Source organism: Pezoporus occidentalis, unplaced genomic scaffold, assembly GCF_034315485.1.
Source record: "Pezoporus occidentalis ecotype Australia unplaced genomic scaffold, CSIRO_AGI_Poc_V1 ctg115, whole genome shotgun sequence".
Classification (NCBI taxonomy): Eukaryota; Metazoa; Chordata; class Aves; order Psittaciformes; family Psittacidae; genus Pezoporus; species Pezoporus occidentalis.
In genome coordinates this window covers 4,011,601-4,155,779 of record NW_026912940.1, presented here as the reverse complement: position 1 = coordinate 4,155,779, position 144,179 = coordinate 4,011,601, and the positions used below count along the sequence as shown (strand labels likewise).

Here is a 144,179-nt window from a genome sequence, read left to right as displayed (position 1 = left end):
TTTTTATTTGAATGACCCTGGCTATTTTGCTCCGTTGTAAATGGGGGTAAGAGGTAGTTTAAAATATGTTTATCAGACTGAATCTCGCTGGCACCACAGAGGATTTATGAGGCATGTTAGCATCTTGATGTCAGTGTAGTTGAGACAGATACTTTGGCACTCAGGGAATTAAACAGCTTGCTCAGAATTTTATTTTAATATTCAGAGCATTTTCACTTATCAGGACTTGGTGCCTCAGGATCATGGTTCTGATTAAAAAGTGCCTAAATTGAGTGACAGCCTCTTTAGGCATGTAGTGCTTCATCTACATTAGCCTTCAGATGACCTATACTGAAAGCAACTGGAAGCTTCTTGTGCTCACAAAGTCCATGTCCACTTAGCCACACTGACCCATACCAATCAAAAACATCCACTGGTGCCACTCACTTTTGTGGCCTCAATCAAAGCCTTCCTCAGAACAATCAAGATGCCTGATGAAGGCATCTATGGAAAACTCCTGTATTATCAATGTAAGAAAGTTTGAAGGACCACTTCCTAACCCAGAAAAGCAAATAAGTTTTGCCTTGGAATGCTCACTACTTCAGCCTGAACCCGGGTCATGGAAGAAACTTGAGACCAGCATTTTTTATACTGAACTACTCATTAAAATATAGTTTAGTAATAGAAACATAGAATCATAGAATAGTTAGGGTTGGAAAGAACCTTAAGATCATGTAGTTCCAACCCCCCTGCCATGGGCAGGGACACCTCACACTAAACCATCTCACTCAAGACCCCATCCAGCCTAGTCTTGAGCACTGCCAGAGATGGAGCATTCACAACTTCCTTGGGCAACCCATTCCAGTGCCTCACCACCCTCACAGTAAAGAACTTCTTCCTTATATCTAGCCTAAACTTCCCCTGTTTAAGTTTTAACCCATTACCCCTTGTCCTATCACTACAGTCCCTAATGAAGAGTCCCTTCCCAGCATGCTCATAAGTCCCCTTCAGATACTGGAAGGCTGCTATGAGGTCTCCACGCAGCCTTCTCTTCTCCAGGCTTAACAGCCCCAACTTTCTCAGCCCATCTTCATACAGGAGGTGCTCCAGTCCCTTGATCATCCTCGTGGCTCTCCTCTGGACTTGTTCCAACAGTTCCATGTCCTTTTTATGTTGAGGACACCAGAACTGCACACAATACTCCAGATGAGGTCTCACGAGAGCATAGTAGAGGGGCAGGATCACCTCCTTTGTCCTGCTGGTCATGCTTCTTTTGATAATAGCATAAAATATTTTTTTAACACTCTCACCAGCAGTTTTATTCCAGGGTTTATGAGTATAAAACGTAGGCTAAAGCAGAGAAAAACTTAACTCAAGCACAGCTGAGCTTTTCCTCTATGAAGATTGAATAAAAAACTGTCAGCATTTCAAGAAGAAGCAACACAAAGTAAGATTTGCCATAAATCACCCACGTTTTTACTCTTACTTTTTGCTCTGACTCTAAAATTGTCCAAATGCATTAGCAGGTTGAAGGTGAAAATAAAAATCTAAGCCCACTGTGCATGAATGAAAATTACCTATGCTTCCTTATGTCTGTGGGCAGTTTTCTTAGATCCTAAAACATGAGTACAATAACTTTTGACATTTTGGTTTTTTAGATTACTCATTTTACTGATATTCCCAAGGTACTGGAAATCAGGCTGAAAAACACTTAAGGCAGACACAAGAACAGATAGTAATTTTGATTATATCTAATTTTTACTTTCTTTATTCTATAAACACTTTCCCAGAGCTGAAAGCTTTTACCAACTGAAACAAAGTTGACCCCACTTGGTTAACCATGTCTGAAGTGAATTAGCTGTTTGACTATACAGAAGCATTATAGGATTAGAATTGGGATTAGCATACAATTGTTCTGAAAGCATGAGATCCTTTCCATGGCTGTTGTTTAGAAAAGCCTTGTAGGCCTTATTATTGCCTGTGCTCTTTTATGCACCTTCCTAAAGTGGGATTTGGAATTCAGGAAACAATGGGTTTAAGAGATTGCTTTTTTGCATTGTTTTCCTTGATAGGAACACCATTTTGACCAACAAATAATAAGGCATTTCACAAACAGGGAATAAATGATCTGCTAGAGAATGAACAGACAATTCAAAATGAAGAAACATCTGGGAAGAGAATGAACAAAAGATGTCACTTCCTTAGACATCTTTGACATTATCTACACTCCATGTGCTTCATTCTGAAACCAAAGGAATATAATGCATTCACTAGCTTGCCCAAAAGAGGTAGGAAAAAGTCTTAGAAAAATCTAATAATATAGCAACTATAAATCTCAATTGCTTTATTTTTCATTCTATAGTCCCCACCCTAACTCCATCTCAAGGATATAGTGGAATGGTGATGTTTTTTTCTCCTATGGGACTGGACTAATTAGGCCTAGTGAGAAAAACTAACATGGTAAAGGTGAAGTAGGTTTTGTGAGTTTTAATACCATAAAAGGAAACTCCAATATGCATTATACTATTTTAAGTCATTTGCTAAATTTATACAATTTGTTTAGCCATTACCTAACCCCCAAAACTTAAGCTCTTTAACAGTTTCATTGTTTGTTGACAGTGGAATGAATAAGAAAGTTAATGCAAGCCTGTTAAAGCCTAAATCATAAGGTTATATGTGTAATAGTCCTTTCTTTTGTTACCATTCAGGATCAAAGTGTTATTTAGTCCTACAGAGATCTTTTGATTACTAAATGCAAGCATAAGGTACTTATGTTCATTCACTTTGCACTGTAAAGTTTTTTTTTTAATGTCTTCATGTAGATAAACCCATAGTTGCCTTGTGTGCATGGCTACTCTTCCTCTAATACGGTAGGATTCCAATTGGATTAGCATGCCAAAATTTAGACAAATTTAAAAAAAAACACCCCACAAGTGTTTATTAGGTAAATCAACCATTTATAGAGTGAAAACAGGAGAGACAGTTGTTTTTCTTTATAGTGCTTGCTGTACAATACTTTGTACTCTCATTTTTTGTTTCAGCTTCTCCTGTTTTTAGATTTTGTAAATTTTTTTGTTTTCAGCCAAAAAAGTTATTTTCACCTATGTAGCATTAGCAAGCTATTAGATATCTGCCAGTATTAAATGACTGTACATGTTTATATGCAAGAAAGCAAAAATTTTAATCTAGTTAGTAATTAAAGTGTCCCTAACATTTCTCAACTTTTTAACTCTTTGTCATCATTCACAACCACATTCTCTCACATACATCATTAAACATTTTAAGAGATTATGATGCCTGCATTATAATATCACACTCAAGAAGTTGCAGTGAACAGCTGCTGTATTCTGCAGAAATCTACTTTCAGGATATACACATGCCACTTTAATTAATCTCCAGTGGAAACATACAAAAAATCTTCAGGTCCTGATTTTTGTTACTAGAAATTTTGCCATTATTTTAGATATTGTTAACCAATATATTTTTATTTGCAAACACTTCTCATTTCATATTTTTTGTTCTCCCTTTCTCCAGTGTTTTAAGTGCTTTGGGACAGGGAACTGTTCTTGCTCAGTAGTGTTAGTACAATGTTTGCAACTTTGATTTAAGGAGCAGATGGAATATAGTGAAGATGTCTGCCCTACAGTTAGACATGCAAAGTGACACCCTGAGCCAGCACTAGGTCACACAGGACATGCAGGACTGGGAAAGAGTCCCAGGTGTATTCTGAGGAGTAGTGCATGGCTGTACAGTAACAACACTGTTACAACAGCAGTTTTGTTCTGCCACAAAAGCCTCTGTACCATGTAGGCTGGTTAGTGTGATGATCAGCTGGAAGTGCAGCTGAGAAGCTGGAGAGGAACAGTTTCATCAAGCTCACTTAATCCTTTTGAAAAGTGCCTAGCCTAGTTTGCGTTCAAAGTAAGAGATCCAAGGAAATGCCAAATTAAGAGATCCAAGGAAATGCAAAGTAATATTGAAATACCTATTAATGGTAATACGAAATGCCACTAGTGTTTTCCATCCTCTCAAAAACTTATGGATCTGCCTAAAAATGTATAACATAAAAATAATGTGTTAGCTTCTCTCAATGTAGTTGGTTGCTATGTTCAGACAGTTTTGTCTGAAAGTGTTAAATACACCAAATCTCAACTGTATTCTGAGTGCCTAAAATTTCACCTCACTTTTTTCTGCATGAACTTCAGTTTTCTTCTGGATGCGAAGGGAAATGGCAGTAGCATGCAGCTCAAAATACAACAGGAGTTACAACTTTGGGGAAAACTTCCTCTATATGAAAAAAACACAAGAAGACATCTCTTTAGATTTTATAATTCATTTTTTCCTTGCCTGGACTAGATTGTGATACATGAAGAGAAAGTACAACCTAGATGCAGATTTAGTTGTGGTGACTTATACCAGTACAGTAGACTCCTTTCCTTTCCTTCAGTTTCCCCACCCCCATGCACACTCTCATTATATGTACTGTTTTGCAAAGACATTGATGTAAAGAATGTCTGCTCTGACACACCTGGTGATGTTAAAAGGAGGAGGCAGAGACTTCTTTATTCTTCTGATAAATTCCTGTAGCTAAACCAGTACTTTAGGTTGTTGTCATCCACAGCTGACTCCCTGTTCTCCTTACAGATCTAGTGTATTTTATTCTTTTGCAATTTTGTGACCAGCAACGATATGAACCATAGAAGTAGAATGAAGCTGGCTCAGGTGTTACCCCTGTGGGCAAAGCACCAGGTGTCTACAAAGGGCTGTATCCCAGTTTGACACATAAGATATTCCACCCCTTTCATCATGAAACATACAATGAGAGCACTTGGTCCTTGGATGTTGCTTTGCTGTGTACATTAATAATGAAGTCCTGGTTTAGTATGTTGATTGTCATAGTTAGAGGTCTACCTCTGCGTATTAGCTTTCAGCATATGAAAAAGGAATCATTAGGTTCACTTAGAAAAACTCTAGCATATTGACTTAACCTTGCATACCCACAGTGACAGACGTATGTAAAACATAAATTTACTGTTAATTGAAATAAATACATTCTTTGCTAAGGAAAGATTATATTGAGACAATAAATTCATAATTTTATTGAGCTACTTCAAAAGTTTATTGTTCTGGTATTCTGGATAAGTACAGACTTTCACATATACAGAATGGCACATATACCCCTGTACATATCATCCCAGCCAAGAATTTTATTAGTCTTCAAGTTGTGAAATAACCTAGATCAGTTTAACCATTTAAACTTGTTTCACTATAAATATCTGTCACATAAGAAAATGGTATGTGCAGGTTCTTTTTCATTAATTTACTAGGACGGAGGGAAAAAGACCTTGATCACATCATTGACAGCATCTTCCATAGTGTCTACAGAAGTATTGAACCACTTCCTTTCAGATAAGCTGAAGGAGTCCATCTAGGCACAGCACACTGTATTTACACAGAGGTAAAGGATGCAGGCAACACAGCAGACCAGTTCCTTTCTATGTGAGATAACTAATCTATTTCCCTGTATTCCTTTCAAGTATACATACACAGAGAGTATAGCAAAGCCATCCCTAAACCTGTTGAAGTCTTTCTTTAGTGGGGAAAATAAACACATAAAACACTGCGTGCAGTTCCTTCCCGCACGTCATGCTTGACGGTGAACCCCTGCCATCTCATTTTTTCTTTCTCCACAGCCTTCCTAGGCATTATTAAAACAATATTTTAATTAAAATAAAAGCCAAACAGGTTAACCAAAATTTTAGAGAATTAAAAATATTTTGACAAGGGTATTATTTTTTGTCAGAGTTTTGATATTTTTTTCCTTAATATTGTTTAAGGCATCACCATTGTTATCTTATCAAATTAATTCTCAAATCCACACATTTATTTAGATCTATAATACTTATTAATTTTATTATAATATTGCGTTTAAGTCCTTTCATTAAGTAGAAGGATTTCAACTATTTTATGACCACATCTGGTTTGTTATTTTCCCAAATGTCTGGAAGCTTAGATTCAGTCTGAACTTCAGATCTGAAATTTGAACTGATTTTTAGTATCATGAAGTTAACTAAATGCACTAGTTATTTCTTGCAGAAATTTGTAAATGTCCAGTAGAACTTCTTCTGAAAATTAGTCACCTGCTTTTCTGATGTGGCTTTCAGACAACAAATAGAACTTCTACTGAAGCTGTTGACTTGTGATAACTATTTTTCACAAATTATGATAAAAGAAGTAGTCATAGCAAATGCAAATGTTCGCAATATTTCCAAGGTTTAGTACAGCTAGAGAGGCTATGCACAGAACAAGCTGCTTAATTTCTCAAAAGTAATCAGTTCCTCTAAGAAGACATAATCACCTGATGAATATTCAATTTAATAATATTGATGAGACTGAGGTTTGAGAGATATATTACACAATTTAAGTGAGGAAAAAAAAAGTATTTATTGGTGATGGGTATGGAAATATTCTAGTCTAGCCATGTGTTGTGGTTTAAACCCAGTCAGGTAACTCGTTCACTCACCCCCCCCTTTCTTTCCCTCCCCCTACTCCCAGAGGGATGGAGAGGAGAATCGAAAAGAATGCAACTCCCACGGGTTGAGATAAGAACAGTTTAGTAACTAAGGTATAACACAAATCACTGCTGCTACCACCAATAATAACAATGATAAAGGAAATAACAAGGGAAGAGAATACATCACCTCAGCACCAGCCAACCGATAACTCGCCCCCCAAGCCCGACCAAGCACCGACCCATACCTCCTCCAACCCTGCAGTCTCCCAGCCCTTCCGGCTAACTCCCAGTTACATCCTGGGCATGACGTGCTGTGGTATGGAATACCTCTTTGGTCAGTTTGGGTCAGGTGTCCTGTCTCTGCTTCCTCCCGGCTTCCCCTCCTCCCTGGCAGAGCATGAGGCTCACAAAGTCCTTGGCCAAACCAAAACATCGCTATCAGTTCTATACCCAGGCCGAAAGTCAAAACACTGCACTGCACCAGCTACCAAGAAGGAGAAACATGACTGCTACTGCTGAACCCAGGATATTATCCACCCCTTATTCCATACCATTCACGTCATGCTCAGATCCCACATTTTCAATATACCATCACTCTTATCTAAGTGCATGGACCAGCAGCTATAAAGCGGCTGTGTCCATCTGGTCCATGATGCCAGGCTCCATCTCTTGTAACAATCTTCCAGAGCAGGAGAGACTGTGTGCAGTGTTCACACTCGTGAATAACCTGGGCAATAGTGTCCATTGCTAAGTCCACCCCTCGATCATGAGTCCATCTCTCTGTTGCATCTCTGCTCTGATGGCCTGAAGTGCCATGGGCCCACCAGGCTTAAAATAATTCACTGTCCCCTTCAGCAGTTTCTGCAGCTTGCTGCTGGGGACTCCATACAGCTGCCTTCCATCTCCGATGCTTCCAAAGCACTGGAGGGGCCCAGTGGACTAGATACTTGCCCATACTGTCCCACACACACTGCCACTCATGACTGTCCAGCCTTGGGGAAAATCTCTTGGTCCCCCTGCATCGTCGTCTAACCCCAGACAAGACCGAAACCTGACTCTGCTTAACTTCTGAGATCAGACAAAATGGTTGTGGGTAGCACGCACTCTGTGTGTGTGCCAACATGCTGATCCCCATCACAATCAGCAGGCAGGTCCCAAGGGTACCCAAAGGCCATTCAAAACCTTCAGAACTCTCACACGATGCTGCTGTACTTGTCACTGGGGCTGGTGTAGCTGCTGTACTTGTCACTGGGGCTGGTGTAGCTGCTGTACTTGTCACTGGGGCTGGTGTAGCTGCTGTGCTTGTCGGCTCTCCCGCCACCAGCTTCTCTTTTCCTGAGTCCAGCTCTTCCTCCTCTGCCTTGCTGGGAAATGCTGCGTGGTCTCCTGCATCCTCCTGGGGCTCGGCGGGCGGCTTCCGGGGAATGCTCTCGGCCGTCGCGGGGCTCGGCTCGGCCGCGAGGCTCGGCTCGGCCGCGGGGCTCGGCTCCTCCGCCGCCTTATCCCGCTGCTCGGCAGCCCCTTCCTTCTACTCCTCGACCGCCCCGACCTCCTCCACCGGCAGCCGTCCCCTCGCTGCCTCCGGCCCCGCTCCCGCCGCCGCTCGGTCCCCGGGGCCGCTCTCCCGGGCCGGTTCGGCTGCCGCCGGCTCCCGGGGCCGCTCCCCCTCGGGTCCCCGCAGCCTCACGAAGATGGAGAGTAGGGTGAGGGCCAGGACGGTGAAGAGCAGCCGGACGGCCAGGTACAAGTCCATGGCCACGTCCGTCCCGCCCTGCTGCTGGAGCCCACCCGTATTACAAGCCATTGCCATAAAGCACAGTGAGACAAGAACCTTAGCCCAAGCCCCACACTTGATAAACACTAACACAGCAAATACCGGCTCTAAATAAGTTACAACATTCTGAAGCTGTGAGATCAACAAGAACAACTCTGAGAGCCAATAAATCAGCATTGTGACGAGTGACTATTAATCCAGTCAAATCTGTTGTTATCTCAACCCTTCGTGCCCCACGTTGGGCGCCAAAAAGAACTGTCATGGTTTAAACCCAGTCAGGTAACTCGTTAACTCACCCCCCCCTTCTTTCCTTCCCCCTACTCCCGGAGGGACGGAGAAGAGAATCGAAAAGAATGCAACTCCCACGGGTTGAGATAAGAACAGTTTAGTAACTAAGGTATAGCACAAATCACTGCTGCTACCACCAATGATAATAATGATAAAGGAAATAACAAGGGAAGAGAATACAACACCTCAGCACCAGCTGACCGATAACTCCCCCCCCCAAGCCTGACCAAGCACCGACCGATACCTCCTCCAACCCTGCAGTCTCCCAGCCCTTCCAGCTAACTCCCAGTTACATCCTGGGCATGACATGCTGTGGTATGGAATACCTCTTTGGTCAGTTTGGGTCAGGTGTCCTGTCTCTGCTTCCTTCTGGGTTCCCTTCCTCCCTGGCACAGCATGAGGCTCACAAAGTCCTTGGCCAAACCAAAACATCGCTGTCAGTTCTGTTTCCAGGCCGAAAGTCAAAACACAGCACTGCACCAGCTACCAAGAAGGAGAAACATGACTGCTACTGCTGAACCCAGGACACCATGTTTGGTATTTCCTTTTCTGACTGCCAATATTTAACTATTTACTATATCTTTCCACCAAATTCCTGCCCTTTCTTTTCAAGTTGCAGGTAGATACAGAACAAAACAAGGTACATGAAGAACTTGTAGGAGATTATACAGCAGAACATACTGGAACTAAAGACATACATGCTCAGCTTATCAGCATTTTCTGACAGTGCTGGAGTTTAGGCAAAGTTATCGTTCACACCTCGTAACATGCAGTAGTACAGACTCTGGCTCTAGCCAAACATTTCTAATATTCCCTTACTTCTAATGACTTCACCCGGGTGCGTAATGTATACAGAGGATAAAATACAGACCAGAAATTCACAAGAGACAAGAATCACATGCAACCCTGAGATTTTTGAGGAGAAGAAAATTTCTCCCAGGATAAAAAGTCTCATTCATCAATATTAGCCTGAAAATTAGCACAGGTTTTTCAACATATAAATGCTAAATGGAACAACTATGTTATTTCTTGAATTATAAGGTTAACGCTAGTGACTTCAGCAGACGTTTTGATCAATCAAAGACTGCAGGCCTACACACTAAATGTGTAAGGATTATTAAACACTAACCTGGATCTCTCCAAGGAGGGAACTATACTCAGAACAAATAACCTTTTTCCCCAGTTAAGTGTCAAAGTTGTTCACATACCAGCTGAGATTGATGCATCTCATTTAATAAGGACTACTGAAAATTAATAAAGAACAGTGGCAATGTGATATGCTTGGGGTTTGACCCTGAAGTTTGTAATCTGTTAGAACTCTCTCAGAAAGAAGTGCTATCCATCCTGCAGCAGGTCTGAACACTCTGCTTTTTAAATTAAATTAGACAGTAGACCCAAACAAGGTATGCATATAGCATTTTACTTTTTAATAACCTGCTTCTTCAAATAGTGTTAAGGGTTTGTTAATGTCAAAGAACAAAGTTCCTGTTAAAATGATATATTTTTTACCTTAAGATTGCTTTATTAAACTGTTTCCTGGAGAGTCTCTTTGAGCACAGGCCCTTTAAAAAAAATTGGACACTTTCAGCAAAAGGCATACTTGCATTCCACATTGCAAGGTTGGTATCATACCATGGGATTTCAGGCTAACCTGCCAGAAAATGGTTGATTTTTTTTTGGCTTTCTTCCTCCATTTTTCACCCGCCCCCATCTGCTCTTTATAATATATTTAAATAGAGAACAAATCACACATTTTTGACAAGCAGGAGCTGGGGTCAGAATCAACCCCCATCTACTTCCCAGCTTTCATATGCCTGAAGGAACATGGTTTGTTTCATCTCATACTTAGGAAACAGGCCAAATGGAACATGCCCTTGGTAAGATCTGCGTCTCATCTAAAGAGCCTGTCTTTTCTGAAGGACAAGCTCCTCCTTTTCTTCTCCTCAACTCGAAACAACTTTTTATGAAGTTCTCAAAGAAAATAGAAAAACTGTAAGACTCCACTAAATATATACTCTTTTAGTAAAAGAACATAAAAGTTTGGACTCTGAAGGACTAAAAGGTGTTTTGGGGGGGGGAATCTTTCCTCTAGAACAGGAAGACATCATACCTGCATTGCTAATATGAAATGGACAATTGCATAAAAACTGTGCCAGTGCTACAAACTGAGGAACACTGAGCCTCAAGGCCAAATGATTCATAAAGAAGTCAAAATTAAGTCCAATTTAGCTTTGCAAGTCAGAGAAGTGTGGGTGGCATTTGTTGTTGTTTGGAGTCTTTTTCAGGTTAAAATCATTTTCTTCCTCCATAAAACTGCAAAATAAGACAAGTAAATGGCACCTTGTGCATACATTTCTGCAGTGTGTACATAGCAGTTGTCAGTTACCTATTGCATTGTCTGCATCATTTCAGAAGTGTACTAAATTTGACGATCTCTCCACTCTACCAAAGATCTCAGCACTGCTCACAGAGAAGCTAAATGATATATGGAAAAGGGCGAACTATTTAGACCTCACTGTATACTAATAACAGTGTGACAAATACTTTGTTGCATCTAGGCAAAAAAGAAAAAAAAAGGAGCTCTCTAAACGAAAACATGTGAGCAACACATTCTTTTGACAGCAGGGCAGAGCTTCCTATCTGATCATTTATTAGCTGTTTGCAAACTGAGTGTAAATTAGGTCTGAGGATTTTAACTGCTATAAACATACCTTAGCATGTGTGTGCAAAACATTCAGGGAAAAGAAAGATATGTTCCTTATATTCCAAATATTCATACTTTTTTTTTCTAGAGAGATGCTTCTATCACATCCTGTGCGCTACTTTTTATGTCAATAGGTAATAGATATGTTTACAGGTATGTGGTGTCCCCAGCAGCCACAGGCAGTAACACAGCAAGTTCTTATGTGCAGTGTGGACCTGGAGTTTAGTCAGGAGGGAAAGGGTTGCTTGAATTAATGGTCTAAGATTAGAAGCAAATAAGTTTGTATACACCCAAAAGTGTCAGATGCTTCCAATTCTAGTAACTGATCTAAGAAAAGACATCTGATGAGGTAGAGTTGCAAGGAAGAAATTACGCTCACTTAACATAATTCTAAGTATGTGACAACGGTAGTCATAAACACCTCCTAAAGTGTGATCTATTAAATATCGTATTAACAAGAATCTTTCACAGGGAACATTCACATGTATAGGTTGGCTAAGGGATGACAAGAAAACTGAAATATGATATTCTACACTATTTCCATACACCTGTATACTATTAGATTAAATGCCTAGATCCTGCAAGAGGAACTATTATAGCTGTTAAGCATATGTATAAGAATTTACAGTCCACCCTCTTACCACTTCAAGGTCTGGAAAACTAATATCAATGAAACAAAACTGAGAGAAAAAAAAAGCCTATCAAAGTTACTTCTACTAGAATATGTAGTAGTTTATGAAAAAAGTTTACCAAATCTCTATCCACTGAGACTTTCAAAAGTAGACCACAAAAAGAAAAAAAAAAAAACACCTTTAAATATTCTGCATATAAAAATCTTATTCTAGCAGGGAACTGTTTATACTTCCTTTGATTCCAGTACACCTTGGCGAACAACAAAAAATGTACTATGCTTTGCATAATACATTTTGGGGGACAAAAATCACACCATTCATTAAAATTTGTCATCTTTGTTACAGCTCAAATTAACAAAGATAACATTATTTAGGAAAGCATTTACATTGGCATTTAAATTTAAACATGGAATTACAGAAGAGTTACAAACTCTGTGGTTTTGCTTAGTTTCCTGCATTCAGATGTAATTCTTACATATTGCTACCAAAGAATCAGCTAGGTTGGAAAACACCTTTAAGATCATCAAATCCAACCATTACCTCAGGACTGCAAAATCTACCTCTAAACCATGACACTAAGGGCCTCATCTAACGGTTTTTGAACACTTCCATGGATAGTGATTCCGTCACTTCCCTGGGCAGCCTGTTCCAATAGCTGATTACCCTTTTGGTGAAGAAATTTTTCCTAATCCAATCTAAACTTTTCCTGGTGCAGCTTGAGTCCGTTACCTCTTGTTCCATTGCTTGTTCCTTGGAAGAAGAGACAGACAGCCCCTCACTACTACCTCCTTTCAGGTATTTGTAGAGAGCAATAAGGTCTCCCCTGAGCCTTCTCCAGACCAAACAACCTCAGTTCCCTCAGCCATTCCTGCTAAGACTTGTGCTCCAGACCCTTCACCAGCTTTGTTGCCCTTCTCCGGACCCACTCCAACACCTCAATATCTCTCTTGTAACAAGGGGCTCAGAACTGAACACAGGATTCAAGGTGTGACCTCACCCATGCTGAGTACAGGGGGTTGGATGATCACTTCCCTGGCCCTGCTGGTCACACTGTTTCTGATACAGACCAGGATGCTGTTGGCCTTCTTGGTTGCCTGAGCACACGCTGCTTCATGTTCAGCCAATCAGTACCCCCAGGTCCTTTTACACCAAGTAGCTTTGAGACACTCTTCCCTAAGCCTGTAGCGTTGCATGGGGTAGTTCTGACCCAAGTCCAGCCCTTCTCTTAGATGGAAGACCTTACAAGCTAGACAAGCTCCATCTGCCCAGGTTTGAAGTTAGTCTTCCTTCTCCTAGGATGGTTGCCCGAAGGCAAGTGTGAAGATGGCTTGGCTTCGCAAATGAAGATTTGGGAAGGGCTTTACCCACGCTTTCTGAATAAGGCTCTCATCTGCTGGGTCAATCTCAAGCGACCACTGTCACAACTCACACTTGCACAGCCCTATAGTGACAGGCAAGAGACGAAACAGCAGGTGTTAAGGTGCACTGGAAATTGCAGATCCAACTTTGCGTGCAGGTGGTTTAGGACATTGGTCACTCGAGATTGACCCAGCAGATGACAGCCTTGTTCAGAAACATCCTGAATGACCAAGCAGCCTTTTTTCCAACCAGATTTGCCTATCCCACATTGTCCTTAGTCATTGTGCTTGTAGTAAGAGTGGGTAAAGCCCTTCCCAAATCTTCGTTCGTGAAGCCAAGACATCACAGGATCCAGCACTTTGCCTTATTGAACTTCATACCATTGGCCACAGCACATTGATCCAGCCTGTCCAGATCCATCTGCAGAGCTTTCCTACCCTCAAGCAGATCAACACTCCTGCGCAGCTTGGTGTTGTCTGCAAATTTACTGAGGGTGCACTCAAACCTCCCATTGTTAATAAAGATATTAAAGAAGACTGGACCCAATACCGAGCTCTGAGGGACACCACTAGTGATCAATAGACAATTAGATGTGACACTGTTTGGGCTCAGACATCCACCAAAGAATACACTTATCTAGGCCATGAGCAGACAGTTTCTCCAGGAGAATGCTGTGGGAAATAGTGTTGAATGCTTTACTAAGGTACAAAGAGACAATGTCTACAGCCTTTCCCTCATCAACCTGGCACACTATGTTTAAAATGTAAGCAAAATTCTGTCCTTCCAGTTCATGTAACTGTCACCAAAGCGCAACTACAGATCAGCATTGATGGAGTGATGAATCAAATTTATTCCTGTACTAGGTGCTCATGAACTGAATAACTATCCATGGTAAATTAGGGAGTGAGAGTCAGGTCACGCACTGGTTTGTGCTGGTAGTTTCTAGTGCCATCGGAATTTAAATCTAGACCTGTTTAGATTGCTGAAAGTTTTTTTGCCTAGCTAAGTGATGGTCTCTGGGCATTTTCCCTAGGCTATGTGTCTATGTGTCGTGGTTTAAACCCAGTCAGGCAACTTGTTTACTCACTCCCCCCCCACACATTCTTTCCCTCCCCCTACTCCTGGAGGGTTGGAGAGGAGAATCAAAAGGATGCAACTCCCACAGGTTGAGATAAGAACAGTCCAGTAACTAAGGTATAACACAAATCACTACTGCTACCATCAGTAATAATAATCATAAGGGAAATAACAAGGGAAGAGAATACAACACCTCAGCACCAGCTGACCGATAACTTGCCCCCCCCAACCTGACCAAGCACCAATCTACACCTCCTCCAACCCTGCAGACTATCAGCCCTTCTGGGTAACTCCCCAGTTACATCCTGGGCATGACATGCTGTGGTATGGAATACCTCTTTGGTCAGTTTGGGTCAGGTGTCCTGTCTCTGCTTCCTTCTGGGTTCCCTTCCTCCCTGGCAGAGCATGAGGCTCACAAAGTCCTTGGCCAAACCAAAACATCGCTGTCAGTTCTGTTTCCAGGCCGAAAGTCAAAACACAGCACTGCACCAGCTACCAAGAAGGAGAAACATGACTGCTGCTGCTGAACCCAGGACACTATGTCAAATAAGCCAGTGTCAGAAGTATACCAAACAGTGAAACAAGACTTTCCCATTACTTTTAACAGCATTGATTCAGGTAAATATTATTACCTATGCAATATCTCATCCTAAAAAAAACGCAAATATTTAAGATGCAATCAAGGAAATAAATGCGGCTCCTCCACTGCTATAGGATATGGGAGACAGGTTTACACTGTGCATTTATTTTCTGTTATTCTTTCAAGTTTTTCTATTACAAGCTGAATTGTCCACCTATTTCTTGAGCTTTCTTGTTTTCCCAAACGTTTCTTTTTTAACTTCCCACCCATAGCTGCTCAAACTCATCAGTCACACTGGCATTCTATAATGAACTCTCCCTGAGAAACAAGAAAGTGACATACATTTCAAAGAGGGTGGGGGTGTGGGCTCAACACTAATCTGCACAGGGAAGAAATTGAGAGGGAACAGGCTGTCAGAGAAGAGGAGAATGAGGGGGTAGAAGAGCACTGGGGATAAAGATACTGCTCTCATTCTATTTTGATGTTGCTGTCATGGTTTAAACCCAGTCAGGTAATTCGTTCGCTCACTTCCCCCCCCTTTTCTTGCCCTCCCTCTGCTCTCGGAGGGACGGAGAGGAGAATCGAAAAGAATGCAACTCCCACGGGTTGAGATAAGAACAGTTTAGTAACTAAGGTATAACACAAATCACTACTGCTACCACCAATCATAATAATCATAAAGGAAATAACAAGGGAAGAGAATACATCATCTCACCACCAGCCGACCGATAACTCGCCCCCCCAGCCCGACCAAGCTCCAACCGATACCTCCTCCAACCCTGCAGTCTCTCAGCCCTTCCGGCTAACTCCCAGTTACATCCTGGGCATGACGTGCTGTGGTATGGAATACCTCTTTGGTCAGTCTGGGTCAGGTGTCCTGTCTCTGCTTCCTCCTGGCTTCCCCTCCTCCCTGGCAGAGCATGAGGCTCACAAAGTCCTTGGCCAAACCAAAACATCCTTGTTATCAGCTCTGTTCCCGAGCTGAAAGTCAAAACGCTGCACTACACCAGCTACCAAGGAGGAGAAAAATGACTGCTACTGCTGAACCCAGGACAGTTGCATATAGCAGTCTTGATTTTTGGTATCTGTTGTCCTTTGCAGTTGTGCAAAATCACCCTCTGAAGTACTGTCTAACAGTAATTTCTGAAGAAAATGCTATCTCCTTATCACCTCTGAAAATGTGGTTTGGAAAATTTATTGCTGGTTTTGACGTGTTCAGTATCAACATGTATATTAGGTAAACAGTGTGGTCATGAGATTGCAAAGGTACTTTTTGGGCTACACTGAAATGACAACTCACTGGAATGAAAAATTCACAGAAAGTACTATAAGGAGAGTAGAAAACCAGTTTTATCACCTGTAAAATTAATATGTAAGGAAAGAACCAACTTAGTCTTCAGAAAGCATTGGGCTGAGCCTGCGTTGTAGGCAGAAGATGCATCTAGATGCATTCTAAATGTAAGAGAAAGATCTTCTCTGATCCCTTTAATCTAAGCCTTTTCATGGATATTCTAAGGGTAAATAAGAACTAGATTACAATTTCTAAAATGTCCATTTCAGAGGTAATGTGTAAGTAGAAGCTGGTGGTCCAGATGCCCAAAGCTATCAACTGCACCTCATTCCTGAGTTAATAAAAAATATTGAATATGCAAATTTAAATTATGAACCCCAAAAAACCTATCCTTCAGAACTTCTGATTCTGTTAAAATCAGAAATTATGGTCTTACTCTTGCTTGGTTCTTAAGCAACACACAGTGTTCACAAATTAAAAGACTGTTTTCTAAATAACAGCAGTATAATTTTTTACAAAAGATATTTTATTGGAATTTTGAAAAAAGGTCTGGCCATATCACTAGTCTGAACTGTTTCTCTTTACTCCAAACTATTACATTAAGTTTTATAGTAGTGGACAAAACTTCAAATCCAAAAAAGCTTGTAAAATGAACATACTTTTCTGGTAATAAGACTCATTAAAATTAGCTCAAACACCTAATTCTTGCAAATAACACTAATATATAATAAATTATTTTCACATGCAGCAACACAAATGGGGATTATGGTATAAAAAGTGAATTCCTATTATTTATTTATCCATATATAACCCAGTTTCCTTGGACAGCATATTGCTTTAAACTTACTAGCTAATTTCAAAGCATTAAGGAAATGTTCAGCATTTTGAAGTCATTGTTATTGTTTAGTTCTAATTCAAGCACAGTATATTCTTCATTGATGAATTACTAACATTTACAATTGTTCAATTAACTTACATGTAGTACATAGTAACTTTCACAGGAAGACATTACTTGATTGTAAAGACATATCCACTTAAGAAAAGACAATCATACTGCAAGCTGAAGTCAGGCAAATTCAAATTAGAAATAAAGCACACATTTCTTAGAAAGTAAAAAAGCACTAGAAGAAATTTGATTTAGAGATAAGCAGCCGAAGGAAGCAACGTGATTCTTCGGATCCAGAGACACCTTGATTTACGTCATACTGCTTCAAACAGTTTAATAATGTGCTCAAAACAAAGAACAAGCTGAGAGGACAAGGCATCTTACAAAGGTGATTCTGCTTCTGAATGTCTTTCTGGTTGCTACTTATACAAGATACCAAGGTCAGTTCAGGGAAAACTTGGTGTATTTAAGTCTCTTATAGGGAGTATCAGACTAGACTAGGAAGTTCAGTTGTCTCAGCTGGTTTTAAATTTTTCAGTTTTACCTTTTTAATATTACACTGCACACATTTTTGCTTTGAAAGAATTACTTCTGGGGCTGCTAGAGAAGTTATACCCTTCCTTCCCATTCAAGTCTTAGTTTCTACTGCAGTAGTGAGCAGCTATGCCAGATAAGGCCTGCCATGGCAGTTATTTTAATAAGTGGTCCATCCACAAAAACAAATACAGACTAACAGTGATTCAGACACAAAAGAATCATCAGCTAGTGATTACTTGCAACAATAAAGTTCAATATATACAAGCTGATGACCTAGAAATTATTGTATAAGTCATTACTAATTTTCTGAGTCACCTAGTCAGATCTCCACTGAGTCTTAGATAATATCTTGTAGCTGAACTCAGAACTGCTAACACAAAGTTAAAGCAACTTCTCTCCTAACAATTACTCATCCCCACTCTGTTGGGTGTAAATTTGATATGAAACATTCCTTGGTAGTTTCTGCCCCCACGCAGCCTACAGAACTTCTGTTCTGAGTGAACACTTAACTTCTTGAACATTTCTGTAGCCTTGAGGGAGAAAAAAAACCTTATTCAGATGAGCAGGACAAAAAGGCTTATACGTGTCCCAGTTCTTACTTGCCTTGAATTATAAGTAGTCATCCATACAAATTATTGTGATATGGATGCAAAATGAACACGCATTTTAGTGTGTTGCTTTTCACAAGTGTAAATGACTATATATTGTGAGTGCTGAAAGGGACCCTGTCCATATGCAGTATAAAATTTTCTGTAAAGAACAATGTGATTTTGAGGTACAAATTTCTCATTAGATTTCAGATAAGTGAATTATTTTCAGATATATCAATCACTTGACTAGTCAGTGAGGGGTTATTTATGAAATCTAAATTGAATCTTTTATTTTGAATAAAGTAGCTATAGAGATCTAAAGAAAAAGGAAAAATCTGAGCCTTAACTCCCTGTTTACTATGATGATAAGCAAGCTGCATATTCCCTTTCCCTAACAATTTATTTTTTTTTCCGTGTAATACTTTGAACGTTCTCAGATTTTCTTTGCCTTTTTGGCCTTAAGCACATGTTCAGCTCATTGGTTACAAGGATTTCCTTTACAGTCGTTGGCTAGGTGCCACTTTCCAGCTTGCCTTTCTACATTCTTAAAATGATCAGTCTATTCCCCCTGTTCTGGGGGGATGATACCTCATGGTTCAACCATCTGAGTTTCTGGGAGCACCGGAAGCTTCTTTTTTACCTGTCAAGATACTGTTGCACATACACGACTAATACCTTTCTTAAATATACTTTGTTATTTTGCTCCTTAACTGAAAAGCAATACTATTTTTGAATGGTAGTTTCTTCTGTTTCTGCTGCACTATGCAATACTCATATATGTATAAAATCAGTCCTGTAATAAGTTTATTCTGCATATTTTGAGATAATTCATTATTACAAGATTAAATAGGGTTGACTGTGTTTCGGTGTTTTCTGCTCTCATAATGTTCAAGTGATAGTAGTCTCACTGTGGATCCTGTTTCAGTCCATGCAGCATGCAGGAGCCTGCAACTTCTGTTTTTAGTGTGTTAGCTGGATCTTAACAAATCACTGATGTCTTATCTCTTCCTTCAGCTTTGGCAAAAACTCTCCATCAGGAAGGTGGAGGGTATGACATATCCCCTCATAATTATTATCTAGATCATCTTTGAGGAAATGAAGCTTCAAAGTCACCATTTTGCCATTCTTGTCAGGTTTTTACTAATACTCCAGTCATTCAAGGATGATATCACACAGATGCCTTGTAAGCTATCAGAAATTATACTGTAATATAAGTATTTTCCATTCTTCAAGACATCAACCTTGTTATTTCCCATAAAAAGACCTCCATTCTGAAAACATAATTTTACTTTTTTATTTTTTTTTATTTTTTCCTATAGGAAGGATTCTATGTTTAGCAACTATATGGTGTTCTTCTGTATCCAGGTCACTAGTAGATCAAGCCTGCATCACTGATCTATTCCTTTTATTATAACCACTACATTATTTATCACTCCATACGTTTTTGTGTTTTCTTCACCAACTAGGATTGAAGTTTATTTTCTAATTCAGTAAGAAAAACATTAAACAGCTGAAGGTTAACATCATCTCTTAATCATATTCAGCAAAAGAAATCACCCTGGCAATCAACACAGCATTATCCCTATGTATATTTACATATAAAATCCATTATTAACTATTTTATCATGTGGCAAGGTTGACTTTATGTTCTTTTAGTTCATGAGTGAAAATGTACTGTGAAAACCATTCAAATAACTTACAGCACAACTCTTAAACATATACTGTGTACTGAAGAGCCACAATTACCACAAAGTGTATTATCCAAGATGCTATCTAAAGCCAAAAAAATGACAAAAGGGATGTTATAGCTGGGAATGTAAGAAGTGGAAGACTGCTAGACGTACAGTTTATATGGTGTGTATGTGTGTTTAAATCAACTTACACCATTGTATATATATGCATTCATTCTATATAAGTACATTGGTTATGATGCTGAAATAACCTTATGGATAAAAGTTCTTTGTCAAAAAGTTGTGTCATTTATGCATATACTCCTAATATTCAGTAGCAGGTAATTATTCTTGCTAACCAAGGATCAGGGTGACACACAAAAGGGCTGAATGACCTTGGGAATTTCAGTAAGATTTAAACTGATGCAGTTCAATGGAAGAAATGCAAGGTCATGCAGTAAGTCTTACTTCAGGACTGGATCTACACTAAAACTGAAAGTTCTTTGAACTGAAATCACAGCAGATAAGAACCTCACAAAAAAGAGTGAATTAGAGACTGACTGCAAGATGGGTTTAAGCCATGCTTAAAATAATTTTAGTGAGCACCAAGCAATATTTCCAATAAAGAAACAGAAGGCAGTAAGATCTCATCTAGAATACAAGATATGCATTGTTAGCACCAGTTTTCAGAATGACTAATTAAAAGTTTTAGGTGATTGAAAGAACAGAAAAATACAGAAAATTGAAATAATTTTGCTTTTATAGTCCACCAAAAAGAGTTTTGGGAAAATTATTTTTGCTATGTATAAATACAGCAAATGAGTTAAGCATTATAGAAGATCAAGTTACTCAAGTAAAGGATCAAGCTGTTAGATAAATCAGTGGTTTACACGCACAACATATCTATTATGTGTCTGGAAGATTTTTAGTGGTCAAAAAAACATCTGCATCATGTTCTCACCATCCAGATATTCTTCTACAATAATACCTCTTTAGTTGAGTGCAAAAAGGTGGATTTAATATGGAATTTGATTGGTTTATAAAATATCAAGATATAGAGGGTCTACAGAAGTATGGGATTGGATTTAATGAGCCAGAAGGTTCCATTCATTCTTAGCTTCCTAACTTGCAGGGTCTAAAAAAACCCTCACCAGGTGTGACCCTTGTCCACTCACTGGGAATGTCTTGAAATGAAAGACAGCAATTAATTTCCTACACAGTAGGCACTTAACTACTACTGGATATGATAGCCAGTCGTAAGGGACATAGACTGAATTTCATCAAGCAATTTGCAAGCAAAGTATCCCACATCCCATTAAGAATCCCATGGGCTATTTCATGGCCTGTTATTAGTCTTAGTCCCCATTGGAAACTCCTAATTCTTCCCAAGAGCTGCACATCATAGTGTAAGTGGAGCAATTAGCAACTCAGCATTGTGTTTTCCTGGTTAAATTATGTTTGACTCCTTTTCAAAGCTAGAGCTTTAGATATCTTCAAAACAATTGTAGGTCAACATTGTTTACATCTATTGAAATAGAAGTTTTCGAATATTCGTTGCACAAGGGCTAGCTATTTGGCAATTGGCACAGCAATAGGGATTTATTTGTGCTTCCCAGCCTTTTTGGTACTTAAATTCAACCTAGCATATGCTAATGAGGGCTGTAGATGTGACAGCCAAAATCTTTTATGACATTGATTCTGTTTCATCTTTCAAGAGACAAGGCTCAATCGATTGTTTTGATCTCTCATACACACAAATAAAATGAAGTTCAGGAAAGCCCACCTGGGAAGAAAATGATAGTTGTTTTTCTTTCTCAAGAAGAATTCTATTGCTGTCTGTAACACAGACCTTTTTTCCCTAAATTTGAATAACTTATAACAATATTAAGCATGCCCATCAAGATTGTGAGAAGGCGTAACTCAAACCTGATTTAAAGTGAGTTCAGTAGACTCAACCTTTTCTAGAATCACATGCCTGATACTTTTGTGCTTCAGTTGCCCAATCTCTAAAATCAATCTAATGACTCAAATGTCATATCAATGCTTCGCTCATTTTTAATTTTGTAGCTAGAGTTTAATTACCTATTTAAAATAAGATTATTCTTGAATTACATATAAAATACTCTACTGCTTCTCAGAAATACGTTATGTCATAAGCCTTTATGGAGCTTTGGAGTCCATAAAACTCTACAGTCCTTCTGTGACACCTTTCAGATATATTTTGGGATACACAACACCTTGTTTGGACCTGAACATCTCTCTACACAATATGCATGACCACAGAAAAAGGGTTGCTAATTGTATAAAAACTAAACTCAAATATTCTAGTAGAGCATATTACTTTTGGAAACATTACCATGCTAGCGAAGCAAACTATAATTTTTCATGACATTTCCACCAGGAAATACACTTTTCATTTAGACTACTTTGGTTTCAAATCTTGCAGAATTTGCTCAGAGAAAGGGAGGAAAGTCAAATAAAATCCTTAATTTTAACTGAGGTAGGAGCTCCATATGCAAAAAAAATCTCACCATCTCTTTGGATTATTTCACATATTTTTAAGGATCATCATGGTATTATAAACTCTTCAACTTTGACACTTCAGTGAAAACAGAGTATTTATTTTGAAAATTCTGTATAAGATATGGTTTGCCTCTAAGTCCTGCTGTGCAGGGGAGTTGATAGCACTAATGAAAATAGACAGTGGAATAATAGTCTACATTTATGATTACTACACGTAGGATTTTGTGACTAAGCTACACCTACCGGTTAGTCAATCTGTTTTTCATGTCTTTGAAGGAGAGACAGACACCTGAATCTTAAACACTTTTACATGATTCCCAAAATACTTTTAGCTCCAAGGATATTTCTGTAATATAATTTGTGCTTTTCAGTTGCTTAATAGTAATGAGCAGATTTTTTTTTTTCTCTCATGTCAAAAAAAGACTTGTGAAAAAAAAAATCAAACAACTCAACCCTTCAACTAGAAACTGAGTTATAACTTCAATACATCGTACCTGATTGGGATTGGAAACAAAGCCAAAATGGTTGTTTATAGAAATAAAGCCTGAGAAATGATGATTTTTTCACCTATTAAAAGATCTTTAAGAAATACAGAAAGGGCTTATCAAGTGCAAAATTACAAGACAAAAACATGTTACTTTTTTGCAAGATTGCAGATTTGAGAGCCAGCTAAGACTTAGTAAACATTTATATTACAGCAACATTCATAAACACAGCCAAATTCTGGGTCCCATCCTGCTCAAGCACTGTACATGACTGAATTCCTTATGCTATGATTCTTCTGCTTTCCACCCAGCTGTCTAGACAAGTAAAGGATGTGGACACACTTCTTAAATCACCATAATGCCACGGGAAGAATACATAATGAAATCCTAGAAAATGTGAGTAGAGGAGTGGCAAGTAAGATTGAAAATACTCCCCCAGTAAGGAATTGGTAAGCTTACTATTGAACTACAGCAAGATTAACTATTTATACAGGACATTGAGGAAAACACAGTGAAGAGGCTAAAATAAATAACTAAACAAATACAGTGAATGGATGCATGAAGAGGTCCATCTCTTTTTCTCTCTAAAACAAAAAAAAAGGTGTCTTATTACAGTGTTTAAGGAGCTTAAGAAAAAGTCAGAGGAAAGCAAAAGAATGTTACTGACTGAAAGTTGAAGATGCACAATGAAAATAGAAATAACATATGGCTTTATTTATTACCTTTTTTTGGCAATAAACTATTTTTTAAAGACAATTTCTAGTTAAATGTAAATTACTATGATAATTGTTGATCATATTTCCATGACTAAAAGGAAGGTATTAGCTTTAAGCATCTATGAATCTATTTTAATATTTCACAATATTAGGCATAGGAGTGAATTTCTTAGAGTAATTGAAGTAAAAATCTCAACAAAAGCAGCAGATAATAAACCAGTCTTTAAAAGGGACTGAAAGAAAAGATATTCTTATAAGTTACTCTTATATTTAGGAGATTTTGGGGAAGGAAAATCTGGAAAGGATGACAGTATTACAGTGTAATGAATGGAGCTTCCACTAAACAGAGTTATGAAGTTAATCATGGCTTCACAATTGAGGGTCTGCGAATTATCTATTTTTGTCATACAGTGACTAGAGGGTAGTATATTGCTTTGCTAGCACTTGATTGAAGCCATATAATAAGGCCTGAAAGGACAGAGCCAATGAACAATCTAGTTTTGCAACCAGTGGGGAAGACATGATCAGACCTTAACTCACTGAAATTAGCCTGTTTCCAATATAGGTAAGATTTTCTGATTGCTGGGAAAACATGAGTCAGGCACTCCCAATTCCTCCTACAGTACACACACAGGGCACACACACACAACAAATACTGGTTGTATGATTCACACTCTTGTTGCATCTGCATGTGTCTGAGCAACAAAATGGTACTCACTGGCAGAAGAGAGAGGGAGACCCCATTTATATGCACCAGGTAAAAGTGGCTCATTTGACAAGTCCACAAGGGTTGATGGAGGAGTTCCCTGAGCACTGAAAGAGGAGCCCAGTCAAGTTATTCCTTCAAAAGGCATAAAAACGTAAAATCTAAACTTACACAATTAAATACAACCACATACTCAAGGAAGAAACCCCAGCCCACTTGATCACCAGCAAGAAACAGTTTTGCTCCACAGTAAAATTTGTCAGTGGACATCAGGAGTGACATCTGATGACAAAGTCCTACAACTTGGCAGGAATTAACCTTCTGGAAGAATTCCCTTGCCAAACAAACTCAGCTGCAGCACCAGAGTGATTTGGGGCCAGCAGAGCTGCTCTGCGTAAGAGCTATGCAGACTGTGCAAACTATGCAAGACTATTTTTAAATGAGATACAACTAATATCATCTGGATACAATAACCTAAATTATAAGATTTCCCACATGATTATATCTATTTCTCCATCCAATATTTATGAAGATAGATCTGTCATCCTCAAAACTTCAAAACATTTCTTCAGTACTCAGTCTCAACTATTAGAAGTGAACATACTGAAACCTGAGACAGGGAGTTAAGGCTAGTGCTGCATTTGTTTGCAATTGCTTATGGTCTCTTCTTTCCTCATTGGTGCTGTACTACAATATGTATTTGCTTCACAAAACCATTTGTCAGTAAATTTAAAACAACAAAATTGTAAATAACCCTCAAGTACAGACGTCATAATCAGTATAATATATAATTAAACCATGGAATTCACTGTCCCAAACAATAACATTCTTGAAAAGTATTATAGATTTACTAATATAAAATGAACTTTTACAGATATCTACAGGTAGAAACTACAAGGCTTGTGTGTTCCAAAACAGGGGGTCAGAAGGAATTATCTTACTGTGATGAAATATCGGAATTAGGTGGCATGTGAGAGTAGGAATGGGAAGGAGTGCATTAAACTCCTTATTTCCACAATTATTCATAGCAGGAAACATAGTTCTAGGGTTGATAGTTCCACTAAGACAATTCTTACATCCCTAAAAAAAAAAAAATAAAAAAAAAATTATAGAACTAATTCTGTCAACTCTGGTGAAGAGACATGACATGGTCATTCCTAACGTGTGCTGGGAAAGAAAATGCAATGTGAAGTAAGTGGCTATAAAAAAACCTTAATAGTAATAATTCAGTATTATAGGATCTTTTGCAGACTTGATAGTTTAGGGCTAATTTTATACAAAAAAGAAATAAATACTGCATAAAAAGGTAAGTTAATGTCATAACCAAATAGTTTTATAGTCATTTATAGGATTTTTTCACACGGAGCTCCTCAGTGTATATCCTGTAGGTCATCATGCTGCTCTTAATGAAGAATTCCAAGTAGAAAAAAAAAACACCTCACTGTCAATATTATCTATGTATTTATGAATATGAATCCTAGCTTCCACTAGAAATAACACCATCAGGATTCCCCCTAACTTTAGTTTCATAAGGTCCTTTATCTCTTTAAGAACATTTCAAATAGGTTGATAGCTGTCTGTCTGGTCCAATACTGCCAGTGACTAGGCATTTATCTGCTGAGCATCATAATCTTTTATACTGAATAAAGTTAATTTGTTTACAAACACAGGCTTTCTAATCCATATTCCTCTGAATGAAGCACTTATCAGAGAGTTGAAATCAAAAGTCAGTTGCAGAATGCTTTCCAGGAAGCTATGCTACAATGGCTTTCTTGTGATAAAAGGTGATGAAGCAATGCCCTGAAGCATGAGATTTATCACTCATGTTTATGAGCACATATATGAATGCTATTCTCAAACACAGAAGTAACCTGATATAACACACTTAATATAATTTATACAGTAAACAGCATTATCTATGCTATGATTTATATATAATCCTGAAGTAGAAAGGGGACAGAAGAGAAAAAGTCTTTAGGGTTAGTCTGATCACTGGCACGTTGAAAAAGTAAAGATGGAGGATTTGATCTGGGGACATCTGAAATGTTAACTACAATGGGGATCAGACCAATCCTTGAACAGAAGAAGTTAAGCATGTTTGTCATATCTCTAGTTATTATACACAGTTTATCTTTTTTTTTCTCATTTGAAAGAAACATCGTTTTCTCCAAGTATCTTCACTACCCAAAAATTGATATCAACTACTGCAAGCCCATGACATTTATGTATTTTAAGGGTCTCTAAAAAAGTCTTTGATCCAGATATTATTCCCACACCTTCACTTGATATAACAAAATACTGAGTACCCTCAGTAGTTCTATGACTAGTTAATTATGGTATGTCAATAAAAACCACAGCAAATAAAACACACACACAGAAGTGTTTTTCATTCAGAAATTTCTTCCAAGCCAGGACTAAAATAATTGCTAAACATTTTAATAAGTTATATTCCTTATTGACCAAAGTAATTATAAACCAAGTATATCTTTCACATTAAAAAAGTAATAAAGTAAGAAGGGTTGTATCAAAAGAACTAGGCATTTATTATTGATTTCTGTTCTGAAGTAAAGGAGGTAATTTTTCCTATGAGAAGATAACATTGGAAATCAATGGTAGCTTCACCACTTTTACAGGTCTCGGAACTAGGTCTCAACTAAGAAGCCTTCACCCTCTTCCTATGAGTTCATCTCTGGACAATCCTGATTTTTTACTTCTCTGAAACTTCTTTAGTTTCCTGATTTCTCCCACAAATATATTCATCTCCCTGCCCAAAACACTGCCTTTCAAAGCTCCCAGACCACACAATTTCAATTGTCTGGGAGATTTTCATGTTACTGTTGTATTATTTGGGGTGGGTTGTTTGGGTGTTTTGTTGGTTTTTAATCAGCTTCCTTGATTTCTCACATTTATCTGAAAGAAGATTCCATTTCCAACTGCATTTAATGTATCTTAGAATATTTATAGTAATATATCATCATAGAAATAAGGGGTTATATGAGACCTCATGAGGAACTTTGTGCAGTTCAGATTCATTACTTCTTGCTCCACTCACCATGTAAACAAATGACAAATTACACCCTCCTCAGCATCCTTTTGTGTCTTTAAATACTGGTGGCATATTTCTCTTTACCTTCTGTGACATAAAACATCATTGTTTTATTCAAGTTTTGCAGGTTATCTCCTGAACTGTTTTCTTAGCTCTCTTCAATTGGGCTAGCAATCACTCAAGCAATGAGCTCAAAAGTACTCATGTCTAAAATCCTAATTTTACAGTTCACCCTGGTAGCGAAGAAAAAATATGGACTCAGTCAGAGATCAATATGATCAGACAAAAGCCATTTATTTCAAAGCCTTAACTCCTTATATACTATTGCTTACATGCACCTACAGTGATTTGGCATATTATGATTGGATACAAGTCTTGAAGACCCTTAGTGACTAACATATAATTGGTTAAGTACAGGTGTGAGAACTTGACCTCGAAAGCTTGCCAACAGTCCACAGTTCTCATAACTCAGTGAATTCCAGCTTCTTCTTATGTTGCTTGCTTAAGCTTCCTCAGGCCTCTCATGGCCTTGCTGTATCTTTTGGGATTATTCAGAGTTCATGTACCAATTACCCATTCTCCTGTGAGAACACTGTCTCCACACCCTGGTGCCTTCCATACTACAGCTTTATTCATATGTCCAATTTGATGCTTGCTTTTTAGTGACAGCATGCACGATTTTGACTCAGTTCATGATCTATACTGTCTACTTTTCCTGCAGATCTTGCAAATGCCCAAGGGTTTTCAGATCCTATATTTATCAGCTCATTATTTCCACCTAGATTTTTGACTTTAAAAACAGCAGAAAATATGTTTCAGACATTACCAGAGAAAGCTCTACTCACTGAAAAACAGTATTTTCTAGTGGAAAACTGAAAATTGTCCTAAAATTTAATCCATTGCTTCTCCAAAGACTCACAAGTAAGAATTATTTGACTTACTGAAGAAAGAATAAGAAAGTATTAAGAAACAATGAGATACATGGCTTGCCCAGCAGAACTGAACAAAGACCACGCTAATCTGAATCCCAGTTTCTTAATCAGGACCCAGTCTTGGTCACCATGGGAGATGGGTATCATATTAGAAATGCAAAGTGTCTCCTCCATCAGTGTAAGCATCGTGGTACAGTAATATCTACCTGTCTTTATGCTAAGCCACTTTCAGGAGCAATAAACAGTGCTAGTTGTTACAGAACTGTTTATTGCTCAGCCAGTTAGTCTCAACCTCCCCTGGTATAAAAGCACAATTTGGATGAAACATCCCTTGAATCTGTTCTGACCCAGAGACTGCCTTTAGGGCTATGATGAGGAGCTGGATTTTAATCTTAATTGTAGCCCTCAAACTCAAAACAACCCTGTGAGATTTCAGGGATGTCAGCAGATTCAAAACAGCAGCAACAACACAGAAATCAAACCACTCCTCCCCTCCCCCAGGAGCAATCTGGCTATGGTGCTTTCTATTCTATTATCACTTCTGTTCTTGCCAAAAAAAAAAAAAAAATCCATAAAAAAATCACAGACATTAGTCCTCAGATACTTCCAGATGGAGTTTTGGCTCAGTATCTGAAATATTTATTAACTCATGAACAATATTCTCCTGCAAGACAAATGTTTTTATTTTCCAATTGTAAAATAAAGTACGGAGAACTTTGGAATTAATGGTAAGTGCTGGCACAGGTTAATGGAGCAGACAAGGTTTAAAATCAATCACCCTTAGTGTGAAAGTATATTCATTAGTACAGCTAAAGAAAACATATCACCTTTTATTTCTTATTCAAGTAGTCAATTTAAAATTAAACTGGCATATTAGTTGGATAAAATATTTCTAGCCTTAGAGCACATTGTGCTTAACAGTAGCTGTAGTAAAGAATACATTTTTATAGCAATGTAACATTCCCTAGCACTTCTAGGTTTGCAACATCAGAAAAGTAAAAATGATCCAGGCAGTTTTGACTGGGTACTTGCTGCGCATGCACAGACTCCACTTTCCTAATCATGTCCTTCAGGCTGATCTAATCTCAGCAGCTGTGGGAGCTGGATTGAAGTCTGTACAGCCACGCATACATGTTTTCATTCCCAGCTAGCTGAACCAGCATGGTGACACCACCTTCCAGACTGGTTGAAGATGCAAGATCTGGTGTCTTTAAAGTAAAGGATGCTCAGCAATAAACCTGCCAGGCAGGTTGAAAACCAGTCTGAAGTTAATTCTGTTGGCTCTTTCCCAGAAGACAGATTACTGCCTTTGGCTGGAAAGTTGCACCCAAAGAGATGTGGTCATCAGCTTTATTTCCTAAGTAGAGACCAGTGATGAGTGGCATTCCTCAAGGATCAGTAATGGGACTGGAGTTGTTTAACATTTTTATCAGTGACATGGACAGTGGGACTGAGTGCACCCTCAGCAAGGTTGCCAGTAGCACCAAGCTGTGTGGTGCAGTCAACATGCAGGAGGGAAGGTCCCTCTGGATGGAATCCCTTGACAAGTTTAAGAGGTGGGCCCATGTGAACCTCATGAAGTTCAACAAAGCCAAGTGCAAGGTCTCGCATGTGGATTGGGGCAATCCCAACAACAAATACAGGCTGGGTGGAGAATGGATTGAGAGCAGCCCTGAGGAGAAAGACTTTCTGGTTGACAACTTTAACATGACTTGCAGCCCAGAAAGCCAACTGTATGCTGAGCTGCATCACAAGGAACGTGACCAGCAGGTCAAGGGAGGTGATTTTCGCCACCTACTCTGCTCTCATGAGACCCCACCTGGAGTAATGCTGGGACCCCCAACATACAACAATTTATCCCCATTGGAACAAGTCCAGAAGAGGGACACAAAGATGATCAGAGGGCAGGAGCACGTCTCCTACAAATACAGGCTGAGAGCTGGGGTTGTTCAGCCTGGAGAAGAGAAGACTTCAGGGAGACCTTACAGCAGCTTTACAATGCCTAAAGGGGGCCTACAAGAATCCTGTAGAGGGACTTTTTTACAAGGGCATATAGTGATAGGATGAGAGGGAATGGCTTTAATCTGAAAGGGATAGATTTAGATAAGATATTAGGAAGAAGTTCTTTACTGTGAGGGTGGTGAGGCACTGGAGTAGATTTCACACAGAAGTTGTGAATGCCCTATCCCTGGAAGCATTCAAGGCCAGGTTGGATAGGGCTTTGCTCAACCTGGTCTAGTGGAAGGTGTCCCTGTCAACGGCAGGGGGTTTGTAACTAGATGATCTTTAAGATCACTTCCAACCCAAACCATTCTATGATTCTGTTGATAATGAATGGAACTGCAACAGTGGAAGACACAGAAAGCACCACTGCCAAACTGTAGTAACAGTCTGATAGTCAAGGACCCCAGAGAGTTTTGCGGTTTGCAGTCATCATATGAAAAGGTGATGTCTAAAGACATCACCTTCTCAGCAAAAACTGTTCAGTAAAACCTGTTAATGATCAGATGGTCCCGACTGCTCACTTTGAATCCAGATTCCATCCTTCCTCCTTTGTATCAACTCACAGGAATGCAACCAGAAACAATTATCCTTAATAGCTATAAACTATTAAACTGTAAGCCTCTGACAGGCAGTTTTGGTAAATAAGCGTCTCATCCATTTCTCAGGTGCAAACTCCAACTCAGGTGCAAACTCCCCCTCATCTAGGGGAAATATAGTGCTTGTGTTTTTATCATCCTCCAGGGTAACCTCTATGGTATTCTAGCACATTCTTAATGACTCCTCCAAAAACTGATCCTTCTTATCCTGGATTAACCACATTTCTCTGAAAGTAGCTAAAATAAGGGTGAATGCTGGGTTGCCTGTTGGCCTTGTGGGATTACAGGAATTCACAATGGATTTCTTTTGGGCTTTAAAAACACTGTTAAGAATAAAAACCACATTCAAGAAGCAGTTTTAAGACTATTAAACCAAAAAATTGCACTTTAGTCCTTTGAAAGACAGTGAATGGTGCAATTAAATGAGGAGAAATCAGTTTTAATTACACAGACAGGACATGACAAAGAATTAAAACATTCGTAACTAAAGACTCTTTCTGAAGGAAATCCAGTGGTGTGTGTGTGTTTTTTTTTTTTAAAAAAAGAAAAACAAGCACTACTGAACATTTCTTAAACAGATGCCAGAAAAATCAGTCTTCCAGAAAAGGAAGTTTAATTCCTGCAAGTGATCCCATAATGGTATTAGATTATCCTTCCTTTTATGCTTCATAATCAATAAGACAGTTGATAATTTACACTACTGAAACCACAACCTGCCATAATTTCATTTGTAGCCCTTAGTGAACCAATTACACAAAATCTTTCTTACTTTTTTAGCTACCTGCCTTTATTGTATATTGATCTAAGAGTATACAGTATATAAATCTGTCCCTTATCTGTGAACAGGGAATGAAACAGGGTTTACAATTGACAAGACAATCTTGAGTACTTGAACTTAATGTATCTATTTAATCAAATGTCACTCATACTTTTTTTCAAACTGTTGAAGCATCTCCTGTATTTAATGCATGAGCAATACTAACAGCCACCCAAAATCCTCTGAAGATAAAAGGTAGGTTTCAAGTTCAAAGTCTGGATATCCAAAGGAAATGCAACAAAATAAATGCAGCATACAATAAAAAAAAAATAAAAATCAAAAGATCATCCTATTCCAGATGCACATATGAAAAAACTTCTAGGTAATAGAAATTAAATCAAAATTAAACAGTACTATTCTAGTTTGTGTGTTACATAAAAAGATATGACAAGCACAATACTCCTTTTCTGATCCAAGCTGCCTGAGACTAAAGATAATTATTGTCTTGTGAATGGTTGGCAAGTTACAGGAAAACACTCAGTAGGAAAATATTGTATTTTGCCTAGATTTCACCCTATCCATCTACCTAAACAAGGTTCCACTTCACTGTCAACCTCCAAATTGTGATCAAGGAATGAATGGTCAGAGAAAGCCAATTCCATTTTGTCACAATATAAAGTTTGGGATCATAAACTGTGCAGATACTTGTATTACCTGATATGTTTGTCCTGTTCCAAGAAATATTTTAGTAGTAAATTAACACTTTTAATCTGCATTTAGAAAGCCCTGCTTAAAAGGAAATGTTCTGTACGTTTGCTTTCAAACTATGCCTCTACTAGGATGGATCACACGTAGAAAGATTGTGTTCAATAGCGTTTGTATCATTTGTGAACTAAATTATCACAAATAATTCTTGACATTATTCAAGTAGTGCTAAGTCTCTGTCTTACTGAGTAATGACAAAGTCCAGAAAGGACCTTACTTTTAGCTGTTAAGATCCATGTACTTTTCCAAAATGTTTAAGATTATGAACATCCCTTCTACTGCAGCTGCACTGGGCTTGGTTTGAGCCATTAGATATTTCCTGGAATGCATAATTTCTAGTTAACACAGCCAAGAGCCATTTCAGGCTCTTTCCATAAAGCTTGAAAACATACTCTGAAAACATACGAGTTGAATGAACAAAACAAGGGCTTGAATTAGCTTACAAGAAAAGTCAACAGCCTCAAAGCAAAAGTTAACCAAAATGCCTTTAAGAAGCATCTCTACATATAGCAAAACAGTAAATAATTTAAGATTCATAAAGTTAATTTGAAGACTACACTTTCTCCAGCATGCTTGGAGTTTCAGAAGAAATTCACACAAGAGTTTTTTAGGAGCTTTTTCTCAAGGTATCCCCAAACTTCTGCTCTCATCTGACTGGTGTTTAGGTATTCATGTCCTCAGAGACAAACTTCATGCTACTGCTTAGGTCTAGCTCATACATTAGAGGAAAACACATTCATCTCAGTGCCTTAATTTTCACAGTTTCCTTCACTAGTAGATAAAATAGAGGCTTATTAAAAAGCCTTGTACTTCCATAAACCTTGGCCATGGTCTTCTGCAGACCCAATAGGTACTACTTTTCATTCTTATATGGGCCAGGTCACCCCATCTGGGAAGAGAGGCCAATCTGCAGGACCAAATTCTAACTTAAAATTTGCAATCTGTCACTGAAGTCAGCTTCAAGCAGGAAGTTAAGAGGAATTCAAAGCATTGCACACTTTGTAATCATTACGGAATGGACCTAACAAATTATAAAACTAGAAAATCTCAAAATCAACAACTAAAACATCATAAGGACTAGTACCAGCTTAGCTGCAGATATTTTTCTGCCCCATCCGGTGCCAGAGGAAGCAGGTTTCCTCTTCATGCTGAGTACACAGAATTTTGACTCATATTACCAGGAAGACTGGAAAGAGCAGCCTCCCCCAAGCTTCTGAACTCATCTGGTATCTGCTCACACAAAGACATCAATGTTCTGAGATAAATTAGCCCCTGGAATGTTTTTGTTTTTAGAACTGTGTTCTGAAAAGGCACTGTTTGCCACACATCTGGAAAAACTGTGCATAGGTTAAAGATGGAAATGGGAAAGCCTTGAGAAAATAAAACATGAAAGGAGCAGACTGGGTGGGAAAACTGCTGCAGACTAAGTGAGATGGTAAAAGGGGACTACCCTATCAGGAAGATGCCTTGCAGAGAAGCTTACAAAGATAAAGATAACATTTTCTTCTGGGGATTGGAGATGCTTCGCTTGACACACATCACTCCCCAGCAGAGTGGGTGGACAGCGAATTTGAGATTTTATATGAAAGTGAAATCTTTAAGACATAAATAGATAGAGAGGATCACAGAAATTCTACATAGGTTGGTGTTTAGACATCCTTTGTTGAAAAAAGAATTGTAATACTACTTTCTGGCTGTAGAACATAATGGGTGAGAGATAAGAAAAAATCTACACAGGCTTTAAGTGCCACCCTTCTTCTAACCCATTTTTTCTGTCCAGGGTGCTCAAGACTGTATTTAGTAGAAAACTGGAAGTATAAATAAACAATATATCAGGTGTACCATAGTACATAACATCCCCAGAATCTCCAACATGCTGCCTGCTGCCTTATCTCCAGCCTATCACCAAACCTCAAGCCTGCACTTTGATATACTGATGATAGTTATGGATGTCTCTATACCTCTTGTGGTCCTTCCCAGGAATAGTCAAATTCTCTTTACTACCAGTGAAGCTGAAGCTCATTTCTACTCAGCATACTAATACTATTGCTAGAAAAAGCATCTTACTTTCTGCTACAGAATCAGACAGAGATCCTTGCATCTGATTTCACACGATCTGACCAATTTCACCTGGAAAGCCCTACACACATCTCTGTTATTTCTGTATATACAGAAAAATAAAACTAGGCAGCCATTCAGCATTTGTATAAACGTGTTTTGTGATGAAGTGGGGAAACAAAAGCATGCTAATAATACATAAATACAGACCAACAAGCTGCCTGGTAGGGCAATAATTAGTAGCAAGTAAGCTCAAGAAAGTATGCTTCTTATTTACTAGCCTGTAGATATTATTCTAATGTAAGAAAAAAACCTGATCCATAAACAATACTGAAAGTTCAAAAATCCAATCTTATTCCATCACAAATATGCCAGATAAGTTATCAATATGTGAAAAGGATCCAAGTCCACCAGTAAATCTCAAGAACAGTTCTATCAGTTCTGTGAAATGATAAATTCTACAACTAGGAAAATAATTTAAAATGTGTAGCAATACAATGTACGTAGTGAGATCAAAAAACAGTGAAGGTGAAATCGTAGTGCACTGAACACTCTAGTAAGGGTTTGCAGTTGACCTACAAGTCATGGGCTCTTGACAACACATTTTAAGGCCAGACGTGAGTATTTGATTGTCTGCTTGCTATAATCTAAGGAATTTTAGTTAGCTACCACTGAGAGACAGCCAAATGCCTTAGATCAACTGAAGTATGATTTCAGAAAAACACCACTTGATTTGAAAGCAGCAAGAAAAGAGACAATCTATCATTGTCCTGAATATTTTGTTCTATTAGGAGGTTTAACAATGCTGATCTAAATGTCCATAGTCTGGCAAGAACTTGAATTTGGGTCTATCATTTCAGTTTCAACCAGACTGGCTCATTATAATGGTCAATAAATATAAAGGAACATGATCATCACTGTCCACACCACTGTCACCATTTCAAAGGAGAAGATTGAATAAACACTGAAAAGTCTGAAACTTCAGCCTAGAAGTGAAGAGGAGAAAGGAAGAGGGGCAAAATCAAACAAAAGGCAGCTTTCTGTTTTTCCTATTGACTAGCTAAGGTGCCTAATCTGTCTTCCTCTCCTATGTCCCCTTTCCATGTTAGAGGTTTGATTGTCCTGGTGCCTACTTCCTCAGCAGTTTGCACAAAAAATTAGTATGTCCAAGTTTTTCAAACTCTAGGCCATTATCATGCAAAGAAAGAGGCACAGCAATAACAACATTTAAGAATCTGCACTTTCAGCATTTTAGTTAAATTTGTACCTATGCAGAGGGCAAAAGTGTCTGTCAGTATGCATGTCACAGTGGTTGGTGATCCTTCTAATCCTGTCATTAATCCATACATACTAACACTTGAAAATCTATTAATGAACATAACTTCAGTAACAACAGTAGGTGACAAATATCTCCACACTGTTCCATTATATGCACATTTTAAACTTATCAAATCAATTATTCGTTTTCCTAAATACTTCCTGAAACTCAGACCAGAACATACAAGAAGTTTAAATTTTCTGAAAACTGCTCAACTTTTCCATGCTCTTCTTCCATGCTCTCTTTACATAACTGTTCACAAAACTTTTTCTTCTGGTTATGTATTTACCCAACGGGTTTTATTAGAAATTTATCTTGCTTTGAGCAACAGAATTGCATTGTAAGTGTCAGTATCAGTTTAATCTATCTTTGTTTCTGTAAAAAAAGAACATTTTAAAAAGAGGAAAGTATAAGAACTAAGCACAGATGAGTAAAGGAGAGTAATGCACAGTGTAAATGGAGAGGTGAAGGGTGAGTAAGAATTAAAGTTGACCTAACTAGTCTTGTCTTCGGCCATTTATGCGCCCAACCATAAGTTGCTAAAAGTCAAGAAGCTCCCCCTGCTTGTTATACGTCCATAAAACCTAATGGAGACATAAAAGAGTCTGTCAAAAAGGTAGGTCAAAGTCCCCTTTTATTTACCATAACGAATGGGTGAGAAAGGTGTCTAAGCTTAGCCAGGGAGGTGGTGGTATAAACTATTACTTTTTAGTAAATATCCCTCTGGCCCAGTGTGGCTGCAGAGTCACTGAAATACTTCCCAGCATAGTACACCAGTATATTTTACAGCAAAAAAAAAGCTGTAAAAGCAACATATATGACATACAAAATATACATAACTTTGTATTTGTTTATTCTTCACTGAAAAACATTACAGATATCACATGTATGTGTTCATTCTAAGGGTCATTCACATATGAAACTCTTACAATTCTTTTCTTAAAGAAGTAATTGAGGTTTTGTACAGACAGAAATTCTGTTTTGATTTGTCCCTCTGTACCTTTATTTGTTTCACAATCTGGACTGAGGATGAGGACAATGCACAAAAGATGGTTATTTGTAAGCATTGCTACAGGTGATTGTAAGCTGGCAACCCAGAGAAAAAGACCGTTTCCTCAGGTCCAGTTCCAGTCAGAACAAATGTTTCACTGTGAAATATGAAAATCTGAGCTATTCCTTATCCCACATGAACAAGATTTGCAAAATGAAAACTACTGTATGTTAGTGCTTTTAAATCTCGCTATAACTATACCTCTAACGTTTGCCTTAGCTTTGTTGGACTAGTATAGCATATTTCACTTGAACAAAGGACATCAAGTTGTTAAATTAATCTCCTTTCTATGCTACCACAGAAAAAAACAAAAGGACTTAAACTCATCCCCTAACTCTATATGCATTAGGATGAAATATACCAGTGACTGCTTCGAATGCTTTCAATATTAGTAGGTACAGACACAACAGAACTTACATAGGCAAGGCTAGCCTGTTCTGAGACATACATATTCCCTCTGCCCCCTTTTTACTGCCGTGAATGCACAAATAAGATCAAATGTAGTCTGTTCTGCACCTCCAACAAAAATGTTCCTTCCCTTCTTAGTGTATATGCAATATACATACCTCTTAATCATTTGTTTCTTGCTCCATTATAGAAACAGGTTAAGAGCACAGCCCAAATACTCTGTGCTTTAGTTACCTCCAAAAGGCACAAAACATTTTGCAGAGCAATCAGAAAAACTGGAGTTATTAAAACTTATCCAAGGCTTGAGCCAAGACCTTAACATGTACAGGGATGAGTGGCAGAAATGCCAAACACCGTATCTGCCACTGATGCCAGTAGAAAGAGCTCTTGCTCACTAAGAATTAGGCCACTGCATTTTAAGTTACCATTAATCTTAGATTACTTTAGAAAAATCATTCTTCTTTTCATGCTCAAGACAAAAAGTGATGAACTCAACAAGGATACAAAGGGAAATTTCTCCCAGAACATAACAGGAAAGGCATCAAGATTGCAGATCACTATCTTGCAGAGCACTACATGGAAATCAAATGGCATACACACACTATACATCAGGGAGCAGCAAATGCTGACTCCTCCCATCAGTATCACAGAGCCAAGGGGAACAGGAGCTAAATAAAGAAGGTAAAGCCAGTGCTGGCTGCAGTGTACAACAGAGCCATGACCACAGCAAGCAAAAAATCCAGTTGGTGACAAAAAACACTGGGGGAGAAAGAGGGTTGGAGACAATGCAACAAACCCATAAAAGTGGTCCAGGCAGGATGCAGGACCAGCAGCTAAGAGACAGGTTATCTCAGGAAAAGAATAAGCTCCTGAATTTGAGCTTAAATGGGCCTCCTGGGACCATTGCAAGGGGTGGATGCCCCAGGTGAGGCAGGTCAGGGCCATTCAACCTCATTAGTACCCATTGTGGTACCAGTTGCTATTCTACAATGAAAAGGACAGGCAGATTTTGCTCTGCTGCATAAACATTACTTAACAACAACCAACTGTTACCAGTATTGTTCCCAGGCTGAAAGTCAAAAACACAGCACTGCACCAGCTACTAAGAAGGAGGAAAAATGACTGCTACTGCTGAGCCTAGGACAGTACCCTCAAGGCTCTGTCATTTTAAGATATTGCTGCTGCTTCTTATTGCAGTGGACAAGGAAGGATCGGGGGGGGGGGGAGGAATGGGATGGGACAGGACACAGACGGACACCCAACAAAAAACAAAAAACAAAAATCCCCAACATAAACACAGCAACAAACCAAAGTCAAAAAACTTCAGTTCTATATCTGTTTCCTCTTAAGCTTTTGTGCTGACCATCTCTGTTCTGAGGACACAAGATCTACAGCTCTTCTTAGAGAAATTAAAAGGAAAATACAGACTTAGTCCTTCAAAAAAGAAAAGCAGAAGTGCAAATAGTCCCACAGGTCATCCCTCTAATGCCTAATTTATTTGAACAGCTGTGTATCAAAGCTAGCAGAATTGTCTCCTTTTGTTTGCTGTAAGCCATTCTATGTAGAAGTCCAAAAATGTCATAACATTTTGTAGTTAATCTATCCAAGTGCAGGTTCAATGGGATATGTGGGGAAAGTATCTCTTTTGTAATGCTTTTTATCCCTCTCCATTTACAACAAAAAAAAGTACCACTCACAGTGGCTTTTTCTATACCTGGAATTTTTTGACAGTTAATTCCCAGTGGATACAGTTTAAATGGTGATAACATCAGTTATTGTACTGCCAAAGGTTTGGGAGCTTAAAGTCTCATTTCATGTCTGAGCACATACAAGCAATCTCAAGTTACAGTTTAACTGTAGTTAAAGCTTGTAGAGCTGCATTTTCTTAGACATAAGCAGGTCCCACCTGTCCTAGGTTCAGCTGTACAGTTATTTTTCTTAGTAGCTGATGCAGTGCTGTGTTTTGGCTTTAGTCTGAGAATAATGCTGATAACACGCCGATGGTTTTAGTTGTTTCTCAGTAGTGCTTACCCTGATCAAGGACTTTTCAGTCTCTCACGCTCTTCCAGGGAGGAGGGGAAGCTGGGAGGAAGCAGAGACAGGACACCTGACCCAGAATAGCTAAAAGGATATTCCATACCAAAGCACATCATACCCAGTATATAAACTGGGGAGAGTCACTCAGAAGAGGCTGATTGCTGCTCAGGTCGGGCTGGGTGTTGGCAGGTGGTGAGAAATTGTATTGTGAATCAGTTGAATTTGTTGTTGTTTTTTTTTCCCCCTTCCCTTTTTAGTTTTATATTCTCTCCCCTTGTTACTTCCCTTACTATTATCACTATTATTGGTGATTTTGTATTATACTTTAGTTATTGGACTGTTCTTATCTCAACCTGTGGGGTTTATGTTCTTTCGATTCTCTTGGTTGGTGCGATATTGCTGCTGGTGTACTGTTGTGGTTGTGATTGGCACTTGTCGTTCTTTGACTTTCAGCAACCCCACAACAGAAGGATCCTCTGAGAGACCAGGCAAAGTGGACAGCTACTTCATCTCCTACTTCTCCAGGACAGCAATACCAAAAGCCCATTGGTACCCTTTTGAGTCTTTGAAGTACCCTCCCCTGAAATGCCCTGAAGTGCCAAGGATGCATGGAGCCTCTGGACCAGTCACAATGGGGTGTTTTTGCCACTTCCTGCCAGTCAGGCTGATTTCAGCCTCCAGTACAGTCAACTCTTGGGATCCTTCTGTCACTCCAGAAATACAACTCAGTTCTACCCCTTGACAGCTTGATGGCATCAGGGTACACCTTAGCCTTACACTCCTGTGGGACTGATGTGCCAGGCCATCTGATGCACACAGTCCAGTAAGCCTGATTGTCTCTCACCTCAACCTGGCTGGAGGCAGGGCCCCTCTAATAGTGATCATAAGATTCTCCATTTCTTGTACAAAGAGATTAGAATTCCTTATCATAGGAGTCGGAGCAAAATCAGCTCTTCCACTCCATCTTGAAGCTTCTCATCAGAGACTGGAATATCAACTTGCTTGTGAGGATCACCCTTGACCTTGCAATTCACACATCCATTCCTCCAGAGCTGAGGTAGGTTTTCCATCCCACTTTCTCATGTTTCTCTGTGATCCCGCAGGTAAAACCATAGGGCTCCCTGTGGTGTGTACCTCCTATATGCTCCCTCTAGAGCAATAGGATGCCTTCTGTTAATAGCTGAAATGTGGGTCTGTGCCCATGGGGAGCTGGCTCAGGCCGCTCTTAATTTTTTCCAGCACTATCATTGTCACAGGTGTGACTGTCTGGTACTGCCCAGAAGAAAGTGCAGAATGTGGAGACAGTTCCCCATGACTACTGTAAAGATCATTGGTATTATCATAGGTTCTAAGATCTGAAAGAACTTTTTATCTGTGTTTTGGGTTTGATGGGCTTTCCACTCCTAACACTCCATTTATATCCCAGATCAGGTGAGAAAGTATTGACCACAACCCATGTTCATAATCAAAGAAACAAATACAATGATTATGCCTTTTAAAGGGATCTTATGTAGTGTTGTATTCTCCTTTTCATGAAAAGCAACCACATGACACCAAATCCCTGGCCACAGAGCTGTAAGAGAGATAACTTCCTGACCCTGTTGGGTCAGGAAGAGGAGAAGTGGCAGAACCACCTGTCACCTCCTGCAAGAGTCATAACTAGTGTCTTGGTTGGTACTGGAGAAAGGCAAAATTAAATTTGCCATCTTTAACTACTTTAAGGATTTTGACATACACAAAGAAGCAACTCACTTGTCTGTCTTGTAGCCATTCTGTGAATAACAAGAAAATTTCTGCTACTTTCTCACTTACACAGTGAAAAACAACTTTGCATTAAACCCCGCCAAGTTTTTCCTGACTGCTGTGTACTATGCCTCAGAAGTCAACCCCTGAAATACTTCACAAAACCAGAGAGAAAGATGTAGGCTGTACTTTGTATGACTTCAGAAGCTAAGTTTTTAGGACAAATAGCAAATGTCAGTGAGCTGTGTCATACAATCTTAATGAGTTTTTTTCAATGGATGTATGATAATACAAGCTGCTATTGGGGAACATTTTCCCCTGTAGAAGAAGGTGGTGTGGGAAGTTGTGAGGGGTGAGGTCCAGCATGCTGGTGGGCAGCTACATGTGAAAGAGGCTTGGATGAAATAAGGCAGACATACACTTGATTCTGAAATGAATTGACAGCTCATTTTTCTTGCCATGAAGATCACCTTCACATCTTTCCTAATATTGTTTTTCATACTGTATTCATATGACTTTTATGACAATTGCAGGAAATGATAAAATTGTTTTACTTCTCCTTAGAGGTACTATTGTCTCCAATTTGCTTGGTGCTGTGGTCTTCACTAGCTAGCCTGGAAGTACACATCAGAGATAACTACACCATGCACCATTTGGGAGGCTGGAAATAATTAAACATGTTTTCATTATTCAATTGGACTGGAAAAAGTGAGTATATTTCAAGTACCAGTTCTGAAATACTCTCTCTAATGCTGGCAGCCAGTTACATCAAAACTTTAAAAAAGCTTGAATATATTGTCAGAAATAACACAACAATGGGCAAAACAGTGAGCTGTGTGCATCCATGAAATATATTTATTCTTTCCTTAAAGGGAAAAAAGTATATACCTCTGTGGAAAACAAAACAAAGCAAAAAGCCAAAGTGATGATATGAAAAATATGAATGCAATAACAATGAAGAATACTTAACAGAAACAGCTGTATATAAGCACTGAAGCTACCTGAAACTACAAACACACACAACTTTGAAAATCAAGCCAGCAAAATTTTCTTCTTCAGATTTGTCATGTAATTAAAATTCAGCAAATAGTTTCACTGCAAAGTGGCGCACTGTGATATATGAACAAGAGATTATCTTTGTTAAACAACTTCAGTTTTGATAGTCCTGACCTAAATACCCTCAGATTCAGCTGCATCTTTATCTATGCAAAAGGCCAGATCCTACAAAGGACTTTTAGGTGACTAAAAAATATCGAGCACAGAAACCTCCGCACTGAGGGCACAGGTTCCCTGCAGAGTCCATTCAGGGAGCCAGACCTCCCACGGCAGCATGCCAAAAGGAAGCCGGGGGCGGGGTCTGAAGCCTCTCAGTGGTCCTCCAGCTCAGCCATCACTAGTTGACAATTAGCCAGCAGGGACACTCTGTGGTCAGGAGCACGTCAGAAATGTCACTCACCCTCCTTCAAGTGGTGGGTCCCAGTGGCACAGGAGCACTTGCTGTTCCTGATCTCCAGCCGCAATCATCCTCCTGGAGGGAGAACCTGTGTTTGTTCCTTTCTTCAAGCTGAAGTGGGTGGACTCATTTTACTTTAACCCACAGGCCCAGGTTGTCACAGTGGAAGTGTACCCTTTTCATTTTGGGTCCTGAGTTACCTGAGATGTATATCTATAACCTTCTCAACTAGTCTGCTCATCCCTAATTCAGGTGCACCAAACAATGGACATTTGCTAGTGGGTTCTTTCAGAACTATTGCTCTTTTATATGAAATCTGTATAGGACAGTAAAGAGCTTTTAGGAATTTTTTTTACAGATCTTAGAATTATGTAGGCACTATAAGTTCTGTTTTGTGAAGAATTTCCAACATATAACAAACCACTCAGACTCCAAACCATCCAGGAAGGTAAGTCTTAGCAGGAGTGACTCAAAGAAGGGAAAATTACTGTGGCTGATAAAATTTTCCAAGTGTTATAATTTACAGAGTGGGATAAAACACAACAGAAATAGAAAGTAAAATGCAAGAGGTAAAATCAAAAGCAAAACTTCGTTGTTATGAAAATAGTAAAATTAGAGTTTGTAACATTGTGGTGGTTATTTCTTTGTCCCCCACAAAATGAAACTTTGCAAACTGTATCAAATATAAGAAATGCATTCTTGACAGAATCATACCTTTCAACAGAATACGATCCCCTCAAGATTTCTTTGTCCTAGACTATTTCTGAAATCTTTCAATTCTTTGAAATTTGGAAATCATTCTGAATAGACACAAAATATACCCTTAAGCCTCCTTGTTGCCAGAGCATTTAGAAACATTATTAGATGAAACAGAAAACTATAAGAAAAACTCTTTCTTCATCAGCTATTTCAAATTAGCTTTCTGAACCTAATTTCTCTGATGGTTTGTGAAATGTGGGGATATGTTTACTGTGAACATCAGCAGGAAATTGCTTGCTTCAGCTTGCCTTTACAAATGAAGCAAATCAGATACAAAATTTTTTGTCAGTGACTGCAAATTTGAAATAACACATTCTTCTTGAAGCTAAGACAAATGTAATTTAACTGACTTACAAAATACTTTTATATTTAAAACTGTCATCCCTATGATCTGACTTTTTTCATGACTTGACAGTTACATTAAAACAAAAATAAATTTAAATCTGAGACCAATATGCCTCCATGGTTGTAATTTGAACTTCAACCAATAAAAAAATCAAATGTCAACAATGAAATATGTTCAACCTAAAATGATATCAAGATTGGAAGAGGCATTTTCCTCTTTTCATTCTTTTAATTTGAACTTCTAAACATTATTATCTCAAAATATTGATTTATAAAAATTAAACATGTATTTACTTAATTGAAACCATTCATGAATCACCAAACTCTTCTGCAAAATTACGCAAGGAGAAAAAAAAATTATTAATTAGTTCTTATTTTTATTTTACTACAGTGAGAAAGAAGCTCTGTAAAACCTTCCTGAATCAAACCAAACTAGTTTTGGTTAGTAATTGAAAGCAAAATAGTCATACCTTAAGGATGATTCATTTTCCCGTAAATACTTTTTTCTGCCATTACAGTCGAAATATACATCTTCAGTGACATAGGTACATATACCCCGAATCTAACTGAAGATCTCACTCAAATCACTAAGGTTAGTTTTCACTGACCTCAAAGGGTCAATGTAGTCTTATGGCCTACCTGTGGATGAGTAGCAATATTTGCTTTCACATGCAAAGTATGCTTTGTCCATTTACAACTACATGAACATGCACCAGAATGCACATAAGCAGCTTTATTTTAAAATAAAATGTGTAGCAGCTACATACAGACTCATCCCATAAATGGGTAATTTGGTGGTTTCTCCTTAAAAATATAATTTAACCTGACATACCAATGCTAAATGAGCTTGGTGTAATAAAAATCATTGTACTTGTTACTGTTGTCTTAGATTTAAAACAAGCCTGCATGTGACACGAACAAATAAAAGATAGGTTCTAATTGCTCCTGCAAGGAAGACACTTCATAAAACTTTAGACTGCCTAACCCAGTCCAGTAAAGCCAAGGGCAGATTTACTGAATGTCCATGTTTCCCTTAAAGGAAGAAAAACAAGGACAAACTGATCATCATATTAATACACTGTAGTCAAGCAGCTCTATGTAAAGTTGAAAACTTCAGGTACAGGACATTCAGACTGACCTTGGGCTGCAACTCAGGACTTACTACACACCTGGGAATCCACAGAAAGCCCATGAAACAAAGGAATTTTCTTACACAAAGCCCTAGGTAAAAAAAAAAAAAAAAAACCAACAAAAAAAACAAAACACAAACAAAAAAAAAAAGTAACACTTCAGATTAAAACTGATCTTTAATCTTTTCCAGCACTAATTTTTTTCTTAAATGCAACTAATGATCACATGACCCTTCATATCATTTTAGCCCTATGTGATGTTTAAGATGACAGTCTTTTTGTTATTTTGGAGAGGGCTGAAGACTGTGCTGCCTATTTAAAGGAGCTTAAAGGGTGAGGAGCTGCTGAACTGAGGCCTCTGCAACAGCAAAAAGTGGTGTTGGGGTTGTAACAAATAATACAGTACTAGCAATTTAATGAAGCATTTCTTTCTGTACATTAGTTAAAAATTAATTTAGAACCCAGAAGTCTGCTCCAGATTTCTAGAAAATTGGTGTTTAAACACCCACTGAATTGTACAAAGGAGAGATAAACTCCTAAATTATTGACCACAGCTGCTTATGTCATCTGTTTGCAGTTCAGGTGTCTGGTTTCTTAAGGGATTTTAGAATGATTCAGTCTCTTTATCTCAAACACTGACCAAACTCAGGCAGACACAGACATAATCTGTACACAGTAGGATCACTCTGACAAACCAAGGCAATTCATCATTCCTGTGACGCTGGGTTTTTCTAACACACGGAATTACACTAAATAGCACGTACTTCACCTTTGCTCTCCCAGCTGTTCAGAGCAAGCATATCAAGTTTTGACTGTGCTGTATCGTCACTGCTCTTCATACTGGTAACAGAAGGATATCTATTTCTAAACAAGTAGTCATGGCTCCAAACTCTTCTTAATCACCTTCCAGTCTGCTGGTCCTTCAGGATATCTTTATTTCAGTAGCACTGTCACAGACTTGGTTGTTTAAGGCTAGGAGAAATTCAGATTTTGTAGGAAAAGAAAATACTTGTCATTGAAATGAGTGATAAAACAAAAAAATGTCTAGCTTTTGAAGACAGAAAAAGTTTTCTCCTTAAGGCTGAAATAAAAATTTCTGTGTAAAATCTTGTCTGCTTTTTCCATTTTACATTTAGTTTAGCTTCAGTAGGTTTAACAAAAATTCTTCCTATGCAACATCAGGATTCCTTGAACTAAAAGTGGTAATAGTACTATAAATCTGATAAACAGTAACTAAGATGTTCCAGATATAAGGATGTGAAACCCAATTTGCACAATCAGAACACCATATTTAGGGGCAATAAAGTCAATTTTGTTCTTTACATTTTGAAAATTTGCTCTTTTTCATTTTGTTTTCTTATTCAGTTCTTTCTATTATGTGCTACTAAGGTTAGATGTGCTCTATTTTTATAAATCACAGTAGTTCTGTATCACCCAAAAAGGCATATTTATGCTTACTAAGAATTTGAAGACTGTATAATTAGCTGCAAAGAGCAGAAGATAACATATCATTGTAGAGCAGAGCATAATAAAAATTCACTTACTTTGTTTTTTTGAAAAATACATCTTCTAAATTGCTCTTTTAGATGACTAGATGGTGACAGGCAAACTGACTGAGGCAAGCAATATAACAAAATAATTCAAGGTAAAATATCACAAAAAAAATAAGAAGGGATTCTCTAATCTTTTCAATGGAGCTGGTCAGAAAATAATGATAAAATTTGATTTTAAATATAGTCCTGTATGAAATTAGCCTTACTTTTGTATTATCTGATTATGCCTGTTTTACTACTTCACAAGCTCTATCTTTAGTGGAATTTTATGTTTAAGTATGCCTAGCAGCAGTATGTTCTTACCTGTAATAACTGCAAAGCAGCTATGAATAGGTGTGGGAGGAAGATTTTTCTGTCTTGTAACTAGATAGTTTGCTTTTTTATTACTTCTTTTTTACCTTAAGTCACAGCAACTTGGAAACATTTTTCTGACAATCAAAATATTTAGTTTTGCTAAATTTTGGAAGTTTGTTCAGAAAAAAAGATTAACTTGTCTTGATAGAACAAAAGATATCCTCTTTCTTCTCTTCTGTGCTACCCAAGGGAGATGCAAGATGTAGTCATCTACAGAACAGTATAGAAACATGGCAAATTTTATTAATGATGTGCTTTCTTACTATAATCTAACAGCTTCCTTTGATCCAAAGTTCAAGATCTTCCTGAGTAGAAGGTTGCATCTTATATTTATTAACCTTTGATAGATTATTGTTCTCTGAGTCTGCTTAATGACTTTTTAAATTTATGTCAACATACTGTAGCAACAAGTTACACAGATTAGTAATTTTTTATGTAGGAAAAAAATGCTACACAAACTCAACATTTCTGTTTAGTTTGAACCTACTATATGAAACTTATTTGATTTCCATTCCTTCCTGTATTCAGAGAAACAGTGAATAGTCTATTGCATATAAACATGCCTTCCCCAAGAAGATAATGCTGCTTTAGATCTCTCCAATTTCTCCCTTATTTGTGTGTGTGTGGGGAGGTTCTGTCTTGTATAATCCTAATATATTTGTATGCCCTTAATATAGAAGACAGCCATTTGTTTCTTTTATCAAACTTCTCTCCTTTCAATTCACCTTATCTTGTTTTACAGTATCCCATTTTTGAGCAAGAAGATCAGAAGTTAATTCAATGTTGCATCTATGGCCAATCCACCAACATGTATGGTAACACATGATATTCTCCATTTCATCGTTAGTCCTTTTCCTGGTATTTCTTAAGCTTTGATTACTTTTTAAAAAATATATTTTTCTTAATATGAGAACTTGACAACATTAAAAATGTCGACAACTGTAGAAGGCCTTCTTTGCTTTCTAGAGTGAAGGAGGAATAAAATTTGACATTAAATATTTCAAATTTAGATCTACAAGATTTTAAACAAAAAAAAAAAGAAAAAATATGTTGTCAGATTAGAATCTTGATATAGGCAGAGTGATCTACATGAATATGAACAGCAAATGATGCAGCTACTATATTACAGAATCATAAAATAGTTAGGGTTGGAAAGGACCTTAAGATCATCTAATTCCAACCCCCTGCCATGGGCAGGGATACCTCACATTAGACCATGTTGCCAGCTGCCGAAAGTGCCCTGCACAGAATCCCTTCATCACACTGGCATTTTCAGACTGGCTTTTCCTACCAATGTTGTATTTGGATATGTGTTTCAGCAGCTGCTCTGTCTTTGACTTTCTGCCCAAACACAGGAAAGCTTTCAGTTCTCAGAAGCTGCTGTAAACAATAAACAACAGAAGAAACCCCAACACTCTCCTGTCACATGCTGAATGCCTTTTGTGCTATTCAGTCTGTCATTCTGGAGACTGGGACTAGATGAATTATTAACTTCTGCTGGCAATCCAGTGTCTTTACTAGGAACAAACGATCTATCTCACTACCTCTGGAGTGCTTGCTTGGCTCCTGGTCTGTCTTTCCCCACCATGGAATTTGCTCTACAAACCTGTGCACAGGGGAGCATCACCCAGGCTGCTGAAGCTGCTAACATCACTCCCCCTTCCTGATCATTTGCCTCTTTACATCCAAAACCAAGAACAAATCATTGGCCCTCTTATTCAATTGCAAATGTGATTCTTATTTTTGAAATAACTGTTTTTTTAATGGGAATTTTTCCTTCAGTGTCTCATTAAAACACTCTTAGTAAAGCCTATTTGCATGAATGATGTTTGAAAAGTAAATGACATCTCCAATTTTATTTGAACCATACATGTATACAAAAAAGAATGATAAGATTTTTCGATTAAAGAGAAAAGGAAATTGGTTATGTGACACTTAAGAGTTTTATCAGGTCTTCAGTAGTATGTAGAAAGTTAAATATTTGTTTTGCAAAGCAAATTCCACAGCACATTCATCATCACTGTTCAGTTCTATGGGATACGATTTTGCTGTGGGAGCACAAGACAGAAGTCAGGGCTCCGACCCTTCATTGAAATGCAGATGTTGATTTTATTTCTGACATAGAAAAAGTCACTTAACTTTGAGTCTTTCACCTACCAGATTTAAATAGGCTGCAATTATTTTTACCTGTATCAAAGAGGTACATGATTGTGAAAATCATGTTTTACATGGCTATTATGAAGGTGTGCAATGGGAGTGGAAATGTACTGTTTTTTTCTCTCAGGGTGTTTAATCATGTTGGGTGGTGTTATATAATAGGGACAACAAACATGGTAAATGCTCACTACACTTTATCCTGCTCATCTGCCAATGGTTATTCTGATTACTACCTTTGCAGCAAGAAAAAAAAAGAGCATATTTTAATGCAAACTAAAATGGGGAAGATTGAATGTTTTAGCATATTAGCATAAGCTAATATGTGGCCTGGTATACCTGTATTCCCATCATCTCCTTGGAGAGGGTCTCTGTAGTTGCTGGCCACCTAAAGATACAGGAAGGAGGTAGGTGTACATACAAACAAGGCTGCTGAAGAGAAGGCGTGCTTGAGTCCTGAAACAGGTATTTCCTTTGCACAGTCAGAGTTACCCTATAAAATTGTTTTGCTTCTTTGATCTCCTTTTTGATAGGGGAATTTCTAAGTAAGTCCAATGAAGTCCTGAATGGCCTTAATGGCACAAGCTACCTGTTAATTCATATTTACACAGAAGCCTCAGCTCACTGTTCCAACAGCTATAAAATTAAAATTAATTATACTTATAGCCACTGTAAGGCCTCTTTACCGTGTGAAAGTGACAGAAATGAGATGCCAGCACGTTTGCAAAGTACTTTGAAGGGAGCCTTGTTTTATAAATTGGAAAGCATTATAATCTTTCAACTCACTATTTTGTGAAGGTTTCTTTTCTTTCCTTCTTTTATTGTGAGGACAGGTTTGGCTGCAATCACTTTACACCTTTGGCTGTAAAAAGTATGTGGTGCTGCCATCCATGACACTATCCCTACTAACCTGATGAGCATGCTGAGGAGGCTTGATCCTGCCAGATCCTTCACCACCCCAAAGGCTGTCAAACCTGTTGTCATTCATGTATTTGGAGAGTGGCAGCTCCAGCATGGGATAAGTGTGAAGGAAGCTGAAAAGGTACAAGAAATGGGAACAAATTTGGAAGAGAATGGAAAAAATTAATATAGTGAGAACTTTCCTAATAATACCATACAACAAACTACAGGACAATGATCCACAGAGTGCTAAAACTGTCTGGTAAAAGAATTGGAAATGCTGTTGGAATGAACGGATATGCTTCAAGCATATGTTTAACTTCCTCAGGTCAGATCTATAATTCTTCATTTAGTCATTAGTGCAGGTCTTGAGATGTTTATGACTTTTTTTTTTTATTTACTCCAGATAAAGAATTGCAAATTTGGCCTTGTCTGTGTGATTCATTCCTGGCAGTGTCAAACTGAAGTCTTTAATGTTTGGGTTTGATAACCTACTGTTCACAAGCAATTTATCAAAAGTGTTATTAAGTTAAAGACTAGCTGATTACAAAAGATTTTTCTATTTGATTTACAAAAAGTGATACAGTTACCAAACACACACACTCTGATGTCTGTGATTTATCTATATGACACTTTTATCTCAAAAAAATGGAAAAAAAAAAAGGTGATAAATAGGTCAGACACCATGACTCCTACTTTCCCATCAAAAGTTAAACCCCAGTGTTGGACATGGAGTGAAGAGTTGCTCATGCAAATCTCCAGCATGACAGACCTGAATCTTTTCTCACCAAAATCACAACAACTTAGAAGGTAGTCTAGTGAAGCCAGTACACCAGCATCAAAGAGCACAGAAGAAAGCCACTCCCAGAGTCCTAGTTCTGTAAAAAGCAAGGTGATGCTATTTAGAAACCTCACCCTGAAAGGAAATCTGATATCTATAATTTCATTTTCTTAGGAAAAAAGAACCTTGATAACTGTCAAGGAATCTTGTAAATCTGGATGTTGGAAGCAGAAAGCAAGGGTGACTACTACAGTGCAGTGGTTCATGTTTTCTGTTTAACTGAACTTCTTTTACATTGCTTACACAAGTACGTGCATTACCCAGAAGATTATATGCTCACAAATTGTTAGAAAAGCTACGCAAAAAACAATCTATAAAGAGGAAGCTGAGGTGCCTTAGTTTACTGAGTCACTTGGGTCCCAAGACTGTACTTACAGCCTTGATATTCAGGCTAAAAATCAGTCATGAATTCTCATTCATCACCAATGGAACTTTTGTTCCTGCTCCATGGGCCCAGTACATCAAAGCATTAGACTTCCTCTGCCAGTGGCACAACTATTTAACACTTTGCTGGAGTTTTGTTTCCCCAGTCTTAATTTAATTTGATAATTTTTTTTTTCCAAGACTTGCAACAAAATTCAAGGGGAAAAGAGTAAAACTGAGATTAGTGATATGAGTTAACATAATTTCATGAGAGTTGTGTTAAGATTATATATACTAAGATAATTTCTACTAGAATAGAATTATGCCACAAAGTGCCTGGAATCTTATCTTGCTGTCCCACCAATTTTGTGCTATGATTTATTTCAGTCAAGTTAATCCTTATTTCTGGCTATATTTTAGTTAAGAATTGTGGCCACTGATGGTGAAACTGGTCCACTAATGAGTTATCCCACCAGAGGGAACTTTAAAGCAAATTAAAGAGAAACTGGCTTGAGACAGTTGCACACAACCAGCTGTCTAGTGATGCAACTGACTCAAGTATAAACTGATCTGAATTGTAAGTGGTTCAAAATTTCTTGGCTTAAAGGACAGAGGATATTTGCAGCATGAGATCATATGATCCTCTATCTGAGCAACAGGATTTTCATAGGAAATCCATGTCCCTGTAGAGATTGAACAGCAGGGCAAAACCAGATATCTTTCAGAAGTCATCATTTTAAATAACTGTATTAACTTTCTCTATTGTACCTTTTGTAAGCCACAATTCACCACATTTTTTGCAATCACAGTTATGAAATTATACTGTTATTAGTTACTGAATAGCTGAGCTAATGTTGAATGCATGCTAGCACATTTCATAAGGGCGATCTGTACAAGACTTTTCTGATAGATAAGAGTAACCAGAGCTATTTAATAGGGAAAATGAAACCAGGAGATGAAATTATTTATATAAATCTGTTGTATATAGGTATCTGTCTCTGCTGAGGTCCCTGATAAGTTGGTATTTACTGTCTATCTCTCTTTATCTATGTCATTGTGCCAAAAGGAGCAACACTAGTATCTAACAGCAATATCCTCAAAGGTACTTAAGCAATTTTCTTCTCCTCTGTCCTTCAAGATGTAGCCAGAAAAATGTAGATAAGCATAGTGACTGATTCCTAAGCTTTGTTTAAAAGAAATACTCAGAGCCTATCTGTTTACTCATGGGCACAAAATAGAAAGTTTTCTTTAGAGAAGAAGATGGCATAGAGAGGACTCTCTAGATATTACTTATAGCATAAGAATTCTCTATGGGATCAGAAGTTCAGAGTGAAGTTTGAGATACTGTTTTTTGCTACACTGAGCTGATTTCATTCTTTCAATACATAGCATGGCAAGAGCCTGACATGACAGCAGAGCCCTTGTCTGTGAAAAGAACTGCTGCTACTATTTCCATCTATCTGAGGTTTCCATCTATCTTCCAACTGATCCCCTATTTTATGTCCTTAAACCCAGACACTGATGTTGCTCTGCTCGTAATTACCACGTGTAGTGATGCATTTCTCAAAGACACACCAGAAAAATATAAATTTGGATTTGTAGCCTCCATTTATTTAACCAGATTATGAAGATAATGTACTCAGAAGGCAGAAATAACATCAGAAATACAGAGATGAACTTTCCAGGAGTTTTATAAATATGTCAAGTCTTCAACATTCACTTACAAGTTCTTTGTAGAATAATCCTAGTGAATATATTCATAAATATATTTTTAACTTCTTCCTGGAACTTGTGCATTATTTCTCCATTTTACCCAGATGCAAACACTGGTGAAATGACTGATGCAGTCTGGTCTTTAAAATGTAACTGGAAAAATCATTGCTGCAACAGTATAGTATCTCCTTAGATTTTCTTCCTTCCTTCTCTGAGTTACTTCTCATTAGCTCCATCCCAGAGAGAGCTTTTAGTGCAGCTGTTCCTGCCATAGCATATGCCTTGCACTAGCTGTTTTCTTTTTCTGTCCTTCATAAGAGTGTTTCTTGCTTATTCTGTCATCTTTCTGAGGCAGCACATATCATACTATAATGTCAATTATAGGCAATAATAAGAGTTGAAATCCAAGTCAAGACAAATTCCCAACTAATGATTATCCAAGATAGACAAACAATGAAAGATGTCAACACTGTCATTCATTTTACTCCATTTAAGTCTATCTGAACAGCCAATGAGGGAAAGAGAGAAGCCACTTGTCACATGTTAACCAGGATGTCCAGAATGCTCTTCAAAACCAGTGAGGGCTTACTGAATTAATGCTTTCCAAGCAATGTTGTCAGGGCAGAACCTGCCCTCTGGGGTACCAGTCTACATCAACAGGCAGTCTGTACTCTGTGTTTTCTGAGGGTCTGAGCCTTGGCTTGGGTTCTGATTTACTTGGCTAGTCCACTGTCCTTAAAGCAAATCCCAAGAATAAGGAGGTGAATTTTAATGGTGAAATATAATGCACTTTCTTTAAGTCTTGGTGGCACCTACACTTTAACCTGACTAACTCAGTTATTCCTGAGGATGCAAGTTACTGGATTAGTTTAAGGAAGTTATTCTTAAAACTAAACTTTTCCCTGTAGAAACAGAGGTCCAAACTTCAGTCTTAAGCCCCACAACCTGGACCAAAGACAACCAAAATACTGTCTTAGAATCATGCAGTAATTTTGGATAGAAAAGACATCCAGAGACCATTAGTCTAATATCCACTCAAAGCAGGGCAAATATCTAAGTTAGATTCAGCTTTGAAAGACGAGTTATTTGGGGTCCTATTCAGCTTCATCCAGTAGAGAGTCCAGCTAAAGAGCAGCAAGTCCTCACTGAGCAAAGGTCAAACCACCACCATTCTCTGCTTGTTCTGAAACCAGTGCCTGCTCAGGGAGCAGACAAATGACCTAAAAGGAAGAATATGCATGTGGTTCCATACTGTCCTGGTTTCAGCTGTGACACACACATGCTTGGATCTTTTGTCAAAAAGATCCAGGCATGTATGGATAGAGCTTTATTGTTTCATTCGGAAAGCAATGCAGATTGAGCACACTGAACAATGAAAAATTGCTCTTCTGTGTGCCCATGTGAAAAATACTCCATGGAGTTTTTATTGGGTTTTGCTAATGCATACAGAAAATGCATCTTTCAAGAAAAAGGAAAAAGGAGCTGGAGATCACTCTAGGACTGTGTCTAGGAGCAGTGCTCTTCTTAGTAGCTAGAGATATCAGATACAAGAGAAGTTTCAACAAGATCATAGGTGGCGTGGGCCCAAGGCCAAAATATAACCAACAAAAATTTACAAAAGAAAATATGGAAAGGAGGAAACTCGGGATATGACAGCCCCATTGACTATTTCACTTCCTTTGAAACAGAGAGTCTGCCTACTTTCCATTAAAGATCTCAATGAGCATTTTTCTGCTCTCAGAAATGTTCATAAGCTTTCCCAACCAATTAGACCAGATCTTAGACAGACTTTTTGTGGCTTCCTGCAACTCTGGTCTAGGCATTTCCTAAGTTATGACTCCAATACATTTCTCTTTTAATACCAATAGCGACCTTTACAGATGAAGCTGAAATATAAGTGGTGAGGTGTGGATGTTTCTTCTCATTCAGTGGTATCAAGTGTGAATTTGTTTGGTAAACACAGTAGCGAAAACCTCATCCAACAGACACATGTCAGTGATCAGGGAATACGCATTTTTTTTCAGTGCAGGCAGCATCATAAAATCAGGAATAACTGTGCTTAATATAAAGATAGAGAGGACATAAACTATTCATGAATCAATCAAAGAGGTCATAGGCTGAGTTTTTTACTGATTCATATACCGTTTGTATCTGATTTTGCTCTGCATTAGATACCTTTATTCTCTATTTTTAACTCTTCTTGGTTGAGAAATCTGCTCACTCAAATGTCATATGCTTCCAAAGCCAAATATAGATATGAATTTCTTTGGGTTTTAGACATATGTATGGTGTTAAAATTCACAGTGGTGCATGTTAGGGAAAGATCCTGTTCTGATTTCACACTTCTGACAATCTGGAGCACCTCTTTCTACTTCAGTGAAGACACAGTCATTGAATCATAGCAGAATGTGGGTCCTTGACTTTAGGGTGGCTTTGTAAACTGTTGAAGGTGTATTTTTCTTCCCCCCAAAAATACGTATACCATGAACAAAATATTTTGCATACCTGTCTTTCAAGACAGAAGAGCACAGATAAAAGATTGGAATTACATAAAATTATATGTAAACCTCAGGGATCAGATTTTAAAATATCTCAACTCCTAAATGTGCAGAACTAACTTAGAAAGGTGAGGTGCCTTTGAAACCCCCCCTAGCAACCTATCTGCTTTTTAAGGCTACAATATGTCTTTTAAAAACTGTTCCCAAGGAAGTCAGGATATTAGTCAATAGGCAACTACACAACAACCAACTACAAATAACTATGCATCCCGTTTATAAAAAAGAATCCTGGCTTGAACAAGCAAATGAATTTGGCTAATGTTACACATTTTGCACGTATGTAAGAACTGCTTAGCTATAGGGGTAATGTTTGAAGAAAATGTCTCATTTACTCATGCAAGGGCTATTAAGGCTTCTACAAAGCAGAAAATCAGTTGATACACACACACAAAAAAATACTGTCTTTAAAATACTTAAAGGCAATTATGCAGGTTTGCTTTTCTTCCCATGCCTGATATCAATGGTGATGAATTTGGTGACAAAAATATTGAAGATGTGTACTAGAAGTGGAGGGAAATGAAGGTGCTGGTAAATAGCTTTAATTTTGTTTGGTGAAATCTGTTATCTTCAAATTTAACTACCCAAAGTCTGTCAAACAGAATTGAAAAGAAACCCCTATAATTTAGACATAATTTCAGGCCCAAATTTACCAAGAAAATTTATTAAATGACAGAAAAAAAAGAAAAAAAAAGAATGACTAAATCTAGGTTATAAATTCTTTATGAAGTCTTTTTCGGACTTCATCTTACAAGTTCACAGTCTGAATATCCACTTCCTGAACTCCTATCTTAGTCCGTGCCAATAGGGATTTATATCTCCAGTGACTGTATAAAAAAAATCCATCATCCTGATTTATTTTCTGTCTTTTGCCATGTTAGTTGTATATCTAAGGGGCACGATGTGGTCTCCCCAAGTGTCCTGTAAAAAGCAAAAATGCAAAAAGAAAATATAAAGGATTCTGCTGTATGCTCATTAGAACCATGGCAAGAGAGGTATCTCCTTGGGACAATGCCATTATCCTAGCTTTACAGCTGACACCAAAATAGAACAGAAACTGGAGACACATAAATAGCATAGATAATTATATTCCCTTTCATTAATTCCAAAACATCTGTGCATGACTCCACAGCTATAGTCAGACTTTTCAAATGTCAGAGTGATGCTGGTAAACCAATACTTCCATGCATGTGACTATGCTATGATGAGCTCCCAGGTCACCCAGGGCTACCCCATGGGTGGCCCCAGTCTCACCCTGCTGACCACAGCTGGTGAAAGAGCTCATGTGGGGACAGAATGCTAGTTCCTCAGCTGCGTTTACATGTACAAACTCTCTTTAATGAGTTTCTAAGGGTGTTTCTAAGATTTCATTCAGAAAATAATTAAAAAGAAAAAAAAAAGGATGAAAATTTTTATTTTATTTGCTAGCAGGAACTAATTAGCCCCTAAAAAACTCTAATCAAGGTAAAGCTTGTTGTATAGAAAATGGTTTAAGTTAATATTGGGACATAGGACCATTCTTATATGTAGCAAAAAGTGCTTTGCCTTGTCTTGACTACAGTTTCTGAAAACATTAGCTGGATTCAGTCCTTCACAGAAAAAGCTTTTAGCTGCACTGGAAAATCTTCTTAATACAAGTCAAGATTTGAATGCAAACTGAAATACCAGTTTAATACCAGAATAGCTTTTCTTACTGTGGTTTAGCTACCTTTACAGTTTAACTTGGGAGGGGCTTGGGGGAGGAAGCAATCCATATTGCAAAGGAAAATTAGGATTCATATGAGGGTTTAACTCTTCTTGAATATAAAGTCAAACTATATATCATACTAATATACTTAGCAAAAATTTTACATATAGACCATACCTATATGAATGTCTTTACCATCTTGTATACTAAAACATATAATTACATCACTACAATGAGTTGGTAAAGGCTTTCTATCAAAATGTAGCATTAAAAAATAAAAAGAAAAGCTGATGTCAATTCTTTGAGCAATGTGAACTACACTTGCTAAAACATTTTTGGCCAGAATAATTTTGCTATGCTGGTTTCTCCAGCATAGCAAAACCTGGATAGATTTTTCTGGTTTGTTTTCCACATTTTATCTGACATATGCTGCAAAACTTTCCAGATGATTCCAGGCCAAAGTCTTTGCAGAGTCTTAACTAGGATAGTTTTTTATCTCCTTTACTCCTCTTTTTTTTTCCACATATGTTCATTATGCTTCAGATTAATTTCAAATTTTAGTCTTACTTGTGTATAACCATGTAACCATGATCCTAGGGTAAATATTTTGGTCAGTTCGGGGCTTTGTTTTCATTTTTGTTTGCAGTTGTTTGGCTTTTTTTTAAGTATTAAATTAGTATGTTATCATCAGAGATTTTTGTGGCAGTAGAAATTGAGATTAATAGATTTATGGTTCTTTATCTTGCAGGAATTGCCTCTGTACTGGTAGTGCTTCAACAGTCATGTTTCAAGTGGGAGCTGACAGGGCCTTACATAGCACACTTGGCAAAAGAGCAACTTACCACAGGGTAAGAGTGTGAAATTACAGAAATGTGATAGCTGCCAGGTACATGTTCTTATCCCACAGAAAATGACTGAGCTTACCTCTTACCTGCCAGCTTGTCAAACAAGGCACCAGGGCACAACATGCAGTGTGCAGTGGATGTAAAAATCTTCTGGATAGAAGGCAGGGCAAGTGCCTTAGATGAGACTTCTATCACACTTCTTACATATCAGCAACTTTGGCCCAGAAAGTCTCACTAAATGCACAGGAGCTTAAGCAGGCACATGCAAACGTGTTTACTCAGGGGTACAGAGGTCCAGCAAGAAAAACAGCTGAATATTAGAAAAAGCTCATAAGAATTCTATTCCCTCCTATACGTAATACCTTCTCACTCTTCCAGCTCCTCCACATGTAAATCACATTAATTTACACTCCATTTCACTGACTTATACTGACTTAAGTGAGTGTAAGTAGGTCTTAAGGTGTCTAACTGAGCATAAAGAACTCTAAATTACACATTTTACACATCACCTCTGAACTTAGCTCATAGGTTTTAAACAAAAACAGAGTAATAAATTGATAGTTTGGAGGAGGGAGGACATTAAATGTATGTCAATTTCGGTTTCTTGAGGTTATCACTGTATTTCATCAAAACTCGTAAAAAGCTCCTGCTTTTCTCTTTGAACCGTTGTTGAATTCAAATTCAGATATGCACAAAATTCTTTAGGCAATTATTTAAGTAGGTAAAAAAAAAAAAAAAGAAAATAGAAACACTATAGAAATCAGGGTTTGGGTTGTTTGTCTAGGGTTTTTTCCTATCTCGGTTTTCATCTGTCCCTGAAAATAAAAGTTTCAGAGAAAAGCATGTTATTTTCTGTTTTGGACCATGCACTGAAATCTCTATTGTTAAACTTAATTCTGATTCACTGTCAATTTTACAGTGGAATTATGCATTTAAGTAAATTGCTGATGAGGTTTGTGGCAAAGCTACCAGGCTGTGAATAGAATCTGAGAGTCAGTAAAACACTATTTAGAAACAGTAGAATCTATTTATTACCAGATGACTTACTCTGAGGTCAATTATTGCAACAAACATTTAATTAAATGGTGATGTAAATTTGATGAGCTTACTCAGTAAGGCCTGTTCTGTACTTTAAAAAGGTGAATAACAGAACTGTCCCTCCATCATTCCAGTTAAAATTAATTGGTCTCTTTGAAGTCTTCTAGTTACAGAAAATATGCAAACATCTTGGTTCATCTTCCTGAGAATATTATCTCCATTGACTTAAAAATGTAATGAAAATGAGCTTTCTCAAAGTTGAATAAAAGAACAATGTGATTTACTTTACTAAAGGAAAAAAAAAACCTTAAAATCCTGAGGGTTATATTTTGCAAATGAGGGGGTTCGTGGATTTGTTTCTTGGGTATTTTTTCCCTGAGTCTGGGGGAGGGTTTCTTTAAAGTATGATGTGGGGTTGGAAGGGAAATAATATTTAAGCTGAGAAACCTCTTATTATTAGTACTCTGCCTCCACAGTTTTAAAAACAGATTTTGGTGCATACAAGAATGGGGAATTGCATTGCTTTATGACTTCTTCTCTGATAACAAATTAATTAGATGCCAAGTGCTAAATGCTGGATTCAATTCATTCAACGGGACACTTATGAAAACAAAAGAATTTGACATCTGAATAGCCTGTGTTTGCTTCTGGAAACATTTATTATTTTAAGGCTTCAAAATAATGACAATCTGTAGAATATAGCGCTCACATTTAGAGCTTATATTTCCCCACAAAGATCTTTTATTTCATTTTTAGTAGAAGTCATTATTAGAAATGGTAATTATATAGAAAGCTCAACCTGCCAGCACCACACTGTACAGCTATGAAAATAAAAAGACTTGCTTTTATGTATTTGATAAACCAGAGATTTTCTTCAAATCCCTTTGTTAAAAGCCTGCCCAATATTACAGAATCATAGAATCATAGAATAGTTGGGGTTGGAAAGGAATTTAAGATTACTTAGTTCCAACCCCCCTGCCATGGGCAGGGACACCTCACACTAAACCAACCTGGTCTTGAACACTGCCAGGGATGGAGTATTCACAACCTCCCTGGACAATCCATTTCAGTGCCTCACCACCCTCACAGGAAAGAATTTCTTCCTTATATCCAACCTATGAACCACACAATCTTACAATCTTTATTCAAACAACATCTTCAGTGAAATAAAGGCATTTTCTGGTGTTACAATACAAACCATCAATTTGCCCTTATTTCAAATTACTTCAGCTGATCAAAGTTAAGTGAAAAAGACTGTGAGTCTCAGAACCAGAAAGACTCAATGAATTACTTGAATTTTTGAAACACAGATGTTCCATACATATCTGTCCTCTTTAGCATCTCTAACAATAACCTCAAGAAGGTGATGAAGTTGGCAGGTAACACCAAGAAAGGCAGGGGGAAGAGTTGATACACTTGAGGGTGGAGGTACCCAGACCTGCTGAAAGAATGGGGCCAACAGGAAATTTATCGAATTCAGGAAAGACAAATGTAAAGTCCTGCACATGGGAAGCGGAACCTCTTGCAGTGCTGCAGGCTGGAAATGAACCAGTTGCAGGCAGCTCTGCTGAAAACACTTTGGGGGGCTCATCATGAACAGCAAGCTGAGCATGAGCCAGCAGTGTGCACCTGTAACAGCAATACCAACTGCATCCTGAGCTGTATGAACAGGAGGAGAACACACTCAGGAAATCAAGATAAATACTTATTCCCATTTATACACCACTCACTAGACCACTACGAGACGATTTTGTCCAGTTTTGGCTCAATCCATACGGTAAAAACATTGATGAAGAGGAGGGAGTTCTGAAAGAGCACGAACATGATTGGCATCTGGATCCTTTGCCCTGTGAAGAAAGGTTGGGGAACCAGGACTTGATCAGCCTGGAGAAGAACGTGGCCTAGGAGTGACCTAACAGCTACCTGGAGGGTGTTGAGAAGACAGAGCCAGCCTCTTCACAGTGATTTGCAGTGAGTGGATGAGAAACAAGAAGCATAAACTGAAAGATTGGTTCATACGATATACAGATAAATTTTATCCCCACAAGAACAACCAAGACAAAACAGGCTGCCAAAAGACATTGTACAGTCTCCATCCTTGGACGTTTTCAAGGTCTGATGGGATAAAATTGTGAGCAATTTCATCTGACAATGAGTTGACCCTGCTTTCAGAAATGTGTTCAACTAGAGCAAAGCAGTATTGTAGTAACAGTGGAAAGGAAGCCGCTAGAAGAGATGTAATGGGTGTCAAGTTGCCTCAGTAAGGATTGCCCATATACCTCTCTAGCACTTCTGCAAGATACTATTAGAGGTATTACACATCATTCTGAATAGCATCTACTTTTCCTCTTCTGGTTCATGCTAATTTCACACCAAGGAAAATAAGCTATTCCTGTCACAGCACATTTTGGAATGACTATGTGAAAGACGTTTATGCCAGCCAAGCTGTACATATTAGTCATGCACTTCTTAATATCTTTGTCCATCAGAAACATATTTCATGAATCTTTATGATTTCTGGTCCCAGATCTCTGGCTTACTGAATTTCCATTAAAAATACCTCTTTTTCTTTGAGTTTGTTGTGTCTTGGTTTTAAATGTGAGCATCTTAAAATGTTATCTTTAGTTAAGTAAGCAAATTAAATAAAATAAATCCATGCTTATGATTTTCCTGACTATTTCTTTTCCATTAAAATTAAAGGTGACATTATTTAGGAGGTTAGATGATAACTGCTGAAAATTCCTATCAAGAAGCATGAGTCTCCGAGGTAAGCATACAAAGGAAATTAATTTAAACCATCCTTAGTAGTAATTAGCACATTTTCCTCATAATACCATAAAAGTACTCTTGGAATGCTTTAAGAAATGCATTTTATTCACCTAATAGGACAGAAAACTTTATCTGGAACCATTTTTCTAAATTGTGTAAATGCATATTCAGTCGTACAATGATATTCTATTATATATTCAGATTTTTTAAATTTTATTTATTATTCAACTTCAAGTCAAACATGCCTATGAAAAAAATGCTAAACCTGAATATTGCTATAAACCTCCAGAAATGCACACAAACTTCCAGTAGGTACACAATTAATCACTGGATCTGCTAAGATCACAGTAGCAACTTGTTCATAATTAAACTTTTTGCTTACCAGTGCCAAAAATATTGGCATGCTGCACTTATCTGCATGTTCTTAAGAGATCTAAAAACTAATACAGTTGCTATCAATGTAAACCCTTTTCTGAGATGTGGAGGATGCAGAACATCTGCCATCTTCTTTGTAACAGGTAAAACTGAAACCAAGGATTAAATCAGTGAGAACAAATCCTGCCTACTTAACAGAAATCCAGAACGGGCAGATGAAGGAAACAACACAGGTGTGGCCATCCCTGAGAAAATACCGAACCTTTGCAAAATCATTTGTGAAGCTTTTCCAGCTTTTGACAGATGATACCATCAATTGCTGTGAAAATAACTACTCTGAAGTTAGAAGCAAAACACAGGGGAAAAGCAAACAGGCAATCAGACTAATGTCATTTTTATGACTCAAGAGTTCAGAGCCTGCAAGAAAACTTGAAGTTTCTGAGGTTTCAACACAGGCATTTACTGATAGCCATGGGTTGTATAGGTTCTTTTGAAAGACTGGAAATCATGACGGTTTACCTTCAGCTAATCATTGCCTTCCAAGAAGATAGGAGAGGGTGATTTTCCACCCTGACAATACTGAGAGGCTACTACTGCACCCAGCAGTCAGTGATTCATCACTAAGAAAGACATCCAGAGTAGATGCTTTGTGATTTACACTAGCTCAGAAAGGGCACTGCTCTTTCACCATTGTCCAGCTGGATTTGGGATTGGTAAAGGACTGACATATGATTTGATAATTTCCACTAAATTGAGTGGGAGAGAGTCCTGTGGTGAGGGGATCCCTTCTCAGAGCATTAACACTAGGTAAACAGCAGAAAATAGCCTGCTGCCATGTTCATCTGAAGCAGAACAGATGCCAAGAAGTTATCATCTTTCCTCTTCTTAGCACTTACAAAATCATCTCCCAGATGTACAGACTGTGCAGAGTGGGAAGGGAGAGTGCATGACCTTTTATTAGTGTGCTTAGGTTTTGCTTAATTTCAGGCTGGGGTTAAACCACAATTAGAAAGATGCATAGTTGCTTAATTTAAACACACTAGGACAATACAGAGAAGCAAGTTTCATAAATATTGAATTTCATTTAAAGATTGTTCCCATATAGGCAGATCCCTGGCTATATGAATATACTTGTGTATACATGCATTTGTACACTATACATGTGTATGGATGAAGATTCCTGACTATGCTAGAAAGAATTAATGAAAAATTATTTTCACAAAATTTTGAGTTGCAAAAGGTAATACAGCAAACAACCTTAATTTGCATTTAACAGTGAAAAGTGATTGGTTTGTCCTGTTGTTTCATGGTATGAGAGGCACATCCAAACAAAACAAAACTATTGATTAACAATACACTGAATCTAAATGAACATGAAACAGCTTTCAGATATCCAGTACCCCCAAACTTTTCGTTATCCTTACCTCACATTTTAGTTTTTATAGCTTTGATTTTCCTTTCAGCCTTCCTTTCACACTTTCACTGAAGATTACACAAATAGTGTGAATTATATGTTCCCTGCATCTTTTTCTTTGGGGATTCATTTTGTTAATAGTTTTCAAATCAAATGTGGTGCCACCAGGCATCTTGTCACTCTTTCACTCTGAAGGGAGGAGCTGATAATGAGAGAGAGAGGTCACAGACATGCAGAAAATATAAGCCAGAACTATTTGGATGATGACAGTGAGGGTTGCCTCTTTGTAGAAGGCCCTCATAATTCTCCTGCAACACATGACCAAAATATGGCCAATGCATTCCCAAAATGTAAAACACATCACATACTTCCTTTTTCCAAAATGCTTTTGTGCTCTTGTGGATAACCAGAAGGTGTCTATTAAGCTTCAGTCATAGCGTGGACTTATCAGAAGATGGGGAAGGACTTGAGATGATATGTGGCCTAAAACACTGACATTCCAGTCAAAAGTTCACAATGCCCAGATATAGCTGGATTTAGCCTCTGGCTCTGTATCTCTTTAGCTTACAGCCTGTCTCAGGCAGGTTCCTCTCATAAACTTCCCTGGCAGTAGTGTGGCAGGAGTAGTAGAGCCAAAATCCACTGAATTTGAGAAATTATTGTTATATGGAGAGGCTGTAGCAATAACTGGTCGAGGGGATAATAGCTCTAAATGATGCAGCAAGCTACATAAGCTGGAACAGAGTTTCCACTTTCACCTGCCATTGCTGGGCAGAACTAAGAATGAAGACTGTGGTGTCCTTGGTATACTAGCGTATGCTGCGTTTAGATACAGCAAAGTACTGGTGGTAATACAGGAGGAGAAAATTTTAAGGGAAAACATACTGAGGAGGAAAACGGGGAAAAAAAAAAAGCAAGAATATGCAATTTCTAGAAGATATGCATGTCTATGGGGCATGGCCATTTCATCTTCCACTTTGCATTATCTTTTCCTATAGGCAAGCTGGGGCAAAGCTGAAAGTTACTAGCATTTGCTATCTGTCTTGTGGTGAGGAAAATGGCTGTATAAAATACAGCAGCAAAGATTAACTGGGGTATTTTCCATGACCCTTTCTCATTTTCTTTTGTAAGCTATAATAGCACATTCTCTTGCTCTTATTACATTGCTCTTAGTGATTTAGGGCTTGACAGTCTGTGGTAAGATACAGCGAAGTGAAGAAAAGAAAGTGTGCAAGGAAGAAGAAAGAAAAGGCGCAGAAGAGAAAAGCAGGCAGCAAGGGAAGAGTTATGACCTCTGAAGCAATATATAAGTCAAATTGGAGAACTAATAGTAAGAAATAGTTAATCCACAATATACCTCAGCATAGGCGAAGAAGATAACCACCTCACACAAGTGGCTGCAGTGGAAGAACCAATCCATTAGCAGAAAGGGGGTGAAAGCTAACAAAGGTGACTAAATGCAGCAAAGAATTCATCAAAAGACTTGAATTTGCTATAGCAGTTAGCAAGGCAAATTAAATGGCAGGAACAAGCAAGCTGTGAAATGGCTGGACAAAAAAATTACAGGATTTATGACAGAGCAGCAGAGAAGCAGAGGACACGTGGTCAGAGATACAGTCCATCTGTGGCCCTGAAGGCCAGAAGAATGGACATCCTTCTGGGTGTTGCTGTTGGAAATAAGTTTTTCTTGTGCTGCTTAGAGAATACCTCAGACTTGTTCCATTCCCATTGTGTGACTAGCTGTTTCTAGTGGAAGTTCAGAAGTCTCTCCAAAGCCATGTTATGCTCTATGCTGATGAAGATCAGGAAATAGACTACAAATAGAACTCCTCAATCTTTTAAACATGGATAGCTGCCAGGAGTCTTGGATAAGTACCGATTTCTTCATTGTTTCTTGAGGGTGAATGGCAGTATTGGTAACAGGTGATGCATTCTTCTGTTTTGGATGGAAAATGAGAGTGGCAGCTGGGATGTGTGGGTAGGTGATGCTGTAGTTGACAAGGAACTGGTAATCAACAAAAGAGTGGAAAAGAAGAAAAAAATATTACTCAAGGGATTTGAGATGAATCCATTTTACTTGTGTAGAGAAGGTTCATATATGATTTTATCATCATCTGTAAATAGTTGCATGAAGAAATCAATATATAATCTGTAGTAGGGATCAATGGCTGAAAATTCAAGACGGGCAAAATCAACTGCATAATTAGCATTGAGCACAATTAATCATAATGATGGTTATGCTTCTAAGCTATATGTTCTTTCTCAGCTAAAACTTACTAGCTTAATATAAACATTTTTAAATCAAATTAGGCATGCTCTAGCAATGCTTCATAGATCCCTTAGATCATTACACTGCTACTTTTAAAATATAACGCTTGTTAAAGAATGCTTTGCTTAATTTCATAGTACAGAGTGTATAAAGATACAAACTATTTCTGGTATTTACAAACTTAACTGAAATCAAATCAGTATATCAAAAGTTAAGAAGTCTGGTGAAGTATTTTTCATTTTTGTGATGGCTTCTGCTCTTTTTAATGTTTTTAAAGAGTTTGCACACACTATCAAAGAATTTCTGTTTTAGTGAAAGTAGAAAAATTAATTACAGAAAGATATGAAAATAAACTGAGCCTCAGCAGATTTCTTGTGGCCTTTTACTATTTCTAGTATAAAGAATTACTAAGTACTAAGGAGTACTCTGGTCACCTAAACTCATGCAAATAAAGTTCCTAGTACTCTGAAATCAGCCTGCATAATGTAATGATACCACAGTTAGATCTCCCTGAATCTCTGTTAAAAGTAAAAAAATAAACCCATGCACATTCATGTTTTCTTTCTGTATAAACCGCCATAGTTTCATTGATTCCATTCAAGTTATACCAGTGCAAATCAGTTAAGAAGCTACACCATAAAGTATATACTTTTTAATCCTTCTACAGGAACCTTCTGTCTGATATCCTTCACCTAATCATGAGAAAGATTTCCTAATGAAGGAAATAATGCTCATTTGTCCCATTTTGCAGAAAAGGAATGTGGTATCTGTACAGCACATAATTAATGCTTTTGACATTTATTTCTTTCAAAGCAGGCCTTTGAAATTTCAGTTCTTCACTTAACTTGTAAATCACCTTTTGGGACCCAATTTTGCTAGCATATGTGAAAAGATATCTTTGCTATAACATCTTTGCTTTCAAAATAACATGTAACAAATGATTAAATGGGTACCTAGGAGAAAAAAGACCTAAAAGATAAGCATAAGGAGTTACATGAGATGGAAATACTAACAAAATATTTTAATTAAATAAAAATAAAATATGATGCATATTAAAACCAAGAAGGAATGAAAACTATCACTAACAGTCCTTACCCCCTCCTGGCCACCAATTTAGTTATTATCAGTTGACAATTTTAGAACACAAAAGAAATTACTGACAACAAAGAATTGTGAGTGCTTTTAAGTTTTAGGCTATGTCAAGGACAGTGTCCAAAGCATAAAAGATAGACTGGGGAAAACTGTGTAGACAGCTGTGGAACATAACAGATTCTCAATCCTGAGATTTATCCTGCCTTGCTTTGGCACATTGGTCTTGTACATAAACATTAGTGTTAACAGTATAAACACTTGCTAAATGTGGAAAAAAAAGCATTACCGGTATTTCTGGGCTGAAGCTGCTAGGGTATAAATACACCTGGTAATTAAAGAAATTCAAAGCAGAAAGTAGTTAGCAATCAGTAATGGATGGTCGAGGAGGAATAAATAATGAGGAAGAATGCAGACAAGTGCAGAAAAACATATAGAGCATTCAAAATGTTAACAGGTGACAGACAGTTCAGTGCAGATGACTGAAATGTAATTATGACTTTGATGTGCCTTCATGGCACAAGACTACTCTTTGTTCAAGATAAAATAATGAGGAATACAGATGAAAACAAATGAAAAAATTGGGAGACAAGTCATTGTGTTTCATTAATGACTGATAAGAAACAGAAAGAAGAAAGACATATCAATGCATTTAATGAGTCTTTATAGTCCAAACGTGTATGCTTCATAAAATATGAGCATTTAGAAAAATAATGAGAAACAAAAAGGAGTTTCTTCATGTAATGTTAAATATAAGGTGTCTACATGAGCAGCCAGCTAGAAGAAGATCATCAGTTCCCCTGACTTCTGCTTCTTCATCCGTAACTTTTTTAATCAAGATATGTAACTTGAACAATTGGCCAGGTGGTTTGTGGATTTTCAGCACATTTCTCTAAAGTGTCAAACAATGGCATGGCCAGAAGTAGCAGGATGTTGGCATAGCTGTACCAGTTTTTTGATTCATGACATCAAAAGTTGCTCAGTGTGATCTGACTCAGCTGACCCAATAGATTTTGCCCTGCAAAAGCAGGAGACATTTTTTGCCCATTTATCTCTCAGAACTATAGAACTCCATATTCATAATAGTAACCAAATACACTGGAAGCAATTTCATGCCCTCCCTTTTAGCACAACTACAGAAGAGGTAGTCCCAAAAGATACACTCACCTGTCTGCAAGGACAGATCCCCTAGGAGATGATAAATGACTTAATATTATCCCCTGCCAATCTAGAATAAGTCAAATCAATTCTAGGAAACCCAAGGTAAGTAGACCAGGCCCTGAGGATATATCTGCTCATGGCACAAACATGATTCAGCATTCCTGGCCAGTTTAGAATATGGAAAGGAAAAAAAAACAAACCAACAAACCAACTACAGAAAAAAAAACTGGGGGTGGGAAAGGGCAAAAACAACTCCAAAAAAGTAAATGCAAAAATGCAACCTCAGTATTAACAAGGAAGGACATCAAGCCACAACTGCTAGCTCCAATCCTTTCCCAGATACACAACTGAAAATAATGAGACTCAAAACCTGCATTTCTAGTGGAAATCATGACGGCAAACTACAACATGATGTGGAAATCTAAAGCAGTATTGATAAGGAATTTATTTCTTCCAGTAATTATCTTATTCACTTACTTTGTATTAGTTAGTTGATTCATTTGTTGAGGCTTTTTTTTTTTAGCTTCTTTTTTTTCCAGTTTCAGGATTTGTGATCTCCCCCCCCCCCCCTTCAAATTAGAGCTGTGACTGTTGACTCATTTGCAGTGGGGGTTCAGGCAGGGCTGGCTAAAGTTGTTACCTCCTCCACTTGTCCGCCCATATCTTTCCTCATTTTCCTTCAACAGGAAGAGCTTTCTCAGACTGGCAGCAACCCTGATAGCTTCCAGTTTACAGCCTAGCACAAAAAAAAAAGACGAACATTTACCCTAGTCAGTGCTAGTATATCTTTTACTGTCAATTGCAGATGTTCAAGAATACGAGTATACAAAGAGCTTTAAGCAATAATTGCTTAAACCTCCTTAGTTTGGGTTACTGGAAAAGTCTGAGTGTCTCAAGCAGTCATCTTACTCCAGAAGTCAACTCTATCATTAATTCTAAGTTAAATCATAATACAATTGCTCAAAACGGTAATAGTGTATCTGCTTTGTGAGGCTGTCCAATCTCATGTACAGCAATGAGAAAAACTAAGAAAAGTGAAGCACTGATGCTACCTTAAATGATCTTAAAAGCTTTCTTACATGTAGCTGAAATATCGCATCTTTCATATACTTAATGCAATAGACTCTCTAGTATGGGTTGAGAAAATCATCCATTGCTTTGAGAAAAGAGCTGGAGCTTGCTTGTGAGCTCATGAAACAGCCTTCAGAGAGTTATGTTACATGTTAATGAAATATTATGTGTTTTTAGTAAGTCAAGTATGCAGTTGCTAGTGGTTAATATCATATATGTCAAAATCCAGGGGGCATCCATAGGCCCTGACTAGGTCCATTATCACCTGGGAGCCCCCACGCATGCTCTGCTATGGTGCATGGGCTCTATATCAGCTCGGGGCTGGCACCCAGACCTGGTCTGATCATTGCTGGAGGTGTGCAAGTCTCCAGACCTTCCGAATAGAGCTTGGACACACACAACAGCCTTCTTTGAAGCACAGTCCTAGGTGGATCCTGACCTGACTCCCCAGCCTACCATATCTGGGACTGATAACAAACGCTGTCCCCAGCACCCTCTTTTGCCCACCCTACCTCCCTGTGCAGCAATGGCTGAGGGCACTTCCCCTGCCCAGGGTCACCCTCGGCTTCCAGATCATAGAATCATAGAATAGTTAGGGTTGGAAAGGACCTTAAGATCATCTAGTTCCAGCACCTCTGCCGTGGGCAGGGACACCTCACGCTAAACCATATCACCCAAGGCCTCGTCCAACCTCGTCTTGAACACTGCCAGGGATGGAGCATTCACAACCTCCCTGGGCAACCCATTCCAGTGCCTCACCACCCTAACAGGAAAGAATTTCCTTCTTATATCCAACCTAAACTTCCCCTGTTTAAGTTTTAACCCATTACCCCTTGGCCTGTCACTACAGTCCCTAATGAAGAGTCCCTCTCCAGCATCCCTATAGGCCCCCTTCAGATACTGGAAGGCTGCTATGAGGTCTCCACGCAGCCTTCTCTTCTCCAGGCTGAACAGCCCCAACTTCCTAAGCCTGTCTTCATACAGGAGGTGCTCCATACCCCTGATCATCCTCATGGCCCTTCTCTGGACTTGTTCCAACAATTCCATGTCCTTTTTATGTTGAGGACACCAGAACTGCACACAATACTCCAGGTGAGGTCTCACAAGAGCAGAGTAGAGGGGCAGGATCACCTCCTTTGACCTGCTGGTCACGCTCCTTTTGATGCGGCCCAGAATACGGTTGGCTTTCTGGGCTGCAAGCGCACACTGCCTGCTAATGTTCATTTTCTCATCAACCAACACCCCCAAGTCCTTCTCTGCAGGGCTGCTTTGAATCTCTTCTCTGCCCAGCCTGTAGATGTGCCTGAGATTGCTCCGACCCAGGTGTAGGACCTTGCACTTGGCATGGTTAAACTTCATGAGGTTGGCATCAGCCCACCTCACAAGCGTGTCAAGGTCCCTCTGGATGGCATTCCTTCCCTCCAGCATATCAACTGAACCACACAGCTTGGTGTCATCGATGAACTTGCTGAGGGCGCACTCAATCCCACTGTCCATGTCACCGACAAAGATGTTAAACAAGACCGGTCCCAACACCGATCCCTGATGGACACCACTCGTTACTGGTCTCCAGCTGGACATCGAGCCATTGACCACAACTCTTTGCATGCGGCCATCCAGCCAGTTCTTTATCCACCGAGTGGTCCATCCATCAAATTGATGTCGCTCCAATTTAGAGACAAGGATGTCGTGTGGGACGGTGTCGAACGCTTTACACAAGTCCAGGTAGATGACAGCAACTGCTCTACCCCTGTCCATCAGTTCTGTAACCCCATCATAGAAGGCCACCAAATTAGTCAGGCAGGATTTCCCCTTACTGAAGCCATGCTGGCTGTCACCAACCACCTTGTTGATTTTCACGTGCCTTAGCATGCCATCCAGGAGAATCTGCTCTAAGATTTTGCCAGGCACAGAGGTGAGACTGACTGGTCTGTAATTCCCCGGGTCATCCATTTTCCCCTTCTTGAAAATGGGGGTTAAGTTTCCCTTTTTCCAGTCATTGGAAACTTCACCTGACTGCCATGATTTCTCAACTATGATGGACAGTGGCTTAGCAACTTCCTTTGCCTGCTCCTTCAGGACCCGCGGATGGATCTCATCAGGACCTGCACACTTGTGCACATTCAGATTTTTAAGATGGTCTCAAACCAGTTCCTCTCCTACAGTGGGCGCAAGGTCTTCATTCTCACAGTCCCTGCATCTGCCTTCCAAGACTTGGGTGGTTTGGTCAGAACCTTTGCCAGTGAAGACCAAGGCAAAGAAGTCATTCAGAACCTCAGCCTTCTCCCAATCCTGTGTAGCCAGTTCCCCCGAGAGCTTCCTGAGGGGGCCTACATTCTCCCTAGTCTGTTTTTTATTTGCTATGTACTTCTAGAATCCCTTCCTGTTATCTTTAATACCTCTAGCTAAGTTTAATTCTAACTGGGCCTTAGCTTTCCTAACCTGGTCCCTAGCTTCTCGGACAACATCCCTGTACTCTTCCCAGGCCACCTGTCCTTGCTTCCACTTATTATAAGCCTCTTTTTTCATTTGAATTTTCCTCAGCAGTTCCTTATCCGTCCAAGGGGGTCTCCTGGCCCTTCCTTCTAGTTGGGATGCAACACTCCTCATCTTGCAGAAGGTGATCCTTGAATATCAACCAAGAGTTTTGGCCCTCTGCCCTCTAGGGCTGTATCCCATGGAACCTTACTAAGCAGGTTCCTGAAGAGGCCAAAGTCTGCTCTCTTGAAGTCTGGGGCAGTGAGCTTGCTGCACGCTCTTCTCACTGTCCTGAGGATCTCAAATTCAAGCATCTCAAGATCGCTGCATCCAAGGCTGCCCTGGAGAGTCACATTTCCAATAAGCCCTTCCCTGTTGGTGAGCACGAGGTCAAGCATGGCACCTCTCCTTGTCGGCTCCTCTATTACTTGCAGAAGGAAGTTGTCTTCTACACAATCGAAGAACCTCCTGGATTGCTTGTGCCGGGCTATACCGTCCTTCCAACAGATGTCAGGGTGGTTGAAGTCACCCATGAGAACAAGGGCCTGTGAGCGTGAGGCTTTTCATATCTGTCTATGGAGTGCTTCATCTGCAGGGTCTCCTTGATCAGGTGGTCTGTAACAGATCCCCACAGTAATGTCTCCCATAGCTATATTCCCTTTAACCCTGACCCACAAACTCTCTGTTAACTGCTCACCTGTCCCCAGACAGAGTTCCATACTCTCCAGCCTATCCCTAACATAAAGGGCAACTCCCCTCCCTGCCTGCCAGGCCTGTCTTTCCTAAAGAGCCTGTAACCTTCCATTCCAACACTCCAGTCGTAGGAGCCATCCCACCATGTTTCTGTGATGCCTATTATATCATACCCCCGTAGACGTGCACACATCTTTAATTCCTCTTGTTTGTTCCCCATGCTACGGGCATCCCTCCTCGTGGAGCAGCCTTGCTCTTGCTTCTCCCTGATAATAAGTCCAGCAATAAGCCAGTAATCATGAGAATGACAATACTGGCCATAACAATATTCAATAGCAAACAAGTGAGAGACCAAAGAAATACAAGACAAGGACAATGAAATTACATAGTTAGCCTATTTTTTAGCAGTGATTGAGGCAAATTTTGTTGAGCAAATGCACAAAAAGAACTCCAAAGATGTTCTAATAGTGAAAACCCAGCTCGTAGGAAAGCTTGTAGATCTTGCAGAAATCTGTCCCTCTGCTGAAAAATGCTGACAACCTTACATGTGCTTCAAAAATAAAACAAATTAGTCAAATCCTGAAAACTCTCCTCTCTCTAACTCATTTTGTTTGTCACCAACAAACTATTACACTCAAGTGGCTTCATTCTATTCAGGGAGGGTTTCACTGCCTTCTATGAAAAGAATAGCTTAACTTCTTAGCATTCTTTTTGCCTAAGGCACAGAAAGGAAGATCATTTTATGATGCAAGTAAAAAGTTCAGTTTATCCTGGGGGTATATTCCTGACTCATCTTCGTAACTACTCCACTTAGGACACTGTATGTGTGGCTAAATAAGCTCATGGTTGATTTCAGGTGAAATTTATCACCACCAAGTAAGCAGAATTAACTGAAAATTCATCATGAATTGAGGAAGGGTCTATTTGAGTCAAAAGTAAAGAAGCATTAGACTTCAATTACTTCATTATTAATTCTGCAAAATAATTAAATGTGTATATCTATGATCCAGAAAAACCTCATATGCTGTTACCTTTGCATACAGCTGTTTTCTTTATACAAAATGGTCAGCGCTCTCACAGGCTAAATGAATATAGTACACACAAAGCCAATAAAGATCATTCCCCAGGGACTGTGCAAGGTCTTGAGAATTGCAAAGATTGCAAAATGTAAAACAAAGAGGACTGGAACGTCATAACAATGATCGCTACCTGAACTATGATCACGCTAGATTTGCAGTCTTGGTATAATTCTGCAGATGGGTTTTCTCACCAGAAAGTTCCTTCTGCATTCCACTGGGGAAATAAATTTAGAATATTTTGCAGTTCTGCTACAGAATGGAAAAAAAAATAAAAATCTACTGGTACTGGCAACTAAATATTCTTCATATCATCAGTGTAAGTATCTTCATACCTTTCAGCAATGCTTTCATCTTCCACATAACACATATCCCTCGTTAAATCACATCCCCTCTTTTTCTCTGCCAGCAGGACACAGTTACCTGAATGAGTGCTGAACCTTTCAGTGGTTCAGCAGATTACATCAGAGATTCTTGCTCCTTCTAACATTTCCCTTAAGTCTAAAAGGTAACGCATATCTGTTCATAAAGGAATTATTGAAGTGGCATAAGTTTTCTTCTACTAGATCCTAAGAAAAATTTTAGGACCGAACAAAATTAAGCAGGTGCCCTATGTTTTGAAACTGATGAAGAGTTGTTGACTGCTATGACAACCTTCCTATTCCACTCGGTGCACAAATCTGCGCTTTGCACAGCTGAAGATCAAGGCAAATGGTTTCACAAGATATTCTCACTGCCTCAAAATCCTTTCAAAGACCTGAAAGCTTACTGCCAGTTTATCAGGATTCAAAACAGATACCATCTGCCTAGTCATTCTGCCTGTATTTTTTTTTTCAGGTAATCATTCCATACCACAGTGACATGCTTTTCTATCCTCTAGCAACAGTCCTGAAAAAGGGACCTTGTGGTCCCTTTGCAGCATGCAAAGACTATTGCTCATTTATTTCTCAGTTTAGAGGTGTAATCATGCAGCCTCTGATTCTTGACCTTGATGATCAGGGAAATGGCTTTATACCTCCTTCTTTACCTAATTGAAACCAATTTCCCTTTTCACCTAGCCTGTTTACAATAATATGTTCGAAAGGAAATAAACAGGAAGTATTAGAAAAGGCTTCACAAAATAGTATTATATCTTTGTAATAATCAAGGGATTAATCCAGTAAAAGGAAATAATCAATAAATTTTAATAGAAAACCTGCATTCTCCTTTGTAGCCTGTTACACATAATTAGCTTATACTGGAATTGAAAGAGAGCTAACAACAATTGTCAGATACAGCTCAAGATTTTTTAAAGTACTGTAGAAAAAAGCTTGGTAGCCTTGTGAAAGTGCTGCATGGCAATGATCAGCTATAAAGCTCTAAGAGCTATGCTATGAGCCCTGGGGTCTGTATTATAAATTGTAGCAATTTTTTCATGTTATCTCTTTAAATAATATTGAAGGACTTTGACCACGCTGATTGTTTTAAAACAATTTTCTTCTGCCCAGGTTTTATAAATCTTCATAATTCTAAAATCTGTCCATTCATATTTATTGTGATGAAAGAAAACTGCCTCATCTTCGATCATTTAGAGGCACTCTTCCATAATTGTAACCATCCCCTTGAAAATACAAAAAGTTACAGAAATGGACTCAACAGATACAAAAGTGATGGAATGATTTTAGCTTGCTTAACCTCTGGGTAAGAAAGCACAAATGAATCTGGGATTTTAATCAGTAGAAAATTAGAATGAGTGAGCTCTTGAAGTCCCTTGGGAGATAGGGCAGATGGCCTTGCCATCAGAAAGAGATGCTTTTTCTAGAGTAGATTGAAGAAGGCCTTCTAGCCTTCTCTCTTAGGATAAAAGAAGAGTGATGAATGCATGAGATGCAACTTAATGAATGCTGCGTGATTTTCACTTAGGTGGTGTTTCGATTCTATATGGTGCAGCTAAATTATGTCTGATAGAAGTGTGTGAATTTTTTTTCCAGAAACATAAAGGGTCAGTGACAGAACCAAAGCGGAAAAGATTTCCTTTATTTTAAAAGATGACAATGTCAATGAGAAGAGCCTTAACTATTTTGCTTAGAAAATGTTGAAGAAAGAACTTACTTTGACCATTTGTAAATCATTCACAAGGTTTTACTTATGCCTTCCACTCCTACCACAGTAAGTAGTTAGGTCAATCATAATTTTTAATTTTTCATAATACGTTGATTTCAGTCAGTTGCTTTTTTGTTTTTCTATTTTTCCCTTTCATTTTGCATATATGAAAAAAAACACTGAAGAAACAATGCATAACAGTGTTTAATGACTGATGGATTCTTATGTCCATTATGATTTAGCCATTTCAATTACCTCTATTTCATTAGATTCAATTAATTGTTGGCTGTATTAATCTATATTGTGCAACTATTTTCAGCATGAAAATTAAGGTAAGTAACCAGAAATTCATACATAGAATTCTGTCTTCCCTATAGACATTTTTGCTTGAAATGAGATGGCAAAATAGGTGATGTGATTTATCATAGTTTATTTTGGTCATAAAGTGTGGTCAGAAAAGTATGATTTTTATTGTTTCAAATGTAATAAAATGTTAAAGTTCAGTCCAGTCTTCCTATCTTATTTATCTATTTCCAACCTGTCTATTGGATGGCAGCTGTTTAGATCTTTTCTGACTTGAACAAGATTTGACATGAGTCTCTAAGGTGCTCAAAAAGTAAAGGGAAAAAAAGAAAAAGATTTTCAACTGATTTTGACCAGCGTATTTTCTGTTTTTACTGGAAATCAACTACTAGACAAAAGAAAACCTTGGAACACCCTCCTCAGTCTTAAAAAATATAAAAATCAAAGTAAAAAAAAAGAATCTGTAAGACTCCCAGCTTCCTGTGTCTCCTGGGATAAAACAGTGAAGGATGGCCCCAGAAACACTTTGTCATGAGACTGTCAGAAGCTAAATGCAGAAATCAGAAATCTCCTGAAGGAGAACCTCTGCTATGTGAAGGCTGTGAAGAACAGCAACCCAAGGCATTATGAATACTATTACAAAATTATACCTAACAACATATACAAGTAAAAAAAAAAAGAAGGCAACAGTGGTCTTAAGGAAAGGTGGAGGGAAGAAAGAGCTTATGAGGAGCAAAACAATCAAGGACAATCTAATGGCATACTGAAGTTTTATTACTAATTTTATTTGGAAATAAAATATAATGCCTACATTCCAAAATTATAGTAGTTTTCCATTTGAGTCATATCACCAACTCTGCCAAAGTCTGTTTCAGAGCAAATATGGTATTTTCATTTTAAGGTCACTATAGAAGTAGGAGCTCAGGTTAAATACACATTAGGTGTGGGTTTTTTTTCCCAATCTCATGTACTTATAGTTAAAGCACTTAATTTGTCTAGAATTCAATGCAATTTAACAGTATCTTAATAACTCATTGGTTTGCTATTCTATTTTTTCACCCTTCCCATCCCTTTCCTTTCCTTTCCTTTCCTTTCCTTTCCTTTCCTTTCCTTTCCTTTCCTTTCCTTTCCTTTCCTTTCCTTTCCTTTCCTTTCCTTTCCTTTCCTTTCCTTTCCTTTCCTTTCCTTTCCTTTCCTTTCCTTTCCTTTCCTTTCCTTTCCTTTCCTTTCCTTTCCTTTTCCCTTTCCTTTTTCCTTCCCTTCCCTTCCCTTCCCTTCCCTCCTTTCACCTTCCCCCCCCTCCTCTCACCTTCCCTCCCCTCCCCTTCCCCTCCCTTCCCTTTCCCTCCCTCCCCTTCCTTTCCCTTCTTCTAAATATTTTTTCAGATGCTAATTTTCCCAAATGTGATGAAAAATTCGCTTTGTGATATTTTTCTTCTGTCAACTTGTATGAATTTAAGGCCTGAACCAAAATGTGATATTATGACAAAAATTGACATTATTGAGTGTTTTAGACCAGCCTCCCAGTTACAAAACTACTTCCATCTCCTTTATCCTCTCTCTAGCATCTGCAGAGATCATTCTAACCATATTGCTGGGAAAAAAAAAAAAAAAAAAAGGAGAAGAAGAAGAAAAAGACACTTTTATTTTTAGAATCTTTCTTAATGTTACCCCATTTCACATTCTCTTAAAAATAAGTGAGGTTGTATTATGGTTCAGTGGACCATCACTCCAGGCTAGCCATCCTGTATGATCACAGATAATTTAAAGAGAATATATGTCTATACTCTTCTTTCGGTTTATTGCCTTTCAGCCATGCAAAGCAGTTTGCTAATAAATACATACATGTTTAACACATTCCGGGGTGGGGGATGGGGGGGGGGGATGGGGGGAGTGGGGTGGGGGTGGGGTGTATATTTAAAGTCCAAGTAATCAGACTACAACTAAGATTAAAAGGCGGTGAAAGGGATGGGGGGAGGGAGAAGGGGGAGGGGTGCATGCTAAGGGGCGAACCAGGTTAAACAGCGTGTGTTGGACTGAGAACACGTGGGAAGTTTTCCCCGGCGGCGGCTGCGGCTCCGGTTGCGGCCGCCGAGCACCCCTCCATCCCTCCAAGAGCTGTGCTCTGCTGCCACCTTGGCCGCGCCGCGGGACGTGCAGGCGGCCCTGCTCCGCGCCCGCGGCGCACCTGCGGCCCCTGTCCTCCCGCCGGGGAAACTTCTGTCGGAGAGGTCTAGTCACCCTCTCCACGGATGTCACCCGCTGTTATAAACAGGACAAGGATGCATGCAACGTCTAAAGGGTCTGCTTTTTTTCTGGAGGCGGCCTGGGGGTGTTCTTCTAAGGAGGTTTATTTGCCATTGTGTTTAAATTCGAAACTTAGAAATGTGGGTAGAGAACACTTTTTTTTTCTGCCCCTCTGCTTATTGAAGGATTCTCCTCCTCCCTTGTCCATTCTTATTTTACACATTTAATGAAGAGAGCACTCAGATTCCCCTTCACATGCATTGACCTGCCTCGGTGCTCTTCCTACCGCCTGACCACTGGGGCTCTCGAAGGAGCTCCTGGCAGCCCATCCCACGTCCAGTCTCAGTGTAGTTCAGTTAGAGGTGTGTGTGTCCCTTTCTTAGGGGAGGAGGGAAAGGGTAACAGAAACATCATAATTTTCTGGGAAAAAAAAAAAACCAAAACCAAACAAAAAACTAGAAAACCAATGGAGTTTGCTAATTTCCTTGTTTGTCTCTCTACATCTTCGAGTCACAGTGGTACAGTGTTGTCTTGACATCAGTCTCTGGGCTGGTGGTACTGAGTTTGAAAAGCTCTCATACACTTCATTTCATCTTTGACTTGCACATGCTTTTTCTTTCATTTTTAAGGCTCTTTTCTGCTTCAGAGGAAACATGTTCTGTCATGCTGGAGTTTGCTGGTGGTAAATATTTCCTTTGACTAAAAGTGCACGTGTGAAAAAAGGCTTTTTAAATTACTTTTTATTTGATGGAAATATCTTTCTCACTTACTGCTGTCTCTGTTGTAATTAATAACCTGTAAACCAGCTGGATCCGGAGATCTGAGTGAAACAGCGCTCTCGGATCTGTCCTTTCAGCGAAACCATGCTGAGGAAAGTGCAGAAGCTCCGTATATACGTGTGTGAGAGGGATTCATGCGATGCGTGTGACAGTTTGCATACCCGACTCGGTGACAAAGTAGGAGCCGCAGGTGAGTCCCGGAGATCTGCTTTGCCGAGAGGATTTTTCCAGCTCCTAACTACAGAGAAGTATTCAGCTTTCCAACTGCTCCCCGGAGTTGGCTCTTCTGATTTGCTCCAACTGAAAATAACCAAGAGTAGAAAATGACACGCAATGAGCAGTCACCAGAGGAGTAGCCGTGTGTGCTGCGCCTCCGCTGAAATAAGCGCTCTCCACTGTTTGAGCTCTCGGTGCCCCGGCGAAAGAAAGGGGTGCGAAGGGTTAAAACGCTGACTTGCTTGCTAGGCAAAGTTTGAGGAAGAATGTGTCTGAGGCTGAGTATGCTGCAGCCCCGCGTTTGAAATCTGTCACCCTCACTTAGGAGTTCTGCGTCTCTGCTTGTCACCGGTGAATAATGAGCGCACGGCGATAAGATCGCTCCGCGGCGTTGCGCCGGAGCCGCCGGGGGAAAAAAGAAAGGAAATTAGGATGCGTTTAGCCGCTTGAGAAGAGTGTTCCTCAGTACCATCGGTGGATGTAAGGGTCAAATGACCGGCTGGACAGCAGCTTGGGAAGAAAATTTCCTTCCCCTTTTACTTGAGAGAAACCTTGGGTGATGGTGACAATTGGCAGCAATGGAAAACAGAGACCTTGGTGGTGATCCTTAAAAGAGTACCATGCCGGAGCCCAGTTGTTCTGACACTTTCTTCCCTTTCGACCTGCCGGACGCGGTGGGCTTTGGGTGACCTGAGGAGGACCCACTTCTGCAGGAGCAGGTAATGGCTAATCAAGCCACTTTCTGGATTGACACGATCTTGATTTGACCAAAGTGCGTTTTGAGTTCCTTTCTCTGATTTGAAGTGTGGTCTGGTTGAGGAATGGGGACAGGAGTAATGCCACCTGACCTCCCCGAGCCTGTGGGGCAGGGCAGCAGCCTGCAGCCTTGCAGAAGTTTTTAGCATTCCCGCTTTTCTCTGTGACTGGGGCATAGGGAGCAGAAATGACTGCGATCTTCTTTGCCTTACATGTTGTCGACAGGTTACTAATATCGGGCACGTGGAGAAAGAAGGGACGGGTGGAGAGAAAACGAGAAAGACTTAGAAGGGGGGGGTGGTGGTGGAGAAACGCACCGGCTGTCCATCAGCTTTGCGAAAGGAAAAACATGCAGAGAAAAAAAAAAAAAAACAAAACCAAAAACATCAAAACCCCAAAAACCACACCAGGTCTTAAAAAGTCAAAAAGAGCTAGAACAGCCTTTGAAAAAAGGTTGTCCATTCGCCTTTGGACCCTATGGGGCTGCTGATCCTTTCATCCCTCGAGACCAGCTGGAAGCAGCAGGCAGAGACTCGACTTCAGAGCAGCCCCTCCTCCGAACTGGGGATACAGGCTCTCCACAAGGATCTGATCCGTGTCAGACCTTCTCCCTCTCGGACTGCTAAACCCCGCGGAGGGCCCAAGGCTGCTTTCCCTTCCTCCCCTGGGCCTACAGCAGACCCGGCCCCCATATAGCTGTACCGAGAGGGGAGTGGGGGTTTCGTTCTCAACTCTTTTCCCCTCGCCGGGTTCCTTGAAAGATGCCAGGCTGCTACTTGCGCTTCCCCTTCCGCGCCCCCCCCCCCCCCCCCGGCATGTCTTAATCAATCCACGCATCCGCTTAGGTGAGGGCACAAACTCTTTCTCGAGTGGGCAGGCAGCATTGTGCGGCTCGGTTCGCGCTGACAATACGCGGGGGCTCTCCAAGTTCCCCTTGAAGGGCACGGGGAACTGGGTAGGGGTGGGGGAGAGCGGAGGGAGGGGCGGTGAAGAGCAGGAGCAGCGTCCAGCACACCGCGGCTGGGCTGACCCTCGCCGGGGCTCAGCGGCGGGCTCCTCGGTACGTTTTATTAAGCCTTTGAAGTCGTGAATAATTTAGCCCCGCTCCCCTCCAGCGAAGGGCGAAGGAGGTGCGGAGACAATGGCGAATGATTTAGCTTTGGAGGTACGGCTGAGCAGAAAATGCAAGCCAGTGAGCTTACAGGAGTGAGGGGGAAACAAACCTCGAGGCATTTCAGTCGGCTGCCTTTTTTCTGTTTCCTTGACACATGGCATTGATCAGCTCTCCTCCACCCCTCCTCAGCCCCTCTCTTAAAGTAAGTCGCAGCAAAAGCCGCACTGTGCATTTTCTTTACTAATGGAAGAGTTGGAGGCAAATTCTCTTCGAACACCCCACATCCAACCTTGACGGCTTTATCTATCGCTCAAGTGCTCGGTATTAAATAGTCTTGCCTGCAAGCGGACTTGTCAGGACAAGGCAGTAGCTTACTAAGGAGCTGGGCGGCGGAGTGTTACCCCGAAACAAGCGCAGACAGATGCACACACATGCACACACGAACGCACACACTCACCCGCACTGAAAGTGCACAGGAGACACTGTGTGTGTGTGTGTTAGCGCTTTAGGGCAAAAGGCGTTTTCTCCAGCGTTTTTAAAGTCTTACTGACGATGGAAATCAGACGGAATACTAAAGGAGGTCCGGCTCTTCCCTGAGGGTTGGACTTTCTTTTATTCTGTGTTTTATTTATTGCGTACTGCTACCGCCTACCTGAAAGTTCACAGGGGAGGAAGGATAGGGAGAGAGGGGGTGGGAGAGGCGGGCTTGTCTGTGGCTGCACATGAAATATCGCCATGTTGGTGGAGAGCACGGCTGTAATTATTGCTAGGGAGGGCATCTCCAGGCTAGGACCGCAGCTCGGGGAGCTTTTCAGCTCGCTCCCAGGCTTCCCTTCCGATACACCCCGAAAGTCCACAGAGCCGCGGGGCCAAGCAGCCCCGCCGCCAAGGGCAGTGATACCTGCACCTTCTTTTCCCGCATCCCCGGCCCGGCGGGCTTCGCGGTGAGGCGGGGCGAAGGCCCCGGGGCTGCGCAGCCTACGGCCCCCCGCGGGCAGCGCCGCTCTCTTGCTCCCCTTCTTCGAGAGTACGGAGGGAGGGGGATTCCAAGGGATCGGAGCTCGCTAAACTGTCTTCAGCAAGCAATGGGTTAAAAGCAGGGAAGGAGGAAAGTGGGTAGGAAAGAAAGAAAAAGAAAAAACCTAGCCTGACTTTGCCTCTTGGAAAGCTTTAGGTTGCAGCCCTGCCTTCCAAGCATTCTTTAAACTAGAAATGTGGGAGGGACTCCCGGAGAGAGAGAGAGATGGCTATCAACTGAATTCATTACTGTAAACATCTCCCTGGGGTGTCAGGCAGGGGGGGAAAAAAGGCACGACTTACATTAGCAGGAAATAGCCAGATCTGAGGCATCACTACTGCTAAAATCAGTCTGCAATACCGGCTGAAGGCAGGAGCAGGACTTGGAAAAAGCCAGACACAAGCATTCACATATATACTCACATATATGTGTCCGATGCCGCCTTCGACTTCCACGGGTCCGGGGTCTCCGTGCCTGCGCCTCGTGTGATCCTTTCATCATCTCGAGAGGACAGAAAGGGAGACAAAACCAGATCAAAACCCAAGACCAGGCGCACCCGTGGTCCCTTCTCGTTTATTTTCTACCGGAGAAGAAGGAACAGAGGGGGGAAGAGCGAGCGAACCGAGGAGAGAAAGTGCGTTGGGGATGCCAGAGCCGCGGGCTGCGCTCCGGAGGAGGAGGTGGCGGAGAAGGGGGGACGACGATGCCGCTGCCTCGTAAGGGCGGAGGAAGGCGCGAGAGGCGAGGGGGTCGTTCCGGAGCGCCGGCGGCCGGCGGGGAGTGGGGCCGGCTGGGAGCGGCGCGGCGCGGAGGGCGGCGGCCACCACCGAGGAGCGGCTGCAGCGGCGGAAAAGTTTTGGTGTGGGGGACCAGAGGCGCGGAGGGGGATTATGATCGGTGCCGGCGAGGGATTCCCAGACACCGCCAGGTACAGCTGGGGTTTCATTTCTCTGTTTCCCCCTTCCTGGTAATTCTAGCCGTGGTGCCCTTTGCCTTCTCCAAGAGAGAGAAGATCCTCTAGGTCTTGTCTTCTCCAAGAAGGCAAAGTAAAGGAGCCGGGATCAGGTTATGTGTCAGAAATACCACCTCCGCCTCATTAAAGCTCCGTGTCTGCGGGTGTGCGGCGCTGGGTACCCACGCGCACGGATTTATGAATGGCCGTTGGCAAGTGTCAGGAGGGTCCCCGGGTTTTTCCACGCCAGCGTATGGGTTAGGAGTGGGACTCAGAGCTTACGGCTGCTGCAGCGGAGTCCCGGATCCTCGGTCGCATTTCAGTGCCGAGCCCGGCCCCTGCCCCAAGGGCCAAGAACCGGGAAAGGGGGAGCCTAGAACTACCCCTGCTGCAGGGAACCGGCCGAGCGGCTGGCTTGGCACCACCGTTAGTACTATCTGGGACGTGGTTTTGAGAAACGGGACCTTTAAGGTGAGCCTTGGTCGGAAGAGGCAGTCGACTTAGTTCTGCGCTGGCAAGTGTTAAACTGATCCACGGGGAGAGCAGGGAGCTGCGCCCGGCGGGAGGATCCGTCAGATCCCCGTCAGCAGCCTCTGGAGCGGGGCTGGGGGCGAGGGGCCAGGTTAAGGGAATTGGATCAGGACTTCGGAATACAGAGGAGCCCTTGAGGATTTAGACGGTGACCTCTAGCAAAATAATAACAAATACTGCGCGAGCGTGTGTGTAACCAAGAAATAATATCGCAAAAAGAAGTCAAACAGCTGAAAAGACGTCTCTAGAGCGTAAGACAAAACCCCATAAAAGATAAATCAGTTGCGAAGTAAGACTCTCCAGCTTCTTTTCGGAATGAGAATCAGTCAACAGGAGCTTTTAATTAATTTTAATAGAGGAAATCTGCTTTAAGGCTTACAATAAGCTAATAAATCCAAGGCACAAATCCGTGTAAATTCCTGTACTGTGTGTGGAAGGTACTGATTAGATTTCTTCAGATGCTGCTTTTTGCAATGCAGAGTTCAGCTAAATAGAAAGGGAGAGGTTTCTTGCTTGAGGAGCAGGAAAAGTTATTAAAGCAAATCATTCACTTTCTCTGTCTCTCTGAAAGGCGGGGTGTGTGTTAAAGAGAGGTTTATTTACTGCACCTAACTTTACAGTGTGCTTGCAAGGAAATTAAACCAGTTTAGAGAGATTGATCGCTGCCTGAGTTTGAGAAACACCCATTGACTTGAAAAACTTCCATTGACTTAATTCCGTGCTTCATTCATTGAAATGGTCTTTCTCCAAGAGCATCTTTACGTATTTGTAGTTTCAGAGGAAATTAATGGATTGGTTTTAGATACATGGTTCTCAGAAGGAGAAAAATCTACCCTGGCATTTTTCAAAACACTTCAAGGGTACTGTACCTATACCTCTGTCCACCTTTCATTCCTTCATTTCAAGAATCAATGTATGCAGTGTTATTGCTGAGGCACAATCTTTACATAATCAAAAAGATCCAACAGATGTTATGTAAAAGTCACCACTTCTAAGTGACAAAAGTGATGTTAAATTGCTAGTGTTCATTTTCCTGAAAATTATGTGAGAGAAGAGATTTCAAATATCATTACCATTGGTAGGAGGTTTGCTATTTAATTGCCTGTTCTCCTCGGCAGCGAGGCAGTTAAAAGTAAGGGAGTGCAGGCCTGGAGTACTGTAGGTGAAGCAAGTCAGAGAACCGTGTAAATATAGTGTCTGTAAAACCCCCTATGACTAGAACAGTCATGAGTGTTTTCCAAAGTCCAGGACTGTTTCAAGAAGAAGTGGTGCTGGAATGCACCCAGCGTTCTTAAAAGTCTTTCCTCACATGCACATACACCCTGTATTGTGTGTAAAGTGATGTTATCTATGTTTGGCTTTGAGAGTCTGGATCTAATTTGAGCCACTGTTACAAGTCACATTTATATCCTGGCCTGCTGGATAGTTTGATTTAGGATGTAGACATATCTCCTTTGCGCAACCCTACACCCTCTCAGTTGGAATCTGCATTACATAGGCTATGGTTTCCTTCGAGAATCAGGAATGTGCTTGCCTTTAACTGCTTAAAATAGCAGCATCTAAAATGTAGGATGTTATTAGGGCTGACTTCTCTACCCTCACCAGAGAAAAGAAGGACATAGTTTTACTAAGTCAAGAAAACAAAAAGGAGTTCAAACGAGCATCACTATCAGGCTTTTCCTGTACTTCACTTTCTATTTAAAGAACTAGAAAGAAGGAACACTTAAGATAATATTGTTTCCAGGAAGGTGAGAGCTGTATTTCTTAATAATTTCTGCCATCTCTTTAATCTCAAAATGAGTTCATTTTTCACTAGATTACTTTCATGTAACTTTCAGACTTTTAAGCAGACAGATTCAAATCCAGTCCATTAGTGACCTCTATCTGTGAGAAGTGTATAGTCAGTGGTGGTTTTTTTTTCCTTTTTAATTCACCGTAGTGGATTGGAAACACAGGCTGTAAATTGTTTTGTTCCTTTATACTTGCAAATCACCTAGCTTGTCAGGTTATCAATGCTATATCCATTACGGACAGCATGATTTCCTTGTGTTTTAAATAGGAAAACAAGAAAACCAAACTGCAGTTCCAAACATGAATCCAGAACTTGGAAAGTACTCTAAATCTATTCCAGCCATTCCAGTGATAATGATGGACATCTGAAGACATCGAAAAAAAAAACCCTACCTCAAACCCAAAATTATCCAGTAGTACTGAACATCAATAATAAAGGGATTGCATTGATGTTTGTCTGATGGCTTAATACTTTAAAGCAGGCTGACCCTATGTGAAATTTTATTGCCCTTGAGTGCTTACATAATAACTGAAACTTGAGACAAACACTCAGACCAGATATGCTATAAGTAGAATTTATAGTAGCAGGGTGTTTAAAAATGTAAAAAAAAAAAAAAGAAATCCAGCTGTGCTTATATTAAGAATACATGTCAGAGATCAAGGAAAAGGGGGTCTTTATAAACAGATGGTCTCTTTTAGGGGATTATTAAACCCAGCTTCCCAATACTAATTTGTCTCTTGTTTATATCCACAGCTATATTCCATGTTTTAGTTAGTGATTGTAAATGGCAGTTGAGGACTTGATCAGCAATATCTTTGAGTAGTGAATACCATTGTTTGACATTTTCCAGATTGTAGTTGATTACCTCAGCACTTGGTAATATGATGGTTTTAGGTGTTTCCTTACCTCCCCCTTGGGCAGTCTGTTTAGGAGTCTTTCTGCCAATACTTTTTATTTATTTCCTCAAGAAACCCAAAAAGCTGGAACTTTCCCCAGAGGTATAAAAATTGCTTTTTCTTTTCTTTGGGTAAATATTCGTATTTTTTGTCTTTTATTAAAAAAATAAAAATATGTAAAGAAGGCTAATTTAACATATACTGAAGATATGACCTTTAGTTCCCCTACAGCTCTGTGTAACCTATACCTTTCAAGTAATTGACTTTTTTTTTTAAAAAAAAAGAGCAACCACAAAAAATTGTCATTAGAATATGTTTCTTGACAGACATGTTTTATTAATTTATTTTAAACAAACCTAAACCTTAATTCATAGGTAATACTCAGGAAAGAAGTGTTTGAAATAAAAACTATTCTCTGTTTAACAAATTATATTCTAGTCACATCAAACAATATGTCTCAGGAATAGTCCAATTTAATAATTTAATTTGATTTTTTCAGACACTGACGAAAGGTGTTGGGACCTTCTTACAGCTTCCTTTTTTTTTTTTTTTTTTAAACTGATGCTATACCCAGCAAACAGGGTTTCTTTTTGCCCTCTTTGATTCCTTCTTACATGGCCCCTTGAACTGAATTGGAATTAAATACTAGCAACAACTTAAAACAAATCCATCATGCTTTATTCAGCATTCCTGAAAACTTAATGATGTTTAAAGAGGTACATAAAATATCCCTTCTAAAAAGAAATCTTGGGCTATCTGTCAGCTCTACCTAGAAATAGTCTTTATGTTTTATTTCAAGCTATAAAAGATTTGTTGTAAAAGAAACTTTTTCTAGCCTAGTTTAATGTGAGGATGTATTTAGAAAAGCATACGACACAGGGAACTGGTGACCATTCGTAGATATTCTGTGTATCATTGCCTCTGAGTATATCATTGAAACTGATCCTTGATTTCTTGCAGACAAAACTCGGTAGGTTTTTCATGTACAGGATCAGATCATTGCTAGACTTAGCCCTGCAAAGTGATGATTTTACTTTGGCCCCAGGTGAGAGGTGACTTGCTTCCAGCAGGCTCTGGTCAGTATTTTGTAGGATCTGCCCTTATGAAGCAGAATATTAAAGGTCACAGATAATATTCTGGCTTGGCCTGCAAGTCAAAAGGCTGCTTTCATAACACTTAATCACCAGCTACCCATTCATGAGGTAAATTGTCATTGTAATTTTCTGCAACAGCTATGGATTAAAGACTGCAGTGAAAAATGCTGAAGGATAATTTTGAAAGGTTGTTTGGACAATAATCTGTAGATTACTGTAATGGTCTGCAATCCGGTGTTACAAATTTCAGCCCAGGCAGGGACATATCTTGAGCCACAGAATAGAGAAGAGGGCATTTACTTTCTTTTATCATCATTTATTTGTGAATATATCACAGTGAAAATGTTTGGATGAAGGGGCAGAAGTTCTCTTTGGTCAAAGTTCTTTATTGCGGCCAAGTTACCATGGGTAATCTAATTGACTTAAAAATGCAAAATATATAGACATCAAATTAGTTCCTTCCTGAAAACATGCTAACTATGATTAAATTAGTCTGAAACTATTCCACAGTCTTTATTCAGACAAAAGTGACAGTATTTTTTTAAGGTCAGGTATCCTGGGGGAGAATTACAGGTAAAAGGTTTGATTCATTAGCCATTCACTGTCATGTACTTCTGTGTTAAGCAAGATCTGGGCAGGCTGATGCTAGCCACTTCTCTCATAGTAAATACTGTAAACTGTATGAAAGTACTACATGACCCATTAAGAGCAGGAAAGGTCAGAGATCAGAATGAAAAACCTCATCAGCACCTTCTGAGAACTGAAGTAAGCGCGTGGCAGTGTTACTCCCAGTTCTGGCTGGCAGCTTTTGTCATTCCTTCATCTAAACCAACAAGAAAAACTAAACTGAAGAGATTTTCTTGACAGTACTTCCAGTCCTGTACCACATAGCCACATGAATAGCTCATACCTCACTGGTCTGCTTCATAAGAATTAGCCATGTGGAAAGGGTTACTAGTGTAGGGAAAGGAGACAGCGCTACCATAGTACATCCTAGCACTTCTGGGAGCCTTCAGTGATGCTCACAGTTCCCAGCCTTCACACAGGTTGCAGAGGACCATAGTCAAACTGCAGTCATGGGATCATCAAACACAGGCTTGTAGGTTCAGAGTTACAAATATTTATTTCTCTTGAGGTTTCCTGCATGCTTTATCAACAGAGAAAAAGAAATATGATGTTAGAACTGGTTTAAAATACACACAACATTCACGATGTCATTGGGACTGAAGTTAACAAAAATATGTATTATATCAAAATCTTGCAGAACAGGAGATTTAATAGGTAGTTCTGAAGAAGAAATGCAGGTTTTTATGTATATATATAATTTCTGTTACATACATAGGTAAGTGTGACTTTGTCTGTATTACGGAGGTCTCCCTCAAAAGCATATATAATTAATTTTCATCAAAAATTAATTCTGTTGGAGAACTACTAATCAAATTAAATGAGAAAAAAAACTTCAGTTTTTTTCCTCCAGTGTGTTTTAAGTTTCTACGCTGGGAGAAAAAAGCCTGAGGTATTCCCAAGAGGTATTGCTCCCAAGGTCAATGCAAAGACTCTGTAGCAAACTTACATGTGTTTATGAAAGAGAACTTCAAAAAAACCTGCTTTTTAAATTAATGTATTTGATTCCAGACTCAATCCTTCTCTCTTTCACTGGGAAGTTAATTTCACAGACACTCTTTTCATGATTAGAGATTACTCATGTGAGTAATAATTTGAATACTCAAAAGTGATGTCATTTAGCTTTAATCGAAGATGGTACAACCTCAACAGTGTGTCTCTGGTTATACTAATGTATACATGCTTTTGTTAGTAGTTTCTTCATGTGTATATGTGAAAACAAGCTATGTAAGTACATGTCATTTACATTACTAGAACTGCATCTGTATTAGGGTAGCAGTGTATGTGTTTGCCACAAACACAGCCTACGTAGGTATACTTCTAGAAAAACTATCTGTAGACTAGGCATTAGGTGTGCATATCAATTAATGAATTATGATTTTGGTAAGTGAGATGGTTTTAGTGAGCCTGTTGTATGTCTGAAATGGTAGCTGAAACCATGTGAGGTGTCTCTAAATGAAGGAATATTTGTTAGCAGTACCTTATAATTTTCATTTGTGATCTAGGAAGTTTTTCCTAGGTGGTGCTTCTTGTGTCACTGGGAGATTTGCATCCAAGTAAGGGTACCCTATTTAGAAGTCTGGTTTGTCTGGTTGCACAGTACACCTCATTGACTGATCTAGGTTTAACCTTATTCGTGTCTTTAACAACTTAGCTTTGGAGTTAGCCGTGAATGCTGCTAGACTAAAAATTTATTTCTTAAGCTATATCAGTTGAAAACTTGCTATTTATTTCATCATTTGTTATAGTTACGTAAAGAAGAAAATTGCTTTGATACCTGAATCAGCATGAATCTGGGTCGGGTGGTTGGGAGACTCCAATTTAATATGTTAATGCTTTATATGCATATTGTGTCATGTTGTATTGATCCATTACTATAAGCCCCCACATTATTCATTGAACAAAAGAATCTGGAGATGGAAAAGACATGTAAGGCTAACAAGCAGTCATCTCTCTAGGACACTCATAATTTTTTTCATTCTTCATTGAAATGTTTTCAAAGATTTTGTCTTAGACATTTTATCCTTTGATAAAATCCCATAGAAAATTAATTTACAGCACATAAAAAGTAAATTAAACAAGTAAAAGTTGCTATTATCCAGCCTGATAAATTTCTTCTTCTTTAAAACAAATTTAGCAGTTTAACAACAGATGTCTTCATACTGAAGATGCATATACAGTTAGAGACTGCTAAAATTTAACAGAACATGAATACATACACACAGGCACACAGAGTCATTCCCAACTCTATTGCTAAATCCTGTGTATCAAATTGGTATATGCCCAACAGTGATTTTTGAAATAGCTCATTCTGGCCCTGTGCCATGCTGCTGAGTGAAGAGCTTCTTGCAGCAGTTTAGCAATAAATTGTAAAATGCATTTTGCTACTAGAAGTCCTTTTTTTTTATTTGAGAAATTACTTTAGCTGTTTGACAAAATTAACTTCAGAACCTTACTCTTTAGCAGTTGTGCAGCAGAGTAACAGTCTTTACTCAGAGAGAAAAATGTCTACTATTACATCTGTGGAAATACTTAGGCAAGAAAGAAGCATAATGTACACCCCTTCCTTCCTTCCTTCCTGCCTTCCTTCCTTCCTGCCTTCTTTCCTTCCTGCCTTCCTTCCTTCCTTCCTGTCTCCCTTCCTTCCTGCCTTCCTCCCTCCCTCCCTCCCTCCCTCCCTCCCTCCCTCCCTTCCTTCCTTTTTCTTTCATGTGTACTTTGAGTGCCACAGACAGAGACAAGTCCCTTGAAATTGCCCACAGATGCCTAAGCCTCTGTGGTACAGCATCTGAAAGTAAGTTTACTCTTAATTGCTTTAACCATGTTGTGCCCTATCAAAATCTATTTATTCAAGTAGTGTTGTGTATTCATAATGATAAACACGCATGTATATGCATGCAGGAACACACACAAAAAAAATGAAAAGAAAAAATATTTCAGAGAGAATTAGAATTGCAAAGGATCATTTAACAAAATCTATTTCCTTCTGAAGCTTAGTTAGCATCTTCCTTTTTTATTATTTAGCTAGGTAGCAAGGCTATCAGTGATACTGTAGGACTTGGTACTGTATATAAGTTTTTCTAATTTGTTAGCTTCACTCCCTTAGTGCTTTCCCCCCATAGTTAATAGACAACTGTTTTCACAAATAGTACTCTGTTTAATACAATTTTTAAAAGAATGATGAAACTGAATATTTTTTAATGTTTTTCTTTCTGGATCCAGGGTATTGAATCCCTGTCTTCACACTAGAGCCTTATTTTGTAGTTACATATAAAACACAGTGATTTAAAATTAAAGGGGAAGAAAAAAACCCCACACAAAACAAAAAACCCCAGTCAAACAAGCAAACCAACCAAACAACAACAACAACATACCCCAAAGCAAAGAAAACTCAAACCCATGGCCCAGAAACTGTGGAAATCATGATGCTAATGAGATGGGGAAATCACAATGCTAACAAGACGGTTGTTTTCTGTCCCACACTGGATAATCTTATCAGTGTTTGTTTAACTTAGTATTTTGTACCAAATACAGGTTTCAACTAGTCTGTTAGCACAGAGGTCAAACACTTAGCTCTATCCTCAGATCAGCACAGTGGATCTTTATAAATCTGGAATAAATGAGATGTTAGAGTTGCTGCCAGCAACTCTGGCAACAGAACTGTCAATCTGTCCATATTCTCTCTCCTGCAAAAATTTCTTATCAAGAGATCCACACATCCTACATGGTGTGACTGTGGATTTACAGATAAGAGGACAGAATGACTGAAAGCGGGTGGATGGCATGAACATAAATAAGTCATGAGTTACGAAATGTGGGGCTTGATCTTGAGCCATGGGTGAGGCAATTACAAATTCAGAACCTCACTAAGGATAAGCTCTCTAGGTAGAAGGGTTTGGCTCTAATTCTTCGCTCTTCATTTGTCTGAAGATGGAAGTGCATAAATCGTTCTGAATGAGCAGAGATGACTCCAAAATTCATAACCACTCATCTCTGTGACATTGATGTGAATTCTATTGGAGCAAATGCATAAGCATTCTAATTATGAACCTCTGATATTCGGAACTTCCCTTAGGCCATCAATATCTCATATGCAGTCATATTTTACAAGCTGCAGAATGATTGTCTGGTTATGCATGTGCTGACCTAGAGAAGACATCCTACAGTCTAGCCAACCAGCTGCAGAAAGATAAGCACTGGGAGAATAAACACCTTCAAATTTCAGGTAGCATTATTATCAGTTCACAAGCTACTTAGGTCTTGTGAAGAAATATTTGGTGATCTTCAGAAGTAGTCCTGTATATTGTCTTGTGTTCAATGACAGCCATATTTGACAGAAAGTTATTCTTTTTAACTCCTTTGATGCAATGGTAAAAGATTATTTCCTATTTAGTAGAAGCAGAAATAATGCGAAGACCTATAGCCTTGTTAAGAAATTTACACTTCCTTCCACTGTCTATCTGAGGTACTTTTATTGACATGTATCCTGGTAGCAGCATAATTCTCTCCTGTTCCACTCTTTAGTTTTCTGAATCAGAATTTTTCATTAGATCTTCAGCTAAAAAGGATCTTTGAAGCTGCAGATCATTCCGTGGTATCTGTCCATGTGAGGTGCATTGAGGACACAAAGTATCTTAAAGGTACTATCTAAACTAACATAAGCAATAATGCTGATGGAAGCTTTTATTTTAATTTAAATATTTCCCATCTTATTTCTGCAGGTCAGACATTGCAGTATTGTGCAAAGGGAAGATAAAAGCAGGAAAGGGAAAGTGACTAGAAAATAACTACGGGGAAAACAGGATGAAAGTGAGCAATCTAATTTTCCAGACTGAGTGAAGAGATAAACAGTCAACTTTCTGTGCAACAGGAAATCGGAGTTTCCTAATGATCACAATTGTAACCTCCTAAGCTTTTATTCATCTGAGAGGAAGACTGTTGACCACCATGAAAGGGAGAGGTAGGGCAGCGCATAATCTAGGAGGAGCTGGGGCAGGAGAAAAGGATGTGTGAGTTCCCCCAGTTCTTTCTGTGGTGGGCATAATACAAGGGAATCATCAAACAGACTTAATGTTATCTCAGAATGTGTTAGCTCTAGAACAGAACCCTTATTGGTTTAGTGAGTCCTGTTTGGTGAGCACTGGTGTAGTCCCTAGACCCTCTTAATATTAGTCCACATTCTCATTTTTGTGACCTTAGAAATTGTGCATGTTAACTGTAAGAAAAAACAGATACAGAGTAAAAATGCGATGGATTAAGCAATTAGTGAGTAACTATTCTCAAGTTTTCCTCTCCGGCATGGGTGCATACACAGAAAGTTCACTTTACATAAATAAACCCAAGGGGAATAATGAATATTGTTATTTAAAATATACAATATAAATCCAGTTTTTATGCCATTTAGTTTTCTCTTGCCTTTAGAGCTCTCCTCTGAAAGAGACTAGAGATGTACTGGGTAACAAAGTCTGAATTAGGAGAACACTGGGGAAAATACAGTTAGGGGCAAATGGCACTGAAGTGGTTCTTTATTATTCTTGTTTATAGGAAACATGCTAAAGGAAATTAATATTGTGCACTACAACATACAGAATTGTGGTGTTGCTTCTGCATCATCAGCACATTCATGATGTCCTGTTGATTAAGTCAGACATTGATCAAACTCTACATTATGATCTGGGCTTGCAGTGTGCTCTTTCCCCTTACAGCTGAAGGCAAGGCAGAATTCAACACTGGATTCTAAAAGCAGCAAGGAAACAAAAAGTGGTGCACACCGAGGCCTTAACCAGCATAGGTTGCAGGAACTCCCTGCATGTGTGTACATGTAGGAGGGTTGGCATTTCTCTTCCCCCAGGCACACCAAATGCCCACAGTCATCAGCGGCACCAAGTCTGGGTGCTTACTATGGAGAAAGAAGATAATTTATGTGGAAGGTTATACTAAAGGTATATGCCTTTGCTTTGTTAGAGAGAGTGTGCATTTTTTGTTTCTTTTTTAATGATTTCAGCATTCTCCAAAAGTGTTCTGGTAGTAATAATATTTGGGACAATATGTAACTCTTTATTTGCTTGCTTTAAAGTCTTGTTCAGAAAGTCTGTTAAATATTCTGACTAGAATTCCGTTACCATAACTGTAAAAGAGAAGAAAAAAATCAGTGGAAAGATGGCACTGTGTGAGTTAACATGTTAGCCCTTCGCTCTTTCAGATCAAGCTTCCTGTGAGTAATAAAACACAAGTCAGATCAATTTGGCTGGTCTCAGTCAAACCTCTCATGGATAGTTGCCCACATGGGAATAACTACCACATAGATTAGCTCTGTGAATAGTTCCAGGACAGGTGTGGGACTGAACTGCATTGGCAGAACTGTTCTTGGGAACTTGTGTGCAGTGCCTCAGTCAGTGGTATCTGTCTTTCCTTTTCATGAGCACTGAACTTCAGCCAAACATAGTTTTTAAGTAACTGTTTGTAGAGAGTTGGAAAAAACTCTTACTTTATCAGATTTGTAAGTCTTTTGTTAGACATTTCAAAGAAATGAAGTACAAGTAAAAATTAAAATAGTCTGAATTACTTCTTACAGCCAGTGTTTCACCCCTGAGAACAGGAACAATGTTATGTCTTCTGAGCAGTCTTTCCTAAAAGTGTAAGACAAATAATAAAAAAGTGAAATATTTTTAAAGCTTAAGAGGTGGCACAATGACGCAGGGTTTCTCCTGCTGAATACCAAATTTCTGTTTCTGTTTGAAATCCAGACATATTCTACAGTAATCTATATGAAATGAAAGGTGGACTCAGGTAAACCCACTGCTATTAACGCAGACTCATTTTTCCAGTCCCTGTCAGAAATGATTTGTTAGGTAAGGAGGATGAACTGCTCTTTTACCTCCATGTCCTCTTCTTACTCTGTTCTTAGCAGAACTGAGCCTGTCACAGTGTACAAGTCCTTGTAAAAAGCATATTGTCAGAAACAAACTGCTATTTTTTCTGACATAAAAAGCAACACAAATGGAAGATAGAAGGAAGAGTTAATAACAACGGTTGATCAAAGAAGCACTGACACACGAGAAGATTCAAAAAGCTGCTTTATATAAGATGTGTAGCACTTGCATTAATCAGGGCTGGATCAAGTTTACAACAGATGAATATCCACAGCGTAAAACAGAAAACTTTTCTGTTTGGTTCCTTAGAGACATGACTGTGGACCAGCCTTACTACTTCAGCAATGTGAGGAAAGGATTGCTGTGTGGGAGCTGACACTGTGTTGTGTCCTAGCTGCCTCTGAATCATTACAGGACGCTGCTTGGGCATACTATTAAGGTCAGGTTTAGAGCATTGTTCTTGTTACTTGTCATACAGTTTGGATTTCAGATTCATATGTGGACATGGTTATGTAATTTATTGAGACAGCCATTTATATTGCAGTTACTTTGCTTATATGTCTTATAGCAACTGCTGTACCTGTTGTGACTGACATATTTCCATGACATTTTTCACACATTTCAGCATTGCTTGTGTAATGAAGCTTGATTTTCACTGGCATGTGACCATCGTGGGACTGTAGCATGGCTGTAAAAAATATACCATCCTAACCTTCATCTCCTTTTCCCAGAGGACTAAAGACGATGGTTCTGTCAACGCAACTGTAGGCTTTTAGTAGTTGCATTAAATTTCAAACCTATCTGTTTTAGTACATTTAATAATTTCTCTTGCTATGGCAACTCTCTACTGCAGGAGTGGGGAAAATAATGACAGAGGTCCTCTATCAATTTTATATTTATTAATTTCAGTTAAACCCATAGTTGTGCATATTCTGATGATGGTGTTCTCTAAGAAAAATATGAACAGTATGAGGAAATTGCTTTAATGTTACTGCAGATAATCGAGTACTGCTGCTTTGCAGGTGTATATTTCCCTTCAGAATCTACAGTGAGACATCGCACTTGTGTCCAAACAGGAACAGATAGCAAAGTGTGTGTAGCTTTGCTAGCTGGTAACAAGGGATGTCTTTTAATATATGATTCAGAAGACTTTTCCCAGGGCAAATTTCAGTAGTACCCCAGAGGCAGTTAATGTCTAAGAATAAATGTATCCATTTTGTTAGTCATTGTTTCCTTTATAGAAACTAATGCAGTTTTGCAACTAGATATAGAACGATCTGAATAATAACGAAACAAATTCTGTTCTGTTCTGTTCTGTCTTACATTCTGCTTATTGCTGTAGTAGCCTAATGCCAGTCTGGAAAATTTCAACGAAATGTGTCATTACAAAAGAATTTTGTGGTGTTTGATAATATCAAATTATTTTATTTCATGCAGAGAATTATTAATACACATTAAGAGACCTGGCCAGTCACAATTGCAAAGCTTTCAGTTCCCTTCTAAACATGAAATTCAGGGCAGGGGTTTGTGCCCATGGTTATTTGTGGGTACATGAGTGCATGGATCACATCTATAACTCTACTGACTTTTTACATATGAACAATCTAGATAAGTAATCAGCAAAATGACATCAATTGTGCTGCATATTCCAACTGTAAATAACAGCATTGCAAAAGTGACTCCCAGTGGATCATTCTTTTAGAAATGTAATGCACAGCACCTCTCCCTCACCTCTGCTCTCTCTCTCTCCAACTACTGTCTTAATCTCCAATGCTTAAAACCCTAGCTATATTGAAACCTAGGTCTTCCCACCAAGATTAAAGGGTTGTACTTTCATAGTTCTATGATTCTATCTATTTTAACATCTCTTATCTGAAAGAGCTTCTTTAGGAAGTAGTCTGCTGGTTCACTAACAGATACATGTACAAAGATGTCATTTAGATTGTGTGGAAATGAGATTAGAGCCAAACTGACAGGAAGCGCATTTCCCCTTCCTTCGCTCTAGTTCCTTTCTCTCAGGTAATTATACAAGTTGAATTCATCAGCCCAATGTATTGCTCACTGTTTGGGCAATATCCAGTCAGAAGATTCTCCTTATTATAAATAAGTATGTGTGTTCTGTAATTGCTGACAATCACAGGAGGATCCTTATTTCTTATAAGTATTGCAATGCTGTAAATAAAATCACATGAACTAAACATCTGCATACCTTGTATTACTGGCCTGTAAGAGAGGAGGATCTCTTTGACAATTTTTCACTGTTTAAATCTTCTCATGACACAGCACCACCAGTAAGGGAAAATCAAGTTATAAGACTTGAAATAGCATGAACTAGTGTGTGACTGGTCACAGTTTTACCACAGGTTTTCTCCAGTATAAATCTGAAATCTGGAATTATTTTACATCTATATAACTGAAAATGAAGATGCTTCTTGTTTCAAATCCTCATCCCTCGGGAAAAGCGTAAACAAGATGAGCATCCTTAGAGCAGAACAGTTGTCAGTCTTACTGCAAAACATATTTAGGGCTGTAAATAATCAGAAATCCAGTGCATGTGCAGAACTGTGTGAAATGCCTTAAGTGGAGGGTGCTGATGGTTTACAAATCCATGCATAAGTATCAGTGCATTGACAAATCAGATGGGTAATTACAAAGTGCTGCCTGTACAAGCCACCCGTATCCATAGTAGTTTAAAAAGCAAATGCAGAAATCCTCATTTTGGAAAGCAGAATCAAAACCAGAATATTTAGTTGAAAGGGAATATCTAAAAATTAAGTTTTTAAAAGTGTGTTATATTTTCATTAAAAATACAAAGTAATAGGGAAATTAAAATGAATCCTTTTTTTTTTTGTATAAAAGGTGAAAAAAATGACATTCCATAAACAGCAAAATTATCACACTGTTTGACCAAAATTTCTGATGATTAACATGACATCCTGTAGAGAAACTCATACATGTGATTAGTATGTGGCCATTCTGCCACTTGAGTGTGTGGGGCTCAGGACAATAATAAAAATAAAACCAGTGAAAGAGTTTTCTACTTCCAGCCCAAGTGTAAGCATTAAAATTGTTATTATAATCAGATAATGTAGTTGCAACTTTCACAACATCTTATTTTTTCTGTATACAAACTGAATTTGGAGTAAATGTGGGAAGGACATTGTAAAACTGTCCAGAAAGTACAACAAAATGTGAAGAATACTATAACACAGTGACTATTACTGGTCTAACTTAAATATATATATTTTTAATATATATATATATATAAATATATGTATATATCACTGTTACAGAGAACTAAAGGCAGCCAGAGTTTCTTTTTAAGGGTTTTGGTTTCCATTGTGGCAATGTAAGTCAGGAATATTTTCTCAGGAGTATTTCAGTGCATATACAGTGTTGCTCCTAGAGAGAACTGACTCCACATTACTTAAATTTAACAATATCTAAGCCTGTTCCACTCCCTGCCCCCCAAGCTCAAGAGTGATGCAGCTCGATTTGCAGTCATTCCACATCAAAACAATAGAAGTCACTTTGACTTCTCTCCCTCATTCCCACCTTCCCTAGAAGTGACATTATTATTACTATTATTATTATTTCTATTGTTATTATTCCCTTGAAATGCAGGCTTCCATTTTATATTATATATGACACTGGTTTCCTCTGTTTCCAGCTTGATCAAAAATAAATTTGTGAAGCAGCCCCTTTACGCAGTGGAGGCGAAGTTCTGCAAAATTCTGCATACTTTCATTTCCAGTCAAAGTCAATAGATTTTGAACATGATTACCATTTTTGCAGGGTCTCCACATAGATTTAAACCCACAGAGATGGCATGTGGCTCTCTCTATTTGAAGGACCAAGAAACACCACCTGTTATATTGTGAAGTTTTTGAGTAAGAAAAATTTAATTTCAAAATACAGTATGACCTAAAATATGAATCTGAGACAGTGGGAAATAAAAGCCTTTTTGAAGAGCAGATTTTTTTCATATTGGCATTTTTTGTTTAGTTGTAGCAGTATTGCCTGTAAAGTCCACAAAACAATAGCAGTAAGTAATAAAAGTAATCAGAATGGGTAGCAGGTTGGTTGGCATACAATGAGAATTAAAGCAAAGACCAATCTCCCTTGATAAATGTTGATATTAATTATTAACAGTGGCAAAATATAGTCTGTCAAAAGCAGTTTCCTTCCAGAGACGTGGGAGAAATTAAAATATATTTCAAAGGAAAGTTTTTATGCATGTCTCCAACATCTTAGTTTGCTTGAATTACAAAAGTTGTCTCTCTATGAAAACTTCCCAAACTAAATTCACAAGTAAAGAATGACTATTGGAATAATTTTTGCAATATGAGACTTGTTCTTGCAATTTCTGATATATATGTGTGTGCGTGAAATTTTCCTTCTCAAGCTTTTCTTGGAGAGAGAATATCGTAGTATTGTAGTGCATGGGATTCCAGTGGGCTGAAGGTGTGGCATCCAGTTACTGACTAGCTGCTGATGCTAGAATATGTATTCTGTAATTTGAACATGCAGGTCTGCTCCTCGGTTGGTCTGTAGTGATGTAATATTTTTGGCTTTAATTATCTCATCATTAGATGAGTTGTGCTAGTTTAGGATTTGAACTAAGGAATCAACAAATGGTCAACTAGTGATCTGATCTCTAGATAAGCATTCCAGAGTAGCAAAAAATTAATGATGAATCCATTCTTCTTAAAATTAACATGAAGTTATTAATTTTCTCTTTGACATTATGCTCAGAATCGGCTGAAAATTTTAGAAATATTTAAATAAATTTAAAACATTTTGATGTGATGAAACTGGGTATCTAAAGTGATGCAGAATTGCTTGTTTGCTGCCCCAAACACTGTTTTGGTCTGCATAAACCGCTGAAATTTAGTACCAGCCAATTGTTACATGTAATTGATTAATTCAAATACAGTTCATTTTTAGGTACTTGTGTGGCTAATAGCACCAAAATAGCTGATGTTTACTATATGTGAATAAAGTTCTTGAAGTCAAAGACCTAGGTAATGTTTTGGTCTTCATCAAAATCAATAGAAATAATCCCTGCCAACATCAGAGGACTGAGGTAATTTATAACTAACCTTTCCATATCCCTTATGGCTAACTAGGACTTAATTCAAGCCCGTCATTCAGTAGTTGCTAGAACTTTTAATATGCTTATGACCTCCTTATGCTTCCTCTCACATGTAAAGGAGCATCCATCCAAAGGGCCACACAGAAATACTTAACTTGTGATTTGATTCCTTGTTTTAATGTTATTGTAAAGTCCCATGAGTCACCTGGAGAAGGATATATTCCTTTTCTGCCTTCTCAGTGCCCTGGTGGAACATGGGTAGTGAGACAAGCATGCACCCCAAAACTAGATGAAAAAATATTATACAGACTCCTGGAATCTAAGCTAATACAAATTCTGTATATAATTCAAAATCAATCAGTACTGCATGTTACCAGCTTTCAACCAAACCATGTCAAAATGACTTTACGGTTCCATGATCTAAAGAAAATTTGTAAAATCAGATGCCAATACTTAAATACCATATTGACTTCTTACATTAAGGACTGAGTTCTTCACAGACCCTAATACATTGCCTTTCTTAAAAGTGTTTGTTTCCAGATACTCAGATAAAAAAAATAAATAATGAGAGATGGTGAGTATTCCCTGAGAAACTCAAAATCATGATACTTGTCTCACTAGCTGGAATGACATCTTTATTCTTTAATCTTTGTCTCAAATAAGCAGAACTTCAGGACGTTTTTCTAAGAGCAAAAATTATTACACAGTCTTCAAAAAATTATGGAAGCCTTATTTCTAGACACAAATAAGATTAGCTTTGACAAAACACTGATGCATTTGTCTTGAAAATATGCCTGCAGTGACAGGACTGGTACAGCTAGCATAAGGAAACAAAATTTCCTTAATTAACTGAGTTTGGCCATTTAGAATAACAGAAAGAAATGACCAGGACTGGATCTCACCATAGGATACATAACTTCTCATTTGACCAAGAATGCACTGGCTACAACATCACTGTCTTAAACTGGAGCTGTGAGTGAGTGATTAAGAAGATAATGGGAACACATGGCACTGAAAGAAAAGCAAGAGTTTATTGAACACTGGCGGAGTTTTTGTCCACGTGCTTATTAATAAGATTTGTTTTGTATAGGCCCAATTTGCTAAACCTTTACAGATGTCTGACTTTCCATTCACTTCAGGAAACCACATTCACATAAAAGGAGACCTATGTTGCAGCCAACAGTTAAAATTGTTTAGGGTGGAAGCCTCTGGAAAGATACTATGACAATTTATGTTATTGAACTCTACGTGCATCCGGTCCTGCTTTCTTTTCCTGGTCCTCTCTTACCTCATCAAGCTCCTTTTCCTTCCTGATGGACTTCAGTACAATAAATCATTTTAAAATAAAACTTATTGCAAGAGAAGTAATGTCTTGCTGACATAAACTGCTATGTTGCACATACAATAGTGAGGTATATTTCATACTTGGATACTTTAGGTGGCGTTAATAACATAAATATTTATATTGCTATAAGCTTAACTTGCACTAGAGTGTCATTTTTATAGTGTTATGTTTCCTGCAAGTATTATTCCTGTCACATCCATTTTTGGCTTTCTGAAGCTAAACATGCAGCAGAACAAAACCATGTGTACAGAGTTTCCAGTATTTCTAATCTTATAGTTATAAAAATAATTACCTTTATGCAGCCATCTAGCAGCTCTGTGCAGTGCCTTCAAACTCAGAGGTTGAGATTATTAATAGCAATAACATTATCTCAGTAATGTGAGAACTCTAGCTGTCCAGATTGAATGTTTGGACAACTGCACTGGAAAATATGCCCATCTGTATTGGTTAACAATATAACTATTAAATCAAAGAATCACCTCTTCCATTTCAAATATTTCTCAAGCATTTTAAGCAAAATTCTGGAGATTTGCTATCACCAGGAAATTACTAGGATTATCAAGAAAGTATTGAAGATGTCAGAGCCAAGTTTCCACTAATTTTTGAGTATTGCTGTAAAAAAACATTAAAAGTCATTTTGTGCTTGCAAATTTTTGCAATAAGCTTATCAAGTGCAGTAATAATAAATAAATGATAGAAAACTCACAGCAGTCAGATGAAGTTTCCAATGACTGGAAATAAGGTAATATAACCCCCATTTTCAAGAAGGGGAAAATGGATGACCTGGGGGATTACAAACCAGTCAGTCTCACCTCTGTGCCTGGCAAAATCTTGGAGCAGGTTCTCCTGGAAGGCATGCTAAGGCACAAGAAAATCAACAAGGTGCTTGGTGACAGCCAGCATGGCTTCAGTAAGGGGAAATCCTGCCTGGCCCATTTGGTGGCCTTCTATGATGGGGCTACAGAACTGATGGACAGGGGTAGAGCAGTTGATGTCATCTACCTGGAATTGTGCAAAGCATTCAACTCTGTCCCACCTGACATCCTTGTCTCTAAATTGGAGTGACATCAGTTCGATAGATGGAGCACTCGGTGGATAAAGAACTGGCTGGACGGCCGCACGCAATGAGTTGTGGTCAATGGCTCAATGTCCAGCTGGAGACCAGTAACGAGTGGTGTTCCTCAGGGATCGGTGTTGGGACCAGTCGGTGACATGGACAGTGGGATTGAGTGCGCCCTCAGCAAGTTTGCCGATGACACCAAGCTGTGTGTCTCGGTTGATACGCTGGAGGGAAGGAATGCCATCCAGAGGGACCTTGACACAGTTGTGAGGTGGGCTGATGCCAACCTCATGAAGTTTAACCATGCCAAGTGCAAGGTCCTATACCTGGGTCAGAGCAATCCCAGGCAGAGCTACAGGCTGGGCAGAGAAGAGATTCAGAGCCCCCCTGCAGAGAAGGACTTGGGGGTGTTGGTTAATGAGAAACTGAACATGAGCCGGCAGTGTGTGCTCACAGCCCAGAAAGCCAACCGTATCCTGGGCTGCATCAAAAGGAGCGTGACCAGCAGGTCAAAGGAGGTGATCCTGCCCCTCTACTCTGCTCTTGTGAGACCTCACCTGGAGTATTGTGTGCAGTTCTGGTGTCCTCAACATAAAAAGGACATGGAACTGTTGGAACAAGTGCAGAGGAGGCTCACAAGGATGATCAGAGGCCTGGAGCACCTCCCGTATGAAGACAGGCTGAGAAAGTTGGGGCTGTTTAGCCTGAAGAAGAGAAGGCTGCATGAAGACCTCATAGCAGCCTTCCAGTATCTGAGGGTGGCCTACAAGGATGATGGGGAGGGACTCTTCATTAGAGACTGTAGTGACAGGACAAGGGGTAATGGGTTAAAACTTAAACAGGTGAAGTTTAGGTTGGATGTAAGGAAGAAGTTCTTTACTGAGGGTGGTGAGGCACTGAAATGGGTTGCCCAAGGAAGTTGTGAATGCTCCATCTCTGGCAGTGCTCAAGGCCAGGTTGAGCGAAGCCTTGGGTAAGAGGTTTAGTGTGAGGTGTCCCTGCCCATGGCAGGGGGGTTAGAACTAGATGATCTTAAGGTCCTTTCCAACCCTAACTATTCTATGATTCTATGGATTGCAAGATTCTAATAAAGCAAGAAAAATAGTTATTTTAAGCAAGTATCTGAGCAGATTTATTGCTATCCAAAGAAGAAAGATTTAAATCTGCTGGACTCTTCAAGCTTCTTCAGGGATCAAAAGTACAATAGTTTTTTTTCAGATTACTTTCACATTTTCCAAAGATTTAAGGCAGGAAATGCTATCATTGTTTATTAGTATGAGGCTGATACAAATAAACTGAAGTTGTTAAAGTTTTTCTAGATCAAGTACACAAATACTGTATATTATCATCATGTTCTTGGGTGCAAACAGCCTGAAATGAGATCTGTCATTCTACACAAATTTTATTTTCAGTTTACTTGATTCAATTTTGGTGTTATACTGTCATTTGCATTCCCTATAATAAGTTAATGCTATGTCGGAACTATTTAAATGGATCACGGTGTCAGTAAATTTTAAATCATGCTACTTGCCTAAGCGTATATTACTGAAATAATGAATGATGAGCACTTTTGTGAAATCATGTGAAATCAAATATGAGAGTGGGCAAAAAATATTACCAGCATCACTAAAAAAAATCAGATGGTCAAGTCATTTAACCTTTGGTCCTGTCTGGTTAAAAATTCTGACCTATACCAGAAAGTTTGTTCAAAGCATTGCTGGTCAATAATCTATTGTCTGTAGAACACTTAAAGATGAAGCAGTGAAAGATGATCTTTGTATGAAATATCCTATAAAGATCTAGACATTACAATCTTTTTCAAAATTTAAATCAACAGCAAAATGTGGTTTCCTCTGTTTCATTTTCTCACTTGCTTTCTTTATTTTTATTTTTATTTAACGAGACATGCATTTTTCACAACGAAGTTTGTTGAAATTGTGAAGAGATGCTACGCAAAATAGAAATATTTCAGTCAGAGTGGAGAGGTCCCAAAGGAGCTGGTATTGTAATACAAAAGCTGTTAGGTAGATAGGGAGAAATAGAATATTCCAAAGTGTTTTTTTTCATTGTATCAGGTCCAGGTCAAGGATCTATGTAAAGAATACTATAAAAATAGACCAACACTATAAAAATAGACAAATTTACAAAAGTGATTGTATACTATATAGTTAGGAGTTATCCTGCTGAGCTCAGTGCCACAGGATATCCATAAAGCCAAAGTTATGTTCAGGACAAGTATCAGCTATTTACATGGATAAATATATTTTATGGTTATGAGGACATGTGCCCTTGTGAGGGAGGGAATAAGCACTTAATCATTCTGAAGCTAGGTAGAAGCTTATAAACTTGTTTACAAATATATTAACAAATAGAATTTAGGATCTCTTGAGTATTTCCGTCTTCAGGACTTTCTGGTGATGGCCACTGGTTTTGACTGGTCTGGCTTGCTCTTCTCCCATGTGTGACATATAGCATATATTTTCCATATGAAACAATTATTATTTCTAGTCAGGATCTCGCCACTTACAATAGTGCTTAAAAAGTTAGACTATCTTCTTTTTCTTATATTTTAAGAACCAATTACCTCATTCTGTCTAATACCATATAGCCTTTTCAGCATCTATTTACCATGTTTAGTACCGATTAATGTGGATTTATCTAAGCTACTAGTCTACATTATTGAGCTATTTTTTATAAAGTTTTTTCATGCATATATATATATATGCACCTGCATATAAATATTATCTGTGCTGCATACATTTCTTACTAGAATTTTCAGCCTGTGTAGTATTTTCTCTTTCTCACTTGCTTTCATGAATTACTAAGCTATTATAATCAAACTGTACAATTTTTCGCCACTGTAGGATTAGCCTGTAACAATAGTAACAGTATCATAACTTATAGCACAACAGCAAAAAGATAGATGATATCTATATGCACTCCTAGAAAATACCTAATATGAGAGTTTTTCATCCAGCAGAATTTATGAGACCCAAGAGGGTTAGCATTCAGATACTTAGGTTATGAGATCACAGTGTCATTTTCTGGTGATACAGTGATGCTACAGACAGTATTTTTTGATTTCTAAAGGTACACACAAATACAAGAAAGTAGAACCTCCTAACCCTGCTTTGAGTGACATATATTTCATTGCCTGTACTGTAAGGAAGAGATAAATTTTTATAAATGCTTCCAAATAAGTTAAATTAGTCTCAGTATCAGGGTTAGAATTCTGTTACTGAGGTTCTAGTGAAGATGACACTGAAAAATGCGAAGGCAGAAAGGCTAATAGGAATGTATTTAAACTCAGATGTTTTTCATCTGAGAATGCAGCAAGGATTAAGGATTTACAAATTTCACTCTGGAAATCTAGAAGATTTGAAACAGTAACTCCTGAAGCATCCCTCGTAATTGGAAAATACGAAAAAGAACGAGCAGAAAAGAAGGAAAGTATCGTCTTTGTTATTGTGGCCAATGGTTCTTTGCCATTGTCATAATCGAGGATTTATAACACTTATCAAGATAAATATTTACAAAAACAGGTATCTGAAAAATGGGATGGAATTCAATTTGCATTATACGGATAGAAGGAGGAGTCATGCTAGACTAGCCTGATAGCTGTATTTAACAAAATAACTGGGTTTGTAGAAGAAAATTATATTTCTCCTTTTCTCTATGGATTTCAAGAAAACATCTGATATGATGAAATTACTTATCCTGTGGAAGAGACTTAGAGACTTGTGAGACTCAGAAACAAATAGTTTTCTGAGTACAAAACAACAAAATAGAAGAGAGCTAAAAAAACGAGTAATTTGTCTCTAGAGATATTATCAGAATTTCTCTAGTATTACCTTTGGAGGTGACAATTATTAGCATTTTAATTTATTTATTTAGGAATTTAGTTTATCAGGAATAATGACACAAATTTGAGATAAATTCTCATTAGAATACTGCAATAATATACAAAAAAATCCATGACAATTCTAAGACACACAAATACCAGATTTACAATGAAATTAAGCAAAACAAAAATATTAGGTATTGACACATTTATATTTTTAATTAGCGAAAACTTTAATTTGCAGGCTAGGAAAACAGCAGATGGGAGGTGAGACTTGGATGTATGAGTCAATCACAAAACACTTGTATGCCTTGACCATGACACAGAGAGAGAAAGGAAAGAAAAAGAAAGAAAGAGAGAGAGAACAAGAGAAGCACCTTAGTATATATGAAGCAAAGCAAGTAATGAAAAGTTGATTTTAATAGTAGGAATGGTTAAAACTATTTGAAACATTTTAGAAAGTATTCAAAAAAAGGTGTTTGAAGAAGAGCAGGTACACAGACCAGCTGCTTTGATATTTAGATGAATGAAGAGCTATTTTACGTGAGGGGACTGAAAGAGCTGGACTTAGCCTAGCAAAATAATAGCTGAGAAAAAGTATGATTGCTTTCTATAAATAAATGGAGAGCGGGAGGAGGATGAACTATTTTTGTTAAAGGACAAGGTTAGACAAGAACAAATGAATATAAACTAGCTGTGAATGTATTTATTCTGCAAATTCATAAAAAGGGTTTTAAGACTGAGCTCAAATGAGATGAACAGGATTATATGACATGATTACTTATGATAGCAGGGAATGGGATTCACTGACCCAGGATGCCTCCTCTAGTTCTACAGCATAGAATCATAGAATCGTAGAATTGCATGTGCTCATACAAATTGCAGTTCTGTGCTCGGACTAGTGGATCACATATTTCTGTGATTAGTTGCTTCCGTTGCTGAGATCTTGTTCAGCACTGTCTAAAGTCTCTCCAGTTCTTGTTTCCATCAGTGACACAGTCAGGGAGACAGCTTTGGATTTGCTTCTTTCTTCTTTCTTCCCTTTCTGTCTTTCATGTATAAGGGAAATAACACAAAACTTCTGCATTTTCCAGTGAATTTTCAAGCTTTTCTTCATATATCTTTGGCAGAAAAAAAGATCAGGGTGAATGGAGGCAGCAAAGTACATGACAGGTAGGTGGTGAACTTTGTGAGCAGAAATTACATATGAGTAGGTATGGACAGCAACCACTTTTACAGCTACTGTAGCACTACTTCAAATATGAGCAGTAATGTATACACACGTTACATTTAAATTTTGGTATGATATGTATTAACGGCTACTTTGATTTAACATTAAACAAGTGTTTTATTTTTACAGAGATATGGAGTTCAAATACAGAGGTGTAAATATTTTCTGTAGATGCTTTTTGTATAAGTTCGCTGATTTGACACAATTTTCTGGGTCTCCCAGATCACTGAGCTGATTCTATAGGCAACCTGATGCCTCACAGTGCCATGTTGGCTCAGATGACTGGGATAATCAAGGTGCATCTGCTCTTCTGGTGACTCAGATTTCTTTCTTGAAGAATGGTGTAGAAAGAACTTACTTTTTCAAGAACAGGCATTGCTGGTAATTTGCCTAGAAGGACGCACTTGCAAGCTATGAACAACTATGTAAATCTGTACATCAGACCTTGACAAATTAGCTTTATAGTCCTTGAACATGATGTTGCAAGAACTTGTTAATCAAAAGAAAGCCATGTGCAACTGAGTCAAATGCAATATGTAAAAAAAAATCTCTTTACTAGACAAAAAGTTTCTCTTTGCCATTCATTTGGTTTTGAAAAAAGAAGGAAATCTGTGGAATACATATGAGTGATTTGGGAAGAAGATAGCAGAAAGGAAGGAAATTCTGGGAAAAGTTAAACAAGCGCTAAAGTTTTTATTCATCCACTGTGAGTTTTGAGGGCTATTAGACAAAAGGTATATCAGTCATAATGTTCATAAATCAGTCATAATGTTCAGAATTTCATCTCTGTCTTCCCGCTGCTAAGCATGTGCTGTAGCTGACTATGATATTGTCAGGCATGTTAGAAAAATAGCAAAGGAGTGTGAGAGCAGCAGTGCAGAATGAATTAAACTTGTGTGTTTCATTATGCCCTGTCAGTCATAGTGAATGTGGCCTGATACAGCATGGTATCTGGATGGTCTCAAGGGCTTAAAGTTCTTAAAAGGAAAGTTTCTCCTGAGCTAAGTTATTAAGAGTTTCATCTGAATAAGGAATGAAGGATGTTGCCCTTTGGAAACAATGGTGTCCCAAGAGATTGCTGCGTCTTTGTTAATTCAAAATGATGGCAAGCAGTAGCAGCGTATTTATTCTGTAGCAGTAGCAATATTAATAGCCACAACATAACAGCTGAAAAACATTCCTTTTCTATCTAGGCATGTCACCTTAGTACATTAGCAAACGATCAAGAACAGAAGATGACAGGCTTTCATGGAGAATCATGCTGTTAAAATAACATTCTTTCCTGTGCCATAACTTCTGGCACTGTAACCCACTATCCTGTCATAAACTTCTGACATCAGTGTAGTACAGCATTAATACTATGTCTTTAACTCCTTTGATACCATTTCTTTGCGTAAACCTTTATCAGATTTAGAAGGAAGGGAAAAAATGCACAGGAAAATACATATATATGTATACATACATACACACACACATACTCTGTATTCCTTGAAGATAAATTTCAGCACACAGACTTCAGATTTTCTTTGGAACTCTCATAACGTTTTCAAAATGATATCATTAATGATGACAGTTCTTTTCATTTATAAGTGAAAGAAAAATTAGATCAAATATATTTAAAATTTCATCCTTCAGAATTTCCTGATAAAATCCATCTACATCAATGTATGAGCTTTAATAATATTAGAGTTTAGTGGGGAACAGAGAGAAGCACTCTTTAGCTGTTCTAGTAGAGATTTCTCTTTTTTTTTGGTAACTGCAACTCTTTTCACTATATGGATCCTAAATCTCAGTTCTTCTCTATTTAATTCTCTGCAACTTTTAGGTTACAACTTACTATGAAATACAGTCTTTGTGATTTTTTTTTTCTTTTTTTTTAGCCGTTTTACTCTGCTGATTCTTGATTTATAAAAAGTTGCATCTAACTACAGATACAACTGAATGCCAAATAATAAGAGAGGAAGAAAGGACGCAGAGTAAGCCACGGCTTCTTGGTTTGCAAAAGGGCCAAACAGTTTGCAGTGTCAATTTGCAAGTTATGAATAAATTTCTGAACTTCACTACAGCTGAAAGGGAAGCAAAAACCAAGCTTTGGTTAGTGACTTGAATAACTATAAAAGGGTCTTAGCACATTTGTTGGAAAAAAGCAACACAGATATCTGTCACACAAACGTTGACCAAATCTGATTTTCTTAACCCAGAGTCACAATTCTAATAAAAACTCAGAGATCAGCCTCTTACATGTTAAATTAATACTTGAATTTAATTATTCCTGTTCAACTCCTTAAGAAGCTGATTTTTTTCTAGAGCACATTGTAAATAAAATCTGTAATGCATTTGATCTTTGCCCTGCATAAATAACCTGCTTTCCAGCACAGCTCTTCAGATGTAAAAAATCTTATCTCACACCATATACTGGAGATCCCCAGCCACTCTGGGTCAGACCATTTTAAATTCACATACTTTTCTACCTTTCACATGGCTATTTAACTTAAAATCTACATTTTCTGTTCCTGTCACTCAATTCACTGGTAGAAATTCTATATAAAGTTTGGCCCAAAAGTATTCTTGACATGATTCCATGAAATTTTGCTTTCTATTCACATCAAATTCTGCTTTCATGTAGGGGGTCCAGTTTGGTATGGGATTCAGTTTACAAGACGTGGGATAAGAGAGCAGAAGTTATTATGAGATACAATAGCTTAGATTGCCAAGACTGACATATTCACCTCCAAATGTGTCTCATTTTCTTTCAGTGCACATACAGTGTGAAGATACGGAGGAAAACTGAAAGAATGAACTTTCACACTGTAAAACTGTATTTAATATACAGCCAGCTATAACAAGAGCTCAACTGGTTTGAAATATTATTTTGACTTTTGTTTGCTTGGGAAAGCACAGAGTTGTTCAGATTCTTTTTGCTGAAACAGGGACAGATATATTTCTTACCAAGAAGCCAATTACAAGACACAGTACATGCACTTTGATTCATCCCTGGAAAATAATACCATGTCTTCAATTCTGCACTATCATGGAGGTGTATGGCACTATTTCTGGAGGTGATGATAGGCTTGTGAGCTTCCTAAGCTCCTGGGACTTCTGTCACTCCTTTACACACCACTTCTATTTTTACCTTTTTAGGAACGTATTTAATGTGAGAGCCTCATTACTTTGAAAAATACAAATTTCTACAGTTTTTTTGCTGTCTGCTATTGCAATCCCAGTTGCTATTTGTTTTCTGATGGGGTTTTTTATGTTGTTTTTTTTTTTTTTGTTACGTTTGTCAGGTCTTATTTCACCATCTTTTCAGTTATTCCCTAAATTATAAAGGGTAGATGTCTGCTGCAGGGCTTCGGGATTTAAATGAGGACTCCCATTAATGGGTGATATGAGTGTGACTAATTGTTCTTTGATACCGTGTTAAGAAGGATAAGAATAAAGACGTTTAAATGGCTTCTAATTTTAATGCAGAGTAAAAAATTTACTAAGATGTTTATACATTGTTCTCTGTTTACCCATCTTCTTGTTTTAGTGAGTAGAAAAGATATCTTTTTACCATTTTCCATGATTAATTACTGCAGTGCTGGTTTATCAGACTGAAACCCTTGAACAATGAAAGTCTCTAATTATTGATAAAAGCAATACAGCACAGGCACTATGGAAGCATGAGTCATGCTTTGATCCTCCTTTCACACATACATATTGTCCCACTCTATCCCTCAATTTAGCCAGAGGGACCTTTCAATGGATAACTTAATCTCTGTGCTTGCTTTTTTGGCCTCACAAGGGGCCGGTTATTGCAAATGGGAACTGCAATCTTTGCTGCGCACATCCACCCAGTGATAACTGCACTGGAATTTACTTATTTCATACAGAACTGCCATCAGCTGACAACAACCTTTAAGTCCAGGTGAGATTCATATGAAATAATACGCTAAGGTTTGAGAGAATTTATATTTTATTTTCAGGTTTTTCAACCAATTATTTCCTCATAATTATGTTAATCTGATACCATGTCTGCAATCTGTGTTTTTTTCAGGACAGTATTTCCAATCTAAACCTTTATATGCTGAAGCTAGGAGCAGGTCATGCAGAAACTCTTATAGATTGTCTGACTTTGACATGGAAGCTAAGGTTAATTGCATTTGACCTCTATTGCTTTGGGTCAAATCTTCATTGTCCTGGCTCTAAATCCTGATTATTTTCTATTTATCCCTCAAAAAAAATCTGTGAAAATGAAGACTCTGTTGAATTTCATAACTTTATAATAAAGTACACTTTTATAATAAAGTACACCTTTTCCAATCTATCAGAAGCTGCTGGTAATGTTCTCAGGACAGCCTTAATTTTTGACAGTGGTCACGATAGTTGCGGTGGAGATGAAAGCCATGTACATCCTTTCTTCACCTGTGTGCATCCTTTTTCCCCATTAGTCCAAGAGGAGGCAGGTGTGCCAAAGACCTCCTCACTGAGATTGGGGGCACACTTGAGCCCTTCCTATAAACTACCTCTTTCTGACATACGGCCTCATCCTGTTCTGCTGGCGCTGTCAGTGAAGAGAGTGATTGAAGTAGCAGATCCCGCATGGCTCATATAACAGAACTGCTGAAGTGTCTCAGTGGCCAAGAGGAGGGAGTAGATCTCAGCAAGATTTATGGGCTAGAAAAAACCTGTAAGTAGCTCATCATCCTTCCTAAGGGATTCACATGAACTAGAGCCCAGATACTCATCACTAGTCCCATCACCTGTTTCTATGGGAAAAAAAAAACATGGGGAAAAAGAAATCTCTGTCTTCATTGTCTATGGGGAAATACTCTGCATGGTAATCAGGATTAATTTCTAGATGCCTATGCAGCTTTTTTTGAGCAGCTCATAATTTATGATGCATACATTGCTTATAGAGAAATGTTTGAAACTTGTCCTGCAATCCAGCTTTGCTCTGGCAAAACAAAGTAGAAGAATAAGTAGTGCTGTTTATTCCCAGTTGACAATCCGTCGCTAACCTGGCTATAAAAATGGGTTACCCTGGGGGTCAGATGGGTCAGAGCCAACCGTTTACCAGAGGCATCTGCTTAGAATTGCTCTCAGATGGCAAATGGCTATGCAGAAGCTGCTACCAACCAGAAGGGTTTAGAGCAATCTGAAGTGCCTCTAAATTTTGCAAGTACCAGAGCTACCTTAAAGCAACAGAGCAGGCGTTATTGTAGAGCAGAGATGATCTAAGCATAGATCATCTGAGAACCTGGGATTTGCAAACCCTTTGTGGCAGCATTGTATGCCTGGTATGTTAAGCAGAGATGTGAGGAGAATACTGATTCTTCACCAGTATCCTTAGTATTAATAGAAAAACATTGGTAGGAGCTTTGCAGTCATTCACATCATTTGCTTTTGTCTACTGTCGTATGCTACAGACCAGAAAATACGTTTTAAAGCCCAGTTTAAGATGAAAAGAAAAAAAAAAATTCTGGCAGTAGGAATAACAAGTAAGAGCAACCTCTTACTTGTGAATTTATTCAAGGAGACTCTGCATGTGAGCCCTCATATGAGCTTAGGAAGTGGAACTCCATGCACACCTGGTAGGATAACCAATAATGTTCTCTCTCAAAAACCAACTGGGAGTGAGAAAATGTTTTCTTTTAAACTCAAACCTCACAGTTGATTTTACTCAATATTTTTTCAGCTATACCAAGTGTCCATTTGAGAGACTGTACTGTTGTTAGGAACACAGGTGAACAGTGCCAGGGGAAAGGGCAAGGTGCAGCCACTCCCTCTATCCTTTGCAAGTGTTGTCCAGAGGCCAGTTGAGAAAATGTCTCAAACCGTAAGTTATCCATTAAGGCAAGTGGGCAGATATCTCTCATAGGAGACCATCAAGTCTTGAAACAAATACCGTGCAATCAAAATTTATTTAATCTCTTTGAATCCCTGGAGGTAATAACACACTGGGTAATCCAGGACTCTTCTCACAAATCTGTTGTTTATATCCAGAATTTGTCTATTTTGGTTAGAGGCCTCATTGATGTACAATCCATTTTCTCTGTTTTACATATTTTTGCATTGGCCCCAGTTATATGGGAAGTACACTTGCAGATATTTTAATCATAGGAAATGTTTCATGAGGTGCTTTTTCCTATATTTTTTTGAGTCTTTGACCACTTTTTTATTCCTGATTCCTGAACTCACTTCTGCAGTCATTCCCCACTAAATTATTGCTTACCAATGTTGAATAGTAATTTTAATAATTTCTTTGTTTAACATGTTATAAGTAATTATATTCAGTTATGTAGTGCTTACTTCTTGGGTATCCAGTACTCCTTCTTTAGTACCTAGCATAACCAAATACAGACATTTAATTAAGAAGAAGCTTTTGAAACAAGTGTTTTACTAAAATCAGTAAGACAAGACATTTTTTTGCACATTCAGCCCTCAGCAGTGGGCATGTCTGGTGGATGTTATTACAGTTACAGCTGAAATCAAGTTACACTGAGCGTAATGAACTGGCCTAGCTGCCCATCTAGGTTTTTATAGGTTTTCTAATGTTCATTGTTTTCTTAATTATCCATTTGCTGGTTTTCTATTGGAGTTGAGTTTCATTACTTAATGTTTCTACTACAGTTGAGGTATGAAAAGTCATTTAGCAAAAAAGTATATTTACTGTAAGTGTTAAATGCTCTTATTATCTCCTATGGGCAGAGCTTGGACATCCTTAAATCCATTTATTTAGCATGAAAGACCTCTTGCAAGAAAAACAGATCTATTTTCTATGTTCTTTTCATTGATGCCACTCTGGAAAAATATTATCACACTAAAGGAAAAAAAAAGTTCAGTTCACAAAACTAGGGGGAATTTAGTTGATGCTTCTGGAGACTCAATTACTTTGTTATTTAAGAGGGAGAAAAAAAGACCCCTTAGGAATCCTGTTTGAATGATTAGGAATCAAAGAAGTATTCTGTTTCCAGCAAAATATAGTCTTTTAAAAATATGGATACCATTTAATTCATGCAAGTCACAGGAGGGAGAGAACAGCAGTCAGAAGCCAGTCCACCCTTCTAGGGGTAGATTTAGCTTCGCCTTGGGAAGTGGGGAGATGAGGGAGAAAGAATGTAGAAAAAAATGCCCAGAAGAGAGAAAGACATGGTGGAAATACATGGATGTGTATGTGAACTTAGTTTACTTTTACAGAATAGAAGAAAAAGTATCCAGTGCATGGCTCTGGTTGGCTTCTTCCTTGGCATTTCACTGGTACAAATGATACCTTTTTTAAGATGGGGATAAGGGAGCAATAGGGAGAAGAAGATGAAGAAGAAAAAGCACTTTAGAAAAATTAATTGACAACAATATAATATCACTGATTTTGTAGAAGAATGTGAAAATAAAAGTAAAAAGGCTCAATGCCTGGAATAAGTTTTGGCTGGTGATCATTAGGGAAGTTGTAACATGCAGCGGTGATTTTATCTTTACTTCAAATTAAATCAAACCATGGTTGCTAGATTTTGCACACTGCATGATGGTACATTGTGCCACCAGATGAAACTTTGGGATATATTTTCATTTTGAAAAGTGAATTAGACATTTAGACGTCCTATGAAACTGATGGAGCCCATTTTCTTGTTTGTTACTCAAGTTTTTAAAAAATCTCTTGGTGCAGCCATAATTGCATGCCTGAATCAACTGACTTTGTGTAAAACAAAGTTTCAGATACTTTCTTCAAAATATTGCTCTCATGCCTATTACACTTAATGTCATTCAGAACAGTCCCAAGAAACTTGGAGAAAATTGCCTTTTTGCTTTCTTTTCTAATGTACTGAAAACTACTTTCTTTCAGTTTTATGTCTTTGCCATTCCACAAAGTATTAACAGTGTTTTTCTAGTAAGCTGCAATTGTTAGCAATATAACTACTGCATAAGCTGCAGAGCTGTATACGTTGAATTATAAAGTGGGATGGAGAAATATGGTGATGTGATTGGCATTCCATGCAGTTAACAGAACATAGCACTGTAAGTGGTGATGTTGGATCCAGCTCCCCAGACTTGCTAACTTCAGTAACTCTGTCTATTCATGTGCATAAAAATTCTTTCAAAAATCACACCCAAGGTTAAATCATGGGAACTTGGAAATGGGAAACTTTAAAAAGTTCTTCTGAAAATAAAACAAAGAGCCAGCTGAAACTAGTGGGAAATTTTCCATTGACTTCAAAGGCAGTAGAATAAAATCAGAGCCATGAAGCTTCATACATGGGAAAGAAATCTATAGCTATGAATTTATACTAGTTTCTCAAAATTATGCTTTCATTATAGACCACTTTTACCAATTTTAATCATGACTTCTCTTGCATTAAAGCACATAGTCTTGCAGCCTAATTCAAAATAAACCTATCTCCCCCTCAAAAATATAAAATAAATGAGAAGTATTATAGAACTTGAATATTTAAAATTAAGCAATTAAATAGCTATTGTTCACAGTAATGTCTGTTTTATACTCTCCTAACAAAATCAACATTAATTTTGTTGGGAAAGCATACAGGACTAGATACTATTCTACCATATTAAGATACAACTTGGAAAAGAAGGTAATAATGGTTTTTTGCTTAGTATTATTTTTTAAGGAAGAACATTCACATTCTCAAATTTCATTACCAGATTGTGGCATCATTTTTGAAAAATACATATTTCTCAAAAAATCTTAGATGTGTTTAGAACCAAACCTTTAAAGATTATAAGAATTATACAACTCCTTTTTTACTCATTTCTTAAAATGCCCCTGTAATCCCTTAGTCAAACTTTGATTTGAAATGTCAAAATATTGTACAATGTGTTCTCTGCCAGAAAAGCACAAAAAAATTGGGTGGGTTCACAAGTAGAGAATTTGGCCCTAGAAGCAAATATTCCTGAAAACTGAAGATATGCGCTTGCATTCTTTTTTTCTTGGCCTTTGGACACATTTGCATGAGTTTTAAGAAAACTTTAAAAGGTGAATTGTAAACCACTGTGTTGAGTTCATCCAACATATCTTTCTATGAACAGAAAAACAATCATAGGAACTATGAGCACTGAACGTGAAAACAGAAGTTCTCCATATAGCTAATGTGACCAACTGCAAATAATGACACTTTCAATAATAAGCCATCTCGTAATTTGCAGAATATTTTATAGTATAATTCCAAATAATATATTTTAGAAAATCATAATATTTGAATCAAGAGCACTCCAGGAACAGACTAAGAAGTGATATTTTTAGTTAGCAATTGTAATTTTTTTGTCTCAGGTTGAAGACTAAGATGGCTTATTCAGTCCTCAATAGAGGTGCAAGTGGTGAAAGACACAAAGACTATTTAATTTTGGCATAAATTGTCTATGTTATTTGAATCAAGAGATTGGGGTAATCTGCCTATGTGGAATATCCTGGCATTATCAAAACGAGGTATATTTTTTGTATCTGAAGTAAAATAACTTCCATGAGTTCTACCCTATCTACATTAAAACTCGGATGCCATAAAGTCTAGTTTCTTTAATTGATGTGGGTCTCCGTATTCCAGGTTTATATTTGCTTTCTACTGTGCATAGCTGACAGCGTGTTCAGCGATTACTTTTTTTTTTTTTTTTTTAGTTTTGCAGTGCTATTCAGAAACTACAAAGACAAATTTCCTCTGCAATTCAGAAAAGGCAGACTTGCAACTTATCAGCATTTAAAAGGACTTTTGTCATGCACTGTCAGAGAGAACAAGGTAAAACCAGCATGATCACTTTAATAGTTGGTACTTAAAACAAAAATGGATTTGAATAGTTGCTGTGGCTTTCGGCAGTGTGTGTTTGTGCTGTTCTGTCGCACAGCACAATAGTTTCCAAGCTGTCTTAACCATAGCATCAGGGGAAGCTGTGTACTTGTTTCCTTACAAACTTGTAAATCACACTGTCCATTTATATGCTTTCAGTAAGTAAAAGAATTTCTGCAAGTACTTTCATTAAATTAAGTTCCCCACTGTGACACCAGTCTTCTTTCCTATACTTGCACTGAATGACTTTGTCTGAGGTTGATAGTAAAGGCTGAAGGGATAAAAAAAACCCCACCAAACTAACAAAGCTGGAGCAGTCAAACCTCAGGCCATTGAGGGCCACGTCTTCCAAGCTGGATGCCTGAGCAGAAAGAACATGTGGTTTCATTGATTGAATGCAGACTAGGAGACAGGAACTTGCAACTTTTAATTTTACTTGTGCTCCCATCTCACTTTGCAACATTTAAGCAACTGTTGAACTCTGAGGAAGACCTAGCATTGCCTTTTTCATAGTTGGGATACCAACCCCAGAAGTCAAGGGAGACTTAAGACACGCTGAGTTGTTCTCCTCCTGAGCTGGTCCAAGGGTGCAAGAAGTCCTACTGAATGAAGCTCAGAATAACCTCCCAAAGTAGTACATTTAGGTAAGATCCTAAAGCCTTCAGCCTTACTCCCTTACATCCCAGATAATGGGTCTCATCCTGCATTTCTTGGAAAAGTCTGAGCTGCTTTTGATATTTGCTGTGCCAGAGCAGTTCCCTCTGAGGAAACTGGAAGTTTTCTGTAGTTCCTGTAGTCTACCACAGCACTGTATGCAGTCCACAGCTGAACCCAAAACACACAGTGTCTCAGTTTCTTAATGTAAACTGAAAAATAAATATGCTTTTTTGAATTCCAGGAGGATGCTAATAATGTTTGTCATACTGTGATTTTTGAAAAGGATCATTAGCTAACCCTGGGAACAAAAGCAGCTGAAGTATAAGGTCTTACCTCCCAGGAGAAAATGGGAAGGACCAACCACAAGAGGATTCACAGCAAGAAGAACAAACGAGACATCAGCTCCTAGCTGATGTATTACCTTTCAGTGACAGTTTCCTGTGATAGCAGGGGTCTGGACTCCATGACCCAGGAGGTCAGTCCCAGGCACATGTACCCGTAATATACAAACAAACCAGGGAATTAGCCTATCTCCTGCTGGCAGCATCTGGTCAGAAACACTGTTAGTGTTGCTGTTCAAGAGCAGAGCTCTCAAAACTCCAAACTGACGTGTAAATGACTAACATACTTAACTGTGTCTTGTATTACCAAAAAATACCTTCTCAAAGCCAGCACATGATCATGAGTCCTGGCCTTTTGACTCAGGATGAAAATCCAAAACCTGAAGAGTTTTAAAAAAAAAAAAAAATCAGAAAAGGAAAATTTCTTTTGTTTGTACCATGCCATTGGCTCAGTGAAGCTTGTGGTACTGCCACAACCCCTGTTTCTTTGCCAGTTGAACACAAGCGAGTGGAGGACACATTATCTTGTTTATTTTCATCATATTTGTAGGGAGATATCTGGGACAGCCTACCCACATAGCTTGATGGAGAATGCTATTTTGAGGTCCTTGGCTTCATTTTACTTTCTGTTATACTCAGGAGAGGTAGAGTTGTCATAAATATTCAAGAGGGAAGCCAGGTGGGATAACTGGATTATCTTAATGCTCACATTGAGTTTAAGAAACACTTCCACTGTTTTTATCCCTGATTATAGGCTATGACTTGCACCCATGCCAGTTCTGATTTTGTTGTGAATCTTAAGATACTTGGCATTTCTTTCACGGCTCCATCTCCTGGAACCTGTGGGTCCAGAAGAACTTGAGCTTTTCTTCCCTGAAATGCAAAAGTCCATGATTATAGGGATGTGAATAGTGCTTGCAATGTGAATGCTAACAGCTGTGCAGGCAATGACAGCTTTTCTTAGAAAAATTATTTCAGCAGTTAATGGTAGTGTTAACACCATTTAGAACTTCTCTGGGTACAGGGGTATTCTACTTGCAGTCATTAGGAGGATGGTGTCATTTTTCAATCCTGTCTTTATCTACTGCTTCCAACTGTAAGGTAGTTTTCACCCAAAGAGTTTGTCAGAGAAAAAACTGTCCACAAAGAAGAGAACCTGAAGAGCAGAGTTGTTTCTATCAGTGGAGTGACACTAGTCTCTCCAATCACCCCTTTTAAAGGCATGCCTGACTGCTCTTGGCTCTGTAATTAATCAGAGGTTTGGACTCAGAAAAGAGAAACACAACTGTCTTACATGCAACTGCCACTTCTTCAGACTATTTCAAACTCTACTAAGGAATAGCCTTAAAGTTGCCACCTAATTTTTCACTGTACTCATCACCCATGTTAATGACTGACCACAGGATAATACTGACCTAGTCTGGATTAGAAAGGGTGATCAGAAAGTGAGTAATGATGTATACAATGACAAGTATGACTATGCCCAACAGATCATGGGATATAATTATCCTTTAGCAATAAAGCAATGTTTCAACCTTCATGGCTGTGTTAATGCTGTAGAATCATGTTCTTTTGTTTCTTTTTATCACTTTATTTATTCTGATATTTTATTTGTGAAAAGTATCAAATTTAGAAAGAACTAACACTTTTGCTAATCTCTGTTTACCCTGAAGCATAACCAAAGTTATGGATTCTATAGGTTAGTGGAAGATGAGGCTCTTTCAAAATACCGTATCTCAAAGGAGGTGAAGTGAGCTAGTGAGCAAGTCTTTACAAAAGACTCTGACAACCTTCCCAGCAGTCAAAAAGTAAAAGATGTAATCTAGCAAGTTCACAGACTTTATATTGACTTTATATAGCAGCTGGCTTAATGACCTCTTTCACCAAATTTTAGGCAGGAGACTGAGAAGAAAGATCCCATCTATATCATAGAAAGAATAAAAATGGAATTGGGAAAAAAAAAAGGTGTTTATGCAAAGCTTAGGGAAATAAAAATTACAGATGCGTTCAAACTGAAACCCTAGATTGAGAATAGTCTCAGCTTCAAGGCAGTGCAATTCTAAATACAGACATTGTGGCTTGGATATTTCTTTACAGGAAAGATTCAGAGGTCATTAAAGAGAAGAGTCCAAAACATGATAATATGTTTCAGTTCCCTCTGTGGTCACTACTTCACTCTATGAAGTTTCCAGTCTTCTAAAGCTAAAGCAGGACATTCTTATTTAGGGACCTAGAACTTCCTGTAGCCCTGAAAGCACATTTTTGCATCATCATTTTACCATTTTATATTTGTATTCACCTTACAAACTCATGGCCTCAAAAGCAGATAAAAGCAGTGAGGCCTCCCATTTTTATTTTTTTTTTTTGCTCCTAGAATGCTGAGTAAATAATAGTTGCTTGAGATTGCATTATCTGGTCACCTTAGGTTAATATTATATTTATGACCATTAGCAGCTACCCAGATTTTCAAAATGCAGAATTCGAGCTGTGTCAAATACTTTTAAGCTATCAATCAGATACACTACAGGATGGCACTGTATTTAATTTCTAGCTTAAATACTATACAAGTATAATGGACAGGTTCCACACATTTTATATATCTGCTGTGGTGCTCAGTCCCTAGTTCTGACTGTAAAACATGTTTCACTAAAACATAAGAAATTCCCAACTGAAACAGAGCAACAAGGCACCTAGCTCAGTGCTTTGTTCCCAGCAAAGATTGGAAATTGTTGGAGTTGCTATTTGTCGTATTGTTGTTTGTATATTAGAGGGTGCATCCATTCCTATTGTCTTTAAGGGTACCTGTTTAAAGACCATGAAATTGTGGAATCCTTTTTGAACCTGCTAAAACTGCACTACAGACAGGCAGAAAATTTCACTTCACTATCTGCTGTGTAAAGGAGTACTTTGTATTATCTGTTTTAAACAGGCACCTTACTAATTTTAATGAATCTCAGTGGCTCTTGGTAATAAAAATACGATTTTCATAGAGGAATTTTCCTAATTCAGTGCTTTGTTGTCAGGCAGTGGGAGACAGGAACTTCCCAGGTGACAACTGGTGCCTGTGAATTTACAGTTAATTTGCTACAGGTACCTATGTAAATCACCTTCAATTTTCTTTGGTTATAGTGAAGCTCAATGAGTTGTAGGAACTGAACTCAGAAAATGACCAGAAAAGCCACATGACTGTGTTTAAACAGTCAGTGCTCAGTCCTTAATCAGTGCTTCAAAAGTAGTTGGTTATTAGTAACAATAATGAACACTATTGCTTTAGCAAGCCTTCTTCCTTCATATAAGCCCTACACAGAAGATTTAAGTTAATTTTTTAGGGGAGGAAGGTTAGTGCTTAAAATATTTTAAGTGAATATGGAAACAGATTTTTTTATTTTTATTTTTTTTCTGCTGAATACAAGATGGTTTTCTGCTTCGCTGGAACAGAGAAGGGCAATATCTCCCAAGAGCTTCAAAAGCCTTGAAGGTAATTGCTGCCAGGGTGGGTTAGTTTAAGCCTATGTTTGGATAGAGCATGTGGCACTATCTCTCAGGATATATGGTATTAGGAAATGCAGTTCATTTTGATTGAACTAGCAAAGAAAGAATTTCTAAAATAATATTATACAGTAAATAAACTTCACTGCTGTGGGCTGAGCTCATCCAAGCTCTTAGGAGTCAGTAAGTCTGTTATCCTCTGGAATAACTGGAACTGTTTCATTTTAGTCCTTTATTATTTCACACCACTTTTTGAATTAAGGTCAGCTATTCACTGTAATGGTTCAGAGATGTCTAGATAGATCTGGAGTGAAATGTCTGATAAATTCCTGCCAAATCCAATCTGAAAGGGGGTAGAGGGGTGTGTGTGTGAAGGCTCAGGTGACTTCACCCCTTCATATTTATTCTAATCCTCAGTGCCACTTCTGTTGTCTAGACTGTACGTCCTGCATAACAGAACACAGATGCAATAGCCCAAAGAGAGAGGTGGAGTAAAGAGGGCTTTGTGCTAAAAGAAAATTTCCTTTGTGTAACCAAAGGAACATCTGCAGCTGCTCCAGTTCTCAGAATCCTTTTTCCAGGCTGCTTATAGGCTATGCTGTCATTCATCTCTCCATAAAGCAGAGGATTTTGAGTGTTTTCCTCATCTGTTCCTTCTACATTTTCATGTATTTATCCAATATGAAATTAAAAAGTAAGGTGCAAGCCTATGCCTGCTGTTACAGGTATATGCAATAGGAATATTACCCTTACCATCAAAGATCATTTGCTTTTTATCTCCCTTATTTTGTAGCCCTTACACAAAAGGTTTGTGTAGAGGTCAGAACAGGCTACCAGAGGTAAAACTGCTGAAGATACCATGGATTGGATGGTAAAGTTAACACTGGCTTTGTACCCTACATCAGTGGATTGCAACAAATATACCTCTTATTAGCAAAAATATAAATAAAGACCTATGTCTTTAGTATCTAAAATTTTGGAGTAGATGTAGTTCAAGATCCAAAATTTCCCCTGCTTACAAAGATACCTGCATTAGGCACCTACCTCAGTTTTTAGTCCAAACAAAAAACCCATCAGGAAACCCCCCAGATCACTTAGCAGATCTTCATAAGAGGTCCATTTAAAGTACTCAAAGGTCTACACAAAAAACATGTCCTCTTACTTGATTCATGCAGTGACCTGAATAGATAGAATGCTCTGCAAACAGAAGAAAACAGTAATTGCATTTTTGAGCAGGCATATTTTGCTGCATATAGAATATCTTAAAACTCTGTCTCACTTCTAAAAAAATATTTCTCCCTCTGGCCCTCTCTCAGGTTTTATTGTACACTGCCTCTCTGCCATCCTGAACTCATTTGAGATGTCTAGTTTTGTATAAGCACAAAATGCTGATAAGAATAGTGCTCTGATTCCTTGCAATAGCAACTGTGCTGAAAAGTAGCACAAGGACACATATTGATAAGGAGCTTGCTGCCTGAAATGATTTGGCACATGTCAAATGGAATTTGCTTTTGGGCTGAAGGCCAGCTCGAGGCGTATGCACCTCTTAAGACCCACTTAAAAGCTATTAGGAGAGTTTAAGTGGTGGTCGAATCTCTTGTTGGCTGTCTGCACAGTGCTGAAGATTGCCCAGTGTGATGCATTAGTGGTAGAGGACTCTTGTTTTTTCCTCTGCTGCTGGTAGGTGTTGTTTGCGGGCCTGCTGACAATTTTGATCTCACTGTTGCAACCACATACAGACCTCAAAGGCAAAGGGAGAAGTGGAAAACCAAAGATGAATTGCTTTCTGTGCTCTCATCTCTGTTTGTCAGGATTCATTCTGCATGAAGGCTTTGAACTTTCTAAGTGAAATGAACTTAGGAGAGCTGTTTAATAAAAAGTTTTAGAGCAGTTATTGAGAAAATATAATGACAGAAACTGTAGGACTGAATACCAGGGTTTTATTCTGCTGAGAGCTGCTTCTTCATAAACGCACATAGATGGAAGGCTTTTTCCTGTCACTCTGTACGTTGTGGAGAAAATTAGGCTTACTGCCACCACAGTATCCTCTTTCTTCTGCTCATGGTCAGAAGACTTGTGATGCTGTGTACCCCGTGAAACTATTCACAGAATATTCTGTCCTGCAGCCATCAGCATGGGGCAGAAAAAAATTGGCTGGAACAACACATTTCCAGCTTCCGGAAATATGATTCCATTTGTCTCTCCTTTGTCTTCGAGCACCCCTTTGTTGGCAGCATCTCTGCTTCTTCAAGGAAAGAGTAGAGCAGGAGAAAGACTGGGAAGTGACTTCAATCATAGCTGCAAATGTAAACACCATTTCTTCTCCTGCTCTGTCTTTTCTTCCCCAGGGAACTGAGCTGCTGCCCGAAATTAAAGGCAGCTAGTAGTTCCGCAGTTGCTGAAACTGTTGCAGCCAACATTTAAACATGTAATCTCAGCTCCTTCATCCTGCAGGAACAGTGCTCTTGCTGGCTGACACTGTCATTATTTACTACTTATGATCCCTTAAGACTTCTCATGATCTTCTTGTGGTTTTAATTCCATGCTTAGAATCATTGGGTTAGAAATGTCTGTTTGCTATTTCTAGCTTACTTTTATTTCAGCTTATACCTAAAACTGAAGCTGCCCTGTGTTCTGTGCAGTCCCATGTAGCCATCTTTTCTAAAAGAACTTTGAAGCTAAATGGGAAATCTAAATGACTGCTCGGGAAAGGTAGCATTGTACTCTGTCACGAAAAGAGAATCAAACCAGAGCAAAGTGCCAAAAACATTTGGTCTTTGTCAGGACTCATGAGTTGTGATTCACATCCCCAGTGCAGCAAACAAATTCCTTAATCCCACCACCTGTCATACTTCCCTCAACGCTTTTATTCCTCAGATGTGTACATTCTTAAGGTATGTGCTTGGTCATTAATACCAAAAAGGAACAACAGGACCCTCTCACTGAAAATAGTTATTATCATATGGAGTTACTGGAATCCTGAGTGAAAATGAGCAAGAAATGAATTGAAAAAAATCCAAACAAAAGTAACTGAACAAAAAAAAATAATCCATAAATGATCCATATCCTTGGCACACTGTTCTCTCTATTGCCTCTGGTGTTTTTTTCCTTTCTGTGCTCTAATGGGAACTACTGGTTTTACTGGTGTCCAAATAAACAATACCACCACATGCTTGATGTTTTTGTACTGCTGTAAAATAGCTACTGGTATATCTTTAGTGTTTTATATTGCTGCAAAATAAAAGTTTTGATTCTGATTGTATGTGGGAGGATAAGGTGTTTCCTGTATGAAATTCTCTGGTGTCATTCCTGAGGTAGTGAGAATATTGCACTTTCTCCACCTGTCTGTACAGAAAAGTGTAATTGAATCACTGGGAAAAGATAAGAAATCCAGATCCTCAGACCCTTATCAGGCAGTACTAATGCTGAGAAATTCTGCAGTTGATAAATAATTTATTTATTTAGCTGAATAGGGTTTTCAGAAGTTTGGTGTTATCAATCATTTTAATACGTTTCCCCTTTTCTGTTAACCGACTATCTGATGGTAATGATTTAAAAAATTTGTTTGACAACCTTCTGTTTGCCTGTTATAGGGGAGGTGTCATATAAGCAAGATTTGTGCTCTAGTTGGGTAAAATCTTTTGTTCAGTGGCCCCATTAGTGACTACACTATACACAGCAGATCTCTGAAGCACTTAGGGTGCAAACAACATTATTAATCTTTCTTGATAGCTCCTTAGGAGTGTTTATGGAGTAGCTCATAGTACTGTGAAGGAGCAGAATGCTAAGTAATATTAAAAGAGGAAGGAGAGATCTCCATCTGGCTTTGTTGGAAAGATGAACATATGATGACACTTTCAGCTTTATTTGTATCAAGGTGCCTGAGAGATTGAGGGGCAGCTAGTGCCCTATTTTCTCCCTGGGCTGTATGCTACAAATAAGGAAGAAAGCCCACACTTATTTGCCTGAGACCCTATAAATGAATGCTTTCCCACAACATAATGTGACACTATGCAAAATCTCATCAATAATGTAGCACCATGCAACTCATTTAAAATGTGTCAAGATATGGTCTCTACAGAAGCAATGTTTAGTCACTTAGGTTACTAAAAGCAGATTTTTTTGAATTATCCAGAGATGTTTTGCCAGGCTGCCCACATACCTCTAGATAAAAGCAAACTGTTTGCTTCACCATGTAGAGTAATTTATAGGTAGGGAAAAATTTGCTTGCAAAGAAGCAGCAGGTTGCCTTCATTTTTAGTTAGTACAAAATGCATTATGCTAAACACAATACAGAACATTTGTGTTCCAAAAGGGGAACTATTTTAAATTAGCTTAGTATTATTAGTTTTCCTCAAACAGACATGTCTAATTTTTGTTACAGAAAGCTGTAAGCCACCTGGAAAAGGGTCAAGAAATCAACCAAAGAATATGTTGGTTTTTTTTTTCCCTTTTTCTATGTTAAGTGCACCTGTCCACAGGCAGATAATTCCAAAACTTTCATGCTTTTAAAGTGTGGAATGTAAGCACTTTTATGAATGCTTTCATCAAATGAAACTGTGTCAAAACTTATCTTCTTTTGGGTAAAAAGGTCAATGTTTTTAGTCTTCCTGTATAATTTTTTCTCTCTTTGCCTCTGGTCATAAATGATCAGAAAGCATTGGACCTCAGGCATATTTCCTATTGAAAACATAATCAAAGCTGGCAAATCTCCATGAAAGGTTTTGGCTTCAGTGAAATCATGTATTTTAATTAAAATGCATTTGTTTGAAATGTTCCAGACGGCTCCTTGTGTAAGACACTTTTCATCTGCCATTTCCAGCTTTCTCAAACCAGCTTTACATCATTACATAGTACATCGCTAAATTTGGGGGTCCTAGATGAGATCCATCAAAAATATTTTACCTAAGATACAAGATCAGTTCTTTGGTGATGAAAGAGAGGGAATTAATTCACTTCCATACTAAATAGATAGTTCTTACTGTATAAAAGATTTGTCAAGTTTTGAACAGTACAGCATTGGACTGCTGAAAAACTAGACTAGGCCTTGGGGGAAGGTTAATAAAGACACCAATAGCCCTTTTCTGGTAGGTGCAATACTCAATTTGATATGAGTCCTGGAGGTGATCATCTGTTCCTCTTTGCCCACTAGAGTGAAAATATCATGATTGTCACCATCTGGAGTAAATTTCCAACAATCAGCAGTTTTGTAATGAAAGCGGGGATATTTTCTTATAAACAGATGCTTGAGCTATCAATGACTTTGGTCTGCCTTAAAGCCCTACACAACTCAGAAGCTCATGTTAGTTAAAAACCTGAAGTTCTGCATGTTTCCTTTTCCCTTGTGTTCTCTGATGGAGTCCTACCTGCTTGCGCACAGGCAATTAAATATTTTGCTTTTTAATTTTCCATGTGTGTCCTCATTACCTTTGACAGCTACAATTAGCTGAAATAGTAGGTTTTGATGATTCCTGTATTAGAATTCAGGACTCCACAGGCAAGAAGCTCTCAGCAGTTTTCCACTTCTAGAAATCTCCTTCTGGTTCTTCCAGAAGCTGAAATGATCAATAGCAAAAAGTCTATGCAAGATTAATCTGTGCAGATAGGCATTCAGTTTGGACTGGGTGGTATCACAAACCGGAAGATAAATTTGAAAACAGTGTCCACTAATGTGGCCTGCAGTAGTATATGTGCTATTTCTTTGATGTTTTCCATTAGGTCCTATAGTCTTTCCTATAATTTTTCATTTCTGTTTTTTATTAGTAAAAATAGCCATTTTCCTTGACATACATTGGCTATGACAAAAATCATATTGACCTATAGGACATCTGTGTCTGAGAACAAGGATGAATTTTTCTGTCACAGACTGGAAACACAGACATTTCTGGGCTCAGAGATTTATTATCACAGGTGTCCTGGGTTCAGCGGTAGCACTCATTTTTCTCCTTCTTAGTAGCTGGGGCAGTGCTGTGTTTTTGACTTTCGGCCTGGGAACAATGCTGATAACACTGATGTTTTTAGTTACTGCTCAGTTGTTTAGTCTGACCTAGGACTTTGTGAGTCTCATGCTCTGCCAAGGAGGAGGGGAACCCAGGAGGAAGCAGAGACAGGACACCTGACCCAGACTAGCCAAAGTGGCATTCCATACCACAGCACGTCATGCCCAGGATGTAGACCTGGGGGCAGTTACCCGGAAGTGTTAGATCACTGCTCAGTCAGGCTCGGTATTATCGGTTTGTGGGTGGTGAGCAGTTGTATTCTCTTCCCTTGTTATTTCCTTTATCATCATTATTATTATTGGTGGTAGCAGTAGTGATTTGTGTTATACCTTAGTTACTGGACTGTTCTTATCTCAACCTGTGGGAGTTGCATTCTTTAGATTCTCCTCCCCATCCCTCTGGGAGGAGGGGAAGGAAAGGGGTGGGGGGGGGGGGGGGGGGGGAGGGCAGAGTGAGATAGTGACTGCGTGCTTTACGGCTGAGCTTAAACCATGAGAACAGGTGATACAGTCTTGATGAAGTTATGTTGCATCAAGTTTTGAGGGTAGCCTTCTGTCATAAATAATAGCTGTTAACATAAATGCAGGCATGAAGATACATTAGTCTGTATTCTCCACATCTGAACTTTGGCACTTCAGTGCCCACTTCTGGACAAGTCTGAGAAGCTGAGTAGGATGTGTAGCACAGCACAGTGCCGGGCAGCATGACTGGCAGCCTTGAATTCATGGCTTCACCTGAGGCATTAATGCCATTGTTCTTGTAGTTTTTTCAGCCCTGCTTCCAGGAGTACAGTGGTCACTCTAGTGATTATGTCTTGTAGTTTGTTCTCTCTTTTGACCTGTCACTGTTATCTGCTAATCTGTACAGGAGAAAAAGCTGCTGTGTCTGAGCTGTAGCTCTCATGAACCTCTCTTTTTTTCTATTGTTAACTCTCTTCCCCCCTCTCTTGCCTGCCTTCTCATATCTATGCAGTAAGTGCACTCTGCAGTAACCCAAAAGTAAAAAATAGTCTCGAACTATGAAATAGTAAAATTCAAGGTGGGGATAATACTCATTTTTAGAGTATAGAAATACTAATTTTCCCAGAAACAAAGTGCTATACTGCTCAAACGGTTTGTCAGGCATGCAACAGAGATGCTGACAAACAAGCCAGATATCACTGGTGATCCCAGACGTCTATGAGGAAGACGTGCTGCACGTGTGTGTGCGGACAGAGTGGGAAGAGAGAGTCCCACATTTATTCGTTTGCTCAGAGGAGGGAAAGTTTCCCTCTATCTTAGCTCCCCCTCCTGGTGGTCAGGAATTGGGCTCTGTCAGATTCCTGTTGACCGACAAGAACCTGTGCATGACCCAAATTTGCAAAGGCAAAGCTTTTGTTGATTATAATAGCATGTCTTTTATAAAGGGATTTCCTGAAGCCTGCATCCTTCTGGGAAATGTGTCTGCTTAATAATTTGCAAGAATGTAACTGGAAAGAGATAAAAGGCTTGGAGGAGCGAAAGGTTAGAGAACAGCAAGGAGGAGAGAACGGTAAATGACATCTTTACACCCACTGCTGCAAGACTGTACTACTCTCTAAACTTTCTTCTGCTTCCACCAAGGCAGTTCCAAATCCATTTCACTTGCTTTCAGCAGGCTGCCTAATCTGAACTTTTGAGAATAATTATAAGTGCAAATTGAAAGGCAAAACCAGACACATCCTGATCAGAGTAGAAAAGAACACATGGGGAAGAGCCCATTTGTGTACATTTGCTGAATCATTTTGCTAACAGTGTTGCAAAGGCAGCAATATCTTTCTCTGACAAAATCTGTCCGTACAGACGTCATAGTGCCTGTAACAGTGTACAGAGACACTTAGTAAGGTTTCGTTCTAGTACTAGCTACCGATCATTCTCTTGACATCAATATTCACTTTAGGAGAGGGCACTGAGGATGTTTTTTTCTCTTCTTCTTCATCTTTCTTCCTTCCTCCTTACCTCTTTTTCTTACATAATAAACACCATAATTATGAAGCAGCCACAAAAAGCAAACACGTAAAAGGGCTTCCTGTAAAAGCATTTTGGTTCCTTTGATTCATTTTCTCAGTGCCTTTGATACAGAGATTATAGACACATACCAAATTTTAAAGACAAAGTTCAAACAGTAAACCATCACTTGAGGCTCCTAATCAGTTAAAAAAAAGCAGTATGTTTATTCATGTGTAGGTGTGAACTCTATTTATGTGAGAAAAAGGGATTTGCCAGGTATTATTCCATAATTATTTTTGTCACCAGATGATGAAATACACAAGCATTTTTTTTAAGTACTAGAAACTCTGTACTAGGTTTCAGAAGAATAGAATTAGATTTGTTTCTGGTTATCATTCAATTCCAGACATAGTAGCCTTGTACTTAGCTGTATATTATAATTATGTAGTGTGAGATTATGACTTGATTATGACCTTGGTCTGCAATAAAGCCAAGAAAATTTATGCCAAATGGTTTTATGCTAAATGAGAGTCACTTACTGATAGTATTGAAAAGAATAGATGTGACCGTTTGTGTTTACTTGCCTTTCAGTTTATGTTGCGTGGCCCTCATAGTCCAATAAATGGATGAACTGCTTGCTAGGAAAAGTGGTGCTGAGTAGTTTGGATATCAGAGAAAAAAAAAACTTGGATTCCTAATACCTGTTGTTGATTATTTTCAGGATTCCTTGAAGGAAAGAATAGCCAAGCATTGCTAATTTTATTACCTTTAAAAAAATAATGGAGTTAATATAATATATGGGAATAGTAATGAAGACAGACAACCTGGCTTCAGGAGCACAGCAAAACTCCTGCGTTATAATAGCGTGTGGTACGTCCTCCATATGGTAACTCCTCTCTTTATTCTCTGTTATCTCCCCTGAACATTGTCTTCTCAGGCAGCCACAGGGACCTTGAGTGATAAACCTGGCACTGCATGTTTGGAAGACTGCAGCATGAAAGGTGGGGACGATGGCCATGTGTGCAGCTTTGGAAGCTACTTTAGACGCCACAGACACAGCCACTGAGGCAATACTGGTCACTGAGATAGGAAGGAGTTCCGTAAGTAGGGTGCTAGTGGGTTGTTGGAGTTTTTTAACTAGCTACCACAAATTTATGATTGAGTAGCATTTTCAGTAATATATTAATTATTGAAAAATGTTTGTTTATTAAAGCTAAATTCTTTTGCCTGTGCACAGCAAGGTGACTAAAGCGTGGAGTTGGATGGATGATTCTGACCAGTGATGGGGAGACTAATAAAACCTTCGCGTTCACAACTTGCAGCCAGATGTTTCATCCTTTGAATACCTTTAATCAAAATCTCCTAAAGGAGCTCTTCAGTTCCAGTGTTGAACAAAAGCAAATTCGACATCGTTATCAAGTACACAAAGACAGAATTGTTCTTCTCCAGCTAGAATTAATCATGCCAAAAGGGAACTTAAATAAGGCAGTTTTGAAAAAAGATAGTGAGATAAAAATGTTGATCAGAAACTACTCTTAAGATACGAAAGGGTACGTTTCCATTGATGTCAGGAACTCAGACTACTAAGCCAAAGTTTCAGACATAGCCACCTAAAACATGTGCATATGTTCTCATCATTTCAATGTGCTTTTCTCAACAGTTATATCATTCCTTAAATCCGAATGGGATTTAATATCTTGGCTTGTAGGAAAACAGGAAATGTCCTAGACGCTTGGAAGATGTGGCTTATGCTCCAAGGAGGATATAGGGAGAAATAATAAAAATCAAGTATACAGGATAAGGAAACAGAAACCAAAATTATGAAGGTGATAATAGATGGGCAGATGTGTTTTGAGGCATTTGCCAATTGATTTCTTAAAGTTAATGGTGACAGATTCCCTTACCCTCATCCTCTCTTCCTAGAGGATTAAAATTTTCCAGCTTCGCAATAAGCAAAGTCACTACCATCTACTGTTTATGCGTCAACTCATAAGGCTTAAAATCATGAAAGCTAAAAAGTGCCTTTAATTCCTCCACTTCCAGAATTCTGTCTCTGATCAGTTCATTCGCAGAGACACTCAGTTCAGTTCTTGTAAGAATATTGAAAACGGAGAGCTTGCTTGATGGAGCCAGCATGTCAGGGGTGGGAGGAAAGCTCATTTACTCTAGTTGCCTCCAGTTTTGGCAGTTTGCTGAAGAACAAAGTGTTTAAGATTTTCCAGCCTTCTGGAATTTGCATAAGATGCTTTTCCTTCACAGAGCTGATCTTTAAATCAGTTTGTTCAGCTCTTCAATCTTTTTGATGTGTTTGAGGGGCATATTTCTAACACAGGAACATAATTCACTTTTGCATTAGGGTCCCTGAGATTTGCTGAAAAATACTGCAACTGTGACCACCACTATGAATTAGTATTAAACAGTTGTAAAAGACTACTTAGGTAAAGCTTTCCCCCCCAAAAAAATATTAAAACGCATTCAGTTGTATCCTTGTTTCCTCATTCTTTACCTCTAGCACACCACATTCAACCCTGAAGCCATATATATCCAATTAGAGTTGTCCTTCTGCTCTTGCTTAATACAATCAACAGTATCTACCAATGCATATTTTCTGAGTTTTATAGTACTTGTTTATTAGGGACTGATAGTTGGAGATTAGGATACTGATGTTAATAAAAGGACTCCCTTTCTCACCATCACGAGGGGAGAAAACCATAGGAAAGTTTTGACAGATTTCTAAGGTCAAATGCATGTAATAAGAAAAAGGAGATAAACTACAGAGTGCCAGCTTCCAAAGTGCTAATATGCTTAGGTGACTATCCAGTCAAAGCTCTTTTAAACTGCTGTGTGTTTGACCCATTGTGCTAGAATCATTACTGAAATCTTTTATTCAGATGTCATATCTACCTAGGTGAGAGGTAGTCTGGCCAGAATCCTAGAATAAGGTGAATGCATAAATCAGTTTTAATATCACATTTCCTCCACAGGAGATTTCCAGCAAACCAGGAGGAGCAGCTGCCTGCAGCTGCACATCCTCAGCTGGGCTTTCTGTCATACCCAGGAGTCAAATAAAACCTAATCATCAATCAGACTTACAGTCAAAATAGAGCTCAGTGCAGGGTATTGGCCCTATTAGGGGCTGTCTCTCTCTGATGATGCAAGGGAGCGAGAGAACCACTATTATTACTCTGTGTGGTCCTAAGCATCTCGGAGGAGGCTCTGCCTGTCCTTTCTCATTTTAAAAAGACAGTGTCATGACAGATCAGAGCAGTATGATCTAGATGGGAGCCAGGCCATATTAAAGGCAGATAAATTGTCACACTTAGGCTCATGTTACACTGTAATCCTGTTAAGAGTTTCTCTACAGAATCACGTCATCTTACATAATTGAAACTACTCTTAACTGAAATGTGTAAGAGAGAAAACCTTGAGCAGTGTGGTAGCTAATCTTACTGTTTCCAGAAAAGGACAATACACAGTATAGCCTGTATTACGGTATGCATGCATTTACCATTTTAATTCATAGTGATAAGATACAGGATTTTTCAGGGTTTCACTTCTTATCTCCAACTGTTCTAGCCCTGAGGCTGAGCCCTGATGATGGTCCAAATAATTATACTAACCTGCAAGTGCAAGATTGCAGGGTTACAACAGTTGAGACTTTGAACCTGTCAGTCCGTCGGATTCTGAAAAGCAGTGTCTGGGACATGTTATAAGCTGTACAGCTGTAGCTGAAGAACAAACTTTCATGTACTTCTGAACTACATTTCTTTCTGAATTACATGAATAGTGCTTAAACTGCTTAAGTAAAGTAAGAAGATCTGTAAGCATGATTTCTGTTCACTGAAATTCTATTTTCCTGAAATCCCAGCTAATGAGATTTGTTCTGGGTAAACAAAATCTGGAAAAACACTATGCTTATGTAACCGCAATTCAAGACCCTGAGATCTTAAATGGAGGGTATTTAAATTAGATATAGGCAAAATTTTATTTACTGTGAGAGGTGTGAGGCAGCAGAATGGGCTGCTCAAGGAAGTTGTGAATGCTCCATCCCTGGCAGAGTTTGGACAGAGCCTTGAGTGATATGGTCTAGTGTGAGGTGTCTCTGTCCCTAGCAAGGGTTTCGACCTAGATGATCTTACGGTCCTTTCCAACCCTAACCATTCTATGATGCTGTGATCTACAAATGCTTGGTCCTTGTCAAGATTTATATCCTTCATTAGGTTCAAACATGTAAAATGCAACACTTTTTTTTTCAGTCATTGGAAACAACACATAACAAGATAGCATCACACAATACAGTACCTTTCATTGCATGCTTTAGAGGGTGGATGTCTTTGGTTATAGATCTGAATAATAAATAGTAGCTGGGAACATAAAAGATAAAAACTGCATTTAGCTGAAAATATACGTTGAAGAAATCATCTGTACAAATTTGCTTATGTAGCCATTCACAGACAACTGTGTAGCAGAATTAAAAGAAGCATTTAACCTTTATGGCTTGAAAAAAGTACTCTCCTGCAAAACTGCTGTAGTTTGAGCCGGTATCCTAAACCAGTAACTTAGCAGATGTGGGCCTGTTTTATTTACTGCAAAGCTAATACTGAAGTCTGTTGACAGCACAGCTCACATCAGAAACAGTATCAAGATAATTGTTTTAGCTAATGCATGCCTTACATCAAGGTATCTTGTAGTTGTGGATTACTGTGCTTATTTAAAAGCCTCTCCTCGTAAGAACCTAATTCATTGTAGTGAGGTGCAGTAATCTGGCAGTGTGCATTAAGATAGAAAATATAGAGAATGGCATTACAGTAATAGATGAAGAACATTCCAGAATCTGGTAGGAAATGAAAAAAACCACACCATAGAGTATGATTAAATAATACAGTCCAGAGTCTACTCTGTCAGGCATCAGTGAATAGCATTAACTGATGTCAGTGGTTCTGCAAAAGAAAAAAAAAAAAGAACAAAAATTTCTAGTCAAATGGTTTAATTTTAGGTTTTTAAAATGTTTTAGTTTTAGGATTTGAAACAAACTGTGCAAGAACAAAGACTGGAGATACCATATGCAAACACAAGTGATAGATCTAGCCTTCACTGAAGTCACTGAAAGTCCTTTAATCACTGCAGTGACTTTACATTAAATATATTTCAAATACATTTCAAGACTATTTAACAGTAATGTTAAGCTAATGCTTAATATTAATGCTGCTTTTTTTTTCCAGAAAGACATAACGAGCACAGCCTTAGAATAGTCTTCCAATGGGCTTGATCTTCCCTAATAAACATTTCATGCTATTCAGCTTTTTCTTTCCTTTTTTTTTCTTTTACAGGCGGGCCAGATCTGGCACATAGCTGATATGAAGACTTTTCTGACTTCAGAAGGCTGAGTGTAACACCAACAAACTTCACTGAAAGGAAATATCCCTCCAAGCAACTCATACACAGAAGACTTTTGGTAGCTTTAAATTAGCCTGTTGCTCACCCACAAAGACACAGCTATTGTTTGTTTCAGCACACATGGAGGAAGGCAACAAACTTTGTAACCCTGGCTAATAAGACTGTGGCTTTCTTATCAAAAGTAGGAGGTAGACCAATTATAAAAGGATTATTTTATACTTAGCCTCCAAGACTTTAACTCTGGCCTGAACACTGGACATGAATAGAAGCCAATTTTAATGACCTGAGATTTTGCTACATGTGCTTCATTATTGTTATCAGTTCTTTAACACTTTGGTACTTTATTTCTTTAAATTAGAAATGGGCTTGTGGACTACAATGTGGCCCACAGATTGGGCTGTTCTCATGAAATCATGGCTTATCTTTTCCCTGGGGCTGTACGTGCAGGTCTCCAAAACTTTGGCCTGCCCAAAAGTGTGCCGCTGTGATCGAAACTTTGTCTACTGTAATGAGCGAAGCTTGACCTCAGTGCCTCTTGGGATACCAGAGGGTGTAACTGTCCTCTACCTCCATAATAACCAAATTAATAATGCTGGATTTCCTGCAGAGTTGCACAATGTCCAGTCTGTGCACACAGTCTACCTGTATGGCAACCAATTGGATGAATTCCCCATGAACCTGCCCAAGAATGTCAGGGTTCTCCACCTGCAGGAAAACAACATCCAGACCATTTCTCGGGCTGCCCTTGCTCAGCTTTTGAAGCTGGAAGAGCTGCATCTGGATGACAACTCCATCTCCACTGTTGGTGTTGAGGATGGGGCATTCCAGGAAGCCATCAGCCTCAAGCTTCTGTTCTTGTCCAAGAATCACTTAAGCAGTGTACCAGTAGGCCTTCCGGTGGACTTACAAGAACTTCGAGTAGATGAAAACCGAATTGCTGTCATTTCAGACCTGGCCTTCCAGAATCTTACAAGTCTGGAGCGTCTGATAGTGGATGGCAATCTTCTTACTAATAAAGGCATAGCTGAAGGTACCTTCAGCCACCTCTCCAAGCTCAAGGAATTCTCAATAGTGCGGAATTCACTGACCTATCCTCCTCCCGATCTTCCAGGTACACATCTGCTAAGGCTCTACTTGCAGGACAACCAGATAACCCATATACCACTTACAGCCTTTTCAAACCTCCACAAGCTGGAACGTCTTGATATTTCCAACAATCAACTTCGGATGTTGGTAAAGGGGGTATTTGATAATCTCCACAACCTGAAGCAACTCACTGTAAGGAATAATCCCTGGTTGTGTGACTGCAGTATTAAGTGGGTCACTGAATGGCTCAAATTTATTCCTTCTTCCATCAATGTACGGGGTTTTATGTGCCAGGGACCAGAGCAGGTCCGAGGTATGGCCGTCAGGGAGCTCAATATGAATATGCTGTCATGCCCCACCACCACCCCTGGTCTGCCACTTATCATCACCTCAGTCCCAGCTACAGCCATGTCAACTACATTAGCTCCCACCTCATTTCCTCCCCCAGGTAGCAAATACAATCCTCTCACTCCCACCATAGCCACGCTCCCCACTGTGCCTGACAGGGAGAACAGAGAAAGGGTGACACCTCCTATATCTGAAAGGATTCAACTCTCCATCCATTTTGTGAATGATACTTGCATCCAAGTTAACTGGATGTCTCTTTTTACTGTGATGGCATATAAACTCACATGGGTTAAAATGGGCCATAGTCTGGTAGGAGGAATCGTTCAGGAGCGTATAGTTAGTGGTGAGAAACAGCACTTAAGTTTGGTAAATCTGGAGCCCAAATCTACCTATCGGATTTGTTTGGTTCCACTGGATACTTATAATAATTACCAAACTGGAGAAGACACTGTCTGTTCAGAAGCCACAACCAAGGCTTCCTTTTTGAGCAATGGCAGCAACATCCCCTCCAGCCATGAGCAGACGACTTCTCAGAACCTGGGCTCCCCATTTCTGCTGGCAGGGTTGATTGGGGGTGCAGTGATATTTGTCCTCGTGGTCCTGCTCAGCATTTTTTGCTGGCACATGCACAAAAAGGGGCGTTACACCTCCCAGAAGTGGAAATACAACCGGGGTCGTCGGAAAGACGACTACTGCGAGGCAGGGACCAAGAAGGACAACTCCATCCTGGAGATGACGGAAACCAGCTTCCAGATTGTCTCCTTAAATAATGATCAGCTCCTTAAAGGAGATTTCAGACTGCAGCCCATTTATACCCCAAACGGGGGCATTAACTACACAGACTGCCACATCCCCAACAATATGCGATACTGCAACAGCAATGTCTCAGACCTGGAGCACTGTCATACGTGATAGTGAAGGGAGATGGGGGTGTCTAGGACAAAGAGAAAAAACTTTGGGAAGAATAAGCCCCCAAACAACAATGAGAAAATTACATTTGATAAATGTTACAAAGATGCATTTATGCATTTGAATACTCTGTAATTTATACGGTGTACTATATAATGGGATTTAAAAAAAGTGCTATCTTTTCTATTTCAAGTCAATTGCAAATGGTTTTATAACTCTTTGCTTTTTAAATCTTTAAAAAATATTGCTAAGTACTGTACAGGGTTGTACAATAAGAACCCATGTCATAGCAAATGAAAGAATGACTCATTCTTCAAACGTTAACCACTTTGCTGTCGAAGCTGTCTGAAGGATGTTAAGTTTCTAGGTGTCCCGTAGTACAGGAAAATAAGTGCATATTAAAACAGGGTCACACTAGGAACAGAAAAAAGCAATTCAGATAAAATGGGTGCAATCCTTCTGACTTGAACCCAGCAGTTACTGTTGAGCATCAAACAATTGGAAATACTGCTCCCCTTTGTCAGTTATGCATTTCCTACCTCCAACAGAAAACTGGAGTTCTGAGTGCTACCAAACAGGTTATGTTCTTCTTTGATTATTTTTTTCCCAATATACTTGGAATAGGAAAGGTATACAGAGCTCAGCGTCAAACTCAGTGACCTTGATTCCTATTTACAAAAGCTACTCTGAAAATCTCCCCCAACACTATATACATTTAAGATAGAAACTGTTCCTGCTTTTCATTATGATTAAGAAGCTTTAGGCATTCTCTGACCCTTCTCAGTGGGAGATGAAGGTTATCAGTATGTATCAGATAGCTGTCATTAAGTTGCACCTCTCTTTAATAGAGCAGCATTTGTTGACACAGCATGTTCAGGTAAAGCCTGAATGCATGAAATTCTGTGAGCTCCCAGCTCTGCAGTATTCATGTAGAGTTTGGAATCTAAAAGTGTAAATTGATGAAAACATGGTGCAAAAAATGATGCCAATGGAAAGGTTTCTATTGACTTTTGTGGTTCAAGCCTTATTTGATTTAGGGATTGGAGTTCAGTATGGAGAAGTAGGGGAAAAAAAAATCCAAAACCAAACAGTGAACAAACAGAGAAAAAAAGAAAGATCTTTTAAAAATTATTTATTGTTGGAGAGGCCTCCAAGCCTATTATGAACTGAAATATGTTCAGCAGGGAAAATTAATGTGTAAATTCTATTTGTTTGTTTGTTTTTTCCTCCCTTATTCAGAGGGATACAGAGACAAACATTAACTAAGTAATCAATTAGCCGAGGAATGTTGAGAACACAAGTACACACTGTCCCTCTGAATTTCCTTTCTTTTCTCTTCAGCTTTTCCACAATGATCTGTGCTTTATAAGCAGTAGGTGGGCTTAGAATTTGCTTTTTTGTTCGCTCAAATTCTTTGGCTGGAATACCTTCTGAGTCCTTGAGCTTTTCATGCACTATGCGAAACATCATGCTTGTATTAAAACCATGCTGCTGCTCTCAAAATTATATAATGTTCCAGCAGTTCCATTGACTCTGTGACTGCTAAGAACTCTCTTTTTCTTGCCAGCTCAGTGGTGAAATCTAATTCTTTATTTCTTTCAGTTTGTTTTTTAAATGCAGCTCACTTTTTTGCTTGTGGACAAGCAAAAGTTCACAACAAAGAGAAAAGAGAGAAAACTTTCCTGAGGGAACCAAAGAGAAGACTTTTTACAGTGACCAACTAGGGACAAAGAGAAGTTGTTAGAAGTGGATTGGAAGTAAAGGCTGAAGCACTTTCACTGTGAAATGCATAGACATTTCACTTTATGAGGCTGCTTATGTTGGGAGAGAGGGTTTTAATCCTTTCCTTTGCTCCTTTCTCTCAACCTATTCTTGAAACCCAGCAGTCTATGAGTGTGCAGTTTCTATGGCAATACTCATTTTCTGCAATGGCAAAATGAATCCAGTTATGATTGATGGCAAAGTACAATCATTGTGTAAGAAGCAGAATCTTTCCCCCAACACCTTTTACAATCACATTTTGAAATTCCACTCTATATTCTGTATATTTGTTATTTTTTCCAGCTATTACAGGTATTTTAGGAAACCTGTATGGCTACTGTAATAGTAAAGTCACTGAAATTTTGCTAAATATAAGGCTGCCATATGATTTCAAATGGGATAATTCTAGGTAGAAATGTCTATGCAAAGCATTTTTTTTCTGTGACCTAGTTACTGAAGATTGTGATGAAAAGGTTGATACTTTTGTTTTGTTTGTTTAATATGTTTTAAGTGCCAAAGCCCACAAGACAAGCAGCAAATAGTTGTGCTTATGCACGCTTCCATTGCATGCTGGAGTTTGTTTGAAATTAAATAGAGCCAGAGATTCTCATTGGGTGTGGATGTAGTATTTAATTTCACTGAAATAACTATCTGTATGTTCGATTTCAAAAGGCATCCTTTGAAAGTTTGCATTTACTAGAATTTCATACTTCAGTGACTAGTGCTGGAGGAATCTTTGTCCTCCTTGATGAACATCTTTTGTTCTAGTCCTCAGGATACCATAGTTTCAAAATGAGCTAGGCGCCTTAGTTGTAGCAAATGACTTATTCAGGGAGTTCAGCCATACTGCAGGTGAATGATCCACAAGCTCAAACTGATAACAAATGTGGTTACTGTCCTAACAGGGTGAAAACAGAAGGCTTCCACAAACAGTTCTTTTTGATCTCAGATGATGAAACATATATATCTCTTTGTGGACTATCACTCACTTAGATCAAAAATCAAAATAAAATTAAAGGTAGCATATTTTATGTTTCTTTTCAGTGTTAAGAAATATATATATATATTGGCATGGGATACTCTTTTCTATAAATACTCCTTTGAAAAAAAGTAGCAAACCACTTATACCAAAATTCATGTTTAAAGCTGGAACTATTGTCTAAAAATTTCACAGCCATAGTCAACTCAAAGGTCATATGTTTCATTTGAAGAATGTTTCTCCCAGTTCTAATTGCTATCCACCTGTGAAATGGTTAGTGTATTTCAACCTGGGATAGAGTCCAGGACTTTTCAAAGTGTCAGCCACACAAACAGCTGAGACTTCATTTCAGGTCACAACTAGATGAACACGTAATGGGCAATTTTCACTAGGTAAAGTATTTGGAACAAGTCAGAATTAAAAATGGGCAATGATCTTTTGTTGATATAAAGTTTAAGAGTAGTAGGTTTTTGCTTAGGCTTCATAAAACTAGGATCATTTTCCCTTGGTGCCAATGTCTGACCACAGATATTAACTAAAGGCTATAGAGCAGAAGTCACTTATCCAAAATGTTCATTTCCAGGTCCTGAATTGAATAGGTTCATTGGCTCTGGAGGAAAATGAGTGGTTTACATTCTCACCCGTCTTCTGTTGTATACGATTAATAGCTGGCATAAATGTACAGAAAGGATTGGTGAGTGGAATAAACTAAAAGTTTAAGTGAAATGACATTAAAGCGGTATCACAACTAATATGTTGTGATACTGCTTTGCCGGGTCCTTGGGTTCCTTCTGAAGACTTACTTGCAAATAAGTCCCCATTTTCACAGGCTCTGTCACTGTAACAAGTGTTCCTTGCATGTAGCTTTGCTGGCAGAAATAGACACCTGATAAATGCATGGACTTTGTGGTAACACATTCTCATTGGAGATATTATTATTCATAAGAATATTTAGGGATTGGGTTATTTTGGGCAGAAAAGTTATTAGCAGTTTTCCCTGTAAGCCAATAAAGGACTATGATGAATGTCAAGTAAAACAGAAAAATGAAGTAGCTGTTTTATATGCTGTTTGCTACTAGAATAGCTCAACTGTATTTTTCTGTCAATCATTTTATTTTTCCATGAGAGAAAATGTCTCCCTCTGAGAAATGCATTGATTTTAATTTTGCAAACAAAATAACTTTATGCATATTGTGGTGGTGTTATTCTTTTAAGGGTCTACATAAGGCACTTTATTAATTATATTGGAGTGAAAGTTCAGTCTCAGCTTTTGACAATGAAGTGGTTAATTCCCATTGAGTTCTCCATTTATAGTACTCCTTCACCTTAAATTTAACATGGAGATATTAAAGTATTTTCTTTAGAACATGAGAATGATGCTTTTACTTATGACTTATCTTTCCAGCTCAGTGGAAAAACAAAATAGAAATGAGTGCCAAAACCAAAATTTACTGGCTCTGAGCCTCATCAAATCTTGCCTGGTGATCTCTTCTAAACACAGAGGTAATCCTAGGAAGCTGATGACCACTCCTTCCCTGAACTCTGCTGAACAGGGCATGTTATATCCCGAATGATACTACAGGCAATATTGAAGCATTTGGCATTAAACTTTTGTACAGCAAACAATGTCTTGCTCTTTAAAAGGATGCTGGCTAGTGGTCCATCTGGAAAACTAGTACAAAAGAGATTTGGCAAGATTTTATTATATTATACTGGGGCTCTGTGGATATGTGCCTCATGAGAGCTGAATTCTGATACAGATAAGCTTCTAAAAAAAAATGTTATCTTCACTTGGTCCCAAATACCTGAAGATGATCTTTCATAAAATTGAATTTAACTGAGATATGCGCACTTGATTCTGTTCTGTGTTTGATATATTTTATATCTTTAACATGGAAAAATAGATGGTTTGAAGTCTGCGTTATCTGTTTTCTGCAATCTGCCATGTTGCACGCATTGTTAACTTCAAAACCTCACTATACACTATATATTATCTTGTTGGCATATTCAGTAAAGAGTTATTTAAAAAATACAACAATCCTGCTGTATTTATATGAACAAATTAATTAAAATAAGGATTTGATTATCTAAAAGGGAAATCAGAAAAAATATCAATCTATCTTCTGGGCTTTCCTTTCTGAAAATATTTCCAAATATTCTACTGTATGTCCACATTCTTTTCAAATTCTAAAAGACAAGTATTTTCATCTCTGTCTCTCAAAGAGTTAAACCATTTGCCACTTCGTCAGATTTAATCTTATCTTTATAAGACTCATTCTTATACATATACACATATAGGAAAACACTGCAAAACAGGAATAGATTGTATTTCAATGTTTGCATTAAATAGGTACACTTAAGCAGATACATACATCTATAACAAATATACATATGTGGAAGCTGTGATCAGTTATATGCATAGTCATTTGGTACATGCATTTTTCATTCATCCTTGACAAACTTAAGCATTTTACCTACTATTATCTGTTTCCTTGAAATGAGATGCGGTTTATTTTTTTTTTCAATTATCCCTTCAAATTTGTTCTTGAATTCTCAGAATGCACAACATACAGACATAAGCCTTAATAAATTTTTGTATATCTTATACCTAGTATATCTGGTAATATATTCAGTATATCTAAAGAGATGCTTTAGCTACTTAGAAATGAAAATTACCCCTTTTCTAGTTACATATGCAAGAACTAATTTTAGGCATTGCTAGAACCAGAAATATTGAATGTTACTGTGTCACTTGAAAGCTTAGAAATGTAATATAGCTGAGTGTCACAATTTCCCTAGAAATTCTTATTCTCTGACTTTACCCTGAATATTAAATAAAACTACCAAGAGCTGCTGTGCAGTACATCCACATCTGGCCCCTTCGCTGCCTTATTCCATGGATTTCTTCTGAGCCAGATTAGACCCTGGGAAGCAAACGTTCCTACTTTACCACAGGAGGATGGACAAAATAGGTAGATGACAAACACTTGCTATCATTTATGTACTTCTGGAAAAAATAATATCACCACTTTCAATTGAGGATTTTACACTATCTCAAAAGAGAAAAATGTTGACAAACACTGACTACTTCATCAGATAACCTTGTAATAACCCAAAATGATTTATCGTTGTAGAGATCAGTCTTTTTATATTTACTTTTTATAATTCTAAGCTTAGTTGCCTGGATCTGTTTACACACGTGCACGTGTGTATAAATCCTGGAGGTTGTGTATAGAAGATTTAGCTATAAGTAACTCCCAAAGCAAGCACATGGAGGATTATTTTTAAATATTGTTCAGCCATCATTTTTCACTATTTAATTTTGAGAAGAGTTCTTTCTTCTATCTAAAATTAATTTTTTAAGAGTTTTTGTGTCTAAGAAGATTTCTGGTGCCACATGGAGAAACTACATTCTGTCATTAAAGTATGAAACAAAGGTTTTAATTCTGTTTGAAGTGCCATGGTCTGTAAAGGTTAAAACTAAAAATCACTAAACAATTTCTGTTACACAGGTGGAGATTTGATGAACTTTTAAACAATAATTTGCATTCCTAAAACAAATTAGTACACTCTTATGGTGAAATCCTGACCCCACTTATTTCAACCATAAATCAGAATGCTTACACGAGTATTTTATGTCAGAAGCATTATTAAAAACATACGGTACGACACATTGTATAATATGTCACATTATGTACCCCCTAGTGAAAAACATTAACTGAGGCAGGTAGTAGGCCTGTGCATCTCTTTTGCAAAACTAGGGGAGCAGAGAAGTAGACTTTACTGAAATGGGGGGAGACAAAGATATGGACTGAGCAACATTGTCCAATATAAGCCACAGAAGAAATTGACATTTGAAACCACAAACAGGCCACTGAGCATAACAAGAATGTTCTTTTACACATAAACACACTTTTTCTGCTTACAATGACATATTATGGGTAACACATATGACTGAAAAAATTCATGTATAAAGAGTTTATTAGTACAATTACACTTTGGTGGGGACATGTCATGTGGAATAGGAAGAATCTGTGCACTGGGTCTACTATTTACCTTCCTCTGTATAGAAAGGATTCGTATACAGAAGGAAGTAACAGGAAAATAACAAAAGTAATGCTGATTACAATGCCTTGAAGAACAAAGATGATGTATAAACTACCAGAGAAAATCCAACTCAAACGCATGTGTGTGTTTACAGCTTTAACATGCTCGGTGCAGAACTGAGAATTGTCCATGATGGATACTAGTCAGAGTGCTAAGCTGAACATGACCATTCTTGAAAAGCACAATTGCCAAATTCTGTTCAAATGGTGTATTTCTTGAGTGAAAACCATATTTCCACTACTATAGTCTTTAAGCAAGTAATCACACAGATAAATAAAATTCTATGTGATTGGGATTGGATCAGTGTGTCTCAAGATGGAATGCTGTAATTTTCATACTTTAAAATTGCCTGTTTGGGATGAAAACGAGGCAGATTTTGTTCTGTGAAGACGAAATATAGTAACAAT

The 144,179-nt window shown here is 38.5% G+C and overlaps 1 protein-coding gene across 4 annotated transcripts; it reads left to right on the top strand.

The window, feature by feature from the left end:
- Positions 1 to 80,685: 80,685 nt before the first annotated feature.
- On the top strand, positions 80,686 to 140,220 carry FLRT2 (fibronectin leucine rich transmembrane protein 2). 4 transcript variants are annotated; one of them, XM_062639003.1, is made up of 4 exons: positions 80,686 to 80,810; positions 100,350 to 100,458; positions 116,567 to 116,684; positions 134,516 to 140,220. In XM_062639003.1, exon 4 carries the CDS (start codon positions 134,943 to 134,945, stop codon positions 136,926 to 136,928), a length of 1,986 nt encoding a protein of 661 aa, XP_062494987.1. In that variant the 5' UTR covers positions 80,686 to 80,810; positions 100,350 to 100,458; positions 116,567 to 116,684; positions 134,516 to 134,942; the 3' UTR covers positions 136,929 to 140,220. The 4 variants fall into 4 exon arrangements, with proteins under 4 accessions (XP_062494987.1, XP_062495006.1, XP_062494978.1 ...); XM_062639013.1 differs by lacking the exons at positions 80,686 to 80,810; positions 116,567 to 116,684 and adding an exon at positions 82,427 to 82,554 and having other exon boundaries at positions 134,516 to 138,032; XM_062639022.1 differs by lacking the exons at positions 100,350 to 100,458; positions 116,567 to 116,684 and having other exon boundaries at positions 80,789 to 80,810.
- Positions 140,221 to 144,179: the final 3,959 nt, after the last annotated feature.

Coding starts and splice junctions, on each gene's coding strand:
- FLRT2 (XM_062639003.1), top strand. CDS start 134,943: ATGGGCTTGTGGACTACAATGTGGCCCACAGATTGGGCTGTTCTCATG.